General features: G+C 42.5%; 1 protein-coding gene across 4 annotated transcripts; it reads right to left on the bottom strand.

Annotated features, from left to right (window-relative positions):
* Positions 1–10,581: 10,581 nt before the first annotated feature.
* SNX18 (sorting nexin 18) lies at positions 10,582–106,336 on the bottom strand. Of its 4 annotated transcripts, none has more exons than XR_007726500.1 (3): positions 104,533–106,336; positions 23,897–24,000; positions 10,582–12,642 (listed from the first exon to the last, which is right to left on the bottom strand). XR_007726500.1 is itself a non-coding variant. In XM_050794095.1 (2 exons), the coding sequence occupies exons 1-2, from the start codon at positions 106,151–106,153 to the stop codon at positions 23,996–23,998; spliced, it is 1,626 nt and encodes a 541-aa protein (XP_050650052.1). In that variant the 5' UTR covers positions 106,154–106,336; the 3' UTR covers positions 22,978–23,995. The 4 variants fall into 4 exon arrangements, 2 of the variants coding, with proteins under 2 accessions (XP_050650052.1, XP_050650051.1); XR_007726499.1 differs by lacking the exons at positions 10,582–12,642; positions 23,897–24,000 and adding exons at positions 78,288–78,909; positions 79,913–81,691 and having other exon boundaries at positions 104,533–106,153; XM_050794095.1 differs by lacking the exon at positions 10,582–12,642 and having other exon boundaries at positions 22,978–24,000.
* Positions 106,337–144,179: the final 37,843 nt, after the last annotated feature.

Here is a 144,179-nt window from a genome sequence, read left to right on the forward strand (position 1 = left end):
ACCACACCGCAAACAGGGAACCCTGCAATGTCCTGCATGCAGCCTTCACTCAGCCTGCGTGTGTGCTGGGCTGGGGGTGTGGGAGAATGTGATTTGACTGTGTTCAGGCTGCCATGGTGCACAGACAAGCTGGGACTCTGTTTGCAAGGCCCAGTTTCCATTCCTGCTGGTGCCAACAGCTCAATGTGGGCAGTCAAAACTCCAGATTCCTTCAGGGAGAGCCAGTTATCTGCCAAACTTCCTTTGTTTTCCAGGACTCTGTCTTGGCATCTCTGCCAAGGACATGTTTTGGCTGGATCCACTCCCCTGGCGTCTGCACATCTCTGGGAAGCTATGCTAAGAGAGAAACATGGCCCAAGTGGTAGCAGGGGAGCCAGGGTTCTTGTCTGGTTAAACACAGGACCCCACATGGGAAATGGGCTTCAGAGATCAGCTCCTTATGGACCAGGGACCAGCATCTTCCCAAGACTGCCATGCACCCCTCAACCTTTTCGGAGATCAGACTGCTGATGGGAGCAAGGACATGCCAGGCTTCTTGAAATCTCTGACGAACTCCTCTCTGTTCCCCAGGAGAGGAGGTGCAGGGGGTAGGAGTAAAGTTCTTCTTGTCCCTGTTAAAGAGGTAATGCTTTTTTTTAGTGTAATCTGCTCTGGGCCAGTTTGAGGTTTTACAGTGGGGTTGAAACAGACGTCAGCATTCATTGATAAGGAATGGTTATAGTGAATGTGGCCATTCTCCAATCACTTGTACGACATAATCATGTATGATTGTTTCGATCTCACATCCACTCAAGAAAGCCTTGCACATAATTGTAGGTGCCATTCGAATTCCCATCCTTTAAGATTCCTCCTCTTGACTTCTAGGGGAATCTGTCAGCTAGTACTGATTGTAATGTGGTACACTGAGATGTTTCATATGTGACAATATCTTCCCAGTCTCCTCCAGAGAGGCAAAAGAGTATCTTTTTCAACTTTACATTTGCCATGGCACCCAGAATAGAGGCCTACATACAGTAGATGCTCAATAAAAGTTATGTGAATAACAGCTTGGTATAGAGGAGAATAAACTCATCATGTGGACTATGATATCCAGCATTTATTTATTGGCAGAAAGAGAGGTTAAAAAAAAAGCATTACCAAATTGTTTTATTTGAAGCCTTTATAATGATATAAGCTAAACATCTGCTGAAATAATAGCCTGGTTTAAAAGTATGAATTTTTACTCTATGATAATTGATTATCCTTGCAACCATCCTGGATTTATTTTCCTACAAAAGAGCAGGATGTTGAGCATAGTTCTATGAAACATTCCTTTAGAGAGGATTTCTCAGCACTAAATAAAAGAGTGCCTTCTAAACATTGCAAAAGAGGTCCGGCTGTTAGTTGGCTGGGGACAAGCACTGAGCTGTCTCCAAATGGAGATGGCAGGATGATATAAACGTGGCTATATGATGTCATTGAAATGGCCTTATTTGCATCAGAAGCTAAATTCAAATACCCTCAGGGAGATGGGTTGTTATGGTTGGCTTTGAATTTCTACAGTTTTCTAAAATTCATTTTTGCCTCTGTAGGTGACCCAAATTCAGTGAAGAGAGGCTTGAAAACCTGGGCTCCTCTGGGTGCCTGGAAAGAGAGATCAACAGTGACTACACAGTGGCAGATCTGTAGCCTGAGCTCTGCTTACTGCACCAGATGTTGGCTGGTATGTCTTCCCAGGAGGTTTTTTTTTTTTTTTTTTTTTTTTTTTTTTGACTGAGTCTTGTTCTGTTGCCCAGCCTGGAGTGCAGTGCAATCTTGGCTCACTGCAACCTCTGCCTCCTGGATTCAAGTGATCCTCCTGCCTCAGCCTCCAGAGTAACTGGGATTACAGGCACATGCCACCATGCCCAGCTAATTTTTGTAGTTTTATTAGAGATAGGGTTTCACCATGTTGGCCAGGCTGGTCTTGAACTCCTGACCTCAAGTGATCTGCCCACCTTGGCCTCCCAGAGTGCTGGGATTACAGGCGTGAGCCACGACACCTGGCCTCCATGAGGTCTTAAAGGCCATGAGGTCTTTAGTTCAAGGGCAAAAGAGTCAGAGGTTATGCTTCACTCTCAGTAGAATCAATGGATCCAGACCAGAAGCAGCACTTTCACCAAGATGGTGGCTCAGCTCTCAAAATGAGAAGATGCTCCAAGAGCAGTGAGGGTGCAGATACTCCAAGGGGTCTCCCTGCCTGTTTGCCTCCCCTCCTCACTTCCCTGCACGTGCACATGCACACACACACACAGGTACGCAAATCTACTCCATTTCTCTCCCAAACTCAAAGCCATCCTGTGTAAGTAGTCCAGAACTTCCAACTTTGGAGAGAGAGCTGATCCAGACTCTTCCATCAATTTTCCCCACCATGTTCACAGAACAGGGACTGGGGGCACTGAGTACAACAGAGCTGGGGCACATTTGTCAATTGTTCACTTGCAGAGGTGGGACCTGATGCAGTTATCAGAAACTGGCAGGTGTTGTATAGACAATGGGTAAATTGAGAGGAACCTGACACTAAACTCTCTCGGTTCAAAATCCCATCACCGCCACTCATCTGACTCTGCTTCCTTGTGCTTCAGTTTCTTCCTCTGTAAAATATGAATGTAAATACCAACCTCATGGAAGTCTCAAAGATTAAATAAAATAATCTTTTAAATATGATAAGAGCTCAATAAATATCAGCTAATATTATTTCCCAATTTTTCTTAAGGGAAAGTCTAATTTTCCTTCCATAATGCAAGGGTGGATTGATCTCTCAGCTGGGCATGATCTCACCTGTTTATGCTCCTAGTTTCTAATCCTCTCAGTAATGGTCACATTTAAACTACTCTTTTAGTTCTAATCTATAAGAAGGATGAGATGTCCACAAACTCTTCCAGAAATAGCCAAGACTTCTGTAACTCAGATAACTTTGTACAAAGCACTGTGAAAGTTGCTGTGGAAAATACACAGTAAGTACTTAATCAATGTTTTAATTGAATTATTCCTTGGCTTCAGTAGGAAGGAGACTCACCAATGTAAATGCAACACCCTAGGCACAATGGTAATCATATTCATGCGTAGTAGACTTGACCTGCCTTGAAGCTTCAAACACGGGTCAGAAATCCAGCTGTCCATCAGAGGTATTCAGTTGTATGCTTGTTATCTATTCAGATTCATTTTAAAAACTTCTACAGTGAGGCATACTCTGCACATACAACATAAGAATCTGAGTGCACAGAAAAGTGGAAATTGAAATGTGTATTTGCCTTTCAAAGTTGGGGCTAATGATGAAAAGTTTTACATTTTGCCTGGCAGCACTTGAACTCACTAACATATATAAATGGTGGCTCCTCTTCACATTCAAGAAGCAACTGCAGGACTGAGAACATGGACCTTAGTCCACTAATAGCTGTGATCATACCCATGTGAACATGGACCTTAGTCCACTAATAGCTGTGGACTGGGACACTGAGGTGCAAGATATCGGGAGACTTTCCCGAGAGCCAGAATGCAAGTTTCCAGGAAAGACCTTTCAAGTGAGACAGTGTTTTCTATAATAAGCAATAAAGAATGAAACAGCATTCTGGCAAATCACAGGCATTTAATAAGCAGCCACTCAGCCCCAGGGGCCATGTTGGACATCGTAGTTTGAAGATCTCCCAACCTTGAAGAAGGACTTTCTGGTGTAGGGGACACAGGTGTGCTGGAGAAGTCTGTTCGGGTTCCGGCAGGGAGTCACCAATTCTGGAAAGGTGAAAACAAAGGGTTTTCTCGAGGGGGAGACAGATGAGTGGACTTGTATGGTCGAGGAGCTAGATGCTCATCAGAAGGATGGGCAGAAAGGAGGCTAAGGCCAAAGCTGCAGCACAGGTTAAAGTACAGAGCCATGAGGCAACCTGGTTGATCCAGAACATTGCAAGGTGTTTCCCAGGCCAGACTCCAGGAGATAGGGGCTCAAGAGAGATGAGACAGGAAGATTGGGTGGAGGCCAAGTCATAGGCACTGTCCCCGCCAGGAAATGGATGATCAGATTTGTGTTTTCACCTTCCTGGGGGCAGCTGCCTGGAGAGGGGATTGGAGGTGGGGACACACCCCACTGTAATAGGCCAGATGACAGATGGTGACCAATGGACTGAGGTGGTGAGGTTCTGAGGGTGAAGAGGTGGGGGTGATGAAGAAGGCACTAAAGAGGCAGAGACAGAATCTAGTCACTCTTCCAGCTTGGAGGGAGGGAAAGCAGAGACCAGAGTGACAACCAGGTCTCCAACTTGAATACTGGGGAGAATGGGGAGAGTGGCGGTGCCACTCACTGAGAAGGGAAACCCAGGAGGGAGGAGAATGGTGCAGTGGGCTTGGAACAGCCTCTCCGCTTCATTTCTTGGATCTGGGTCACTGCAGATGACCTCTCAGACCTCACCTTTTGATTCAAAGTGGTTCCCTTTCACTCACCTTCCTGGTTAAGCGGCTTAGCTAATTATTAACTGCAGGAGGTGAAGCACAACATCCCAGCTCTACTTCCAAATGATTACCCTGCAGTAAAACCTAAAGACATCCTGGGCCTCAAGTGGAAGACACAGGCCCCTGCTCTCAGTGCAGTGCCCAAGTAATTTGTCTTTGGGTGTGTGTCAGGGCCTAACAAGTACCTGCCATCTTTTCCTGGTTGGGCAGTAGGACTTAATAGGGTCTCACTGCAATGATAATTATACTGCCCATGAACTAAGATGTAGATGTGGGTAATGGAAATCTGCAATAAGGCTCCAGGAGCTCAAGAACACCTGCATGCATGTTGAAAAGTCTTTGCCAAATAGCCAATGGGTGTTTAGTTATGGGTTCTCATCCTTACAGGGCCTCCTCTGGCCTCCACTGAAAGCAGGGCACCCTTATGGAGGGATATAGTCCTATAGGGAGCGTGGCTTGGCCAGTGGTCAGGATCTTTGGTGAACACAGCCCCATGTCAAGCACACAGCTTGGAAAGGGGAGCATGGGCTGGAATCTGTACTCCCACCACTGGTCCCCCCACATGCTCCCTCCTGCTTGACACAGCTTCAGCCACCGTGTGAGGCAGCCCTGGATCTTGAATAACAAACCTTAAGCCTCCCAAGCCCACAGACCCCAGGAGGGCCCAGACTTATGAAGCCGTTTTTGAAGATTGGAGAATCTTTATAACAAAGAACAGTGTAAAGAGTATTGAATACTCACTATGCACTAGGCATTCCAGGTGATTATGCAAATGTGCATTAAATAAGTGAATAAACAAATAACATGTCTGGATATGGCCATCCAATACTGGATGGGCCTCAAAACATATTCCCAGGAAAAGGTAAGAGGAAGCATCAGAGAAGCTAAACACCACCAGATCATGCAAAAATTAAATTTCCTATTATTAGGAAGAGTAGGATTATATTTTTCATTCCCAGTTTTTCCATTCAGATCTTAATGTCAGATTAAAATATTAATTGCTCCGCTTTTCAGCTACAACAAAAGTCCCTCATTGTTAAAATCAGGACGTAGATGTTAATTTACATTTGTGAGCATGGTGTAGAACTAGATCCCATCAAGGGGGTCCTAAATCATTTATTTTTCTTACTGAGCACACCAGATCATCCTGAAATGGACATTGCTCTATGAGAACAGAACAGAGAGCATGAAGGAATATATGTCAGAGGAATCCATCAGTGAACAGCTATTGAAAAACATTAAGAACCCATTCTCTGTTGTGCCATCTTCCAAGCCGTAAGGCCCACCACGTGAAGCAGAAGGACAACAGATTATCCTCCAAGCAACATGTTCTACATGCGTGTTCAAGCCTGGACCTCCTTATGTTACTAGTTAATCATAAACAAGTGAACACAACCTCCCACTGTAGTTTGCTATGTTACCCACAGATAGTTTAGAGCAGCAGTTGTGAACCTTAGCACTCCTGACATTTTGGACCGGATAATTATTTGTTGTCAGGGCTGTCCTGCACATTTTAGGATGTGTAGAGGGATGCCTGGCCTCTACCCATTAAATGATGGTAGCACACTTCCCACTCCGATGTGATAACCAAAGATGTCTCCAGACATTGCAAAATTATCCCTGGTTGAGGAACACTGATTTATGGTAACATTACCTTTCAAACCAAAGTTCATCCAGACACAGCAGCCAGCTAAGCATCAGAAGCAAAGCAGAGAGCTGCTCTACATGGTATTACAATGAGACAAGGACTTAGGACAAGTGAACTGAAATTCTCTTTGCTGCATGCAGTGGCTCATGCCTGTAATCCTAGCACTCTGGGAGCCAAGGCGGGAGGACCACTTGAGCCCAGGAGTTTGAGACCAGCCTAGGCAACATATAAAACCCTGTCTTTCAGGAAAAAAAAAAAAAAGAAGAAAAAAAGAAATTATCTCACATTTAGGGTACTGAGTGAATAAATAGTTTACTACAGTCCTGAGAAGTCATTTGTCTATCATCATTCCAATCACACCGAAGTTCTTGCTGATTCTTTTTTACCAGACAGAAATTTTTAAAAGGTAATGACATATCTTTATTATACTGTATCTGTATATCAGATGTCTTTCAGTAGTAAGTGAAATAAATCCAACTTAAGGTAGCTTAAGTTAGCTTAAGCCAAAAAGAGAAGTCTTTTTTATTGGATCATGGAACAGAAAAATCTAGGGATAGGCCTGGCTCTAGATGTATCTGCATCAAGTTGTTGAAACAACGGCACCAGCAATATTTCACTTTCATCTTTTGATCATATTTTCCTCTATTTTGCTCTTATTTTCAAGGTGCTTTTTCCAGATGGTGACAGAGTTGGCCACTGAGGGTCCATGCTTACATCATACAAACTCTAGTAAAAGAGATTTCTTTCCCAAGAGTTCCAGCCAAAGTTCCAGGGTGAAGTCTCATTGGCCGGGTTTGGATCACGTGCCTATCCATGAGCCAATGACTGCAGTCAGAGAAATGGAATATTCCAGATGATTTCCCCTAGACAGCCTCCAAGATGGCCTCCATTGGTTCCTGTCTCCTAGTCTTCATTGTGTACCCTTCTCTACTCAGTATGGGTTGGACTCATTTCTAATAAATAGAATACAGCAAAAGCAATGGGATGCCACCCTCTGAGATTAGGTTACAAAAAGAGCGTGACTTCTGCCTTGCCCACTGTGTCTCTCTTTCCCTCAGAGCCTTCACTCTGAATGAAGCCAGTTGCCATGTTGTGAACTAACCTTTGGAAAGATCCAAGTGTCACAAAACTGATAACTGTGTCCAAGATCCAGCAAGGACCTAAGGGCTGCCAACAGCCATACGAGCGAGCTTAGAAGCAGATCTCCCTGCTTCTAGCTGAGTCTTGAGATGGTTACAGCCTTCGCTGACAACTTGATTGCAGTCTTGTGACACACCTTGAAGCAAAGGTGTACAGTAATGCCTGGCCCGCAGAATTCTGACCCACAGAAGTTGTGAGATAGTGTTTGTTGTTTAATCCACTATGTTTTGGGGGTGATTTGTTATACACAATAGAAAACGAATACTACTATCCCCTTCTCCCTTCCCCTCATACACGCTATGGCCTAAGAATGGGGAAATCACAGCCCCAGGGGAATTCTGGCACTCAAAAACACATATTCATTATAACATCCCATGTAAGCTCTTTTAACTGAATATATAAGTTTCAAAATATAAAAGGAAATTGCTCACTCTTCTGACATCTTACCCATAGAGGGAAAAAAATGTAAACTTTCATCAGGAATAGATTTGTACCGACCTGGCTTCCAAGAAACTTTGCAAAACCACATCTTACGGGGTTTGGGGGATGCTGGCCCGGTGCTGACAGCTGTTTACCCTCCATTCACTCCCTGAGACAGAAACTGCTGGAGACTGAGTTTGAGTGGAACTTTTCTATTGCTTTAGACCTGTCTGCTCTGGATGCCTAGCTTCCATCCTTATATTAGCTTTGACATACTCTCTATTAAAAGGGATACTTTATTTCCCTTCCCGATTAAACAGGAAATTGAACAATCCAAGAAGCAGCTGAAATATCCATGAACTTTTTGCCATGGTATCATGAATGTGCAGTTCAATTTTGAAATATTGGCTTTGAGGTCTTGATTAAAATCTTTCTTCCAAAATATCCCTGAAGTACTAAAATACAGTACTTGTAAGCTCTGAATTGCTTCAGGTGCTCCAAGATATGTTATATGGAGGACTGCATTTTCCTGGTTTTGCTCACTTCTATTATCTTCATTTACTATACCTGGCTCATGGTAAATATATCAGGAAAAGTAAAATCCCTGTAAAATATCTGATCACTAGAAAGAGTGAAAGCGAAGTACTAAGGAGTCTGTGGCTTGCTAATGATAACCCCCTGGAGCCCAAACCCCTGCTAACTGCCCATGATGAAAAGTCATAAAGTGGTGAGAACTTGAATACCAGGAGAATTCAACATCATGACACTATTACCTAGGACCATTGAGAATATATTATTTTGTGCAGTTACTGCATAGTGTGGTATATAATTGATACTATATAGTATGCAATTGATTGATTAATTTATTTTTCCAGGCAGTTAGATCTTGTAAGATGCTGAATGGGACATTGATGGATTCAGTCTGTATGTGCTTTCAGATAAATAGCTGCTCAATGATCTACTGGATAGCTGTAATCCTTCCATAAACCTTGAGATTCTTACTAACTACATTTATTTATAATGAACTGAGCACACTTGAAAAGATATGGTTACTCATAACTGAGGTTAAATGAATTCTATTCTCCAACCTCAAAGTTGGAGAAATTTCCAAATTCTGAAGCCATGGGGAAGAGTGATGCATCTAATGAACCTGCTGAAGAGTGAAGGCAATGAGAGTCCCACCTGTTTAGTAAGAGGCTTATTGGTCTTTCTTTACATATTTCTCCCCTCAAAAATGTCTAAACCATCACAGTCTCACTAATGGCAATAGGACAGTATTTATCTAGCTCCAACCCATGCACCCCATGCATTTTGGGAAAGTCTAGCTCCCTCAAAATTCTCCCAAGTAGTTACATAAGCTCCTGGGTAGATTAACTGAGTGTGGGAATGGAGAGGACTTGACTGTGAATAGAGAACATTACTCCTCTGGTAAGTTCTTGTAGCTACAATGTAGTACCTGCTAGTTCCCTCTCTCCTGCTTGGAGACTGCTACCTCTCCATGCTGGATCTAGGCTGGTCTGATCCATCCATCCTGCCCTGTTTCAGAGTCATGCAGCCCTCTGGCCTGTGCTCAGGCAGACCCCTCACTGAAGTGCAGCAACGCTGGGCTACACTGCCCTCTGCCATTGAGCTCTTGAAGACACTAGTGAAAAGGCTCCTGGCTCTTTGAGTTTTACTAGTTCTTCTCCCTGGTGCTCTGGAACATGTTCTGGAGGATTCAGAAAAAGAGCAAAGCCTGAAAGCTCTAATTGAACTCCCTTCTCTCGCTGCCTCCTATTCTCAAACCAAGTTTATGCTAACGACTCTCTCTGCCCTCAGGGTGAGTCTTGCCACCCCTCTGGGCATCAGTCTTTGCCCTCAAACTTAGACACCCTCCAGTACTCACATAAGCAGATAATCACTATAGATACTAATCAAGTGAGACTGAGCCCACAATCTAAAACATAATGTCATGTGTTTGAAAGGGGATCCAAAATGATTTTTATTGTATTTATAAGCACTATTGATATGAATGAAAGAACACTCAAGAAATGATTTGCATTAACCATGGTGTGTAAGAAAACTAAAGGATTTGATATTTATTATTTTCTGCTTCAAACATGTCTAACTTTGAAGTATTTTAGCTTGCAATGACGAACTAGACTCTGAAATCAAACCACCACTTAGAGATTGTGTTAAAGTCACCATGTCACTTAATCTTAGAGTCTCAACTTCCTTGTTTGCAAAATGGGGATAACACCATCATTACGAATTGGCTTCTTGTTAACATTAGATAAATTAATAGATGTAAATAGAGCATAGTACCTGGCACAGAATAAGCACCTGGCCAAGCTTTTAGCTAACAGGTATGTGACTGTGTCAAGATTTCTTTATATTATATTTATATATTTATTTACTATATATACTTATATGTATTTATATTTATTATATATTATATTTGTATTCTAATACAGATGTTTAAAAGCATTTTCAGAGCCCTACAGTGGTCAAAGTATTTATGAAAGAGCTAGTTGCTTTTTTTTCTTTTCTTTTGTTTTTTGAGACAGGGGCTTGCTCTGTAGCCCAGGCTAGAGTGCAGTGGAGTAATCACGGCTCACTGCAGCCTCATCCTCCTGGGCTCAAACAATCTTCCCACCTCACTGTCCCGAGTAGCTGGGACTACAGGTGCATACCACCACACCCAGATTATTTTTGTATTTTTTGTAGAGATAGGATTTCACCTTGTTGCCCAGGTTGGTCTCGAACTCCTGGACTCAAGTGATCCTCCCACCTTGGCCTCCCAAAGTGCTGGGATTACACTTATGAGCCACCACGTCTGGCTCTGGTTGCTGTTTTTCACAACTGGCATCAAATCTTGGTTAAGGGTGGCATTTCTAACATTTTCCTCCTACTATGTAAATAGCACAATATTCTCACAAATAAATAGCATCATTTTGTATAAACAGATTCCTAGTTTTCTTTGCAGCCAAGGGCAGCTCCTCTCGAATTCTTTTGAGAATGCTCTGGCTCGTCCCAGAATCAGCCCATGCTGAGTTTACTATTCAGACCGGATTATTACCAGGCAGTTGGAGCGGTCAAATTCCCACAGCCAATTTTCTATAAAAATCTCAAGTAATTGAAATGGGAGGAAGGTATCCAGTAAAAGTCAGGGTGAATAATTTAGCACAGTGGCTGTCTACAGCCTCTGAGACAACGTATTCAGGGCGTTTTATTGGAGGGTTGACTAAGCTGCTTTTGTCTCCAGGGCATCCTGGAGACAACCCACCCATCTCATCAAGAACAAGGAGTGCGGCTAAATGAGCAGCCAGAGGGATCTATCTTTAACCCTTCTTTGATACCTGAGTAATCTGTGAATGCCCTTTCATTGCACTTTCTCGTTTTTCTGAATGTGAACAGTAACATCGTTGTGCTTGGTATCTTTCTAAAAGTCCCTGTTGAGGAACATCATGACTGGCTGCAGTGGTCACTAAACAGGGGTGTTGTGTCTCCTCCCTGGCTCTGTAGATTCCTTGAAGGGGTAGACCTATCTGCTAGGGGAAGGGATAAGCTGTTGCTATTTTAGAACACTAGCCTCAAATCTTAAGGATGACACTTCTAATTTTTCCTGCTACTAGAACAAAATTCTCACAAATAAGTGCCCTTTATCCCTGGTCAGGACTAGTCAGGACTTGGGGACACAAGTGGCAGAAATCCAACTCAGATTTTACTAAATAGACTTGTAAAAAGGGAGACTGTTGATTCATAATGCTGGTAAGAATGCAAAGTTACTCATAGGACTGAATGAAATGCTAGACTAGGATGAAGTTCTCCAGGTCAGCACCTGGAAATCAATAACCCAGGTCAGAGTGCCTGTGGCCAGAGGGTTAGAAGTGGACATCCAATACCAGAAAAGGGAGGTTTGGAGGAATAATGTGATGAACAGTCACACCAGAATGAGAGACTTTGGGAGTTCCATGGGCTATTCCAATTACATACTCATAGCAACCATAAAGGGCTTATTGGGGGTGTAAACCCTATCGCCAACTGTTATGGACTGAACTGTGTTCCCCTCCTAACCCCTAATGTGACTGGATTTGGAGACAGGACCTTAAAAGAGGTAATTCAGGTTAAATGAGGTAAAAGAGGTGCGGGGCCACAATCCAATATGACTGCTGTTAAGAGACACCAGCAATGCATGCGCACGGAGAAAAAACCATGTGAGGACACAGTGAGGTGGCCACCTGCCAGTCAAGGAGGGAAGACTCACAAGAAACCAAGCTGGCCAACACCTTCATCTTGGACTTCCAGCTTCCAGAGCTGTGAGAAATACATTTCTGTTAAGCCACCCAGTCTATGGTATTTTGTTATTGCTACTCTACCCAACTAATGTACCAGCCAAATTCTAGTTCTTTTCCTATCTGGCTCCTCCTCCACTGCAACACCTCTGTTCTTATGTCAGATATTTTCTGTGGTCCCCTACAGATCCGCTGACTGAAGGCAGGATGGGCTACATCAATGGGCTCCAATACTCTCTGCCTTCTGGCTGGGTTTGGCAAGTGGGAGGCCACCCAGGGAAACAGAAGGAAGTCGACAGTGACCTCAGTATATTCACTCACCTGACTCCTCTCTAACAGGTTACCTCAGGCTGACTGCATCCCCCAGTTGAAGATGGCATCTTCTCTTAAGGCAGCCTCCTTTATGTGACTCTCCTTCCAGGTTCTGGTAGCTGTTTCCTTCCCCAAAGCTCCAGGGATGACAGTAGCTCTGCTGATATTTGCCCTGGGATACTGCACCATCTCTTATGCCTCCTGTATGTCCACACCTCCCCAAGAAGTCACTCTGTAAATAAACCCTTGCAAAATCATGCCAGTTTGCCTGTGACATGGTGGCTAATTCCTGTAATCCCAGCACTTGGAGAGGCTGAGGCAGGAGGAATTGCTTGAAGCTGGAAGTTGGAGACCAGGCTGGGCAACATAGTGAGACATCTGTCTCTATTTAAAAAAAAAAAGAAAAAGAGAGAGGGGAAAAAAGAGAGATTTGTCAACAGAGACATGAACCAATGCTTTCCAGAACTTCACTCAGTGCTATAATTATCTTCTTTGTGGTGTGTCTCCTAATCTAGAACTTGTGTTTCTTGAGGGCTGAAACCATATTTTCTGTCTCTTTAGCACGCCTCTCTCCATCCCTCCCACAGTCTATTTCAATTCTCTGTTAAACACAGGACATCTTTAATAATGCCACGGACAGACCAGGAGAACCTGAAAACTGAAAATTTTGAGAAGTTTTACTTGGGAGGGGGAAGCACAGCATTTTTACCTTGCTTTTTAAAGAAATATTTTCTAAATATTACCTTGCTTTTTAAAGAAATATTTTCACTTGTTATTTTCCTGTGGAACCAAACAGGAGCTATAAGAACTACTAGTGGACAGGTTTATTTGCACTCAGTGTTCTGTTCTGTTCTGCTATGCTTGTATGAATTTTAAAGGCAAGGAATTGTTCAGGTCAGGAATTCATCCGTCAAAATGCTTCATGCTGGAGCCCATGGAAAGGAGAGGCCTTGCGGCTTCACTGGTGAATTAACTGAGAGTTGGAACACTGCTGGTGTGTTTTGCTGTACCACTGACTTTCTTTGAAGGGGCCTTTCACGAGGTTGTTTACTCTCATTCATTGCCTCAGTGTTTATATCTCAAAATCAAGAGACCTCCTTCATGTCGAAGGAACTAGGGGAAGAAAGCTAAGTCTGTGACTCAGAGATAAAAACCAGCTTGATGTGATTGCAGGGTCCCTGGAGAGACTTCCCTGTCCCCAAATGTCTCCCATTGGCTTGTCCCAGCGCAAGATAAGAAACCCCACAGTTACCTTGCATTTGAGTTTAGGCAGTGAGCACCTGGTTAAAACACAGTCATGCTATGAAGGCAGATCTGACACTGTGTTTGCTTTTATTCTAAGATGGACATTTCTTTTTTTTTTTTTTTCTTTTTTGAGATGGAGTCTTGCTCTGTCATCCAGGTTGGAGTGCAGTGGCATAATCTTAGCTTGAATCCGTCTCCTGGATTCAAGAGATTCTCGTGCCTCAGCCTCCCTAGTAGCTGGGATTACAGGTGCCTGCCACCACGCCTGACTAATTTTTTGTATTTTTAGTAGGCACAGAGTTTCGCCATATTGGCCAGTCTCGAACTCCTGACCTCAAGTGATCCATCTGCCTCAGCCAACCAAAGTGCTAGGATTACAGGTGTGAGCCACTGTGCCTGGCCAAGATGCACATTTCTCTCATTTTTTAATGCTTCTGAAATCGGGATGTGTTTTTACAATCAGAGTGAATACTTAATGTAATAATGCGATAGTCTATTTCCCCTAAAGAAGTAAGCTGTTATTAAATAGATAAGAACCACCTGGAAAATAGGGAAGCAGTATGGACACACTCCAGTGAGTGGGTGTTGAAAACTGACCCGAGCCAGATAGGTCATGTGTGAATGATTGCAACCTAGGAGTTGTTAAGTCAGAACTGTTAACTATTCTTCTCCACAAACGTTACGCAATCATGAACAAAGCAAGCCACTGGCCAAATTCTGCTGCACACACAGACACTTGTTAACTAAATATTTGTTAAGCCAGCAAAAAAGTAGTTCATATAATCTTCCTTGCAAAGTTCTCTAAGACAATTTCTGGAATTCCAGAGGCAGAATAATGCTGCCAGTTTAGCCAGCATTGAGCAACCAGAATCTTCCATAGTTTATGGCTAGGCGCAAGACCAGGTAAAGGCATCACTCTGAGAGTGCTGGGTATTTTATTCATGCAAGAGTGGAGAGTCTCCAAGCTCTTTTAACTAGTCTGCTTATCTTTATATTCACCAAAGAGATCCTATTTCTAACTTTCATCATGTTAATCAACATGCCACCAATTTCATCTGTAAAAAACTATTCTGGCATTAACTGTGCTAATTGGCAAAGCACCTGTTATTGAAGATATGAATAATAGATGTGCTTTACCTGAGGATCATGCATATTTTTTTTCCTCAAGAGCTACCCTATTAACTGAAGGATTGTACACTCTTCATTAGAGTCTAGAAACATTTGGTTAAAGCCCAAACTAGGTGGCATACCCAAGATAGGCACTGTATTTTCAGAAGTTTTTTAAAATCTTAAGACTGCATCAGACTGAAACACACGTTGTGATACAATGCAATCACGTCGCTAAGACAAATGTGCCATGGGGTTTGAGAGCACGAAAGCAGTGACGAATTCTGTCTGTCAAACTGGGAAGTGAGGGGGCAAGGGTAGAACACCCTTACAGAGGAGATGACCCAAGCTGGATTTTTAAAAGTGAGTAGGAATGCATGAGGCAGACTTGGGGTACACCCAGCGAACGGAAGCAGTAGGGACACAAGCCCAGAGACTGGAAGCTAGTCTAGGGTGGGTAGACTACAGGCATGTGAGAGGTGAGACAGGCTAGAATTGTAGCTGGGAACTAAACAGAACCTTCTAGACTGTGCTCAAGAATTTTCTCTTTACCTGGTAGGCATCCGGAAGTCGAGAGACAAAAATAATTTAGTTACTCCAATTTTGGCTTGGAACATGAATGATCGTATTGTTAGATCAAAATGGATCCCATAAGGGTCAGGATTCTCCCAAACCTTTCTAACTAAGCTCCAGAGCCCTGAACATCCCCTCCGTCTATACTGTTTTTTCCATAAAAACCAAAGCAGAAAGAGTATGGCCCCTAGAGTCATGTACTGGTTGGGTGAGTTGGACAAGTTTCTTAATCTCTCTGATCCTCAATGTCCTCATCTGTAAAATGCGAATAATTATAACTTTTTCTTAGGGTGTTGTTAAGAAGTTTAAGTTAGTGTGTAAGACAGTTTAAGTTAAGACACGGTACCTGGAGTAGAATACTCAACTAGTTTTATTTCTAGCGTCTATGTCTTTTAAATTTTTTTTAAAGATTTAATTGCCCAGGCTTAAATCTTGGCTTGATGTGATCTCGGCTCACTGCAACTTCCACCTCCTGAGCTCAAGCGATCCTCCCACCTCAGCCTCCAGAGTGAGTAGCTGGGACTATAGGTGCACACCCCCATGACTGGCTAATTTTTATTTTTTTATTTTTTGTAGAGATGCGCTTTTGCCATATTGCCCAGGCTGATCTTGAACCCTTGAGCTCAAGCAGTTCGCCTGTCTCGGCCTCCCAAAGTGATGGGATTACACTCATGCGCCACTGCGCCTGGCCCTTAAATCTTTCTTATTGTTTCTCCTTGTTTATGAATTCTTAGAACATGTATATTATACAAGTAGTACTTGATCTCACTATAATTAGACGTTACTAATCACTGATCTTGTTCCATAAATCTTACTCTAAACTGTTTAAAATCTAGAAGTTTAGCTCTGAGGCTTCTGATCCTAATAAAATCCCACAAACCACTCTTATCTGCCTACTTGGTCTTATCAGGGAGAGGCTCTTTTTGTTTCCAGCAGGGCCTAGTTTTCAATTTCTAGTCCTGGAACCAACAACAGAATTGCAGATTCCAGCTCCAAAGTTTTTTCTCCTCCCTAAGTCTTTGAGAACCATGATGGCCAATGGGCTGGCAGAGCTGCTTGCCATTATCTTTATCAAAGCAGTTTAACTTCAATGCCCTTAGCAACTTCTGTTCAGGAGAAATATTTCTTTTGCTAATGAAGACCATGCTCAAAATTATCCCAAACATATTCTCATCTCATGCAGCCCTTCACCTCAGAACACTAAACTTGGGTTCTTAAAAGAGGGTGCCGTGGCTCACGCCTGTAATCCCGGTGCTTTGAAAGGACGAGGCAGTCAGATCACCTGAGGTCGGGAGTTCAAGACCAGCCTGACCAACATGGAGAAACCCCATCTCTACTAAAAATACAAAATTAGGGTGTGGTGGCACATGCCTGTAATCCCAGCTACTTGGGAGGCTGATGCAGGAGAATCACTTGAACCCAGGAGGCGGAGGTTGCAGTGAGCCGAGATTACACCATTGCACTCCAGCCTGGGCAACAAGAGCAAAACTCCATCTCAAAAAAATAAACAACAAAAAAGAGGGTCTTACCCTTTTACTGATTGATTAAAACCAAAAGGTTCACACTTTCATGTGGGACAGCAAACTATAGCCACCAGTATTTTGAACCAAATTTAAATTCCTGCTTGGGTTTGAATGTGTCCTCCAAAGTTCTTGTGTTGGAAACATCCCCAATGCAATAGCACTGAGAGGTAGGACCTTTAAGAGATGAGTAGATCATGAGGGTGAAGAGGCAGAGACCTCCCGGCTGGATTAAGGCCTGTATTGCAAGAGTGGCTTCCTAATAAAAGCATAAGTTCAGCCCCTTCCCTCTTTCTTTCATGTGCGTGATCTCTTGACCTTCTGCCTTCCTTCATGGGATGATACATCAAGAACCCCTTGTCAGATGCCAGCCCTTCAACCTTGAACATCCCAATCTCTAGAACTGTAAGAAATAAATCTCTGTTCTTATAAATTACCTAGTCTCAGGTATTCTGTTATAGAAGCATAACACGAACTAAGATAATCCCTATAGGCAGAGTTTTTGCTGCTACCCGAGTTGCTGTTAGCCCAGTATCTCCCAATTATGGCATACCCAACATCTCACATTGGTACCCACCTGCCCTTGAAGGCATCTGAGCACCACCCCCATCCCAGGCTCTGGCTGTTACAACCCATTGTCACAATACAAGCAGCTTATCCCATTAGTCAGTCACTTGGCAAGGCCAGGAATGTTTAACACACAAGATGACAGTTTTGCTGTGGGGGATGGAATGGAAAGGAGGAAGGGAAAAGGTCTCCTATTAGATGCCCTAGGTCTGGATTAGCTGCCCTAGGGTGGGAATCTAGTGTCTGGGGTGAGGGTGGGTCGAGGGATGCTGGTTGGGAGAGTGTCTGTGACTGAGAAACATGACAGATTGCCTCCTGTCACTGTCCCCTGAGTCAGTGTTTGCCTCTGGTGAAGACTGTAATAGAGACCAGCTAGGAACAGGGCTCGGGTGACAGTGGAAAAGGAAGAGGGACCTATGGCTGCAGCTTTGGAAAACAGATCAGCTGCCCATGTCTTATAGCCTTGAAATTAAGTGGACAATGTTTTGTTTTTTCTAGTATTTATGACAAATGTAAGCCCCAGTGCATATGCCGATAAAATCCAAGTTTAAAAATCCCACTCCCAGCCAGGCACGGTGACTCACGCCTGTAATCCCAGCACTTTGGGAGGCTGAGACAGGCGGATCATGAAGTCAGGAGTTCGAGACCAGCCTGGCCAACACAGTGAAACACCGTCTCTACTAAAAATATAAAAATACAAAAAAAAAAAAAAAAAATTGGCTGGGTGTTTTGGCATGCACCTGTAGTCTCAGCTACTCTGGAGGCTGAGGCAAGAGAATCGCTTGAACCTGGGAGGCCCAGTGAGCCAAGACCATGACATTGTACTCCCGCCTGTGTGACAGAGTGAGACTCCATCTCAAAAAAAAAAAAAAATCCCACCCTCTAAGAGGAAAATTGGAAATAATCTACTCTTTGATTGCTCATCTGCCAAAGCAGTAACCAGAATGGTCCTTATTAGGAATAGCTCATTACTAACAGTAATATTAACTATTATAACAACAAGTTATCACTTGATCCCAGGAGTTCAAGATCAGTCTGGGCAATATAGTGAGACATCATCTCTACATTAAAGAATTTAAAAATTAGCCAGGCATGGTGGAGCACACCTGTAGTCCTAGCTACTTGGGAATCTGAGGCAGAAGGATCACTTGAGTCCAGGAGTTTGAGGTTATAGTGAGCTGTGATTGTGCTACTGCACTTCAGCCTGGAGTACAGAGCAGGACCCTGTCTCTAATTTAAAAAAAAAAAAAAAAAGAAGAAGAAGAAGAAGAAGGAGAAAATTCCAGAATTCACGATGTGTTGCTCCAGGCACCCTGCCTCACCCCAACACTGTAAACATCCCCCCTCAAACCGGTCAAGTTGCTTCCCCATCACTTCCAGCCCCCAGTCCCACTTCTCCTTTCTTTTACCAGATAAAGGCTTATATGAGTGGGGTTTATGCTTTCAGGAATAAGCTAAAGTAGGTACAGACTGAAACCTCTTGGAAATACCTGGGGTTAACATTCCAGGCAAGTGAAAGAAAAACTAGGAATCAGTAGACATGATTTTCTAGCTGGCATCCTCTTCTTCCTCCCCCGTAAGTTGTTCCTGGAGAGGAAAATAATTTCTAGAATGTCACTCCAGACACCATTAGTCAGCAGGAGAATGGAATCTGGAAGGGGACCTAGAGGACAACAGACAGCAGGCTACCCTGGGGCTCACAGGGTAAAGTAGGGAACAAAGGCCCAAGGGGTTTTTTTTTACTGTAGAGTCAAAGTCATGTTCAGGAGACAGGACATGGTGATTCTCTCTCTGGGTGGGGAAAGGACCATCTTGGGCACGTTTCCTACTGGGGCGGGTGAGGCCAGCAGGCTTAGGGCTACCTTGAAGATGTTCAAGGGACAGCAGAATGATCTTAAAAACCAGAAGGAAGTGATATGTTTAAAATATATCTCTCAGGGAAGTGCATCTATCTTATCAAGGGACTAGCAGCAGCCTGAGACTGACAGACTCTTCAGCAGGTCAAGCTCAAAACCTGGAAAGTAAGCAAAGATTATGGGGCAAACGCCTGTAAGGAGATTTTTTAAAAAGCAGGGGTTGAATGAATGAACTGAATTTACATACGATGATCCCTAAATATTCAATCTGTTCTGTTCTGGATTAGGGTAGAGGGTGACCATACAAATCAACTAAAACATTTGTAAATGTAGCCAATAGATGATTCTGTATTTTCCTAAAGAATCAGACAATGTTAGGGAAATTTGGATGTCTGATTAAGGGTAACTTCTCAAGTACTAATATCAGACTGCTAAGTGACTGTGCTCTTAAAGAGCTTCTGTCTGTATGTTCCCCTCAGTCAGGGCTGCAACAAGGGTTAACCCCCTCCCTGTTACACACCCCTAATTACTTCAAGACCGCAACAGGACGCGAAAGTATCTCAGGGACCACATTCTTCTGCTGGCAGAGGAAGAGCTGACTAATAAACATTTGTAGTTATTTCACACACTCCAACAAATAACACACCAAAGCAATAACATTATGCAAATAATCCCTTTGGTTATTTGCCTGATCAGGTTATTTGCCTGGTTATTTGCAAAAGAAAATATGGCCAAGAGAGGAAGCATCTGAATCTCCAATCTTAGCTGAGTGGAAAGCTCTGCTTGTAAATCGCACTCCCTCTGCCCTGCAGAGTGGCCAGCCCAGGATGCTGTGTAGGGGTGGATTCAAGTCTCACCATAGCCACAGAAATCATTTGCTTAAGCTTCTGCTAACTGCTCCCAACCTCCATTCCTTTGTGTGTAAAGTCGGAGCAATGTAGCAACATGTTCAGTGGTGTGAGGTTTTGTAAACCACAGAGTGCTACACACACATTAGACTGAAGCTCTTGACAGATGTGACACAAGGATGGTGTCACATCATTGAGATACCTACCTAAGTCTTACTGTATTACTGTGTGTGTTGGTCTGTTCTTGCACTGCAATAAAGAAATACCCGAGACTGGGTAATTTATAAAGAAAAGAGGTTTCTTTGGCTCACAGTTCCTATGCAGGAATCATGGTGCTGGCATCTGCTCAGCTTCTGGGAAGCCTCATGAAGCTTACAGTCATGGAGGAAGGCAAAGGGAAAGCCGGCATGTCACTTGGTGAAAGTAGGAGTAAAGGAAGAGAGAGAGAGGGAAGAGGGGAGGTGCCACACACTTTTAAATGACCAGATCTCACGAGAATTCACTCACTATTGCAAGGACAGCACCAAGCAGATGGTGGTAAACCATTCATGTGAAATCCACTCCCATGATCCAATCACCTCCCACCAGGCTCCACCTCCAACATGGGGGATTACATTTCAATATGAGATTTGGGCAGGGACAAACGTCCAAACTATATCACCATGGTATGGCAATTTATTGACTCGTGTTTGTCTTCCCTATACTTCTTTCTTCTCAATTTCAAGGAGGTAGCCAAATCCTCGGCATTTTTTTGATTTCAGCCCTTTTGCAGGGTAGGGCAAACAGAGGGATTTGAGGCTCTTTCAGTCTTTTATGAAAGCTAAGCTTTAGGGGGGAGACGTGGGAGATCACTTGAGGCCAGGAGTGGAAGCCAGCCTGAGCAACATAGCAAGACTCTGATTCTAAAAATAAAATATTATAAATAAGTAAATAAATAGAAAATGAATACCGTCATAGAGATTGTGGCTGATGTCCCCAAGGAGAGATAAGATGTGTTTTTGGGGACAACAAGAAAGGCAGAGAGATTTTCTTCAGGTGCTAGAAAGCCAAAATAGAAGGATAAATCATAACCAAGAATGTGGCAGTACCCCCTAGACTGTTCTGCCTACCTCAGTAGTTACTATCAATGTGTGGTTTTTAAGTTCTAAATTAATTAAAATTAAATATAATTAAAAATTCATCTCCTCGGTGGCACTAGCTATATTTTAAGTGCTCTATAGCCTCATATGTCTAGTGGCTACCATACTGGACAGAGTAGTTATGGAACATTTCCATCATTGCAGAAATTTCTACTGGACTGTGAGAAGGTGTCAAGACCTCAGAGGCTGTGAGGAAACATGGGAGATTAGATGCTCCCAACCTCATCACAGAGTCCTGTGCTCTAAGAATGGAGAATTAGCAGCTGAGCTACCCAGCATGAGATACACAGGTTGGGACAATGGACTGGTGCTTCAGTCGAAAACAGTGTGGATCCACAACTGTAAACCACAGTGACAGTCTTCCCTGTGCCAGAGTGTTTAATAAGACCTAATGACCTTTACACACTTTGGAGGGCAGGGAGAGACACCAAGGGCTAAGTGTGAATTTCCCACCAGCCTAGGATTTAAGAGGATTTAAAGAGAATAAAGTGAATAAAGAGAACCAAATGATTTAAAAAGAATAAAGTGATGCACACTTGAATACAGGGAACTAAGATTAATGTCTGCTGCAGTCATACACGAGTATGCATACACATATACACCCCCACACAGACACACCAGTCATCCTTCCTTCTTTAACTGTTTTTTTCAACACTGATTTCACAACACTATTTAAACAGCTCAGACTATCTCCATATCCCAATAAGCACTTGTCAGTACACAAACAGGTCACAATCCTTTATTTAAAAAGCATGGCGGCTGGGTGTGGTGGCTTATGCCTGTAATTCCAACACTTTGGGAGGCCAGGGTAGGAGGATCACTTGAGCCCAGGAGTTCAAGATGAGCTTGGGCAAGACAGTGAGACCCCATCTCTATTTTTAAATAAGAAAACTTTAAAAATAATACAATACAATAAAAAAATAAAAAGCACAGCTCATATTAGAAAATGGACAAAAGATATGAAGAGGCATTTCACCAAAGAGGCTATACAGATGGTAAATAAGCACATGAAAAGATGTTCAGTACCATTAGCCATTAGGGAAAGGCAAATTAAAGCCACAATATCACCACACACCTATCAGAAAGACTAAAGAAAAAGATAGCGACAACACCAAATGCTGATGAGGATGCAGAGAAACTGGATCCCTCAAACATTGCTGATAGGAACACAAAATGGTACAACTACTCTGGAAAATAGTTTGGCAGTTTCTTTAAAAAGCAAATGTGTAAGTACCATATGATCTAGCAATTGAACTCCTGGGCATTTATCCCAGGGAAAGGAAAACTTATGTTCACATAAAACCCTGTACATGAAGTTTATGGCAGCTTTATTTCTTTTTGTTTGTTTGTTTTGAGACAGAGTCTCGCTTGGTCACCCAGACTGGAGTGCAGTGGCGTGATCTTGGCTCACTGCAAACTCTGCCTCCCAGGTTCAAGCAATTCTCCTGCCTCAGCCTCCTGAGTAACTGTACCTACAGGGATCCACCACCACAACCAGGTAATTTTTGTATTTTTTTGTGGAGATGGGGCTTTGCTATGTTATCCAGGCTGGTTGTGAACTCCTGACCTCAAGTGATCCACTTGCCTCGGCCTCCCAGGGTGCTGGGATTACAGGCATGAGTCACAGTGCCTGGCCCATAGCAGCTTTATTTGTAATAGCTAAAGAGTGTAAAGGCCAGAAATGCCCTTCAACAGGTGAATGGTTAAACAAATTGTGATGCATACCTACCATGGAATACTATACAGGCAACAACTTGGATGAATATCCAAGAATTATGCTATTGTAGCCATTCTGTAGAAATAGGATAAATTCCCACCTAAAATACAGTTCAAATGATGACACTAGACAGACATCGAGAGAGTGTGAAAAGGTTTATTACGCACATAATGAAGTTTTCTGGAGACAGCTGGGAAAGTTTCCCAAACAGGTCCAAAAACAGAGTAAGAGAGCAGGGAAAGAAAACTGACTTGAAATTTTCTTAGGCTTTGGGGAGTGGGGCTGGGGTGAGGGTTCCTGTACGCAGGCGGGAGCCCACTTGGTTGGAATCTCAGAGCCAACGGAAGAACCCAGGCTTTCTTATCAGGTTGCCCAGATGTGGGGCAAAATGGGAAAAGAGAAGAGTGCGGTATAAAAGCTACTAGCAAACATCAGAAAATGGAGTCAGACTCATTATTATTACATAGGAACCACAAAAAGGCCTTTCTCAAAAGAATGCATACTGTATGCATCTATTTATGAAACATTTTTGAAATGACAAAATTTCAAAACTGGAGGACATATTTGTTAATGGTTGCCAGGGTATAGCGATGGGGTGGGTGAGGAAGGTAGGAGTGGTTGTAAATGGGCAAAATAAGGGATCCTTGTGATGTTGGAACTGTCAGTATCTTGACTGGTGGTGGATACACAAACTTATACAGGTCATAACATTTTATGGAACTGTGCAATTTTCACACATACACACACATGTGAGTACAAATAAAGCTGGGAAAATCTGAAAAAGATTGATGGATTGTAGTAATGTCAATCTCCTGGTTGTGATAATATACTAATGTTTTATAAAATGTTACATTGGGAGAAACTGGGTGAAGAATACACGAGATCTAGCCGTCTGATTTCTTAAAATTGCATGTGAACCTAGAATTCTCTCCATTAAAATTTCAAACTGAAAAATGCTTAGATCAGAGAGGGAGAGTTCATTTGGATTACAGGACACTCTGGGCTGGGACGAAGGGCAAGAATGAGTGAATGCCTCTAAACTGAGCCAACTGACCCAGTGAACTACCTGGTCTCTCGAAGTCCTCTTCAACAATGTAATGGCCAACCAGAGGTCAGATGTCTTCACTATCATAAAGACCAAAAGCTGGGTAAATGTTTAGAGGAACTAACCTGGAAATACAAAGAAAGGCAAGAAAAAATTCAGAGGCAGCCTAATGACTTGAAAACTGATTTTTTTATGATAGATGAATCAATAGCAAAAGAAGATTCACATAAGAATTATCCGATAACCATTTATATAGGGATGTCATTTACAATTCAGTCATTCACAAACTTTTTCAATGAAATATTCCTTAACAATAGATGAGAGTAGATGTATGAATGGATAGAGGTCTGGTGTGTAGCCACAGGCAGCCATCCAAAACTTGAAACACCTGGAAAATCTATACAAATAGTACATTACACTGCATAATACATCTTTATTTATTGTAATATAAAAGTACGGTTTTCAATATCGAATTTTATACTATGTATATTTTACCACAATTCAAAGAAAAGGAAGACATGACTGTTAAAAAGTGGTGACATATTTTTTAAGTGTCAAAATTAGGCTGGGCGCGGCAGCTCACACCCATAATCCAAACACTTTGGGAGGCAGAAGCAGGAGAATTGCTGGAGCCCAGGAGTTCAAGATTAGCCTGGTCAACAAAGTGATAGATACCCTGTCTCTACAAAAACGAAATTTTTAGATTTAGCCAGGTGTGTTGGCACATGCCTGTAGTCCTAGCTCCTTGAGAGACTGAGGCAGGAGGATCCCTTGAGCCCAGGAGTTCAAGGCTTCAGTGAGCCGCAATGGTGCCACTGCACTCCAGCCTGGGTGACGGTGCAAGACCCTGCCTCAAAAATCAATAAATAAGTTTCAAAATTGATCATAAAAAATCTCAATAATTTTTATGTTGATTATGTTAAAATAATACTATTCTGGATATTTTGGGTTAAAGAAAACATATAATTAAACTTTTAAAAAATATTGTTTTCAATTAAAAAATTTTAATTAAAATTACGTGAAAAAGTTCAGTAATCTGAGCAAAGTTTACCTCCAAGAAGATGATTACTTTATGGCCCATGTGGTTCCTTATTCATAACACTACTGCGATAAGCGTGGCTTTATATTTTCTAAGATCTTCAAATTAAATATTTCTTTAAAAAGAAGTCTAAGCCCCTAACTCTGAGTCTCTGCTGGTACTACTCTGGAACAATTTTGCTAGCTTTTCTCCCCATGAATGTCTATGACTTAAGTTCCAGGTAAAATGTTACCTCTATGAATCCATCTAAAATTACCCAAGACAGAATATATTTCCTCTTTCTCATGTTACTCAACTGCTTAAAATCCTCCAGAAAGTTCCTGTTAAGGTAGAATAAAGTCCAGTAGAAGTCAGCCCTCATGCTGACTGGAAAAGTCTCCTGCTTACATCTTAGACCTTACATTTTGACCACTCGCCATCCCTCCCACTTCCTCCACCAGAGGAAGACCAGAGGGTCTCCTTTCTGTTCCTCCAATATCCAGCCTATGTCTACCTTCAGGTATTTGATCTTACAGTTCCATATTCTGGGACTGCTTTTCCTTCTGATTGTGCATTACTTCCTTCTTATTCTTGACATTCAGATCTCAGTGTGGATGACACTCCTCAGAGAGGCCATCCCTAGCCACCCAATCTAAAATCAATATCCAGTCATCCTCTTACCTTACCAGCATGCCATTTTTGGTTGGTTTGTCTGTTTGTTGTGGCAGAATATACATAACAAATGTTACCCTTTTAACCATTTTTTAAAGTATAAAATTCTGTGACATGAAGCATATTTACAATGTTGCACAACCATCACCAGTATCCATTTCCAGGACTTTTTCATCTTCCCAAACTAAAATTCTGTAACACCGTATTACCTGCTTCCCCCAGCCCCTGGTAACCTCTATGATACCTTCTGTCTCTATGAATTTGACTATTCAAAGTACCTCATATCAGTGGAATGACACAATATCTGTCCTTTTGTTTATGGCTTGTTTCACTTAGCATAATATTATCACAGTTTATTTATGTTGTAACATGTACCAAAATGTCATTCTTTCTTAAGACAATAGTATTTCATTGCATGCACATATCACATTTCATTTATCTATTCGTGTGCCAGTAGACACTTGGGTTGTTCCCACCTTTTGGTTATGATGAATAATGTTCATATGAATGTCAGTGCCCAAAATATCTGTTTAAATCCCTACTTTCAATTCTTTGAGTGTTATACCTAATAGTAGATCATATGGTAATTCTATGTTTAACTTTTTGAGAAGACATCACACTGTCAGCTGGATCATATGGTAATTCTATGTTTAACTTTTTGAAAAGCCATCATACTGTCAGCTGGCATTTTTATAATGTGTTTGTCTGCTCTACTAGGATGAAACCTTCATGAGAGCAGGGACCACATCTGTCTTCTCCATTCCTGAATCTCCAGTACCTTGAACAATATTTGGCATATAATGGACACTCAGAAAGTTTTTGTTAGATGAATGAATGAGGTAGATCTTCAGTAATTGTTAGTGTTCTTTCTCCTTTCCACTTTGCTCTTCTTAAATAGATTGCAAACTCCCTTGAGGGCAAGGATAGCTATCATTAACCTGTGTAACCGCAGCATTTAGCACATTGAAGGTACTCAATACATCCTTGTCCAGTTGAAGAAAATCCCCATTCTTTGTTGTAGTTTTGGTGTTCTCAGCTGAATTCAGTAGGACTGACTTGATAATTATGTGTTAGTAAGAATGGAGGATGTTTTTTAGTAAGAATGGAGTGAGCAAAGAAAAATGCCCAATGTAGCCCCAGGACAGTTGCCTTCCAGGAAACTCTGACTTTCTTTTTTTCTTATTCTTTTTTCTTTGGCTTCTGGACTATAGCATTTTCCAGAGCCAAGATTGAAAGAAGCAAAAACAGCTGAAAAATCTCTTAAATTACATCATCTGCCTCTGGGAATTCAGGCATGTTGGCTGGGTTTGACTAAAACATAACCAGGATTTGAGTTTTGGGTTCAGATAAAATATAAGTTCAAATCTCTCAAGGCTTCTTAAAAGTTCAGATAACAGTCCTTAGATTAAAAATTCTTTAGGCCAGGCATTGTGGCTCATGCCTGTAATCCCAACACTTCGGGAGGCCAAGGTGGGAGAATTTCTTGAGCCCAGGCATTTGAGGCTCCAGTGTACTATGGTTGTGCCACTGCACTCCAGCCTGGGTGACAAAGTGATATCCTATCTCCGAAATATATAGATATATATATTTTTAAATAATTTCCAAACAACTTTGATAGTGCTCATTCTGATTATTCATGCCATATACAGGTAAATAATATATTTACAACCCTACGTTATATGAAATAAATTATACACACATACTATATGTTACATTTTATGTGTAATAATTGGCTGATGAATGCAGTTGAAATAAATTATACACACACACTATATGTTACATTTTATGTGTAATAATTGGTTGATGAATGCAGTTGGCAAAATCCAAGTTTAAAAAATGACCAAATAGTACTTGGAACCATTGCCATGAGGTTTCTCCCCGAGTTCAGTCACAGCAGGTAGCTAGTCAGGTATGAGCAGGACAGAAGAGGGCTCGATACACCAGAAGTGTTGGGTGACCATCAGGTAATGGTCAGGCAGTTGTTAACTGCTTCTCTAAAGTAATAATTGCTCACAGCTAGTGCCAGGGAAAGGCAGTCTCCTAACGGACAGAAAACACCTGAAACTGATCAGCAACTTCCCAATAAGACCTCAGGAGCTGGGAGAAGTAAGGCAAGATCCCAGAAGGAGGCCAACATATAAAACCCCAAGTCAAGAGGTCAAGCTGCATACTTGGTTTCTCAAGTCACCCACTTGGCCCTCTTCCAAGTTGTACTTTCCTTCTTTTCTTTCCTCTCCTTCCTGTTCTAAAGCTTTTCAATAAACTTTCATTCCTGCTCTGACACTTGCCTCAGTGTCTTCTTCTGCCTTATGACTCTCAGTCGAATTCTTTTGGGGAAGTCCAAGCTGAAGTTGCTTCACATCCATATGGATTCACCTCAGGTAACTTGGATCTCTGCTACCGGTAACAGTCCTGTCAGTTCCTACTACTTAGAAACACTCTTTATTTCAGCCAGCAATGTTTGAGGCAAAGGTCAGTGAGAAGACCTTCCTAGAATCTCAACATTTGCAGGCTCCAAAACCCTGCTAGACTATGGCCATTTTCCTAGTGACCCCTACCTATCCTCCTGGCCATTGCCTGCCCTCTCTACTGGAGCCAGCTGCCTCTACCCAGCTGCTGTCTCCATATTATGTGGCCTGTGTGATTCCCAGATAGGCAGCCTCAGGTCTTCAGCCGTTGCTTACAGAGCTTCAATCACCCCTCCAATTCCACATCTCTCTGAACTTAAAAATCTCTTAACACTTTATCACTGCCAGGGCTCTGCCTTGAGGGATGGCCATTCCCGTAGCCATGGCCATTCCATGATTCTTGAAGAAGCTTTGCTCACTTAGCATGTACCGCCTGACTCTTGGGTGTAAGGAGGGTGTGTGAGATTACTGTCAAAGGAAACACTGGTTTCAGGAAGTTGGCAAGTAGTGCAACAGAGAATAGGGAATTGTGAAAAACTCCAGACGTGTCTTAAAACCACACCAAAGTCTGCTCCAAATTCCTAATTTCTAGTGTGCCCTTTTTTTCTTTAAAAAATTGTTTGCAATTTTTTTCCTGATCGTGTGTTGTTACCTCATGGACTGAAGCAGACAGGTGAGAAATGAGGAAGAAGGAGCATCAACCCTAGTGCATTTGACGGAACAGTGAGGAGAAACTGAGCAGAGTAAGAGAGAAGGGTCAAGAGAAGCAGAAGGCAGAGTTGGAAACCAAGTGGGGACTATGGGAACAATAACCTCGGGTGGAACTTCATCTGCCATCCCTCCTCCCCCCACTTTCCTGTACTGCTACTGGTCACTGTCCTAGAGCAAAAACCGCCTACTATGAACAGGAGGGAAGACGTAGTTGGCTCATCCACACATGCTAGGCTGCTCCCTGCCTCAGGCCTCACGTAGTGTCTGGTGTAATCGTGGGGACAGAAATTCTTCCCAGGATGTACCAAAGCAAGCAGTAAAACAAAGACTCTCCTCATGCTCTCTCACTGTTAGAGTCTAGCAAACATTCAGGCTCAGAGTAGAGATACAAAGGGCCTCAGAGTGCCTGGTACATCCTGGGTAGCCAATTCATATGAGTCCCATGAATGCATAGATAAATGGTTAGATAAAAGAGATGGATAGATAGAATCAGTGGCATGCTAGTGAAGGATTAACAACTGGATCTACAAAAAAGGCCATGATTTGTGATGTTTGCCAACTTGATTTTCAGGATATTTATACTACCACCATGGCCAATTTCAAGCCATTATTGGATACAGAGTTGGGAAGAGGTGTTCCAGCACATCACTACATGGATTGATGGATGGATGGATGGATGGACAGATGGACAGACAGAGGGAGGAAGGGAGGAAGGGAGGGATGGACGGAGGGATGGAGGGAGGAAAGGATAAATGGACGGATGATTGATGGACAACAAAGTCCCCATAGTTCATCTTTTTTAATCATTTTTAGTTCTGGGGTACATGTACAGGATGTGCAGGTTTGTTACGTAGATAAACATGTGCCATGGTGGTTTACTGCACGTATCAACCCATCACCTAGGTATTAAGCCCAACATCCACTAGCCATCCTTCCTAATACTCTCCCTCCCTCCACCCCACCCCCCGAACAGGCCCCAGTGTGTGTTGTTCCCTTCTCTGTGTCCATGCGATCCCATCGTTCAGCTCCCACTTACAAGTAAGAACATGTGGTCTTTGGTTTTCTGTTCCTGTGTTAGTTTGCTAAGGATAATGGCTTCCGGTTTCATCCATGTCCCTACAAAGGACATTATCTCATTCATTTTATGGCTGCACAGTATTCCATGGTGTATATATACCACATTTTCTTTATCCAGTTTATCACTGATGGGCATTTGGGTTGATTCCATCTCCTTGCTATTGTGAATAGTGCTGCAATGAACATACGTGTGCATGTATCTTTGTAATAGAAAGATTTATATTCCCTTTGGTATATACCCAGCAATGGGATTGCTGGGTCAAATGATATTTCTGGTTCTAGCTCTTTGAGGAATTGCCATACCATCTTCCACAATGGTTGAAATAATTTACATTCCCACCAACAAGTGTCCCTATTTCTCCGCAACCTTGGCAGCATCTGTTGTTTCTTGACTTTTTAATAGTGGCCATTCTGACTGGCATGAGATGGTATCTCATTGTGGTTTTGATTTGCATTTCTCTAATGATCAGTGATGTTGAGCTTTTTTTCATGTGTTTGTTGGCTGCATGAATTCCTCTTTTGAAAAGTGTCTGTTCATGTCCTTTGCCCATCTTTTAATGAGGTTGTTTGTTTTTTCTTGTAAATTTGAGTTCCTTGTAGACACTGGATATTAGACCTTTGTTGGATGGATAAACTGTGAAGATTTTCTCCCACTCTGTTGGTTGCCTGTTCACTCTGAGTTTCTTTTACTGTGCAGAAGTTCTTTAGTTTAATTAGATACCATTTGTCAATTTTTGCTTTTGTTGCAATTGCTTTTGGTGATTTTATCATGAAATCTTTGCCCATGCCTATGTCCTGAATGGAGTTTTTATAGTTTTGGGTTTTACATTTAAGTCTTTAATCCATCTTGAGTTAATTTTTGTATAAGGTGTGAGGAAGTGGTCCAGTTTCAATTTTCTGCAAATGGATAGCCAGTTATCCCACCACCATTTATTGAATAGGAAATCCTTTCCCCATTGCTTGTTTTTGTCAAGTTTGTTGAAGATCGGATGGTTGCAGATGTGTGATCTTATTTCTGAGTTCTCTATTCTATTTCATCGGTCTATGTGTGTTTTTGCACCAGTACCATGCTGTTTGGGCTATTGCAGACTTATAGTGTAGTTTGAATGAAGTCTGGTAGGGTGATGCCTCCAGCTTTGTTCTTTTTGTTTAGGATTGACTTGGCTATATGGGCTCCTTTTTGGTTCTGTATAAATTTTAAAATAGTTTTTTTATAATTCTGTGAAGAATGTCAGTGGTAGTTTAATGGGAATAGCATTGAATCTAAAAATTATTTTGGGTAGTATGGCCATTTTCATGATATGGATTCTTCCTATCCATGAGCATGGAATATTTTATCATTAGTTTGTGTCCTCTCTGGCTTCCTTGAGCAGTGGTTTGTAGTTCTCCTTGAAGAGGTCCTTCACTTCCCTTGTTAACTGTATTCCTAGGTATTTTACTCTCTTTGTAGCAACTGTGAATTGAAAAGGAGGGACTCCTCTCTAACTCATTCTATGAGGCCAGCATTGTCCTGACACCAAAACCTGACAGAGATACAATTCTCTTTGTAGCAATTGTGAATGGGAGTTCACTCACAATTTGGCTCTCCGCTTGCCTGTTGTTGGTGTATAAGAATACTTATGACTTCTGTATATTGATTTTTTGTTCTGAGACTTTGCTGAAGTTGCTTATCAGCTTAAGAAGTTTTGGGGCTGAGACAATGGGGTTTTCCAAATATAGTATCGTGTCATCTGCAAAGACATTTTCACTTCCTCCCTTCATATTTGAATGCCCTTTATTTCTTTCTTTTGCCTGATTGCCCTGGCCAGAACTTCCAATACTAAGTTGAATAGGAGTGGTGAGAGAGGTCATGCTTGTCTCGTGCCAGTTTTCAAGGGGACTGTTTCCAGCTGTGGGTTTGTCATAAATGGCTCCTATTAGTTTGAGGTATGTTCCTTCAATGAGAGTTGATTGAGAGTTTTTTTTAACAAAAAGGGACGTTGAATTTTATCAAAGGCCTTTATGTGTCTATTGAGATAATCATGTGGTTTTTGTCTTTAGATCTGTTTATGTGATGGATTACATGTATTGATTTGCTTATGGTGAACCAGCCTTGCATCCCAGGAATAAAGCTAACTTGATCGTGGTGGATAAGCTCCTTGATGTGCTGCTGGATTCGGTTTGCCAGTATTTTAATTGAGAATTTTTTACATCGATGTTCATCAGGGATATTGGCCTGAAGTTTTCTTTTCTTGTTGTATCTCTGACGGGTTTTGGTATCAGGCCTGGCCTCACAGAATGAGTTAGGGAGGAGTCCCTCCTTTTTGATTGTTTGGAATAATTTCAGAAGAAATGGTATCAGCTCCTCTTTGCATTTCTGGTAGAACTCAGCTGTAAATCCATCTGGTCCTGGGCTTTTTTTGGTTGGTGGGCTATTTATTACTGCCTCGATTTTGGAACTTGTTATTGGTCTCCAGGGATTCAACTTCTTCCCAATTCAGTCTTGGGAGGGTGTATGTGTCTAGGAATTTATCCATTTCTTCTAGGTTTCCTAGTTTATTTGCATAAGACTGTTTATTCTCAGATGGTTGTATTTCTGTGGGATCCATGCTGATACCTCTATTGTTTTTTATTGTGTCTATTTGATTCTTCTCTTTTTTCTTCTTTACTAGTCTAGCTAGTGGTCCATGTATCTTATGAATTTTTTCAAAAAACAAGCTCCTGAATTCATTTATTTTTTTTTGAAGGGTTTTCTTGTGTCTCTATATCCTTCAGTTCTGCTCTGATCTTGGATTTTTCTTGTCTTCTGCTAGCTTTGGGGTTTGTCTGCTCTTTGTTCTCTAGTTTATTTTTGTTGTGGTGCTAGGGTGTACATTTAAGATCTTTCTAGTTTTTTGATGTGAGCATTTAGTGCTATAAATTTCTCTCTTAACACTGCTTTAGCTGCATCCCAGAGATTCTGGTACATTTTCTTTGTTTTCATTGGTTTCAAAGAACTTAATTTCCACCTTAATTTCATGTTTTACCCAGGAGTCATTCAGGAGCAGGCTGTTAAAGTTTCATGTGGTTGTGTGATTTTGAGTGAGGTTTTTACTTTTGAGTTCTAATTTGATTGTACTGTGGTCTGAGAGACTGCTGTGATTCCAGTTCTTTTGCATTTGCTGAGGAGTGATTTACTTCTAATTATGTGATCAATTTTAGAGTAAGTGCCATGTGGTACCAAGAAGCATGTATATTCTGTTCTTCCGGGGTGGAAAGATCTGTAGATATCTATCAGGTCAACTTGGTCCAGAGCTGAGTTCAAGTCCTGAATATCTTTGTTAATTTTCTGTCTTGATGTTCTATCTAATATTGACAGTGGAGTGTTAAAGTCTCCCACTATTATTGTATGGGAGTCTAAGGTTCTTTGTAGGTCTCTAAGAACTTGTTTTACGAATCTGTGTGCTCCTGTATTGGGTGCATATATATTTAGGATAGTTAGCTCCCCTTTACCAATATGTAATGTCCTTCTTTGTCTTTTTTGATCTTTGTTGATTTAAAGTCTATTTTGTCAAAAACTAGGATTGCAACCCCTGCTTTTTTCTGTTTCCCATTTGCTTGGTAAATTTTCTTTCATCCTTTTGAGTCATTGTGTGCCCTTGCATGTGAGATAGGTCTCTTGAATACAACACACCACTGTATTTTGACTCTTTATCTAGCTTCCACTTTGTGTCAGTACATGCTTTTTTGATCTACTCATCTGCACCTTGGTCGAGAGACCTCTCTGGTCACCAGTCCCAGATACTCACCCATACCCAAGTACACACTGCCCAGGGAACCAATGTAGGAAAGGGAGGGGAAAGGGGCACATCCATTCTTACTACAGGTTCCCTCATTCTGATGGCTGCAATGCTGAAAAATTTATAGAAAGGATAGAGTAGGTGCTATCTGTATCATGGACAGATAAGAAAATTGAGATATAAGCAGAATGTGACTTGCTAAGGGTACAGAACAGCCAGTTGGTGGCTGTGGAACGTCATAGAATCTAGGCATCTAACCCCTAAAGTGGAACATTCTGCTACAGATGCCCTCTGCTGCTATGGTACCAGAGCTAACAATGAGTATGAACTTCACTTCTTCATTTATTAATCATTTAGTTGATGTATTGGAGAAGAGCCCTTTCCTTCTTGTCCCAAAGTGGGCATGCAGCAACGACATTAGCAAAGCAGGCGAGCTCTGAACAAATGCCCAATGTAGATGAAGGCCTTTTTAAAAGCCTCAGCTTAAAAGCCTCAGCCTCTCCTAGACGCCTTTTCTTCTATCAGGATTCTCTCATTATTCCCAAAGAGTCTCTTTTGGTAGAGATGGTAGGGAGAGCTATAGTGCTGGCCCTCAGATGAGAGGACACCACCATAACCTCATTTGTGTTATATTATACAATTCCTTTTCCAAATAGGACTACATCATAAGAAAAGCCTTATACTTTACACATAATTTTATCCTATTTTTCACAGGCATTTGCATTTTAAAAGGGGAAGACCAAGACTCTGGAATGGTTCTCTCCAGTAGCAATGCTGTTGGAGAGAGTCATTACCTGGAAATGACAAGGGACTCTGGAGATCAGAGGTATTTCCAGCGGGTGGTTGACACCCACTCTGACCACAAGGGCAGCCTAGTAGCCAAGAAGAGATTTGGGAGGGAGGAAAGGGCCAGAGGGATCCCAAGGCTTTCCTTATAAATGAAACACAGGGGAGAGACAGGCACAGAGAAAAGGAGGAAGAAATGTGACTATGGAGACAGAGATTGGAATGATGTAGTCACATGCCTGGGAAACCACCAGAAGTTGGAAGAAACAAGGAATGGAATCTCTCCTAAAGCCTCTGGAGGGAGTTCAGTCCTACCAATATCTTTCTTTTAGACTTTTGGCCTCCAAAATTATGAGAGAATAAATCTGTTTTAAGCCACCTAGTTTGTGACAGTTTGTTACAGCAGTCCTAAGACACCAATACAACGTGTGTCCAGTTGGAATGGTTATTATTAAAAAGTCAAAAAAACAACAGATGCTGGTGAGGCTGCAGAGAGAAGGGAAAGTTATACACTGTCAGTGGGAATATAAATTAGTTTAGCCACTGTGGAAAGTAGTTTGGAGATTTCTAAAAGAACGTAAAGCAGGCCAGGCACGGTGGCTCACACCTATAATCCCAGCACTTTGGGAGGCCAAGGCGGGTGGATCACGAGGTCAGGAGTTGGAGATCAGCCTGGCCAATATGGTGAAACCCCGTCTCTACTAAAAATACAAAAAATTAGCTGGGCATGGTGGCACATGCCTGTAGTCCCAGCTGTTCAGCAGACTGAGGCAGGAGAATCTCTTGAACCTAGGTGGCAGAGGTTGCAGTGAGCCAAGACTGTGCCAATGCACTCTAGCCTGAGTGACAGAGCGAGACTCCATCTCAAAAAAAATAAAAATTAATTAATTAAATTAAAGCAGTGATACCATTCAACCTAGCAATCCCATTACTGGGTATATACCCAAAATAAAACAAATTGTTTAATAAAAAAAAGACACATATTTTTGTATGTTCATTGTAGCATTATGCATAATAGCAAAGACATGGAATCAACCTAGGTGCCCATCAACAGTGGATTAAATAAAGAAAATGTAGTATATATATACACCACAGAATACTACACAAACATAAAGAATGAAATAATGTCCTTTGCAGCAACATAGATGCATCTGGAGGCCATTATCCTAAGTGAATTAATGCAAGAACAGAAAACCAAATACTGTATGTGCTCATTTATAAGAGGGAGCTAAACAATGGATATTCATGGACATAAAGATGGCAACAATAGACACTAGGGATTACTAGAAGGGGAGGGAAGGAGAAGGGTAAGAGTTAAAAACTATAGAGTATTGTGCTCACTACCTGGGTGATAGGATCAATCATACCCCAAAACTCAGCATCATGTAATACGCCTGAATCTAAAATAAAAGTTGAAATGTATTTTTAAAATACAATTTGTGTGAATTTTCTCCCCAGAGAGCCCATTAAAGACTCAGTCTCAAGGTTTTAACTGGGGTCTACTTACATAGGCACCTTTGCCTAACATGTACTAAAATTCCAGAACTTCCAGAAGGAAAGCAGATGTTTAGCATAAAGCACATTATTTGCATAAACAGTCTAGACACAGCAAACCATCCTCATAAGTTAGGGAACAGCGAGAAGACTCCAAAAATCCAAGTTCCCAGACACCAGCCAAGAGCCAACCTTGTAAGCAGGACTTCCTAAGAATAGCAGCCTCAGATTGGCTGTGTTAACTCTTTTCTGCCCCTAAGGGTACAGTCTCATGAGTTTTGACAAATGCATATGGTCGCGCAATCAGCACCACAAGGCACATTTTCCAAAAGTTTCCTTATGTCCCTCTACAGTTAGATGCTTGCCCTGGCTCCATGCAAAGACTGAACTGCTTTCTAACACTAAAGTTTTGCTTTTTCTAAAATTTCATATAAATGAAATAATAAAGCGTGTAATATTTTGCATTTGGCATCTTTCACTTAGTATTGCGCTTTTGAGATTACCATATTGTTGCATGTTATCAGTAGTTTATTCCTTGGTGATGCTGACTAGTGTTCCTTTGTATGAACATGAAACAATTTGCTTATTTATTTTTATGGCTCTTTTATGGCAATGTATCTGTTTTATGGCTCATGCCTCTGTTGCCTCTCTAGGAAATCTTTGCCTACCAAAGATCACAAGGATTTCATATCTTTTCTTTAAATTTTATAGTTTTAACTCTTCATTAGGTCTATGATCCATTTCAAGTTGAGTTTTGCATTATAGATGAAGACTGAAATTCATTTTTTTCCTATGTAGATATCCAATTGTTTCTACCCCATATGTTGAGAGGACTATACCTTCCCTATGGAATTACCTTAGCACCTCTGTCAAAATCAATTAACAATATATGAATGGGCCCAGGTTAAGAATAATTTTTTCAGTGGTCTATATGTCTTTCCTTTCACCAACTCCACACTCTGTGGATTACTGTAGCTTTAAGTTTTGAAATCGGGTGATATAAGTGTTTCAAGTTTGTTCAGCCTTCTCATACTTGTTTTGGCTCTTCTAGGTTCTTTGCATTTTCACATACATTTTAGAACATGATCATCAATTTCTACAAAAAACACTGCTGAGATTTTGGTAGGTAATGAGTTGGATCTATAGATTGTTTTGTGGAGAATTAATGTCTTAATATTCAATCTTCAATCTTCCTATCTATGAACATGGTATATCTGCCAATTTGCTAAGGCCCAGACTCTATTCTTAACTTGTTGTAGTTGCTCCCCACTCCAATCTCCAGGATTGGTCAAGAAAGATTTTTTATTTTTATTTTTACTTCTGAGTCCCATTAGGTTCTGAAGGAAAGATTTCTAATACAGTGAATTACAGAAAAATATATTAATGATTTAATGTAAATTAAAATGTATGTGATTAAAATACCTTCCAGAGAAAATTGCAACTTTCACTTACTACCTATATTCCTGAAGGTAGATCCCTTAGAATTTTTTTCATAGAGCAGCTGACTATCAGGAATATATTGTGGGGCCAGGCATGGTGGCTTATGCCTGTAATCTCAGTACTTAGGGAGGCTGAGACAGGTGGATCACTTGAGGTCAGGGGTTTGAGACCAGCCTGGCCAACATGATGAAACCCCATCTCTACTAAAAATACAAAAATTAGTCTGTTGTGGTGGCACACACCTATAATCCCAGCTACTTGGGAGGCTGAGGCATAAGAATCTTTTGAACCTGGGAGGTGGAGGTTGCAGTGAGCTGAGATTGCTCCGCTGCACTCCAGCCTGGATTACAAAGTGAGACTCCATCTCAAAAACAAAAAAAGAATTGTGATTTTTTTTTAGAGTAAGGACTCAGTATGAGGCAGAAATGAGAACAAACCCAAGTCATTATCTTCTTACGTTGAAAATCCACTGCTCTCCTATGTTGGCAAGCATAGAACATTCATCCAAAGGCAAAGCTCAGTCTCCCTGTGTTATTAATGCATTGCCCTGTTAGAGTCAAGCCAATTGTGGGAGACAGTGTCAGTGTCCTTGGATTGAATTGTTGACTGACCACAAGTTAACTTAGTCATGTCTTATTTATTAAGCTTCATGATCATCATCTCAGTAATTTTACCAGTGAAAGTGTCCGTGGGTCCAGAGCTAATCAATGCCAGGCAACCATTAAGAATTAGATCTGTCTTGCACATTCAGGGAAGCCATGTGTCCACAAACGGAGAGCAGTTTGTTGTCCATGGGCTTTGATTTCACAAGTGCTAGGAGTTAGTCACTTCTAGATGAATTCCTGGCACCTCTGTAACACCCATCTGAGAAGAGTGTGGTGAGGTGGAGGCAGCTCAGATGAGATGAGGAAAAGAAGGGAAGGTTGATTCTGGAGTTGTGGAGGCCAAAATTGGCAGATCCCACATGAAGTGTCCCAGGTCACCATAGTAAAGGGGCAGATGAAGGAAAGCAATAGCTCCCCTCTGGCACATTTCCCAAGTGAAGCCTTTTCAACAATTTTGAAAGTAATACGTTGCCATCACGTTTGTTAAAGACCATAAGAGTCACTAGCCTGACTTTTGCTTTCACAGGGCACCTTGTGATTAACAAACAATTGAAATATGGACAGAGTAAAGCAAAGTATAGAAGGTAGTTATATCAGCCAGGATAGGCCAAGATATTTGTTAGAAACAAACAATCTCCAAAACTCATAGTGGCTTAAAACAACAAATATTTATTTCTTCCACATGCAAAGCTCATTGGGGGTCTGGGTGACTCTCCTCAGGTGACAGCTCAATGATCCAGGATTCTTCACTCTTGTGGCACCTCTGTCTAAAAACACACTTGTATGCACTACTCTGACAACTGTGACTGGGGGAAAGTGTGGAAATTCGCATACCAGCTCTTAATTCTTGTGCCAGTGCAAGTCACATGGTTACATCTAACTTTAAAAGGGCAGAAAAGATATTTCTCTGTGTACTAGGAGGTAAAGGAGAATATTAGTGACATCTACCACAGTAGTCAAAGGCGGACATCATTTTTGAGTGCTCACAGTGCCACTGACAAATGGTGCAAGCTTTCCTGCCCACCTTCCCTTGCATGGCTCTGTGCTCAGCACTTGGCAGCCAAAGGTCCAGGACAGGCTGAGCACGGTGGCTCATACCTGTAATCCCAGCACTTTGGGAGGCCAAGGCAGGAGGATTGTTTGAGCCAAGGGGTTTGAGACCAGCTTGGGCAATATAGCAAGACCCCATTGCTACAAAAATATAAAAATACAATTTAAAAATTAGCCAGGAGAGGTAAAGCAGGCCTGTAGTCCCAGCTACTCTGGGGGTTGAGGTGGGAAAATTGCTTGAACCCAGGAGGTTGAGGGTGTAATGAACTATGGAAGCTGACAGCGCTTCTGAGACAGGGAGAGAGATGAGGACATCAGGGGAAGGAAGAAAAAAGATGTGAGGGGGGACAGGGAGGCTGAGTTGTACTTCACTTACTTTACTCTATTTCTTTAGCTTTCATTAAGCCATGCCAGTGAGGGGAGAACTCATGTCAAATGAACATTTACTGATCATGCACCAAGTGACGAACATCAGACGGGAGATAACTGTGCCATGCTTCCTGCCTTCAAGGAGCTCAGGATCTAGGGAGGAAGGGAGACCAGTAAGCAAGCAATGACTTACACGCTAGCCATGTGGACAGGATGCCAAAGCAGGGGATTGTCTAAGAAAAAAGGGCTTGGGTTTGAAACATGTCATCATACGTTTTTTTCAAAAGTGTATTTTCCTTCCTGTTTAATGTCTGCTTATTTGGATATTTACATAGGTTTGCATTTTTGGAATAAAGACCAAAGATTGGGGCTGAGGGTTGGGGAGAGCTAGTCAGGTATAAGCAGGGGGTCACTGACCAGGGTGAAAACCACATCACCTGCACTAGCCCTACTCCTGTCAGTAGCTGTCAGATCAAAGGCAATGATCACATGGATCTGGCTTAGGGAGAGAGGTCTGATCTGTTGCAGTCTCTGCTCAAAAGAAACCAATAATCTGACTTAGGCTTTAACAAAGAATGGCACTAAAACAAAAGGGGCTTAGGGAAGTGATTCAGAGTAGGATTCTCAACTATTTCAGTTACTAGAAATGCCCTCCCTCTAGAACCACATAAATCCAACACCCTCTGCTGGGCTTAACTCCTCACAGAAGCTGACACATCTGAGAGCATTGGAAATACCCCTTTTGGCCTTACTAGCCAGCATCAGAGGGAACGGATTGCTATCTCATTTGAATGTCTAACTACTCAAACATGTTGGAAGAAGTCAACTGGAAGAGACCAGGTCTACTTTACCGCAAGAGGAAAGTGGCCACAGTTGGCCTTAAGACTTGGACAGGGCTGGGTGCAGTGGCTCACACCTATAATACCAGCACTGTGCGACGTCCAGGCAGGTGGAGGGCTTCAGGCTAGGAGTTTGAGACTAGTCTGAGCAACATGGTAAATACACATCTCTACAAAGATTTTTAAAAATCAGCTGGTCATGGTGGTGTGTGCCTGTAGTCCCAGCTACTCAGGAGGCTGAGGTGGGAGAATTGCTTGAGCTCAGGAAGTCAAGGCTGCAGTGAGCCATGATCTTGCCAAGACGTGGAGAGAAAACTTCTCTGTAGGAGTTAGAAGGGAATCAGTATCACAGGGCTCTGGTTTCCTCTAGTTTTGTAGAATCCATTGACTGGGGCGTTTCCCCCTCTGGCCAGTAGAAGTAATATTAGAGCAACATCTTCACTTTCAAAGGTCAACTTTGGGAAGGAAATGACTTCTCTTCCAAGCTCACGGCCTGTTGGGCACCCCCATAGAGCCTGGCTTTAGGTACTTGCCGAAGGTTAAATGATTTTCATACCTGACTAATTCTTTGTACTTCAAATTATTTCTTCATTTTGAAATATACCTCTTACGTGGTTTAGAGGACTCGACCTATCATGCAACCAAAAGCTTTGCTTTGTACCCCACTTCTTTAATTGCTCCCTGAAGGGGAATGGAATTTTTTCCCTTAAGAAGGCATATGTGTGGTGAGGGAGAAATGCTGGCCCTCGCGCCTCAGGGTTTGCCACACAAGCAACTACAGCCCCTTCAACAAGGCACAGCTTGGGCAGAGACACAGGGGTCTCTGGAAGGGAAAGGCCACAGGCATCGCTGCCCTGAGAGCAGCAGCTAGTGAAATGGAACAAATTACCAGGCAGAAGGAAGGAAATGAGAGGAAAATGGATGCAACTTAGAGGATTGGCCTAGGGGAACAGAAGGCAACCGCAGGGCAGGTGGTTGGGGGTGTCTATGTATATGTGCAAATTTCAAGTTAAACTGCCTGATCATATTTTCATTTTTGTCTTAATAGTTTAAACCTTATATTAGATAAGATTAGTGTGCTCTTAAAGCTCTGAAATCATAGTGGTTTGAAGACAGTAGGTTTATTTTCCTCTTATATAAACAGTCCAGAGCTAGTATAGTTGCTTCACAGACATAGTTCCCAAACTATGCACCCAGGTACCATGATACCATGGTAAATTTTTCTTATTCAAAGATAATTCAGTGATACCTTGACATTTGTCAGACTACTAGCTTGAGGTAATTTGGAGTTCAAACTTTAGATCTTGTTACATTCTCTTTGATGATATCATACCTTTGCAAAGCTGGGTTTTCAGTGGTTCGTCTGATAAAATACAAGTAAATGGTAGTACTATTACCCAATGTGATCCCAAGGTTTGAGAGTTGTGCAGTGCTCAACAGGTGCACGCATCCCACTAGTAAGTGACTGTGGTTATTTAAGAATAGGAATAAGCGCCGGGTGCTGTGGCTCATGCCTGTAATTCCAGCACTTTGCGGGGGCGAGGTGGGCGGATCACAAGGTCAGGAGATCGAGACCATCCTGGCTAACACAGTGCAACCCCGTCTCTACTAAAAATACAAAAAAATTGGCCGGGCGTGGTGGCGGGCACCTGTAGTCCCAGCTACTCGGGAGGCTGAGGCAGGAGAATGGCGTGAACCCAGGAGGCAGAGCTTGTAGTGAGCCAAAATCGCGCCACTGCACTCCGGCCTGGGTGAAAGTGCGAGACTCCGTCTCAAAAAAAAAAAAAAAAGTAAGAGAAAAAAAAAGAATAAAAATGAGAGTATTTTTTCTTTCAATGTATTTGAACTAATTTTTTTTAATGACTTCTAAGTTGTTAGGACATAGTAAATTGCTTGGATACAACTGCCTAAAAACAGAATTTTTAGGCATACTTTTGGCCTAGGGTCAATGTGAAAAAATTATGGTGACACTATGCTATGAAACGAGCGTGTCTGGGAACTTCTGCCATTGGGTACTGGTGTCAGAAACCCAGATTTCCTTGACTTGGCTGCTCGGCTTCCCTAGAAGATTGGGTTCTTCTGCAACTTGTCCTCCTATGAAAGGAGAAAGGGCAAAGGGGGTATACACTTTCCTCTCATGGACACAACCTGGCAGATGGCCTCATCACATTTGTTCACAACCCATTGGCCAGAATGTCATCTTATGCCCACATCTAACTGCAAGGAAAGCACAGACAGTCACACTGTACCCTCGATGGCCACGTGCCTTAAAAAATATTGGGGATTTTGTTACTGTGCACAAAAGTGAAAGAATGGAAATAGGTGGACCACTTGTAGTCTCTACCACAGACCATTGGCATTGGAAGCAATGGTGCTGTACTCCTCCACTCTTAATGAATGGTGGTGTTTTCAACATCATAATATTAATTGCCAGGTGAACTAAAGAAGAGCAGCAGGCTCTGAGGGCATTGCAGGGTTCAGTAGAAGGGGTTGGAACACTGGCAGCACCAACAATGAGTTCATGCCGTGTGCAGGTGCAAGTAATTGGGCACCACGGACAGAAAGGACATTAAGGGGTTTTTTGGTTTTGTTTTGTTTTTTGCTTTTGGAAGTTATTGACAGTTTTTAGTCTATAGGGGTAAAAATATTAATTCACCTTGGGAGCACAGTCCTTAATTCTGGTAAGAGCAATTCTCTTTTCCAGCAGAAGACAGCAACAGATTATGTCTTTGCCTTGGCCAGGACTATTATTTATATACTGTTGATGTATATAGTATTCAATAGTATATAAATAACCACTTGTTTATAGACCAACCACTTGTTTACATACCAACCTGTTTATAACCACTTGTTTACATACCAACTTTTACATAAGGACAATTTCCTTCTTTTTTTGAGATTCAAAATTATTAAAAGATATTGGATGGACTAGGGTACTCAAAATAAGACTTGAATTGATTCTCAGATTTAAATAATTCACCATGAGATTAGAGGTTCACTGTTGAGCTGGCTGTTCCCCAAAAGTTGAATATCCAAGGGGAATATCTATTCAGACCTGTGAGGCTTTAAGTCTGCCATCAGGAGTTGGGAATAATAGACTTCCTTCCTAAAAGAGGGGCTGCTCAGAAAAAAAAAAAAAAAAAAGGAAACAAATTCCCATTAACCTTAGAGAGTGCTCACCTCTTTCCCCAGCAAGGGTTCCTTCCTCTGCTGTATTTGTGAGACATATCTATACTTATATACAAATGCCTGTTCATGAGTCAGGCCATGCTCCTCTGTATCATGGGCTCCTTCCATCCTTGGCTTGCCCTGACTTTGCTGCTGGCTTCATAGCAGGGTGACATGGAGCAAGCTATGATCCTACTATGGTCTGAATGTCTTCTCTAAAACTCATGTTGAAATTCAATTGCTATTGTGATGGTATTCAGAGGTGGGACTTTTAAGAAGTGATTAGGCCATAAGGGCTCTGCGCTCATGAATGGATTAATGCTGTTATTAATGGGTTAGTTATCACAGAAGTGAGGTTTTCATAAAACTATGAGTTTAGCTTGATTTAATCCGTGTCTTGCACACTCATATTCCTTCTGCCCCTCTGCCATGGGGTGATCCTTGTCAGATGCCAGTGCCATGTTCTTGGACTTTCCAGCCTCTAGAAACTATGAACCAAATCAACATTTTTTTTTACCAATTACCTACTGTGTGGTATTCTGTTATAGCAGCAGAAAATGGACAAATATAGCCCCCATGGCCAGCTCTTCTCTGTCCCTCATTTCCCCACAGCATCATCACGCCAGGCTGCAGATGTAAATAGTCGCTAGTGAAGGACTTGGGGTGACTAGAGGATATAACACACAGGACAAAAACTTAAAACCTGGCACTAAATTGGGCCATTTCCAGAGTCCAAGGGAAAGGGAAACAAAATTTACATAATTCACACCCAATCCCTAATTCTGCTTCCTGTCTTGAGGGTCATTCTTCTCCATTTTTCCCTTAGGAAGGTTTGCCTTTAGGAAAAACCCATCTTCTATCCATAGGGGTTAGACTTCCCTTGGCCTGTGGAAACATACTGCTGTGTGTTACTCTGTCCTGTAGATAGTGTTGCTGGGGAAGGAGTATTTAAGCCACCTCTGTTGGAAGGCTCTTCATCAGCCAGGGCTCTTTGTTTATGTTTCTGCTACAATCACCACCTTACTGTACAATTTGATCTCACTCTGACTCTATCCTACCAATCCACATAAACCGGGCCCAGCAAATCACTCACACTGGTCATCTAACTCGGGGAAGACCCATGTCTCTTCATTCAGGATCACAGAAGTCAGTGTGACAGAAGACCAGCAGGCCGGAACCAGGCCTCTGTGACTCTCAACCCACCCCACCCCCCTAATTCAAAAGGCTGCTTTATAAGTACAACCATGGATTCTTGCTGCTGCATGATTCTGTGTTGCCAATTCCTCCTCAGTCTTCCTAAGCAGAAAGCAGGGAGTTTGTCGGGATATGTACATTGTGATATTACTTTTTTTTTTTTCTTTTCAAGACAGAGTCTCACTCTGTCACCCAGGCTGGAGTGCAGGGGCGCGGTAACAACTCACTGCAGCCTCGAACTCCCAAGCTCAAGCAATCTTCCCACCTCAGCCTCCTGAGTAGTGCGGACTACAGGTGCATGCCACTAGGCCAGGGTGACTTAAAAATTTATTGTAGAGATGGGATCTCACCATGTTGCCCCGGCTGGTCTCAAACTCCTAGACTCAAATGATCCTCCTGCCTTAGCCTCCCAAAGTGCTGGGATTACAGGCATGAGCCACCATGCCTGGCCTGTGATCCTACCTTTTGACCTTCTGTTTACGTTTTAACCACAGAGTGAGTGGCAAAGACTTTGGCCACGTAGTTAAAAGACGTGTGTTGGCCAACCAGCACGGCCCGTCTGTTCAGGAGATTCAGTCTAGGATAACACTGAGGCATTCCCAGAAGATAGCCCAGAAGAGGTGTTGGTACTCCAGGTCTGGTCTTTTTCCAAGACCAGCCATCTGTGTGGGGCAAAGCTGTGCCTCCTCATTCTTCTGGTGGTCAAGGATTGCAACACACACACAAACCCCAATCTTAAGGAAAAGAAACATTGTGCCTAAATGCCATGCAATCTATAATTATTCCCCTAGCTGCATTTAAGCAAGATAGAGACAAATTGTTGTTGTTGTTGTTGTTCATATTTTTTTGTGTGTGTTCAGAGCCATCCTCCATAGGCCTTCAGTGCATAGAAAGCTGGCCTGTCATTATTAATCTTTTCAAACAACAAAGCCACACTCCACCTGCACAAAGACCTGATTGAAACGTTTTTACCTTAGGCCGGATCACACTTATAGCTGAAGTGTCCTCCCCATTATTCTCCACAAGCACATTGGGGGTAATATATGAATTTATTATTGCTCTTGACCCAAAGTAAACCCAAGCAGCCACGGGAAGTTCTATTAAAAAGCTACACACTGGTGCCTGGGCACGGTGGCTCACACCTGTAACTCTAGCACTTTGGGAGGCTGAGGCAGGCAGATTGCCTGAGCTCAGGAGTTTGAGACCGGCCTGCAACATGGTGAAACCCATCTCTACTAAAATATAAAAAATTAAACAGGTGTGGTGGCACATGCCTGTAGTTCCAGCTACTTGTGAGGCTAAGGCAGAATAATTGCTTGAGCCCAGGAAGCGGAGGTTACAATGAGCCGAGATTGTGCCACTGCGCTCCAGCCTGGGCAACAGAGCAAGACTCCGTCTCAAAAAACAAAGCTATACACTGGCAACCCAGAAACAGCCTCCCTGCTGACCTGAAGAGCCACGGCAGCATGGACGGTGGCAAGGGCTCTGCTGTGGCTCGCCAAGCTGCCGTAGGTTTAGCAGCACCATCAGCCTCTGGCAGCAATGTGATTACAGCAGAAGGCATCTGGGGAGCCTGGAACACCCAGCAGGGTGAGAAGATCTAGGACTGACCCTTGAGACTGAATAAGTGCTTCTGGGTATCCAGGCTGGACCCCGGAAGGGAGTCCACAAGGAAGAAACAGGATTATGAAATTTCCTAATCTAGGAATATTATATTACTTACATACCCAGCTGGGGAAGTGGGGCATATGGTTCTACATAACTTATTTTATTTCTCAAAAACATGCTAAGTGGTAGGCACTATTCTGATCTCCATTTTATACATAAGGAAGCTAAGCATTGGTAAAATAACTTGTCCAGTGCCACACAACTAATATGTGGGAAAAGTAAAATCTGGGCCCAGGTTTGCTGACCCCAAGGCCTTTGTTCCTAACCAGAATGTCCGCTGCCACTCGTAGCTGTCAATAACAAGTGACTGACTTTATCATGACACAGCTTCTCCACATAGCAAGGCCTGGGTCATGCTGAGCCTGAGCTCTTCCTGTAGTGAAGGGAAGACCCAGAGCCAGATCTGAAATGAGCCCAACTTCCATGCTCAATGTTTTCATTCAGTCAAATACAATGTTTTCAGAAGGAAGCTCGCTTTTAGGAAGTAAGAAGTCTAGCAAGGCCAGGCACAGTGGCTCACACCTGTAATCCCAGCACTTTAGGAGGCTGAGGTGGGAGGGCTGCTTGATCCAAGGAGTTCAAGGCCAGCCTGGGAAACATAGTAAGACCCAATCTTAAACAAACAAACATATAAAGTCTAGCAGGATCCATGCTTTCTAAGATACCTTACCATCTGGTTGGGGAAACAGGAACAGCACATACAATGATGAATAATACAAGGCCATTTCCAACGAAGTACTAAATTGTATAGTACTGTCACTTTTACAGTAGCCCAGAGATGAGGTGATTATGGGCTATACTGACTCAGGGAAGGTTTCATAAAGAAGAAGCAACCTAAACCAAACACCCAAGAATGGGTGGGATTTGATTTAACACACTTACTAACCCTCTCCCCAAAACCAGCTATCATGGTTGGTTGGTTTCTTTTAAAGTCAATGATGCTAAGTTATGTGTTTAACTTTTCTTTTTTCAATTCTGAACAGATTCCAATTTATTTTTCTTTTTGAGACAAGGTCTCACTCTGTTGCCCAGGCTGGAGTACAGTGGCTTGATCATAGCTCACTGCAGCCTTGAAGTCTTGAGCTCAAGTGATCCTTCAGTCTCAGCCTCCCAAATAGCTGAGATTACAAGTGCACACACCACCATGCCTGGATTTTTTTTTTTTTTTTTAGAACAGAGGTCTCGGTGTGCTGTGTTGCTCAGGCTCGTCTTGAACTCCTAGGCTCAAGCAATCCTCACAGCTTAGCCTGCCAAAGTGCTGGGGTTACAGGCATGAGCCACCACACCCAGCCTAAACAGATTCTACATTTAGGAAAGAAAAAGATATAAACACAACATTTAAAAACATGTTACAACTGAAAGTTTCTAACATTGCATCATGAGTTTTCTAGTCAATGCTCATGGGATGTCTTAGGATTTCCTAAGAGTATTCTGGCCCAGAGACAAATAATTTCAGTTTAGGATACAGGCATCTGCTACCATCTGAGATATTTCAAGAAATATAATAGAGGAAAAAAGATCAAGATGCCTGGTGGCAGAGGCCTATACTAGCCAACCATAATCTGTTTTTCTCTCTTAATTTCTAACAAAATGACCAGAATCCTTCAAAGGAAAACAGAGTTTTAGCCATGAAGTCAGTTTTTCTCCGAAGTTCTCCACTTCTTGTTTCTAGGGAGGCTCTGTTCCCAGGCCTTGCCAGGGTATAGAGGCAAATTCTCACGGACAATCTGAACACAGTGGCTTTCTTGGCACTCATATCCCAGATGAAACTCTGCAAAGGGCTGAAGTGAATCCCCCAAGCTCAGTCTGGTGAGCAAATCCCAGCTGGGGAGGGGTGCAGTTGTCTCTGATTCTGGGTTTGTCCCCTAAAACAGAGGGCTTAGTAATTTCAGATCTAAACTGGCATTGACAATCGATTGTTTTGCTTACTACATTGCAACAATTTACTGAACGGAGATTAGGTTCAATAAAACCAGCACCACCCACGTGGAGGACTTTGATAAAGAGGATGATTTGAGGGAGGCTCCATCTGGACAAGAAACCCCAGAACTAATCAGCTTCCAGCAAGCCTTGTTAGTCTTTGCTACATTCGCTATAAAGGGAAGTGTTTCTTTGTTGATTGTTGATTGATGGTAAACATGAAGCTCCAGTGCCCAGAACAAGGGAAGAAGGGAGAGGAAACGTGGGAACAGGCAGGGGTAGACCCACAGAGAGAGCTGAGACCAGGGACAAGTCTGATGGGAACGCCAAACGTCTATCCTCATCCCTCCCAAGTGAAACCTAGATGTGATCATTTTCTTTTTTGCTGGAGGAGTCACATTTTCAAAACCATCCTTTCTCCTTGTGTAGTTCTGGAATCTAAAACCCCAGAGCAATAGCAATCCCATCTAAATTCCTAAAATTCACATTGTTTTCCTAGACAATTGCTTCCTAACTTGTCGCCTCTAGTTTCTTGCTCTCTCTCATCTTTCTCATACGGTCGAACCACATGAATCTTCCCAAATATAACTTGGCATGCAACTATATTTATTCGGGATCTATTCATGTTACTCCTTGACACAGAGAGGACATGGAAGAGGATCAAACTAGACTGCAGTCACAGAATTCAAAGGTGCAGTACAAACTGGCCAAGCGGACCTCTCCAATCTCATCTCCCGCGGGTGGGCTCTTTAACTGGCCCTCTGCTTCCTTGGGACCAGGGGTCAACCTTTGCCCCTTCTCTCTGCTCTTCTAACGCCAATGCTTCCTCAGCATCCTTTTCGAGTCCTACCTCCTCCATGAGGCCCACCTGTATTGCCCTTCTCTGAGGAACCCCTGACCCCAGCTTCATGCCACTTCCGACAGTCAGTACTCATGAGCAAAGTTTCCCCAAAGCAAAGGTCAAAATTTCTAAGCTGTCTACTACTATGACATGTAACATTAATTTTTTAATTTACCCAAGAAACCTGCTGTTTTCATCCTGGCAGGAGTGCCTCTGTTTATGAGTTCCTTGCCTTCAGAGATTGTACTTTATTCTTCTCAGAGATTGTCTTGGACAGATGGGTACTGACTATATAGGCTTGATCAATATTTTCAGGAGAAAATGAACAAGAGGATCCATTTTTCTCTTTCTGCACTAGTCATTTGCAGACAAATCTAGTTTTACACTCTTGCAAGGAGTCCTGGAGATTATACAAAACTTGGCTTGAAATCTTAGCACACTCCAGAAAATAAATTCCCAGTCTAGCTAAATAGAAGATACACGTCTCACCTAGCTACTGAATGAATAAAGTAAATTAGGGCTACAACTTCTTGGCTGTTAGGAACCTTAAAATAATAAAAGTGAACCATAAAATGTTAAAAGAAAGCACAAAAAATGAGAGAGCAAGAGAAAGAAAACCTCGTTCTTAGTTAATAAATTTCATGCTTTTTAAAAAGTACCCTAAGAATATACTTTTCAAGACATTCTGCTAAATGTGGCAATCATATAAATGCATAAATAAAATACCATTGTAAACCTAAGCTTAGTGAGAGGAAATGACAGAGACTAGTATTTGTTCAGGCCAGCTGTAGTAAACGCTTTTTATTTTATTGACAAATTTGAAAGTCCCTATCAGGTAAGTGCTTAACTGGGAGCTCTCTCTCTCTCTCTCTCTCTCTCTCTCTCTCTCTCTCTCTCTCTCTCTCTCTCTCTCTCTCTCACACACACACACACACACACACACACACACACATACACACACACACAGACACACACACACACACATACACACACACACAGACACACACACACACACACTCTCTCTCTCTTTCTCTCTCTCTCTCTAATGCACTTCAGCCAGTGTAACATAAACCAGACTGTATGGACATATTAAATGTGTCAGTACTTTAAAAAAAATTACAGATAGGCAACTATTGGGTACAACTGGCAAATGCAAAAACATACATTGCATATATTGTACCCAAGAAAAATATATATTTTTGGTTCAACTTCTATATTTAGAAACTATTGTTTCTTTTTCAAGAGAAAAAGTTTCTTGAGAACTTGAGAAGGAGGAAAATGCACTTTGCAATATTCCTAAGGCCAGCCCCGCCCTCCTGTGGACCTTGCTATGCCCACCCTCTTGGGAATCCAGTAAGATTTGTTCCCATCCTTGATGAGCTTCTCTTTCCAATCTATGATAATTCTAGTCACAGAATGCTGTTGACTTTACTCCTAAAAGCCTCACATGTGTACTTTTCTCTGTATCCCTGTGTACTAGACTCTCACATCCCCTTATATTTGGGTGCCTACAAAAACCTCAAACTGTTCTAGCTTCTCTCCAATTCCAAGTGAACCAGTGACTCTATAAATAGATGGATGAAGGAGGGAATAAATGAAATGTGCATTTATTAAATCAACATGTTGGCTCATGATTCTATATTTACATCCTTTGCCATTTAACCAAAAATGTTAATATAATTATTGGCTAAAATATATCTGGCACTGTTAGGGGTTGCAGAAAATATATATGATGTGGTTCTCATTATTACTTTTTTTTTTTTTTTTTTTAACAGGGTCTGGCTGTCTCACCCAGGCTAGAGGGCAGTGGTGCAATCTTGGCTCACTGCAGCCTTGACCTCCTAGACTCAAGCAATCCTCCTGCCTCAGCCTCCTTAGTAGCTACGACTATAGGTGTGCTACTATGCCCAGCTAACTTTTTGTATTTTTTGTAGAGACAGGGTTTCACCATGTTGCCCAGGCTGGTCTAGAAACTCCTGGGCTCAAGTGATCCTGCCAGCTTGGCCTCCCAAAGTGTTGGGATTGCAGGCATATGCTACCACACCCAGCCTATGGGATGGTTCTTGACATCAGGGTGTTTTCAGCCTAGTTAGGAAAGATTAACAAACTTGGACTGATTAGCCGATAGTTAAGTGCTTAAACTACCCAATAAGTGAAACAGACATTAGATAAGTGTAGGTGTTAAGTATGACGGAACAAAATACATAGGAGGCTATTTCAAAAGGATGAAGTGGCTCCTTGTTGTTCCACATTCCTGCCTCTCCCCGCCACCTAGGACTGAGCCTAGTGTGTATCTTAATTAAGAAAAGTGGTTGTAAGAGATAGAAATCCCTTAAGCTCACAGAAGTGAAGAGGAATTTATTCTAAGGATCTGGGGACATCTCGCAAGACCAGAGCAGGAGGTACAGCTGGCCTCGTGCAGACAACAGGAAAGCATGTGAAACCAGCTCACCTGTTGTCTCTCTGTCACCATCTCTCCCTGGAGCAGTGGGACCTCTCACTGCTGCTGTACAACTAATTGATTCTGGGCTGTCAGGAGAGCAGCTCAGCTCCCCACAAAGGCAGCTTCTGCTCCTCTGTCTTCATGACCTTTAATTATCTGATGGTGGCTGCCTATTCCCAAGTATGCAGCTGGACTCATCATGGGCTGACCCGAGGCTTCCTTGCAGGCGGGGACACTAAGGCCACAGGGCCTCTGCTGAAGGGCTGTGAGGGGCAGGTGTGTTGGGGACAGAGAGAAAACGATTGGCATCTCCAGTAGAGAAGATGGTAAAAGTACATTCAGATTCTATCTCCTGTCTCTGGTTACACAAAGGGAGAATACCTTTGTTTAGCAAAAGGTTTAATTCTTCTCTGTTCTCCAGAGGTAATTCCCCTGGAATTTGGGAAGTAGAAATGTCTGTGATGGATCACATTGTAAGTGGCACGTTCATTTCCAAAGTAAATTAAGTCATCAGACCTGATTAATGGGCCAAGGCTGAAGACTTGTGTTCGTGAAGCTCACCTGACATCCAGAGGTAGTGCGTTGATTTGCCTGGAATCTTCCACAGCTCTAGGACAAGCCTCCCACCTTGAAGAGTTATAATTGCAGATGAGAAGGAGGTGGGGCCTGGCCAGTCTGGGAGCAAACTGGGCATTTTTGTGTCATAATGAGCAACCTAACTTGCAGATCTGCAGAATTCTTCTTGCTTTGGGTCAGGCTTGGATCTGACTTAGTTTACTTCTTCACACTGTGGACCCTCCCAATTCTTGGGCGTTCCCACAACCACCATGTGGTGTTATAGCCACTTCCTCCATTTCTGTGCACACAACCCAGAACTAGGTGGAAGGAAACGACTGTGTGGAACTCTGCTGGCTTTCCTTGTGTCCTTTCCAGAGCTTCAGCCACTCTCTGTTTGCACATGCCTGGGGAAGGCCAAACCTCAGCGTGTGTTGGATCCCACCCCTTCCCTACATCTGCTTTAGCCTCTAGCATCCCTCTTCCTGAGTTACGTTGTTCATCTTGATGTGGCTGAAAGAGCACAGAGACTGACAAACTAATCCTAGCTCTGCCATAAACCAGCTATGTGACTGTGGACAAGTTGCATAAACTCTCTCTGGGCTTCAGTTTTCTCCTTAATCAAAGTAAGCCCTTACCAAAAGCAAAAGCTCTAGACCTAGGATTCTGCTCAGTCTCCCCTGAGCTGGCTTTAATTTGTACTTTCCAGAATTCATCCCTTCTGATATTTTCTCCTAACAGCTGCTGAAGCAGTTGAGGTGGGAGGAGGGGCAGGGGGTGGGAGGAAGGGTGGGGGTGGGGGGTGAGCTGGAGGTGATATTTTGATATGCATTCATGAAACATCTATGTTCCTCATCCTCATACTCTTATGACATGTTCCTGTGACACGGGTTTTCTCATCTCCCATTTCATTGATAGTAAATGCTTTGGGAGAGGATAAATGACTTGCCAAGGTGTCATGGCTAGAAACTGATGGAATCAAAGTTTTGAAAGTTTGAACTTCAGCTCAAAATCCAGTCCTCACTTAGAACAACCCACAGCTACTCATGACGAGGCATGGTGTCTCACGCTTGTAATACCAACTCTTTGGATGCCAAAGTGGGTGGATCACCTGAGGTCAGGAGTTCGAGACCAGCTTGGCCAACATGCTGAAACCCCATCTCTACTAAAAATACAAAAATTAGCTGGGCGTGGTGGGCGCCTATAATCCCAGCTACTCAGGAGGCTGAGGCAGGAGAATGACTTGAACCTGGGAGGTAGAGGCTGCAGTGAGCCGAGATGGCTGAGACCATACATAATCATGAGCCCAGGGAAAAGCCCTACCCTTCCAGGCACAGAACCCAGCCCAGGGAGTGGCAGAAAGAATTCTCCATCCAGGTGAGAAATACCTTTCCATTCACACCAAGAGAAAAGGGGAAATTCTTGCAAGGGCGTTTCCCAAGGACACCACTTCCCAAGTATTTGGAAAATGTGAAAATCTCAACTCAATCCAATCCATCAGTCCTCAGTGAGCCCCTATTTGTGGAGTACGGTTTTCTTGGGATCTCGGTATTGAAACTGGAATGAAGACTTCAGAGAACAATTCTTACTGCACTTCAGTCTCTAGACAGTTGTGTCCAGAGCAGGTAAAGATCCCTTGAAGATAGCAAAAACACTGCCAAGCATCTTAGAATTAGAACAGGCTTTATTCTTCCTACAAGCACTGCTTTAGAAGATTCATGGACTCTAGAAGAAAAAAACCTAACAAGCCTGGAAGGCTTTCAGCCTCATAACTTACAGAACAGACAGCCTCGCCGCTGCTCCTTTCCCCTCCTAAGAGACTGGGAGGGGCGCCCTGGCTCCTTTCCCCGTGTGCCCATGTCTGCCCTTCTGCGTAGAGGAAGTCACAAATGGGGCCAAGGAAAGAAAACAGAAAATTGAACTTGAGAAAAAAAAACACAGGAGGCCTCCTCCAACCCAGAAATCATAAAGGGACAGCAGAAAGGGACTGAGGGGTGCAAGGCCTATAAGGCATAGGGTATGTGTCCATGGTCCTCTGCCAGCATTACATTTCTGACTCATTTCTTAACACTTGGCAAGAGGCTTGAGTGTTTAATACTTCTTTTGTGGCTGGAGAACTGAAAGCATTACATCTGTAAAGTACAATGGATTTTAACCTTTTTGTGCTATAATCTCTTCCATTTAAAAATACTTAAAGCCTTACTGAATCGCTCTTTTAAAGTTTTTAACTGTTCTATGTCACCTAACCAACCAGGTTTCCCGAAGAGCCAAGACTCTCTTTAAATCCTTAATATTAGAAATCCTTTAAGTTAATGCTCGTAGGAGCTGTAGGGGATCAGTCTTTGTGTGTTCTGATACTCTTTTGCTGGTGGTGACAAGTTACTTGATCTTTGCTGAAGCTAACTCCGTAACTGTGCTAGGCTCTCTGGAGGAAACAAAGGAAGTCTATGAGACAGATTATGAGCCATATGCTTAATTGCATAGAATATAAGCTCATGCTAATTATTGGGTTACATGTCTTAGGCCTATTTAAAATTGATTAAATACATGATGTTAAGCATTCAATGGATACTGTGCACTTATGGAATGATGGTGCAGACCTAGGCACATATGGAAAACCGTGTTTGCCTCCTCGGGCTGCCTTAACAAAGTATTTGCCACAAACTTAAGGCAGCTGAAAACAACACATACACATACTGGTATAGTTTTGGAGGCTAAAAGTCTAAAATTAGGTAGTCAACAGGGCCACGCTACCTCTGAAGGCTCTAGGGGAGGGTCCTCCTTGGCTCTGCCCACCTTCTGGTGTTGCCAGGAATCCTTAGTGTCTCTTGCCTTGTAGATGTGTGACTCTAATGTTCATCTTCCTCATCACATGGCGCTCTTCCAGCGCGTCTGTGTCCACATTTCCCTCTTCTTATAAGGACACCAGTCATTAGATTAGGGCCCACTCTATTCCAGTACACCCTCATCTTAACTTGCTTTCATCGGCAAAGGCCCTGTTTTTAAGTAAAGCCACATTTACAGGTACTGAGGGTTAGGACTTGGATATATTTCTGTGGGGGGACACAACTCAACCCAATATACTGTCATATATATATATATATATATATAAAGATTGTCAGTTTTAAAACACAGCTGAAAGTTCTTTGGCACTCTTCTCTTAGAGAGTGGGGTCTTGCCCCCTCCCCACGAATCTGGGTGGGCTTGCTACCACTTTGACCAATGTAGTATGAGAGAAGTGACATTATATGTCTTCCAAGCCTAGGGCTACCCAACTTCTACCTTATTCACTAGGTAGAACACTCACTCTTAGAGCCTTGAGCCACCATATAAGAAGTCCAACTGTCCTGAGGCCACCACGTTGTAAGTCCAAGCCACGTGGAGATATTACATGCAGGCACTCTAGTCAACAATCCCAATGAGCTCAGAATTCCAATACTCAACCCAGGTGCCAGCCATGAAAGTGAAGAAATAAGTCTTTGGAAGTTTCCAGATCCTAGATGCTCCAGTCATCCCTGGCCATTTGAGTTTTCCCAGATGACATCACAGGAAAGCCACTGTGCCCTGTCAAACTTCTCAACCAGGAAAAAACTAAAGCAATTTTTATTTGGAAAAAATATGTGGCTGGGCACAGTGGCTCACGCCTGTAATCCCAGCACTTTGGGAGGCTAAGGTGGGCAGATCACCTGAGGTCAGGAGTTGGAGACCAGCCAACATGGCGAAACCCCTTCTCTACTAAAAATGTAAAAATTAGCTGGATGTGGTGATGTGCACGTGTAATCCCAGCTACTTAGGAAGCTGAGGCAGGAGAATGGTTTGAACCCAGGAGGTAGACATTGCAGTGAGCTGAGATCGTGCCACTGCACTTCAGCCTAGGAGACAGAGCAAGACCCTGTCTCGAAAAAAAAAAAAAAAAAGTACCACTGAAATATAGTGGTTGTGCTTCCAGTTGCAAGAACTAAAGCACCCCTAAAAGTAGTTGAGTCTACTTTGTCCTGCAACCATAATCAACACACAAATGATTCTGCAATTAAAGCTCATTTTAGCTAAATAAGTCCACTAGGGCTCTGAGGGCTGAGTCTAGTATCTTTAGAGTTGGGTCACATGGAAGCAGCAGTGACTGAAAAGGAGGTTCGGGCACTTTCTCTGGCACTGTCTTTGGGTGGCCAGGCCAGAGCTCGAAGTAGGGGAGGACAGTGGTTGTGCAGCAGTCTGGGGAGGGGAGATGGTGGAAAGAGCAACGAGTTAAGTAGGGGTGTCCACTGAGGGCCTGGAATGTGGGGACCAGGGTGCTGTTGCATCCTTGCCTGGCAGGGATCAGAATGTCTATGCATCCCTACAGCTTGGCAAAGGAGTGTGCATCCGAACCATAGATTTGGGCCTGTGGACTGCCAATGTTGTTTCTACCACTGCTAGCGAAGTTCCTACCATAAAGTGTGTCACTAGAGCACATCCTTACATCCTTTTCCTTCAGAGACATAGTATTCAAAGGTTAGCAACACATTCTGCCAAGAGCACAGACACAAATCTTGGCATGACAAATGAGGTCTTTGCCCTCTTGAATGGTCACACTTTAGAAACTAAGGGAAAGTGGGGAGAAGCAAGAGGCCACAACTGAAAAGAACAGACCTTGTGACTTACACACACACACAAAAAGTGTTTGAATAGAGCCAAGGGTGAGTTAAGCATGATATGCATGGTTTCTAAGGAAACTTTAAAAGCAAATAGTGCATCAGTGAGGAAGACACTCATTAAATTGAATAGAAGTTCCCAAACCCAGAAATCAATGCTTTCCCATCCAGCAGCAGTTTCTCACTCCTACAGAACATTCCAAATCAGGAGGCCCAGGCACAATCAGCACCAGTGGACTCTGGACGTGGGGGGAGTCCCCAGAGACCAAGCAAGCAGCATGTGCCAGGACGCTCTGAGCAATGCTGGGCCGAGGTAAGGTGCCTTCCAAGTATCCTCCAGGGTGCCATCACTGTACTTACATCCCATGGCCACTTCTGCTAAACTTGTCATCTTGTCTTGTAACCAACCTGCTCATCAGCAGACACTTGCGTGCTTCAAGTTAATGACTTAAGTGGTTCTGGATTGTACAAGGGGAGTAAGGCATACAGTGAAAATCATGCATTTCCTTCTAGCTCCCTCCTCTTGTTCTTCTTGCCGCATCGCCCTGATGTTTTTGTAAGGACAAAATGAAACATCTTGGATTCCCAGGCCCCAAACCTTCCAACTTTAGAATTTCTACAATATCCATGGGTTATTTCAGGTCTCCTTCTTCCTTTTGTTCCCCACAATCCCCACCTTGGGTGCAGCAGGTCCCCTTCTGATTGGCCTTTCCTGTGGATACAGCTTGCATAGGATTCTTTATGCTCCACCCCTCATCAACCTTTCCTGGGCCAGAAAGAAGCCCACTGTCACTCATTTGCCTTTGTCCACACACACAATTCCTGAGGACCATGACATACTGGGGACTTAATCCTCCCATCTCCACACACGCACGCGCACACACACACACACACACACACACCCCCACACACACAGAGAGACACATCTATGCCTCTGCTCCAAATGACTATATTTAACCTTAATGACAAAGTTATCTTTGCTCCCAAGCTAGCAAAATTTGATTGTAATAACACAGATTTGATAAGCCAAGGAGAGTGGGGGTGGGGAAGGATACATTCTCAAATCCTAGAAAAGGAGAGTACTAAGAGAAGCAAAATTCAGCAAAATCCACTTAAGTGCTGACAGGGAAGGCGAGACCCAGCCAATGAACTTCAGTGATTTCTGGCCATGAGGCCCAATGGTGAGACTTTCTCTGAAGTCGGGATGGGGAGTCATAATGAACTTAGACTATTTCCAGTCCTGTTGGCAAGTCCAGTTGTGCTGGAGAAGCACAGCTTTCCACCAACACCAGTTCTTTCCTTCCTTCACAGTGATGGAAGTGTTTTCAGGCATCCCTACAGTTAGGTGAGGCCATATGCCTAGGTTCCCAATGGAAGGTGAGAGGCAATTTCCCACTTCCGGCCTCACCCTTAAAACAATGCACATATACATGAACCTGGGACAGTGGAAGGAACCTTGGATTCCCAAGTGACTGTGTGGAGCAGAGGAGTCCCTGAAGCTACGTGAAGAAGAATTAAACTTCCATAAGTCACTATATCATGAGGTCCCTTTGTTAGGGGAAGAAATCTAAGCTTCTGTGACAAGGGCTCTAATGTCTATTGCATCCAGCCAGCTGCATATATTTTGTCCACACCAGCTGAGGCAGAAGCAGTGGAGAGATGCCCTGTACTGGCTGGCATTTAATCATTATGAGTTCGTCATCTCATTTACTCCACACAACATCTTAGGAGATAACATCCTACCTTTCTTGTTGAGAAAACTGAGATTCAGAGAGGTTCAACAACTTGTCCATTCTATACCATAGTAACTGACAGTCAGGATTTGAACTCAGGCTGTTCATATTGGATACCAAAGTCTGTGCTCTTCACCTCATCTTTCTGAAGATCAGCCTGGTGAAAGAGAATTCGAGGGCAGAGCAAACCATTTCAGTCTATGTGGCTATTATTTATTTGTTCTGATTGTAGCCATTGGACCACCTGAGTTTGGTTCATAAGACCGCATCCAGGTGTCCGACTCACCAGGCTGAAGGTCAGGACATGGACACAGCTGACTGACTCGGGTAGGGAAGGACTCTGGTGAGCACCCTCAAAAGACAGTCTGCCAGGCTTTTCTCAGGCAACAGGCACCCTTGTGCATCTCCAGGTATGGCCCAGAGAAATGCAGTGGGTTATTTTCCCTAAATGGGAACATGTTCATTGGTTAATTTTTGTAATAAATGTGCAGCTCATTTGATGAGCAAAATCTCAAACAGACTTGAATTGTATAAGGTCGAAAGTACAAATTTACCCCTCACCCCATCCATCCTCAACTTTTCAACCTTCTCATTCCACTGCTGACAAATTCAAGTCCCTACTGATAATAGTTTGAAATATGACCTTCTAGGCCCCTTTTAAACAGGTATATAAAGTTTTATTTACACAAAATGATATACTTTTTAAAAGAAGGTTGCAGAACAATATCATGAATACATATATTTATAAACATGAAAATATTTACTGTACTTTTTTTTGAGACAGGCTCTCACCTGTCACCCAGCCTGGAGTGCAGTGGTACAATCATGGCTCACGGCAGCCTCAATGACCTGGGCTTAAGTGGTCCTCCCACCTCAACCTCCCCAGTAACTGGGACTATAGGTGCATGCCACTGCACCCAGTATTTTTTTTTTTCTTTTGTAGAGACAGGATCTCACTATGTTGACCACGCTGATCTCAAACTCCTGGCCTTAAGCAATTCTCCTGTCTCAGCCTCCCAAAGTGCTGGGATTACAGACGTGATTCTTTCTGCAGGATGGACTCCTAGAAGCAGAATTACTGTGAGTGGGAGGCAGAATAATGGTTCCCCAGATGGGCTCCCATGTCCTAATCCCAGGAACCTGTGAACAAATATTTTATGTTATATGGCAAGGGGAAGTTATATTGCATGAAATAGAAGTTGCTTATCTGGTGCCTTTGAAATGAGATTATCCTGGATTATCCAGGTAGACCCACGTGTCCTTACAGGTGAAAAAAAGGGCACAGGAATCAGTGTCCAAGTAATGCTGTGTGAGAAGGACTCAGCCATCGCTGGCTATGAAAATGGAAGACAGCCATGGGCTAAGGTACATGAGCAGCCTCAAGAAGATGCAAAAGGGAAGAAAAAAATTTTACCCTAGACGACCTTCCCACATGAATTCGGACCAACAACACCTTTTTTTTTTTTTTTGAGATGGAGTCTCTGTTGCCTAGGCTGGAGTGCAGTGGCACAATCTCGGCTCACTGCAACCTCTGCCTCCCAGGTTCAAGCAATTCTGCCTCAGCCTCCCGAATAGCTGGGACTACAGGAAGCACACCACCACACCCGGCTAACTTTTTGTATTTTTAGTAGAGATGGGGTTTCACCATATTGGCCAGGGTGGTCTTAAACTCCTGACCTCAGGTGATCCACCCACCTTGGCCTCCCAAAGTGCTGGGATTACAGGCGTGAGCCACTGCGCCCAGCCTGACAACATCTTGATTTTTAGCCCAGTGAGACCTATTTTGGACTTCTGGACTCCAAAACTACAAAATAATACATTTATGCTGTTTTAAGCCACCAAGTCTGTACTAATCTGTTACAGCAGTAATTGAAAACTGATAAACTTAGTCAAAGAAGTACTCCTTTATGCAAGTAAAAATATGCAAAGAATCTAAGTGTTCAATTATAAGGAAATAGAAAATAAATGAGGCTGTATTTATTTGGAGAAATATTATGGAATCAATAAACACTTTATTTTATTATTTTATTTTGTTATGTATTTATTTATTTATTTTTGAGGTGGAGTTTCATTTTGCTTTGCCCAGGCTGGAGTGCAATGGTGCAGTCTCGGCTCACTGCAACCTCCACCTCCCAGGTTCAAGCTATTCTCCTGCCTCAGTCTCCCAAGTAGCTGGGATTACAGGCGCCCACCATCACACCTGGCTAATTTTTTTGAATTTTTAGTAGAGATGGGGTTTCACCATGTTGGCCAGGCTACCTGACCTCAAGTGATCCTCCTTCCTCAGCCTCCTAAAGTGCTAGGATTACAGGCATGAGTCACTGTGCTCAGCCTTGATTTTAAAATTTGCAAAATGTTTACAAGGAAATGTTAAGTGGAAAAAGAAATGTATAAACATTTATCTGACTCCAATTATAAAAATTATATACATATATAATTATACACAACATTATATATGAGTAATGTATATGTTATATTAGTTATGGTTCTGCTGTAGAAAAGAGCTCCCCTCAAGCTATTTCAAATAGAAGAAGAAATATAAAGAATCAGATCCCTTCAAAATTATGGAGAAAACTGTAGGAGTGTGTTCTCCAGGGGCCTCTTTAGAGGTCAAATCAGACTGCCAGGGTCACAACTACCTGTACCTGGATCAGAAAGGTGAAGCATCAGGTGGGGCCACTAGACTGAAAACATACAGTCATGTGTCATTTCACAACAGGAACACGTTCTGAGAAATGCCTCATTAGGCAATTTCATCATTGTGTGACCATCGCAGCACGCACTTACACAAACTACAACAGTATAGTCTACTGCACACCTCGGCTATATGGTGCAGCCTAGTGCTGCTAGGCTACAAATCTGTGAAGCAGTCACTGTCCTGAATACTGCAGGCAACTGTAACACAATGGTATTTGTATATATAAACATAGAAAAGGTAGTGTAAAAAGACAGTATAAAAGATAAAAAATGGTACGCCTGTGTAGGGCACTTACCATGAACAGAGCTTGCAGGACTGGAGGCTGGTCTGGATGAGTCAGTGAGTGAATGGTAAGTGAATATAAAGACCTAGAACATTACTATACACCATGGTAGACTTTATAAACACTGGATGCTTAGGCTACACTAAACTTATTTTAAATTTTTTTTCTTTCCTCAGTAATAAACTAAACTTAGTTTACTGTAACTTTTTTATTTTATTTAAACTTTTTAACTTTTTGAATCTTGTAATAACACTAAGCTTAAAACACAGATTGTATAACTGTCCAAAAATATTTTCCTTTTTAATATTCTATTTGCTTTTTTCTGTGTTTAAAATTTTTATGTATTTACTTTTTAAATTGTTTTATTAAAAACTAAGACACAAACACACATTAGCCTAGGTCTACACAGGTTCAGGATCATCAATATCCCTGTCTTCCACCTCCACATCTTGCCCTACTGGAAGGTTCTCAGGGACAATGACATGCATGGAGCTGTCATCTCCTGTGATAACAACGCCTTCTTCTGGATACCTCCTGAAGGACCTGCATGAAGCTGTTTTACAGTTAACTTTTCTTTTCATAAGTAGGAGTATACTCTAAAATAACCATAAAAAGTATAGTACAGTAAATACATAAACCTGTAAACATAGTCATTTATTAAGATGATCAAGTACTAGGTACTGTACATAGTTGTGTTATGCTTTCATACGACAGGCAGTGCAGTAGGTTTGTTTACACCAGCATCACCATAAACACAGGAGAAATGCATTATGTTACATTACCATGGCTATGATGTCACTAAGCTATAGAAATTTGGCCGAGACGGGCGGATCACAAGGTCAGGAGATCGAGACCATCCTGGCTAACCCGATGAAACCCCGTCTCTACTAAAAAAATACAAAAAACTAGCCGGGCGAGGTGGAGGGCGCCTGTAGTCCCAGCTATTCGGGAGGCTGAGGCAGGAGAATGGCATAAACCCGGGAGGCAGAGCTTGCAGCGAGCTGAGATCCAGCCACTGCACCCCAGCCTGGGCGACAGAGCGAGACTCTGTCTCAAAAAAAAAAAAAAAGAAGAAAGAAAGAAAGAAAGAAATTTGGGGGCTCCATTACAGTCTTATGGACCATGAACCTACATGGGGTCTGTCGTTGGCCAAAACATTGTTATTTGGTGCATAACTGTGCATTAAAAAGGTGATGGAGATGAGATGGTCCCTTTTCTCTTATATTTAAATATAAGGAATTTTTAAATCTAACCACCACATTTTTCTGTCTTCGTATTTTTAATATTTTTGGAAGAAACCCAGAATCCATCATCATTAAGAAAGGGTTCTGAAGACTTCAATCCAGCACAACCTTCCCCTACCATAGCCCTCTGGCAAGTCACCTCCCTCTTGGTGTCCAAATACCTTCATCAGTAACAGGGAGTGATTTTGTGCCCGCCCCCAAAGAGCTGTCTGAGGATTGAAAGAACTAATGGAGGCCATGTACTTAGCAGGGAATCCCATTAAGTAAAATGACTCAATAAGTGGTAGTGAGTGTTCTTAGAATACTTCACTATACATATCAAGTATTACTTATCATATATTAATTTTATCATCAGAAAAAAAACCTCATTATAGAAAAATCCAAGCTGGATGTTAATCTTCCTCAGAAAGTAAAATAATCATAGTCTGATGAAAAAATATCAAACTTTTAATACCTGTTGCCTTGCATCAGGTTCTGCCCATTGTATACCTGCTTCCTGTTGATAAGAGGAATAATAAAGACATACAAGCTCTATTTAAAAGTAGAGAGTCAAAAGGCCCTGCGTATGTTCATTCTCAAGGCCATTATTTCTACACAACAAACATCACCCTCAGTCTGTTGCATACATAATGTATATTTCAGCATCTATCAATGAATGAACAAAATGGCACCCCAAATGTTTTGGGAGATGAAGAGGAGCATTTATGATAATAAAAGGGGGCAGGCCAGGCGTGGTGGTTCATGCCTGCAATCCCAGCACTTTGGGAGGCCAAGGAGAGAGGATCACTTGAGGCCAGGAGTTTTAGACCAGCCTGGCTAACATGGAGAAACCCTGTCTCTACAAAAACAAAACAAAACAAAACAAAACAAAACAAAACAAAATTAGCTGGGCGTGCCGGTGTGTGCCTCTAATCCCAGCTACTTGGGAGGTTGAGGTGAAAGGACCTCTTGAACTCGGGAGGTTGAGGCTGCAGTAAGCCATGATTGCACCATTGCACCCCAGACTAGGTTACAGAGTGAGACCCTGTCGAAATAAAAATTTAAAAAAATAAAAGGAGGCCAGGCACAGTGCCTCATGCCTGTAATCCCAGCACTTTGGGAGGCCAAGGCGGGTGGATCACCTGAGATTGGGAGTTTGAGACCAGCCTGACCAACATGGAGAAACCCCGTCTCTATTAAAAATACAAAATTAGCCGGGCTTGGTGGTGCATGCCTGAAATCCCAGCTACTTGGGAGACTGAGGCAGGAGAATCGCTTAAACCCAGGAGGCAGAGGTGGTGAGCCGAGATCACACCATTGCCCTCCAGCCTGGGCAATCAGAGCAAAACTCCATCTCAAACAAACAAACAAATAAATAAACAAACAAATGGACACAGAATAGACATTTGACTATGATTTGACCGTAGAGCTATGTAAATACAGACATTTATAACTGACCAAATGTAACATCCTAGATGTCACCCCTTTGGTGGTGGCTACTCAATTTCCAGCCTGGTTCCCTCAAAAAGAACATGGATTTGGGTGCCACTCTCTCTCCTTGTGGGGCTGGAAGCCTGAAGGATCTGCTTGATGGTTCCAAGCACTTTCGCAGACATGATTGTCACTCAGTGCCATGGCCTCCCCTTGGCCGTGCTGGATTCTGTTGCCAAAATAGGAATATAAGTCCAGTGCTCTTTTCAGGGTCCCACATTGCATGGGACATCTTTCAAAGTGCCACACAAAGTGATTTAGTTCATAATGATAGCCATTATTTTATTTTATTTTTAACTTTAATTTAGCTTTCATTTTAAGTTCAGGGATACATGTGCAGGTTTGTTACATAGGTAAACTTGTGTCATGGGGGTTTGTTGTACAGACTATTTCATCACTCAGGTATTAAGCCTAGTACCCATTAGTTATTTTCCCTGATCCTCTCCCTCCTCCCACCCTCCAACCTTCAATAGGCTCCAGTGTGTGTTGTTCCCCTCTATGTGTCTGTATGTTCTCACCATTTAGCTCCCACTTGTAAGTGGGAATATGTGGTCTTTGGTGTTCTGTTCCTACATTAATTTGCTAAGGATAATGGCCTCCAGCTCCAACCATGTTCCTGTAAAGGATATGATGCCATTTTTTATGGCTGCATAGTATTCCATGGTGTGTCTATACAACATTTTCTTTATCCAGTCCACCATTGATGGGCATTGAAGTTGATTCCATGTCTTTGCTATTGTGAATAGTGCTGCAGTGAACATATGCATGCATGTGTCTTTATGATAGAATGATTTATATTCCTTTGGGTATGTACCCCATAATGGGATTGCTGGGTCAAATGGTATTTCTGTTTTTAGGTCTTTGAGGAATCACCACACTGTCTTTCACAATGGCTGAACTAATTTACATTCCCACTGACAGTGTAAATTAGTTTTCATTGTGGTTGTGATTTGCATTTCTCTAGTGATCAGTGATAATGAGCTTTTTTTCATATGCTTGTTGGCTGCATGTATGCCTTCTTTGGAAAAGTGTCTGTTCATGTCCTTTGCCCATTTTTTCATGGGGTTATTTTTCTTCTTGTAAATTTGTTTAAGTTCCTTATAGATGCTGGATATAAGACCTTTGTCAGATATATAGTTTGCAAATATTTTCTCCCTTTCTGTAGACTGTCTGTTCACTCTGTTGTTTCTTTTGCTGTATAGAAGCTCTTTAGCTTAATTAGATCCCATTTGTCAATTTTTGCTTTTCTTGCATTTGGTGTCGGTCATGAAATCTTTCCTCATTCCTATGTCCAGAATGGTATTGCCTAGGTTGTCTTCCAGGGTTTTTAGAGTTTTGGGTTTTACATTTAAGTCTTTAGTCCATCTTGAGTTGATTATACAGTGTAAGGAAAGGGTCCAGTTTCAATCTTCTGCATATGGCTAGCCAGTTATCCCAGCACCATTTATTGAATAGGGAGTCTTTTCCCCATTGCTTGTTTTTGTCAGCTTTGTTGATAATCAGATGGTTGTAGGTGTACAGCCTTATGTCTGGGTTCTCTATTCTATTCCATTGGTCTACATATTTGGTTTTGTAGCAGTACTATGCTGTTTTGCTTACTGTAGCCCTGTAGTGTTAAAGTTGGGTAGCATGATGCCTCCAGCTTTGTTCTTTTTGGTTAGAATTGCCTTGGCTCTTTGGGCTTGTTTTTGGTTCCATATGAATTTTAAAATAGTTTTATCTAGTTCTGTGAAGAATGTCGTTGATAGTTTAATAGGAATAGCATTGAATCTACAAATTGCTTTGGGCACTATGGCTATTTTAATGATGTTGATTCCTCCTATCCATGAGAATGGAATGTTTTTCCATTTGTTTGCATCATCTCTGATTTCTTTTCACGGTGTTTTACAGTTCTCCTTGTAGAGCTCTTTCACCTCCCTGGTTAGCTGTATTCCTAGGTATTTTTTTTTTTTTTGTAGCAATTACGAATATACAGTCACTCTTTTAAGTTAGGTTTTAAAACCTCCATAATAGTATGATTTTGGTTTTACTTATTTCAAATCTTCAGCAAGTTTATGAGTTGGAAATACATTCATTAGGTCATGGGTACCAGATAAACCATGACTCTCACTGAATTTCGGCATGGCATATGTTATAATTTGTTCCTTTTTTACATCAAACAACCTGTAGTCCCCAAAGAAGGAAAAATCACCCAAGTACATGAACTTTAGGGAGCCTCAGTATAAAACCAAATAGGAAGTGATTTTACTTTTATTCCCAAATTCCATACACACAAGTAAAGGAAGTAAGACTATTAATTTAGTCAGCATTAGAGATAAGGACCAAGCAGGAAATGACTTTTTATATGATATCATCAAGAGTCCATGTCAGAGGAGGAACAGGTGGAGCATTTCCTTTGTCCAATCCCTTACAGATCTTTCCCAGCCCTCTGAATAGTAATGTATAGTCAGGGGCTAATTTAGTAAGTTACCTCAACATGGGTTTTACTGCTCTGCGTGACTGTGATTTAGATATTACTCTAATCTTGAAAGAAAGAATGAGAAAAGAATGATGGAATGGAGAGAGGGAGGGAAGGAGGAAAAAATAAAAGTCCTAATTATTTAGTAAGATAAACTTTATCTGGAGAAGCCAGTAAATGTTTCCAGGAATTTTATATTCTAGCTAAGTAATTGTGCCCTTGTGTCATTTCTAATATGGGTATTTCTACTTTAGAAAATATTTAGGGTGATGTTTACAGTGAAAATCCCATGGATCTTACTTATGTACTGGGACACAGAAAAAAGATAAATTGGGCTCAAATCCCAGTTTGTGTGACTCTGGGCAAGTTACAGAGTCTTTTTTACCTGCAAAATAGGTCAATTATACCTACCTCATAGAGTTGTTGGGAGGACTAAACAATACCCGGGGCACAGCACTGTGGTTCACACCTGTAATCCCAGCACTTTGGGAGGCCGAGGCAGGAGGACTGCCTGAGCCCAGGGAGTTCAAGACCAGCCTGGGCAACATGGTGAGGTTCTGTCTCTATTTTAAAAAACAAATAAAAATAATTTTTCAAAAAAGACAATACATGGGAGTGTCCAACACTGTTGGCACTCAATAAATGTTTGCAGTAACTTTCTCCCATGACTGCTTAGAAGATAACTATTTTTCCAAACTTTTTATAAATTATATACAACATAAAACTTACCATCTCAACCATTTTTAAGTGCACAAGTCAGCAATATTAAGTACATTCATGTTGTACAACTGAATTTTTGTCATCTTGCAAAACTGAAACTCTGAAAATCTGTACCATTTTAACAACTCCCATTCTCCCTTCCCTCCAGCCTGGGGCAATCACCATTATATTTTCTGTCTCTATGAATTTGACTACTGTAGGCACCTCATATAAGTGGAATCAAACAACATTTGTCTTTTTGTGGTTGGCTTATTTCAGATCATCGATTTTTTAGATTCCTCTTTCAGGCTTGAGAAATTGTTGCATTCAAACAAAAGTTTTGGCAACTGCGTGCTATGTTGCCATATTGTATGATTATCCAACTATTTCGCTAAAAACGTGAAGTTCTCCAAAATAAAAGTGACCCATTGTAACAAGTTAGATCACATAAGTTGCAATGGATGGATTTTACACAAATCCAGTCAATTCTCCAATTCCCTGTCACGCGTTCTGCACTTGTGTCATATTCGCTTTCCTGCTTCGTAAATTCCCGGAGGTTAGGTGGTGCCTGATACGCATTGGGTGTATGATAAATACCAATGAACTGATTATTAGGTTAATACATCAGTGTATTAGAATACTATTTTATGAATTGCTGGCAATAAAATGTTCATCATAAGGCATTTCCCTTGCCATTGATTCTGTGCTATATCTTTGCTAATCAACTATGATGGTCCTCAAAGAAACACCAAATTATTTAAATATTAACCTAAGCAAAACACAGTTTGAAAGATAAAGCAGATGAAAAATGCTGCTTGTGTCCTTTGAAAGGCAAACACGTCCAAGCTTTTGGATCATGGATGATTCAGTGTCCTATCAGCTTCTTAATGTAAATGGACATGCCAGATTTAAAACATTAAAATATTCAAGACAGGTCACAGTGAGGAAAGTAAGGCCTGCCACACTGTGCTCATGGAAATCTAGACTTTACGAGGGCAGCTGAAGGTTTTTGTGCATACCCCCCAATCCTGCAAGTTCATTTCTAGTTATCCTACAAAGATAATTATGCAAGTGTTCAAAGACAGGACTGCAGTAAGCTGGATAATATGCCCCCACCCTCCCCAGCCCCACCCAAAGATGTCCACATTCTAATGCCCAGAACCTGAGAATATGTGAATAGGCTACATTCATGGCAGGAGAAAATGAAGGTTGCCATATGGAATTAAGGTTGCTAATCAGCTGACCTTAATATAAGAGTCTCTTAGATTATACCAGGTGGAGCCAATGTAATCCCAAGAGTGCTTTAAATGTGGACAAGAATGTTTTGTGTCAGAGTGATTCAATGTGGGAAAGATTCCATGAGACTTTGCTGACTTTAAAGATGGAGGGGAGCCATGAGCCAAGGAATGAAGGCGACTAGAAAAGGGAGGGAAATAGATTCTCCCTAGAGTCTCCAGAGAGGAATGCAGCCCAGTTGATGCCTTGATTTTTAGCTCAAAAGTCTCTTGTGAATTTCTGACCTCCAGAACTGCAAGGTAATAAATCTGTGTTGTTTTAAGCCACTGAGTTTGTGGTGATTTGTTATACAAACAATAGGGAACTAACATAATGACTAAGGATGTTCATTGCGGCATCGTCCATAATAAAAAATTAGAAGCAACCTAAACAGCCACTGATAAGAGGCTGATAAGATATTGTGTTAGTACTATGGATGTTGAAGATTTTAGGCTTTCACCAAAGAAAGAGCTGCTGGTGGTACCCTCTCTTTCTGCTTTTGGTGAGGGCTGACCAAGCAGTTTAGACTAGAAAGGAGGGAGACTATAGCAAGGAAACCCCAGTTAATAAATCGTCCTGCTTATAAATGTGTAGCAAATGTAACACAACACTGAGGCTTTAATACTTTTTAATACTTTTAAAATACTTTTTAATACTTTTACCCAATCTTAATTTTGAGACAAAGTCTCACTCTGTCACTCAGGTTGGAGTGCGGTGGTACACTCTTGACTTACTGCAAACCTCCGCCTTCTGGGTTCAAGTGATTCTCCTGCCTCAGTCTCCTGGGTAGCTGGGACTACGGGCATGTGCCACATGCCCGGCTAATTTTTGTATTGTTTGGTAGAAATGCGGTTTCACTATGTTGGCCAAGCTGGTCTTGAACTCCTGGCCTCAAGTGATATGCCCACCTTGGCTTCCCAAAGTGCTGGGATTACAGGCATGAACCACCACGCTTGACCTCAATTTCATTCTTACAGTAAATCTTTAGATATCCCAGGCATTAGCCAGGTGCCATGATGTGCATCTATAATCCCAGCGATTTGGGAGGCTGAGGCTTGAGGATCACCTGAGGACAAGAGTTTGAGACCAGCCTGGGCAACATAATGAGATCCCCATCTCAAAAATAAGTAAATAAATACATAAATAAAAAGATATGCCAGGTACTATGCTGAACACTGGAAAATGGAGAGAAAAGCAGCCAACTGACTAGTGAAGGAGGAATAAGGAAGGCAGGAGAATTATACCAAGTGCAACAAATGTCAAGGTAGAGGAAAGCATCGGGTACCCCAGGTACAACAGAGGACACCTAACCAAGACAGGGTGGGAAGATGGGACAGGGACAGCTGGCAGTAGCAGGTAATGCCTGAACCCCATCCCAAAGGAAGACTGGGATTCAGCCAAAGACTTGGAAGGCTGAACCAGCAGAGGAAACAGTTTACAAAGGGCTGGCTGGCATGATGTCCAGTGTGGGTGTGTGGCTGTATGGCTGGGGTGGCATGAGAAAGCCAGCAAACTCTGCACAAAGGACTTTTACACAATTATCTTTCTGAAGTTCTCTGAACCTCAGTTTTCCTACCTTGGCAATAAACGAATCATAAAATCTTCCTTTTGGAGGAGGGCTTAAGGAATCTGCCCAGAGTCTCAGGACTAGAAAAAGGAAGACCCCGATATGATCTGGAAATCCCCGCTCTCTATCATTTTCCCCAGGCCACGGCTGCTCCTCAGAAAGTCTCCTTGCCCTTCCCACGCAGGCTGGGGCAACTTCGGTGTTTTTTAAAGACATGATGCATTAAAGAATGGAAAACATTTTGTGTTATATTTTAATCACTTAAAATTAACACATCATTGCTTTTAATACATACACACAAAATACAATGAAATATTGTGCTATTCAAAATGGATTATGGACTAAAACTGTATTAATTCATAGTTCATTACAGGCCATGTGTTCTGGTAATGGAACAGAGAATTTAATTCATATAATGAACGTTTTCATGTTTCAGCCCCTTTACTGACTCCCTGTGACTCTCCAAGGCCTCATTTAGAGATGAACCTTTGAGTGCCTTGGTGAATGAGAAGCCTGAACAGCCTGCGGACCTAGACCCTGTTTATGTCTACTTGCAGCAAGAAAGCAAAATTGTACATCAGAATCATCTGGGGAGCTTTTAAAACATATTGAAGCCCAAGCCCCCCTTCACATTCTGATTCAACGGGTCTAAAGTGGGGTCCAGGCATGATAATATTTTTAAAAGCTCCCCAGTTGATGCTAAGGTAAAGCCAGGGTCCAAAAATACCACTACCAAAAGTAGGAGAGATGGAGGAAAGAATTCTTTAAAGTTTTATCAGCTCATTTGCAGATATTTGTTTAGAAGACAAACAATGGTAACAATAGATGAACAAATGGAAGCAGAAGAAAGGTTCAATACAAGCCTCGCCAAGGGCAATCTGGTGGTAAAGGAGCAGCAGAGCCCTGGTGAGCAGGCAGAGCATGGAAGCTCCACGGAGGCCCAGCCATGCAGAACAGCGAATCCAGTGTTTGCACATTAGGGCATGGGAAGGAATCCAAAAGAATTGTGAACAGTGTGCTAAAGTTTGCTGATTCAGTTTGCAAATGTCATGTGGCAGCACCCTGACTGGGCAGTTATAAGGTCCCCAGAGTGCATGGAGAGGCAACCACTGGGCCTCAACCCCCACGTTGGAGATGCTAGAGCTAATCAGAGGCAGCCCCTATGGGAACCAGGCAGATGTAATTGCACCAAGAGAGACAAGGTTCTCAGGCCATAACCAGCATGGCTGATAATCTACTGCTGACACACAGATGTGTGCACCCAGAAACTTAGAAGGCAGTTTTCTGTCTCTGACCTCAGTCTATTATACCTGGGGACAGCAGTGGGTTTTATTTATAGGTTCCCAAGAACCTATAAATAAAATTATTCTGAGAGCTAACTCATAGATTGTAAGAGTCACTCTAAGGAGAATGTTCCTTGCAACACACCAAGATGATTGTTAATTAAACTAGAAATTACTGATCAAAAGCAGGTGGCTGTTTGCTGTGGACGCACAGAATACAGAGGAGGGACCGGTTGCTGTGCTTGCTTAGATTGGAGACATGGTGGCCATCAGCTCCCTGACCTGTTCCTGTGCTTGCCAAGCTCTATACTGGAGACATGGTGGCCACCAGGTCCTCAGCCTCCACTGCCACTGGCTTGGTGTGGGCCACCATGTCTGGTTTATCACAAAGCCTCCGATCTGGTCTCTCTGCTTCTGCCTTTGCCCAAAGTGTCCTTGTCACATGAGGCAGATCATGTTCTTTCCTGCTCAACATCCCTGGGTACCTCACATCTCATTCAGAGAAAAAGCCAAAGTCCTCAGAGCAGCCTGTAGGACCCTCTACGACCTGGACCCTTCCCCACTCACCTCTGGGTGCATCTCCTCCTCCCCAGCCTGCATCCCCCATCCCCTCCCACCCTTCTCCCACTCCAGCCATACTATCCCTGGCTGTGCTCCTGCCTCAGGGCCTTTGCACCGACTGTGGAAGCTCTGGAATGTTCCTCCCATGGTCTTCCACATACTTCACTCTCAGTCCTTCAGGTCTTTAGGTTCAGAGGCCTTTCTTGACCACCTCACTTAAAATAACAAATTCTCCTCACGCTCCCTCCCTCCTCCTCGCTTAGTTTTTCCCCATAGCACTTACCACCTTCTCCGTATCATCTAGTTCACTAATCTATTTCATTATTATTGCCTCACCTACCACCTAGAATGTAAATTTTTGTTGATTTTGACCGAAGCATAACAAGCATTCAATAAGTATCTATAGAATGAAGGAATCTATCAGTCCCGGCGTCCAGGATGTCTCCACTGTGCCAATGGCTTCATCAAGCTTTTCAAGCAAAATGACTCCAATGTGTGCGGGCACCTTTAGATGACGATGATTTGGTTTCCCACAGGGTCTGTCCAGAGGACAGAATATGCTGGTCCGAAGTCTGGTCTCATTGAAAGTTTTGTATGAAACAGTCAAAGAACCAGCATGATGATTTATGACTTTTTCATCTTATTAAGGGCTTCAGAATGCAAAAGCTCTGATGGTGGTGAATTCCTTGGTCTTAGCCTTTTTAGACCCCTTGGGCCACCCCCTCGGAGGCCAGATTTCCTCACGAGGAATCGGCCTGAGCCTCTCTTTTAAACTCTGCTAGATGTGTTTAGGGAGAACAAACGGCAGCAACTTGGCAGACGCAGATCTGACAGTCAAAATGCCAGCCGCTCATGAATGTCTCAGAAGGGTGTGATGCGTGGTAATGGGTCACGTCACCGAGGCACAGATTTGAATTCCACAGGCTGGTGGACAGACACAGCACCCACAGCGGAACAAAGCCAGCACTGTGGCTGCTCTCTCCTCCTGGAGCCAAGTCCTCCATTCTCCTGAAACTAGCACAGAGGTCTGTCTTTGTGAAAAGCTGCCCTTCCTAAGAAGGCTGACTGCTGGTGCTGGTGATGCCAACACTGAGGGCCAGCATATCACTATTTTATTTCTTTCATAAAGGGCAATTTAGGATTGTGCACACATAGAGGATCACAAAGGTCTCTGTTCCTAAAACCACAGTTCTGCTGTACTTACTGCTCTGGGCCTGGTGTGCTCCAGGGACCCCAGAGAAAGTGTAAGATGGGATAGGCCTTGTCTTCCAGGAGACCACCACATCGCCACTTAATCAGGGCTTGTATGTTTGCTTGGCAGTCTCAAGTAAATTGGAAAAGAATTAAGATTGCAAGCTGTGGAGTCAGGTGACTGCATTCAAATCCCAGCTCTGCCGCTTTACGTGACCATTACGGAATATCTGTAAGCCTGTTTCCTCTTTGTAAAATGGTTTTGTAGGAGAGTTCCATAGATCCAAGAATGAATGTAATGGCAGTATCATTCCTAGAGCAAAATAAACACTCGATGTGGTAAGAAAAAGAAACTGATACTAGCCCAAGATGTTACGTAATTAGTTGCAAAATGCCATCACAAAAGTGATCGGAGGGCGGAGAAGAGACAAGACACTGGGATTAGAGAGTATCGTGGAAGGCTTCACAGGGAAGGGAGGAGAAGGATTTTTGGTTCAGAAGACAAAAGAATACCTGGTACCATATAAAACAACAGACTATAGTCCAGTGACATCTGTCTTTACTGCCTACATTACACATTCTCTTAACAGTCCATTTTCTAATGCTGTTGAATTTTCGCAAAGTAACACAATGAAGATTGACTTGATCGTTGAGTCCACTGTCCAAACAAGACAGTTCTTCCTGTGTCTTGTACAATTCACTGCCGGGTCTTGAGGGAGTTGGCACAGAGCTGCAGCTCCACCCACCTTTTGACATTTTGTTTTTCTAGTCCCCTTGTCAAATTTAACATTTATTTCGTTATTTTAAAAATAGGAAATACAGTCAATCGTTCAAATTCAAAAGAGATAATAGGGAACACAGTAAGTTTCCCTCCTGTCCCCGTTCCCATTCCTGAAAGCAAACAATGTTGCCTTGCTACTAATTTTCTGCATTTACTTTCATAAATAATCTACACATAGGCCAGGCACAGTGACTTATGCCTGTAATCCCAGCACTTTGGGAGGCCGAGGCAGGTGGATCACCTGAGGTCAGGAGTTTGAGATCAGCCTGGCCAACATGGTGAAACACCGTCTCTACTAAAAATACAAAAATTAGCCAGGTGTGGTGGCAGACATCTGTAATCCCAGGTACTTGGGAGGCTGAGGGCATGAGAATCACTTGAACCCGGGAGGCGGAGGTTGCAGTGAGCTGAGATTGTGCCACTGTACTCCAGCCTGGGCGATAGAGCAAGACTCCATCTCAAAATAATAATAATCATCATCATCATCTACCGCATATATAAGCAAACACATTCACTTTGTTTTACTCAAAGGGTAGCATATAAATATTTCTCTGCCTCTTTTTTTTTGTTTAATTTTTCCTAGGAAAATTCTATATTGGTATATGAAGAGCTTCCTCATTTTTTTTTTTTTTTTTAATGATAGATACCTACAGTTTTTAATCCTTCAGAAAGTTGAGAAATTTGTTATGAGATGACCTGTCAGCATAAGTACCTAAAAGATCCAATTTTCTTTCCATTGATTCTGGGATAGGAGCCACGAAAAAAGCAACATTTGTGAAGAAAGCTCCTTTACTCTGGAATTACAGGTTTCACTTTCCCCATAAGTCCTTCGTTTCATGCAGGAAACACAGACTTACGGACTTGACACTCTCGGGAGGTTACAGCCACATGCGAATATGTAGTTAGCATCTAGGTAACTCAGTTGGCTTACAAGAGTTCACAAACAGCAGCCAAGTAATTTTTTAAAAAGTGACTAAAAATACAGATTCTGAACAAACACCAACAGAAGCATCATCAGCTTTAAGCTGAACCTTAATTTGGTAAATCCTAAACTGCACTCCAATATTTTAAAGATTTTTCATGCAAAAGGAACTATTTTGAACTAAGACTCTGCATTCTTTTAAAACTGCTGGGTTGAACAAAAGTGGAACAAACAAGTTGCCTAATCAAACTTGGTCTACGCTAATATTTTGATTCAAGGCATGGCTGCTGCAAAAGCCACTCAGAGGCACTAAATTCAACTTCCCAGAGTGACACATTGACCATCATCTTACAACGTCTGTATCTAACACGAGGCCAGGGCTGGGATAGTGAACATAGAGTAGGCTGCCTCTCTCTGTCCTAGGTCTCAAGTACATATTTTTAGGATGTAAAAAGAATTCAATAAAATCACTATTAATTTGGTGAATAAAGACAAATTCTGAACTGTCTTTTTCAGATATTCCTAGTTAGAGCTACAGGACAAATTCTTAAACATATTAGCACCTAGCTTTTGGAGACCAAGGGGGAGCCTTGCTGCAAAGGGCTATCTCTGGAGAGCTGAGCCCCTCCCCACCCTAACAGGAGGTGTTGGTGGGTCTGAGAAGCAGTGGAGAAGTAGGCTTCCAGGCAGAGTAAGAAGGATGCTGTGCCAGGGCTCTGCAAGACAGGAAGCTGGAATGGGGTTTGGTCCTGTGACCCAGGTGGGCAAAGTGGGCAGAAGGTAAAGTTACCAGGGCTAATGCAGGAACCTCTGCCTACCTGGGACCCAAGGGTGAACTCCTTAATTTTCCATAGCACAGCTGACACAGTGTTCTTATTATTTAAATCCTGCAGCTCTCCCTTTCTCACATAACCACAGAGGGTCTTTACTCTCTCCATACTGTCAATGCCTTGGGCTCAGGGCTTTCCACCTGCCATTCATTTCTCATAATATGTCCACAAAGGGGATTGTATAGTTGGCCCTCAGTATCTGTGGGTTCCACATCTGTGGATACAACCAATGGACCATTGAAAATATTCCAAAAAAATCCCTCAAACAATAGGGAGTAACAATACAAAAAAATACAATAAAAATACAACGGTGTAACAACTACTGACATAGCCTTGACACTGTATTAGGTATGACAAGGAATAAAGAGATGATTTGAAGTATACAGGAGAATGTGCATAGGTTATATGCAAATATTATGCCATTCTATGACTTGAACATCTACAGATTTTGGTATCTGCAGGGAGTGGGGTGGGATTGGGGTATCCTGGAACCAATGCCCTGCAGATACTGAGGGATGACTGTATACCCCATTATAGATAAGAAAACTGACTCAGGTTAAGTCACTAGCACATGGTCACATGATGTTCAGGAACAGAACTTTTACTAAGTACCTACTTCTAAAATTGTTATCATCTCCCATGTTTGTCGCAGAGGGAGTATTGCAAAATGGTTAAGGCTTCACATGGTGGTTAATCTAATACCCTCCAGAATTCAATACAATCTAAGTCAGTCAATCACACAATTGAGGAAACTGAAGGTCAGAGCTGGGTTAGTGAGTTGCCTGAGGTCAGAGAGTGGAGCAACTAGGATCTGACCCAGGTCTCTGGCTCCAAATTGCTGCCTTTCTCACTGATATGCTGGGTCAGCTTGCAGAGAATCTCAACAACTCAGCAATTCCATCCTGAGAGCCATTTCCTGGAGTGACAGCAAATTTAAACCACTGCAAAAATAAGGTCTAATGCATCTGGCCACTTCAAACTTACAGATCAATTCCAGGGTAGGCTGATGGGACACACAGCAACAAAATACCACACACCGTGTTTTTAAGCTCCCTTGAAGGTGGCTTCAAATGGACAATTGGTCTTGCCTTTGGCATGCTTCTGGTACAAGTCACCCAATGAAGCTGAAATGGCCTTTAAGACAGGCAGGCAGTTTGAGAAGCTCTGACACAGGGATGATAGGATTGAGACATTCTGGGATCAGGGCCAAGTAGGGAAGACTTGTGATCCCTGGAAAGGCTATAGCCATGAGCCAATCCCAGATTAACTTCCCCCACCTCAGAGGCCTGGCTTCCACTGCTGGGTTTTTCTAGTTTCCTGCCCATGGAGCCCTAGCACAGCAGCATCCCTCTCTACACTGCCTAGAAGTCTACCCTGCCACTCTTCAAACTCTCCAGAGCTCATTTCTCAGCAAATTCTCTGTTGCTGTCACCTGAGTCCCACCTGTGACCAAGTGGTACTCATGAGTAACCCTGACTCTGACCAACTGGAGTTAAACTTTCGACCTGTGGTTCTGCCAAGGCCATTCTTACGGCAACTGGAATGTGCTTCTATTGTCATTGCATGGAGGTGGAAGCTGGAGAGAAGGGGAAACAGTCAGTTTTGGACCCTTTCTCTCACTCTTCGTAACAATACTGGAAGGTAACATCTGGCGCGCTTCCCAGTCTATGTAAGATTGCAGTCAGCCCTTCTGCTGACAGACCCGGCACAGCAGCACAGACTCTCAGCTTTTCCAGCAGAAATGGGTGCAAACAGCAGATTCTGGGAAGTTCCCTTTGTACTTCTGTGCCCAGTGCCCAAAGAATGATGGAATCCCTATCATTCCAGCAGTGGAGACTTGGGAAGATATTAGGGATTTCTGAAAAGCAGAGAAACTGCATTCAGTGTAATCTAGTTTAAAAAGAATAGGCTTCAGCCAGATCCCAATTTGAATCTCAGCTCTGTCATTTAGTTTGTGTGATCTTGGTCAAAAGAAACTAGACCTCACTGATCTCTTTAACTCGTCTATAAACTAGAGATATTATCTTCCTCATAGCTTCATTGTGAGGATGACCAGACAAAGGTCATCTTAAGAGGTGTCAGCCATGTCCTTTCTTCTCTTGCATACTTTTAAGTGTACCTCTCCTTCTCACACCCTCCCCAAACCAAAGGTGATTTGTCCAGATGTCCATCACTGGTCCAAGTGTATCTGTGAACTAAAAGATGGCTAGGCCATTTTAGACATTACAAGATGATAAGAAAGGCAGGCCAGGAGAAAAAATATGTATGTGTAAAACAAATCTGTAAAGATAAGCAGATACAAGACTACAAAGCCCCACAAAGAGGGCAAGCTTTGTCAAATGGGACTTTGGCCCCTTGCAAGATTTGCCAGGTCCCATAGCCATAATATTTTGGCTTATGTGTGTTGGAGTTTGCCTATTTATGGCAACCAACAGACAGTATGTGAAGTACTCAAGCACCTGCTTCTGTCTCAGGTGTTGGACTCATGGGAGCTACTATTTCAAAACCTCTCACTCACAACTTACTGCTATGTGCTTAATTCCTGATGTCACTAATGTAAGCAGATACTCCATGGCACTATCTGAATAACTACGGTTTTAAATTAATCAAATTAGCTACAGTGTTTGATGAATAATTTCTATGGTAACCACAGATGAAGCTCGAGACAGAGAACATGCTCTTCTACTTTTTTGTGTAATTCTTCACATTAAATAAATGCCTCCTTGACAAGTGGAGAAAAAATAATTATAATATTCCATTGAAGCTCAGAAATAAAGCAACCTGTTTATTTTTTAAAAAGATAAACATGGCTGATCTGCACTAATCATAACATTTTGAAGGAAATAAAACAATATTCAACATTTCTAGACTACAAATAAATAAAACCCTGTTTTACTTATTCTGTTAACCAAAGATGAAATTGGACATGAGAAAACTGAATGCTTATGGATTTAAAGGTACCAGACATGGCATTTGATTTTTAGAAAATGAAGACATAAATGGAAAATGGCTATGGCAATGAACTTAAGAATGACATTTAAAAGTTTATACACAAACTTTACATACTTGACAGACTCAAATATTTTTCAAGTCCTTAGTTATAAGAACAGCAGCAAAATTTAAGACAATTAAATATCGGCATGTAAGAATCTGCTGTATTATTGTGAATAAATGCAAAACAACTGTATCAGTGAAGCCTGGGAAAATCTCAATTGGGAAAAGCCAATTCATGCACTGGCTTTACGTTTCGCTTTCAAATGCGTTCCCTCATTCTGGGCACAAACTGGGTAGGTACCTTCATATACAACAGCTTGGATGGGGAACGAGGTCACACCGCATGGCTGTAGAACCAGTCTCGCTGCATTACAGTTACAGCACATCAACAACTCTGCCTAATTAAAACAGCAAAACCAGGCTCAAGTGCACACCCTGTGTTACAAACACATCACATATCAGGATTACAAATCATAGAAATAAAGACAAATAATGGCATGAAGGGCATGATAGTTTATTTTAAAAAATTGTACCACACTGATCATGATGACCAGCATACACATGATAATGGCTTTTCTCTTGGGTTTAACACTGCAGTAGTTTTGCATACTGCAATGTTTCAATAGGACCAAGAACGTTAGAGAATAAAAATCTTAGATGAAAATGAACACTAATAATTCTAGTGTCCTCCCCCATAGAATTAATGTAAACCCCTTATGAATCAGTGGCATTATAATGTTATGTGGTTATGAAGAATGAAAGTTCTCTTAGAAGTAGGCAGCATGAATTTATACTTATATAAGTATAACTTATACTTCCTTATACTTTCATCTTTAGTTTTTATAATTTAAGCTATGTCCACCCTGGCTAAAGTACAATCATACAATATACCTCAGATAATTTCCATGCTACCATTGCACAAGTTTAGTGATTTTACTATTAAAAAAAAAAATCAAACCACCATCAAAATAAAGAGGCAAATAAAAGTAATTTTTAAATCATTTGAAAAGCATGGTGCTTATCTGTCCAATACAGACTCAAACTTAAATGCTATAGTTGTAATTTCCAGACTTCTGCAAAATTAACATTTATATATACATATGGGTTTTGTTTATAGAACTGTATTTTGCAATCAACAAGCTTTAGAGAACAATATATTTGGTTACAGTTCCACATATCTGTAGTAAAGACAAAGCCACATAATGTTCATGATGTTAAATCTGGCTCTAAGTAACCTAAGGTACAAAATTTTGACCAAATATCAAAATGATAATCTGATCTTAAAAATTCAACCCATATGAAACTACTTTTTAGAGAGTAAATGTGCTGTTCAGTAATTATTTCAATAACCTTTACTGAGTATCTGCAAACTGATCCTTTTCTTTAATCTTTGTGACTCACCAATATTTCAAAGTGACCTCTTCACTTCTGTGTTACCATTTCAGTACCCAGGGATTTCTGAGGCAGCATAAGTTTGACTTCATAAAAACAGTAGATACTGTAACAGTGACAGTTTTTAAATCTGTAAACTCAATAATCACATTAGTTAGCTCAGCAACTATAAAAACATTGAGATTGGGGCACTGTAAGCCAGAATCTCTTTGTGCTTTTTAAATTAAGCTGCTTTTGAATCTTTTTGGTATTTATCAGCCATCTGTATTTCCCTTATAATAATAAAAGAATATATTTAAAATAAATTTTAAGGTTAAATGTCCTGCGGGGGCTCATCAAGACCTTTTTTTTTTTTTTTTTTTTTTTTTTTTTAAACATAGTATAAATCAATTATCTTTTTCCTTCAGTATTTGGAATAGCAAAAATTATTTCTGGTCCCTCCTTAGATCAATCAACACCACTTTTCATAACATATAACACTGAAATTTACAGACATCCCTGAAAAGTTTTTAAGTAAACGAGTGAATCACAGTGGAGTCTCAATCAGTTAACAGTGTAGATCCATTTTTTTTTTTAAACTGAATATTAAAAGAAATCTTCAAGCTAAAAACAAAAACAAAACCCTCCTAAGAACTAAAGCCAAGTGTGTGTTGTCAATGATTCGATACTTTTATCCCCTGACTGATTTAGACTCCTCCGCCTCATGTTGTAAGACATATTTGCTGAAATCTTCACGCCAAGCTTTTGGGACACCTGGGTGAAGAGGCTATGCTACTGTTGCATCTAAGGGAATAGTGGCACCATTTCTTCCCTAATAGACTTCATATCCAAAGATGAGCAATAAATCTCACTCCCCTGCATTTACCAGCATGTTATCAGGAGATAATACTTGCTGTGCAAATTGATGACAGCTGATCCTCCCACCCCACCCCATCCCCTACTGCCAATATGAGGTTATCATCAGTTTGTCATTATATGCACTGGCCTTTCACTCTTTCAATCAGAAAAGCTGTGGCTTACTTTAAAAAGGTGGGGAAGGGACGGGGAGAAATGAAAAACCAAGAGTCTAAAGGCACAAGGTCGCATAGCTGCTCTAGTTGGAGTTTGTAAACAGAGAATAGGTTGAATTTAGGTAATCCCAATCTATGAGAGTAAAAAGGCATCCACAGCAGGCTTTTATCCAGCCAGCTTCTTTGAGACCCTTCATGGGTTTTGAGGTCTACAAAGTATGCACTAAAATACCCATACTTCAAAAAGCAATAAGGCAAATAGTATAATCATTATTCCAAAAGTTACAATGGTAGTGTAGGCATACATAGTATAATTTAGTTACAATGTGTGGTACTGTTTCTATTATATAACCATATTAACTGTTTATTTCCTACATAATTATAAATTCAGCTGGGTTTCAGTTGAACACAAAACCGTCCTTGTACCACCACTGATAGTTGGCAATAGCTCTTTGACAGCAGTTTTTATTCTGCTGTAGAAATTATCCTTGAACTGAAAAAGTCCACAATCCAATGTCCAGTCATTAAACACTATCATATTTGTGAAGAGCTTCTTCCAACTTCTGGGTAACTTTTTGGAAAAATATTATTTGTTGTTGTAAGAAATGCTGCATCTGTGATTTAAAGTCTCTTACTCGAATCTGATGGAAGTGGTGAATTTCAGCCAAAGTGGCAAAAGAAATAGTGTTACAGCGATCCTGAATGCCGTCAGCCTTCTGCACCTCCATCTTCCCTTCCTCCACGTGTCGCCTACTCTCCTTGACTTTGGTAAGAGCTCCTGTAGTTAAAAATAACAATTAATTAAAATCCTATATATCCACAAATCCCAATGACATAACTACATATTAAACAGAATCTTGGGCATTGCAAATAGTTGCCCAAACTACTTTCAATACCTTTGAAATTTAAAGTAAGGACCATAATTACTCATTTTAAAAAAAGAAGGAATCCAGTAAACTTTCTGAAAACACTCCCTTTGTTAAAATTTCTCTTCAAAAACTAGTGTTTGCCATACTGACCAAGAATCTGTAGTATCTCATCTCCTCCAGGTAGAGATGCTATACATAATTGATAATAAACTGAAAGGAAATGTCCTTTAAAAGACGCAACAAGAAAATGCAGTTTTCACACGCTTAAAAGGTGTGACATCATTATTTCCACATATATTAAGAGAATTACACTGTTTATAAAAACATCCCGTAAAGGATCCAAACCCACTTCCTCAGAAAGTCTCACTAAATAATTAAGACTCTAGAACCAGTCTCTGAAACAAGTTAGTACCAACACAGGCTATGTTTTGGAATCATGTCACAGTCGTAGAGGGTGCTTGGCAATGCTGCCAGTCTACAATTGGAGGTCACCCTCATCAGGGTTGGCCAAGCCCATATCTTGTCATCCAGAGTAAACACCTAGCTGAAGTGCTCAACACACAGAAAGTGCCTGGTGAAGGGGTGAATTGCGAACACAGGTCTGATTTTGACTTCACGTTGCATCGGGAGACCCACACCTGGAGTACAAGGGCTTTAATAAGAATTTGCCCCTTTTTTGGGACTATCAGGATTGTTGAGTGTTAACTCTGCCCCGATGATGACCTAGGAATGATGCCAGCGGTTCCATAATCTCATGCCTAGAAGTATCAACAGAGGGTGTTGCAGGGGTGGGGGTGAAAGATTGGCCACTCCGGCAGGTGCCATATGAAGGCAGGCCTTCCCCTGGAAGCACAGTCATACAAAGACACAAAAGATTGAGGATGTTTAGGGGTAGGAAATAGGCTATTCCTAAGTTCTTGGGAATGAGTAATGATAAAGCTGAAATCACTTGAACAAAGCCAGCTTAAGAATTCAGATTTCCCTACTGTGCCTAGCACTCATTCCACCAAACCATACTGAAAGACAAGACAGAACACAGAGAGAAGCAGCTAGAGTGCCTGGCTTGGCAGTCTGAGAACACAGTACTACTGAGGAGGGAACCAGGAACCTTGAGTAGAAGGAGGTACAGAAACTGAGAGACTTTGTTTCGGAAATGTTGTTTTACCCAATGGTGAAATATACGAGGGAAGATGCCCTATTTCTAAATTTCTTCAAATCTCCTACAGAATAATATAAAATACAATATTAAACAAAACCCTTAAGGTAAAGCAGTATGCTTTTTTGGCATAGTTCAAAGACCTGAGAAATGAAAAAGCACCAACAGCAAATTTCATCCATATAAATGTATGTGCAGGTGTGCACATATGTACACATTTATTTTCATTGATTTATTCTAAATGAGCCCTTTAAGTGAAAAGCAGCAAAGCCCTGAAACAAGAACACATGGGTACTGCAGCTGCAAGGAGCACACATGCCCACACCACTTCCACCTAAGCCATGGCAGAGAAGTGCGCTCTGCTAGACAGAGGAAGACCCCACCCCAGTTCTACTAAGAAGCCATCACTCTGAAAGTAAGGCCTTTTAAACATTTCTACTATGGCTGACAGTATCAGCAAAGCACTAAAATTTGCCTGAAGAGGCAAATTTGAAGAATTTGAAGAGAAAGACATCTCCCCAACATAAAAAATTAGTAATAATTTATTGTAAAACATTTATCTTTGTTATATTTGTACAGGTTTCACATTTCATATACAGAAATTGAAGTTGAAAAGACAGGAGGGCCGGGCGCAGTGGCTCATGTCTGCAATCATAACACTTTGGGAGGCTGAGGTGGGTGGATCACCTGCGGTCAGGAAATCGAGATTAGCCTGGCCAACATGGTAAAACTCCATCTCTACTGAAAATACAAAAATTAGCTGGGCGTGGTGGCAGGCACCTGTAATCCCAGCTACTCGGGAGGCTGAGGCAGGAGGATCACTTGAAGCAGGAAGGCAGAGGGTGCAGTGAGCTGATATCACAACGCTGCACTCCACCCTGGGCAACAAGAGCGAAACTCTGTCTCAAAGAGAAAGAAGAAAAGAAAAGAAAAGACGAGGAAAGTATAACAGGTAAAACTACAGGAAAAAAAATTCAAAAAGACTGAGAATGTGTAGTGAAAAAATACATGTTTTATAATGATAAAGGGAATAGGAAATTAAAAGAGAAAAATCTCAAATGATTTGACTATGTTTTCCATCTGATTTCAATCCAAGGTACCCGAGGAAGCCACAGTCCTATGTTCAAATGCTAAGGACCAGAATGCAGGATCCTGCCCTGCTCAGAGCCTGACCTACGTAACAGCTATTGCCTGTATTGGTAATATTCTGCAAGTATTACTTGCTCTAACTACTAGAGCCTGGCTTTTCACCATAGAGAATAGAGTCCAGTATAGAGAAGCTCTGAAACCTGGCCTTGAATTGGGTGAATGTCAACTAAGTTGCAGCTTGTCAAACTCCAAATTAGTTCACCATATTTTGAGAAACTGCATTGCGTTATATAGAATTACAGATGTGCACCCGTAACAACCAATTTAAAAATCAACAAGTCTAAGGCTTGCCACGGTGGCTTGTGCCTAAAATCCCGGCAATTTGGGAGGCTGAGGCAGGGGGATGGGCAAAGCCAGGAGTTTGAGACCAGCCTGGGCAACATGGTGAAACCCCATTCCTATGAAAAATACAAAAATTTAGCCTATAGATGGCAGTGCACATCTATAGTCTCAGCTACTCCAGAGGCTGAGGTGGGAGGATCATCTGATTCCGGGAGGTTGAGGCTGCAATGAGCTGTGATCACAGTACTGCACCTCCAGCCTGCTGGGTGACAGAGTAAAACCCAATCTCAAAAAAACAAAAAAAAACAAAAAAAAACAAAAAAAAACAAAGTCTAAAGTTTTTACAACTTATATCAGCATACATTTTCCAAAGTCTCGGATACAACAATGAGTATTAATATCTCTTTGAGGCCCCAGGATCTTGCCAGCATGTAATAACTTCAAGCTTCCTAAGCATACATACTAGGGAAGCCAAGAAGAATTTGGGACTCATTTTTAGTCAGGCATGGTGGCAGGCGCCTGTAATCCCAGGTACCCGGGAGGCTCAGGCAGGAGAATTGCTTGAACCCAGGAGGCAGAGGTTGCAGTGAGCCAAGATGGCACCATTGCACTCCAGCCTGGGCAACAAGTGTGAAACTCCATCTTAAAAAAACCAAGAAAACAACAAAACAAAACAAAACAAAACCAAAGACTCATTTTTTCCCCAAGTATGAATTTATTAAGTGAATAACACAAAATGTTGCTGTTTTTAAAAGTCCCCAAAAGGTTGGGCTCCCGGGTGATAATTTTAATGTGAACATTTATGCAAAGCCTGTCATGTATAGAGCACACTGATAGAACAGGGAGATTCAAACAGGAGCCACACCGCAAAGCACCGTCAGGGCAGGCAAACTACCCTGACACAAAGTGAGACAGGTCCACGAAGCACACAATTCTGCATGGGAGTTGAATACGGCTTTCTCCAAGATAACATGTGACCAATGTGACAACAGAAAATGCTCAGAGGGCCTGCTACATGCGCACTGCGCTATGGATGGTGGCAGGGTGGAGGGTAGAGAATAGAATATCTGAACAGTAAATGGTAGCTGCTATAAATAGCAATAACATATGCTAGACATTCTCCATCTAACTTTCACTACAACTTTACAACAGACATTACTCCTAGTTTTACTACAAGGAAATTGAGGAAGTTATGCAACATCTTTGAGCCTGACCGTCATCCACATAACCCAGCAGGAGGCTGAGATGGCATCTGACTGCATAACTGACTTCAAAGCAAGCACTACAACTATTTAGAAGAGAACGTGCTAGACAGGTGTGGTGACGCACACCTGTACTCCCAGCTGCTCAGGAGGCTGAGGCAGGAGAGTCCAGGAATTCCAGGCTGCAGTGACCTGTGATCATGCCACTGCACTTCAGCCTGAGTAATAAAGCAAGACCCTGTCTAAAAAATTAAAAAATAAAAACTATATAAAATGGTAAACTAAGGTATTAAATAGCATACTTTAAATGTACAAATTTGTAGAATAAGGAGAGCTACGTGTAATCAAGGAAGATTATGTCTCCATAAAATTGTAGCCACAGATGTAGAACAAGTTTTTAAAAACAAAAATAACTTCCTTTAACTGAGATGTAACTAAATTGATTTTCTCCCAGATACACCTTCAAAAGAAAGTTAAAAGAAGATTAGCAATAAAACAAGTTGACGGTAATATACTTAGAACAAATTAAAAATTGAGAGTTCCTGAATATATCCTGAATTGAAGATAAGAGCTGTTAATGTTCAGAATGACAACGCCAAGGACCTTCCAACATCTGAAGCCAAATAAAAAAAGTTAACTCTTATAAAATACTTTGCAAAGGTTTACAATATATACATCTTTTCCCAAGAAAATAATTTCTTTTTTTAAAAACTAATCTCACAACTTTCCAACTTCCAATTAGTTTTTTTCTGTACACCTTTTAACAAACAGTAAAGGTATCAGTGCTCTCCTCCCTATGAAAACGGTAAGCTAATTATGGAAGTCAATTGACTAGTTCTGACTAGAAGTAAACAGGAAAAAAAAAATGACATCTTTTAAACAGCTCAAGTGATCCACAGACAGACAGCATGAGTGTTTAACACTTGGGGACTAACACACAGAACCACTTTCTGGGGTTCCCAGGAAGCTTCCCTCTACCCACCTCTGCCTAACTCTGCCTAGCTCCTAACTCTGAGTTCAATCAAAAAGAAAGTGGAAACATATTTTTCCAATACAAACAGTATTACAAGCGTTGGCTAGATGTGAGTGAAATAGTATTATTATTAGAAGTAGAATTTGGTTTTGTTACAAATGGTTGGGTTCTTACAGTTGATCTAACTGCTCAAACTGGGAATTATGTGTACATATTTTTAGGTTTCACAATTATCTTCATATTCAAAATTTTAAATATCACAAGAAAGGCAGAGAGCAAAATTTTCAGTTCTAGCACGTTGGAGGCAGAAACTATTGGAGCAGAGTTAGATGATCATAGACTTGCTACTTCTAGGATAACTTTAGAAATTAAGTAATTTGTAGCTGCCTAAGAAACAACTGCAGAGGTACAATACAACCAGCTGCAGAGCTGTAACAAAGTATGACGGCGTTTTTTCAGCATTCTCTGCAGAGCTGTAACAAAGTAGGAGAGCATTTTTAAAGCATTCTCAGGGCTATACTGCATTGTTTTTTAACCAAACCAGAGGAGTGTAAATGAAAACTAAAAATGCTGCCCAGAATCTAAATAACACAAGGGCTACACATTTTTATCACGGAACCAACATGAAAACAGGCAATAGCATCAAAAGCTCTGCTTTTTAAGAGGCTAATTTAGGAGGAACATGCCCCCTTGCCAGCCCCCTCCCCTCATAAACATCATATTGCCACCACGCTGCTTTCAAAACAGAAGAGGGAAATGAAAGAATGGGGGAGCAATTATACAATGAAGTCTAAGGTCAAAAGCATCACTGTTAGAAGAAACAAAAGATCCCACAGTACTCATAGTTAGAACAGCTTTAAGATGAAAGAAAATAATAAACAGGTGTAATCAGAGGGAAAAACATTTTCCAACGACAATGTCACTGTAAACTGAAACTGCTTCTTGGGCTAAAGTAACAGACATTAGTTAGCTGCATCTGGAATAGCATGAACATATTACGATTTTATTATGAAAAGAAAGTTCAGGTGCACATTAAATAGAGATTAAATAAGAGGCTGACAATACAGACCAGTGTGAATATACTCTTTAAAAAACCTACCAATGAAGTAGTAACTTTTCCAATTCAGAAGAAAACACTATTTACACGTGAAGTAGTGCAGCCTTCCCAAGTTACAAAACTGAAAAGAAATTTTCTTCTCTCTCTCTCTCTCTATTTAATTTAAATTGTAGAGACAAGGTTTCACCATGTTGCCCAGGCCGGTCTCCAACACCTGAGCTCAAGCGATCCACCCGCCTCAGCCTCCCAAACTGCTGGGATTAAAAGCATAAGCCGCCGCCCCCAGCCTGAAAAATACATTCTTAAAATGAATCTGAAGTACAGGAAAAATAATTATTTAAAGTGAGGCAATAGATTTCAACGACATCCCAAGATAGTGATCCTGAATAGGCAATAGAAGCCCAGAGTGCCTCCCCCAGGCTGAGCCTCCAACACACTGCAGCTGTTTCTTCCTCAGGGGATCTCTGTGAAGGAGGCAGGAAGGATCCTAGAGTAAGCCCCTCCTAAAAAGGTTTACCTGTTGAAAGTGAAGTTTTGGTAGAGAGTTCAACTTAATTATTGCATTAGTTTGGTGGATTGCTCGAATTTTTCCACAGGATAGAAAGTGAACTCAGGAACTAAAAACCCTCAGTTCTAATTCCTAAAGGAGAGGAAGGAGCCGGAAGGCACCTTCTCACATTCCAGTCCTAGAGACGCCCTCTGGGGAAGGCTAGGCAGAGCTGCTTCCCAGGTGAGAACGGCAGAGCTGGCTCTCAGATTTTTTTTTTTTTTTTAAATGCTAAAAAGGTCTTAGAAGAGTTTCTATACAATTCTCTCCATTCTACAAAGAAGAGGGTGAGCCACTTGTTCAAAGTCCCACAGCTAATTCATGGCAAAGACCCCACCTCCACCTGCCTGCCAGCCTTGGCATGTCCCATTCTCCCTTCCAAGCAGGGCATCCTCATTCAGGAGACCTACTACCTTTTTTGTGGGCATAGATTGAGTGGATTAAGGCCTGAGATGGAGACTTGAACCTGCTACATTGTTGAAAAGGATCCTTTCCTTTCTACATTTTGAGAATTAAAAGGAAAATTAAACCAATATTTTTACTTTGGTTTAGGATTTGTTATTAACAAAATCTCCTAGATTCCCAAGCTGATTCTGTACCTGTAAAATTCCCAACAGGGCTCATTTTCATATCAGTGCAATTGCCAAAGCTCAGAGAAAGGTACTTTGCCCCACTTCTCCATCACCAGTCCTAGCTCCAGAGAAAGCAAATGTCCTAAATTCACTTCCATCCCCCCTCCTACCATTTTTCTTTGTATCTAACCACTGTAAGCCATCTCGCAGCTCTAAAGGATGCTCAGGCTGAAATGAGGAAAGCAAGAAATAACTATGTTTTTGTTTATAATACATATGTTCTCCATTTCAGAGGAATTATATTACTCATGTTTGCAATGAATATAAAACAATGAAAACAAAAGAATTTTTAATCATGTGACAAGGTTCATTAATATTACCTTAAAAGGCTCAAATTTTTAAAAATCATTTATAAATTATGAATTAGAAATCAGCACCATTTTCAAAAGCATCACACTATTTACATAGCATATCATTAAACTGTTTCCATCAGTAAAAACACTTAAGATTTCAATGCCAATTTTTTTCTAGAATGACAGTATGAGAGTAGTGAATCTCTTGAGTCATGTAGCCCATGTGCACATAGTACGAATGCACTGCAAGCTGAAACTCAACGAGCACACTAGCAGATGCACTTGCACTGCACTAAACTTTTCTGTTTCATGTTCCTCTGCTTCTCATTCGCAGGGAGAAACAACTTGCCTGGAAATTTCTGACCCATCAAAGTGAGACGGGGGAAAAAAAGAAAAAAAAAAAAGCAAACCCTCACACACTGTACTGCCGCAGGCATTTTAACCAGAATTTTCCTAGAAACTTCTGACCCATCAAAGTGAGACAGGGGGAGAAAAAAAAAAGAAAAAAAAAAAAGCCCTCATACACTGTACTGCCTCAGCCATTTTAACCAGGCAAGGCCTTGCCCTCCGTTCAAAGAAGCTGTCTGGCCTCCTTCCTGTTTTCCCTCTTTCTGCCTGCCCCCAAACTCAGGCCCCCACGAGGCTTGCCATGGCTCCAAGAGGTCCCCGCCCAACCCCATCCAGTTCTTGTACCTGAACTTTGCCTTCTTTTCCTCAATCCAATCTCTTATTCTCAGTATGTTTTGTCTCTTCTAAGACTAATTATACAAAAGGCCCAGTCACTAAGCAACAGGAATCCAAAGCTACATTTTCTCCCTTAAAAAAAAAACAAAAGAAAAAAGAAAGCACCTTATTTAATTTTGAAACCATGAATGTGCCAAAAACATTAACTTGATTTCTGTCTTCCAGGGGCCCTTCCCCAAAACACAGAAGCCCTGGTGTACGGGAAAGAACAGGAGACAGGCTGAAGGGCAACAGGGACAGCTGCTTAGAAGTCGCTCAAGACTGGACTCGGCCTGTTTTTCTTCATTCCCTGGCACATGTAACATGCTGAAAGAAAATGCTAATTTGGTCAACGTGGCCTATTGGGTTCTTATCCTCTCATTGCTGGGATCCACACCCTGGCCTTCCCTGCTAACTCCCCATTAACTTCTTCCCCTCCCCTTTCCTTCCTCCCTGTTGGTCTCCACCTACTTGTTGATTACCCTTCCCCCTCTCTGCTCTAATATTTATTTTTACTTTTTCATATTGTTTTGAGCAAAACGTCTCAAAAAGCAAAGGCCAGCATCCACTTAAAATAGAGAAGCAGGACGGCCATCCAGCCACTCGACCATCACAGAGGAGTGCCTGCGCTGTGCACACCTGTGCTCTGCACTTTGCGTGTCTCATTTTCTTCTCTTTAACCCTGAAATAAAAGTAATCATTGCCACCATTTTCAGAGGCAGAAAGTGAAACTCCGGGAAACTAAATAATTTTACTCAGTGTCCAGCTGCATGTGAACCTGGGTCTGCCCAACTCAGGCAATTCCCTTGTACGTGGCCGAAGGGGGAATGCCCTACCCATGGCAATCGCATAAGCCCCACAGACCGGCCTCAAACACAGCACACTACACTAGTACCCCACGCCTCCTAGGAGCCTATGCCACTAACATAGGGATGAGCAACCCACAAACAACCTCCAGACCCTAAATACTATTCCTGCATGGATTCATACTAAGTGGGCTCCAGGATTTGGACCACATTAATAAACCCTGGAGGGTACAAAATTAATACTGAACTCGTCAGGGAAAGCAATTTTCTGAATGGACTAATAAAGGTCCCTAAAGTTAGTAACTATCAAAATTCAAAGATAATTTAAAATGCACTTTTAAATTCATAAATATAATAAATGACAAAGAGAACTTTTGAACCATTTTGAAAAGGAGGGAAGAGGAAAAAGACAAGCATAGTCAATTGCAAAAAGAAAAAAACCCGGTTGCTTGATGGAAAAAAAAAAAATCACTTAAAGAATTCAGGCCTCTAAGCTTGATTTCATCCTGAAGATATCATCAGTCTGTTTCAGGTAAAAGTGTTGCTATACTCTAATTAAGTAGTTCTTATAGTTTCATTCAGCAATCACCTAATGTCTAAAGGCAGAATGACATTCAGTTTGAATACCAATATTCACTTGAGTATAAATACCTTAAAACATGATTACTTTTACTTACTATGCATATGTATTCATACAGTTCACCTCATTCCAAAAATGAAGAGAGAAATCACATGATTGTACCTCTTGTGGTTTATTTGGCAAAACTGTTTCTTGCTGGTAATTTTATATATATAAAGGTTCTTGTGTTCCAGTCTATAATGAATGTTAAATACGTGATAAAATTACTAGGGTGATAGTTTCAGGAGAATTCTGAAAACACAGTGTCTTTATTTGAGAAGTGTTTTTGGGTATGATGGCTAAAATGTTGCCTATAGCCAAGCAAATATAGATGAAGACTTTAAAATCTTGAGAATGAGAAAGAAAACCATGTATTGTTTCTTTTCTTAAAGAACTGATACCCATAGAATCTTAATAAAATAAGGTAGACATACTATCCTTGATAATGCTGACCATACAATGAAACTTTTAAAAAACTGACTTTGTAAAGTAAAACTCATATAATGGTTCAAATTCAGAGAACATAAATTGGGGCCTGAAGTCTGCAGTGCCCAGTTCTTTAATTACCTGAGGCATGTGCACAGATACTGGTACTGGTCTCTACCAAAAAAAAAGCAACAGTAGATATGTTTGTAAGCTGCCAACACTTTTGACACATGACAACAAGCATATCTGTACCAAAGAAAAGAGTGAACTCGGGAAAGTACCTTTAATGAAAGGTAAAACCTTATTCTCTTTTTATCTAAATAGAAGCTGCTAAAATAAATCTAAACGGAAGTCCCACTAGATGGGGCCAGGAAGAGAGTAAAGTGGCCCTGCTCTTTAGAAGAGAAGCCAAGGCAAGGCGAGCCACACGCGCGGAGCCAGGGCACTTATGGGACCCTATCTGAGAGCACTGTGGTTCATGCTGGAGTTAGCAGAATATTTGCAAAGAATGCATTTCTTGTTTTCAGGTAATTTTCCAGTTTTTATCTGAAATTGTAAACGCCATTGTCCCAACTGCCACGTATGCCATGGTGGTACTGACTGGTGAACAGCACAAGCACTCTTCGTTATCCTGAGTACCACTTCACATCCCTTCACGATCACGAGGCTGTGGAGATAATTCCTGACTCAGCTGTTTTAAAGGTAAGGACACTCCTCACTCCTGTGGTTTTCCTGCTGCCTTGCACTGGCAGGGCCCAGGTGTCCGGTGGCTGAGAGTCTTTACTCTGACCACATTTGGACATCCTTGCATGAAATCATAAATAACCAACTAAACACAAAACAAAGCATCTAAAAATGTATCAAGTTTTAAAATATACGTGAAATACGAATCATAAAACGTGAAAATTTGCAGATTATCCACACTAACATCTATTAGTATTTAGTTAAAAATGTCTTGCTGCAGACAATAGGTGGTTCTGGTGAAAATCACAAATGTCAACATAACTAAACACAATAAAAGGCCTGGAAAATAGGATTTTCTAAGACTCCCTTCAGCCCCATTCCTTGTCTTTCCTTTTAGTCCTGCTCCTCTTCTCAGTCTGCCTACCTCTTCTATCACTGGCTTCACTACTTTCTACCACCCAAACTTAAAACCTCTAAGGTAACACTAGATTCCTCAGGAGAGCCAGCGCCTCACCAGGTCCTGCCATGATACCTAGCAGGTGTCTCGAGTTCACCTGTTCCTTTCCAAAACCAACTCTTCCCCTGGAGTACTCTAAAAGCCTCCTCATCTCTGCCCGACCAAACAGGAGTAACTTCCAAAAGCCCTGCCTCAGGGAGCCAGGGTGCACCAGCAAAGGATGCCTCCGGAAACTCTCAGTTTAAATTTCTGTGGTTTGGCTGGGCGCGGTGACTCACACCTGTAATTCCAGGACTTTGGGAGGCTGAGGCAGGTAGATCACCTGAGGTCAGGAGTTCGAGACCAGCATGGCCAACATGGTGAAACCTTGTCTCTACTAAAAATACAAAAAATTAGCCGGGCGTGGTGGCCGGCACCTGTAATCGCAGCCACTCAGGAGGCTGAGGCAGGTGAATCGCTTGAACCCAGGAGGTGGAGGTTATGGTGAGCCGAGATTGCGCCACTGTACTCCAGCCTGGGTAATAAGAGCAAAAGTGTCTGTCTCAAAAAAAAAAAAAAAAAAAAAAAAAAAAATCTGTGGTTCAGCTCCTGTCTGCAAAATGGGTATAAGAAGAGCATTTACCTCAAAAGCTCCCATGAAGCTTAAATAGATATAATAAATATAAAACACAAAGCACCATGCTTGGCACACAGGAAGTCTTCAAAACATGATAGCTATTTTGATTATGATTAAATGTCACTCTTCAGTTTGAAACCTTTAGTGGCTGCTGACTGCCTGTAGAATAAGTCAATTTTCTAACAAGCATGTTACGTATTGTAGCATAAGAAGTACCAGGCTCAACTTAAGGCAAATAATGTGCTCGAATCCTAGCTCTCCTCATTAGCTCCGTGAGCCTAGAAATACTTAACTTCCCTGAGCCTCAGTTTTCACAGCCACCAAATGAGATGACACCACTTTGGGGGAGTTAAAAACTGCGCTGAGTTAAATAGTGTACCCCTAAAATCTACATGGAACCTTTGACTGTGACCTTTTTTGGAAATAGGGTCTCTGAATATGTAATTAGTTAAGGTAAGGTCATTCTGGATTAGGGTGGGCCCTGAATCTAGGACAACGGGTGTCCTTAAGAGAAGACAGGGACAGAGACACAGGGAGAATGCCACGTGAGGATGGAGGCACAGACTGAGGTGATCCAGCTGCAGAGCAAGGAAAACCAAGGGGTGCTGGCAACCACCAGAAGCTGGAGAGGCAAGGGAGGGGTCTCCCCTAGAGCCTCGAAAGGGAGCATGGCACTGCCACAATGTCCTTTCAGACTTCTCGTCTCTAGAACTCTAAGAGAATCCATTTCTGTTGTTGTAAATCACCCAGTTTGTAGGAATTTGTTACAGCAGCCACAGGAAACTAATACAATAGCTGATAATTAATGCTGAAAAATATTTTTCAGCATTATCAGCTACTGTATTAATAACATAGTTACTCCATGTTACACACAAGGAAACAGAGGTTAAGAAGTGTGTGGCCCAAGGTTACACAGTGAAGCTGGCAGGAATTCAAACCCATCTGGTTTTATTTCATGCTAATAACCACACTGCTGTCATACCCATTCCTGCATGGAATTAAGACAAGGTATCGCTTCTGAATTTTCTAGTGGGGGGGAAAAAAAAGGACATATATAAAATGTTTGGAATACTGCTTATCACATAGTAAGTGCTCAATAAAGAGTAGCCACTCCCACTGCCCTAACCTGCTTGTCCTCCAAGTCAAGGGTCAGCAAACATTTTCTTTAAGGGCCAGACAGTAAGCATTTTAGGTTTTGCAGGTCAAGAGGGAAAATTGAGGTTATTATGTGGGGACTTATAGAACCATTAAACACAGAATCATTTAAAAATACAAAAACCATTTTTAGCTCAAGCACTGTAACAAACAGGTGCCTGGGTGAATCTGGCCCGTGGGCTGTAGTCTGCAGACCCCGCTCCAGGCCATCTCCAGGCATCTCTACTGGTGACCCAGAGCCTGTAATCTGCAGGCCATTTTGTACTTCTCCCTGTCCCTTACCCCACGCTGCAGGCAAGCAGCCCCTTCTATGTCCTGCTCCCACCCCCATGGACACTCCCCCCGTTAGGATGTTATCACCTCTGGTCTGAATTACTGTGAGAGCTCTCCATTTCACTTAACCCCCAACCACGTTCTACACCTGCTGCCACGACCTGTCCATCTTAAGTGCAGGTCTGACCATGTCAGCATCCCATATGATCTTCCATGTTTCCTCTATCACCTCCAACAGCAGCTGTAAACCCAGCAGTACATCAAAAGCATGTGAGGAGCTTTTCAAAGAACACCAATGTCTAGGCAGCACAGACATTCTGATTCAGATCCAGGGTGGGGCCCCATTTTCTGCTGTATCCCCTCAGCAGCTGGTTCTGAGAGGCAGTCAAGATTGATCCCATATGGTTCGGCCCAGAATGCCCTTCCCCCACTCTGCCGGCTTGGCAAACTTCCACTTGTTTTCAAGACTCTTCTTAGACTGAGACTGGCAGAAGCCACCCCTGAACCTTCCCATCCACTCTCCATAATTACTCCTCCTTCTGTACTATTTCACATCATGGTGCATGTCCACGACTGTGTGTCACACAGTACAGTGACAGCTCCTCACTTCAGTTCCCTTCACTGACCTGAGCACTGGGTACTTTGCTTATCAATTACTGTATGCTTATCAAACCCATGCTAAAGCATTTCAAGATCAGGAGTGCGCTCTCCCCCTATGCTCCTCCAAAAGTCACACTGTGACCATGTTTCAAAGGGAGAATCCAAATGCTGCCCACTCAAGCCTCTGACATAAACTGACAATTCCTCTCTATCCCCTGGACTCCCATGCACCGTCTTATTCGCAGCACTAAGTTAAATCTACCTTCTATCTCAGTCCTCTGTGCACACATTCTACTTCCCTCATGGAACTGAGAGAGCCTTCCATGAGGGCAAGTACCTCCACACATGAGCTCAGTGCTCCATGTGCATCCAAGTCAAGCAACAAGGTGAATGTATTCTCTGGATCTTGTGCTCTGAATTAAGCAAATGAGACCCCGGTAAAAATATTATAACTAAAACTTACTAATGAGGAAAATGTATGTGTGTATATGTGTGTGTGTGCATGCGTAAGTTTAAACACCAATAATCAATATAAAGTGAAATCATGAGGTATACAATATTAATTCTCTGGCACTTTAAGCATTTTCAAACTTCCTCTCCCCTCCCCAGTGAATTACGGAAAGTCATTTCATAAACACATAACTCTAAGACTTTTAAATCACTCACATTGTTAATGACTTCATCCATAAAATACATCCAGATTCTATCTTTATTTCCTGTACACTTTTAGACTGTTATCCATCATCATATAAATGGAAAAACAAAAACATCTTATAAATCTATTTCAAGATCAACCAAGTAGCTACTGAGTGCTTACTTCATTAATTCAACAAGCATTCATTAAGTACTTGCTATGCATGTATAAAACAGTATTTAACAGCTACACAACACAGGAACATAAAAAACCCACACACTAATAACTGAGCACCGCATAAGACAATTATTCACAAAAGGACTACAATCCAAGGGGGATACTCCAAGGAAGGAGACTAGACCTGAAGCTTGAAAGTGCTTGTGTTGGGGTGGGGAGACATGCAACAGAATGCATGAGCCTGATCTACCTCAAAGGAGAAAACTCAAGTCCTGATTGCTGCTCCCCACTGCTGTTCTGACAATTCTTATTGTAGGCCAGGCCAAAATTGCGGAGTCACCCTTGATGACTCCTCTTTCTCTCGCATGTCACATCCTTCACAATCCCATCCCTCAGGAAAACCTGTTGATTCTACCTCCAAAATATATCCGGAGGGGGATCCCCTCCCCTACCACCTCTGTTGTCTCCACTTTGGTTCAGGCCACCAGCATTTCTTACCCGGATTACTTGAGAATTTCCTACTAGCTCCCTGCTTCCATCCACCTTTGACTGCCCCACGCCATTCTATTCTCATTGCTCTGGACTAAGTCTGTTAATATGTCCAGTTGGATGTCATACCTTGGCTCAAAACCCTCTAATTGCATCCATCTGACTTGGGCTTTCATCCCAAGTCCTAACAGTGACCTGTAAAGCCTTGCAAATCTCACTTTCCATGACCTCATCTCCTAGGATCCTCTTAACTCCAACCACCTGGCCTTGCTGTTCCTCAACCTGCTTGGCACATGCCCACTCCAGGGCCTCACTTTAGCTAAACCCTCTGCCTGACAAGCTCTCCCCTGAGATACCTACTTGGATGACTCCCCCGACTCCAGAGTGATTCAGGTCTCTGCTTAAATCTCACCTTCTCAATGAGACCTACTTTGAGCACTCTTTCTAGTACTTCATCCCGCCTCCCATGCCCTCTTTCCCTGCTCTACTTTTTTCTCCTAGCACATACCAAACTCCAACATACATTAAAACTTACTTCCTGTGTTTGTTTTTCATTGAGTGTCTCCACCCTGCTAGACTGCAAGCTCCACAAGGGTGGGGATCTTTGTTTTGGCCACTGATGCAACACTAGCATCTTGAATAGTGCCTAGACAATGAAGGGTACACACCTATTTGTTGAATAAAATCTAGTTTATCTTTTAGAGCGTTCTATGAATAAATCTAATGATTTTAGCTCGCCTTCCTTCACTGTCCCCTTACCTGCTAAATAACAATTTATTTAGCAGAAGAGGAAAGTCAAATTACAGTGAGAGATAAGTCATAAGAAAAGGTACAGAAATGACATATGAACTAAAACTCGTTCAAATTAAAGTTTAATCAAGCTATAAGATCAATATCAGAGGCTGGGCTCAGTGGCTCATGCCTGTAATCCCAGCACTTTGGAAGGCCAAGGTGGGTGGGTAGATTGCTTGAGGCAGGAGTTTAAGACCAGCCTGGCCAACACGGTGAAACCCCATCTCTACTAAAAAAATATAAAAGTTAGCCAAGGTTGGTGGCACATGCCTGTAATCCCAGCTACTCAGGAGGCTGAGGCAGGAGAATCTTTTGAACTCGGGAGGCGGAGGTTGCAGTGAGCCGAGATCGCATCACTGCACTCCAGCCTGGGCAACAGAGCAAGCCTCCATCTTAAAAAAACTATCATAATTTATCTCTTTGGTGGTCCTATTAATTTGGGTCAGAGAGAGGTCGCTCCAGCTGTCTACCACACTGCAGCTTCAGAATACCTGGGAACCCTCACCAGGCGGCAGCAGGCCAGGTATTAATCACTTTTACATTCCAAGTTCCTAGTGAGGTAAGCCTGCAATGCATGTTTGCTGATCTGAACTAAACGTACATAAATGTTCTTTCACACCAATTGGTAAGGGCTTTTCATGCTCCCAGATAACAGTCACATAAACAGACAGAACACTATTAAAACCAGCCTGAAACAATGTCTAAAAGTTTCCTGGATACTTAAGACTAATCTTATTTTCTTAAAAAGTCAACTAACAAAATGGTACCTAGGAAATGATGAACCTCACTTTTACAGATGAGGAAACTGAAGCTCAGAAAGTTAAGTGATTTGCACCAGAATACAAGTGATTTGGGTTGGGGGGAGCCAGCAGGAGACAGTTAACATACACTCTTCAATGTGAACAACAACAAACCAGTTACTCCAAATAACATCGACATTTATCCCAGTTACCATTACTTCCGGTGTGCAATACAGGGCAAACTGATTAAAGTAGATATTTAATTGCTAGACTGAAGACTCCTTGAGCTTTTGTACTTTTGCCTGCAATTCGGGTGGCAATAGTTTGCCAGGAGGGATGATAAGATTACTGAAATTGTCCTTCAAAGGAGAGTGCTCCTAATTTTTTTTTTTTTTTCCTTTTTAAGATACAAGGTCTCACTGTGTTGCTCTGGCTGGATTTGAACTCCTGGGCTCAAGTGACCCTCCTTCCTCAGCCTCTCAAGTAGCTGGGATTACAGGCATGTGCCACCATGCCTAGCTGCCATTGCCTTTTAAATTCACCTATTTTTCAAAAATAAACATTTAGTGACTAGCTACTATGAACCATAACATTTAATTATTATGCTGACGTTGTGAGGAAGTTCCCCCACTTGGCCAAAGATAACTGAGCATTACGCAGGTTAAAATAACTTGTCCAAAACTCCTCCACGCTCACACACTGGCTCTCCAGAGCCCATGCTGGTCCCGACAGGCCGGCTCCCATGGCGATGAGGCTCTGTACCCACAGCTTTTTGGCTTGGCTGTGCCCTTCACTGGCACAGCTCTCTCAGCAGACCCAGCCTAGTCTCATCCCCTTGGTGCAACTTCTGGGGCAGACTGGCCCATCCACCAGGCTCTCAGAAACCTGGCACAAGGAACTGCCGAGGCTGACTGACCTGTCTTTATAGCTAGTCAAAGAACTCACTAAAGACCAGAGGCCTACCCAGCCCTCCTGCAGACACCAGCGGAGCGGCCAGATTCTAGTTGGTGTTGTATAAATGTGGGATATGATACACGTCTGCCTTCCGGATATAATCTCGTCAAACAGAGCTCAGCATTACTCTGCCACTTTATAATCCTTTAGTTAATGATATGGAGCTTCAAAATTACATGGCAAATTAAATCTAACTTGATATTTAAACTTTGATTTAAAAATACATGAGGCAATACAATAATAGTTTTTTATTCAGCCCGAAGAGAAGGAACATGTTAAATAGTTTAAGGGAAGGGTTTGTAAGTGAATCACAGAACTTCTCACTTGTTTGGGTTCTGGCGTCATGCTTGGAAGTCCTAAGATGGCCAGACAGGACAACATTTCTGAACAAGGAAACCCCCTAGGCTCCCTGAGTTACTGGGAGGAGGGTGGGAGTGCAGGTCCTCTGCCTCCCTTCAGTCCCTCTGTGATCGGTGTGACTCTGAAGGCTATGTGGCTCAAAAAAGAAGTCTGAGAAACCCCTGACAGGGTGGTGTGAGCAGTGCCCACACCCAGTTTCATGCCCAAGACTGTCCTTGGGCAGTCACATTTATATTTTAACCAAGGAACTGAGTCATGTATTTCAAAAGCACTAAAGGTTACCTTATTTTCCCTAAGAAAACACAAACTGGGGCAAAGGGTAAGCCCCAGACCTGTTCTCTTTTTAGAGACATGAAGTCTTTTTAGAGAACATCTGGGGGTAAATGCAGCAGAGAGGAGAAATGGGTTCAACTAAAGATGGAGTGAAAACAAAAAGAATGAACAGCCTCAATTTCTAGCCCAGAGGTTTCAAAAATAAGGATGAATTTGCAATTTGCCCTGACTTCTTAGAGCTTTTTTCTGTATTCCTGGCACCACCTTTTCAGGGCTATTTTTAGCTACAGGAGAATGGGGAGCAGACAGGGAAGGTCTCAGTGTGGCCCAGCCTTACCTTGTGTGCCCTGCTGGGACTCCAGCTATCTTTAATTAATGTCTGAAGGACATGAGGCCAACTCTACTAGTAGTAAAAGGAAGCACAATGGTGAAATTCTACCCAGCAAGACTGATAGGCCCACTACTGGTATACCATTCCTGAGGTCCTGGGGCTATTTTTTATTGAAAAAAGGCTCCATCTGGGACACTTAAGAGAGCAATGAAGTAGATTTTGTATATTTAAGAGTACAGAAAACAGGACTTCCTATTTACTTATCTAGTAAAGTAAATACTAGATTTACTTTACACAGCCCAAACCGACAAATCAATTTAACATTATTATACACCTTTTCTCTAGAATAAAGACATTTCACTTAAAGGAACTCCCTCTAGCCATCTTTATTTAGTCCAAATTCCTAAACAAGGATGAAACCAGTATTTCTCATCATCTTTTACAGTCTTTCCTTTTTGCAATAACCCCAAGAGGTAAACCTAAAGCTTTTAAACCTCAACTTGCTGCCCCTAGATTTAGCTTTATTAAATATTAGAGATCAATCACATCTTTGGAAACAAAACTGAATATGCCAAGAAAGTAATAATAAAATATATTCCTCAGTACTACCCCAAACTCACCAACATCAACACCATAAAGATATACTGCAGACAGGCATGATAAAGAGGGAGAAAATAAAATGCTATCACTTAAGAAAAAAAAATCAAGACCACAAGGGTTACATTTCGGTGACAAACATGGGCACACTGCCTAGTCGGGGATCGATGAGCTGCCTATGAACAAAGAACTTAAAGGACTCCTGTTAGGTCAAAGCAAAACACAAATAAAATTTTAGTAGATTCTGAATTCCCATCTAATGTACTGCAGACTACAGCAAACTACCATCTTTCTTCGCTCAACTCCATTAACCTAAATAGTTCTGTTTATCTAAGACTCCATTCATTGATGGAAAAAAATCGAAATTCCAGAATTCTCTTTTGGCTGAGGGAACTGTATCGCTTTCTTCACTTTTGCAGAAAGTGAGTACACTAAAACCATTATTAAAGAATGGGTTCAGTATTTAGTACAGTCAGGAAAATGTCAGCCCACCACATTTAAGAGTATTCGAGTTTTCCACCCTCATTTTGTAGCTGGGTTCTCACCAGGATGGCCTCAGACATCCGTCCCGAAACCAGTGTGTTTTCTGAATGGGACACAAAGGCACACTGCAAGAGATGCTCACACTACTGAAATGTCACTCAGGCAGAGTGCCTGGGAAGTTCAGCAAAGAAGAGTCTAGCAGGACTTGCTTCCCCTTCCCAGTTTTTATTAATTAAGCCTACATGGGAAGGAGGAGGTGCCATGAGATGACCAGGCAAAAATCAAGCTATCAGGAAGGTACATTAAAAGATAATAATTTGCTGGAGAAGCTTACGATGGGGTTGATAGTTAAACTGCAGCCAGCAGTTTAACACAGCATTGCCCAATAGAACTTTCAGCACTGATGGAAAAGTTCTATCATCTCTGTTGACCAATATTCAGTTCCTTAGTCACATTAGCCATATTTCAAGTGTGTAACAGTTGGAGTGGGGGAGGTGATGGAATTGAGGTGCTCTTTACAATCACAAGTCCTGAATACACTCAAAAAGCTTTTATCCTGGCTTATGATATTTGTCTCATCTATACTCCTAAAAATGGCCTACACTAGCATCCTTGATAAACACTGGCTATAAGCAAATGCTTTTAGCCTTATGTGCTGCACACTGTCACTTTAAATGGTAGTACTTTCTAAAGATGTGTCATCTAGGGACACAGGCTCACTGTACATTACACACCAAGATTACAGCAGAAACAAACTATACTGAATATCAACTGCTGTTCTTTTCAAAGTTCCTAGAGATTATGTTTAGTGCTCTTGAATCTGTTTAAGCCACATAAAATGATACTGGTTTTAATGAAGGAAGTTTTTCAAATCCCAAGTGACAGGAGACAAATCCAGTTCTATAATTAAAAAAAGATAAACTAGGCTGGGCACGGTGGTTCACGCTTGTAATCCCAGCACTTTGGGAGGCTGAGCTGGGAGGATTGCTTGAGCCCAAGAGTTAGAGACAAGCCTGGGCAACATAGCAAGACACTTGTCTCTACAAAATAAATAAATAAGTAAGTAAATAAACTACATATTTTTTGTTTTTTTTGTTTTGGACACAGGGTCTTGCTCTGTTACCCAAGCTGGAGGACAATGGTTCAATTATGGCTCACTGCAACCTCAAATAAACTCCTATCCTCAAGCAATCCTCCAGTCTCAGCCTCCCTAGTAGCTAGGACTATAGGTATGAGCCACCATGCCACGCTAACTTCCTTATTTTTTGTAGACATGGGAATATCCCTATGTTGCCCAGGCTGGTCTCAAACTCCTGGCGTTAAAGCAATCCTCCTGCCTCGACCTCCCAAAATGCTGGGATTACAGGCATGATCCTGGCCATAACCAGATGGTTTAATAGATCAAGTAGACCATTGCTATAAACTCAAAATAGATATTAGAACACACACCATACTTTTTCTAATACATAATTTCAAAAGCAGGCCACTTGACAAAGGCTTGAGTGCATGGTGTGATTGACAGTGAATGAACTGATGCCAACCTAAAGTAGACAGACACCGGCGGCCCAGCACACATGTCCAAGTGTCTGTACTTGGTTCCATCCTTTCAACTATTTACTGGTAATTTGCACAAACTCACAGAAATGTGTAAAAGGGCAGCCAGCATAGGTCCAGAATGATGTAACACAATGGAATTTAAACGCTAAGTCCCTCCATTAAGGCTCACAAAGGGAGTTCCACCAACATCAGTCAAAAAAGTCAAAGATTCATAATAATTTACATTTTTTAAAAAAGGCATAGGGAATGTAAATACAGGTTTAATATAGGCCAACAGCAATGTGATTGCACAAAAAGCGAATTCAATATTAGACTGCATTTACAAATTGCAAATTGCCAAGAAAGTTACCGCTCTCTACTAAAATTAGTACTGATGTCCAGGGTACTCCCTTTCAGCAGCAGCAACAAGACTGAAAGCGTTTGATCATTCTCCCAGCAAGCCCCTTTCCCCATTAAGAGTCAGAAGACCAGTCACACATTTGGAAGGGGAAGGAGAGAAGCAGAGAGGAAGGAAGCGAGACTGCTGTCTCCAAATGTCTGAAGGCGGTCCCAGGGAACAGAAAGACAATCAAGGGAGGCAAACTTCAGTTCAATGCAAGAAAAGACATGCCAGAGATTAGGATTGCTCATAAACGGACTGGCCCACAAGAAAGGGAGTGAGCATTTCATCAGTAAAGGCCAGACCTGCTCAGGAAACAGGGACAGTAGGCTTCCCTGCTGCCTAGCCGCCCCTACACTGGACTTTCACAGGCAAGACTGCCTCACTAACTCCCACACCTCCCCATTCTCTCAATCAAGGCATTATATCAGAATGCACATTAGTGAGAAATGTTAAGACAAGGACTACTGCTATATATATATTTTTTTAATTTGCAAATTCCAGTGCTTTAGCAAAGGTCAGAGACACTAACAACTATTAATAACTCATGAACTCTGACAGTTGGACAGCTAACTTACAGGGATACCAGTAACGCCGCTCTCAGATCCAATCCTCAGATTATATTCACTCTACGTCGTTTCCCTATACAATTTTCCTAAACAACGTTCTCAATTTCAGTACATTAATGATTCCAAACTCAAAATGAGTACGCTTTTCCTAAAATTAGGGTTTTTACTTCACTTCACAAAGTAAATTAGGGTTTTTACTTTACTTCGCGAAGGTTGCAGGCAAGAATTCTTTGCAGGAAGTTCTTAAGCTCAGAGAATTGATCTTAATTCCTCTACCGAAGCAGAGATTGAGAGGTGTGAAAGGGTGAAAGCAGATTTCTCTTTATTTACAGACATCCGTTCTTCTCCACTATTTCCTCACTTTTTGAAACCGATCACTAAGTGACAGTGCAGTGTTCAAAGAGATGCCCAACATGGTTTGGGTCCCCTTCTAATTCTACCCTCGTCTGAAGATTACAGATCTGAGCAGCTCATTACTCAACTATTCAAACTCTAAAACTATAGCACTCTTATCAAAGGTACTCTTTGAACCTTCGAGAAAGAGTACTCACTCCCTACTGGGAGATACTCGAGGAGGAAGCTGCCTGTCGAGCAATCCACCTTACACTCGGGAAAAGAGCCAGGCGTCCACGTCTCTGCTCGCTTCCCCACCGGTAGAATATGAGTCTACCAGTACTACTACCCACAGTAGTACTGCTGTCGAAGTCACCCCTTTCAGCCTGCACAATACACTCCATATCACCTGATCTAAGGGCCAGGCTTTACCTTTCTGAACGTGGATGATGTCCGGGAAGTTGGCCAGATGCCCCTGATACAGTGCTAATAGGTCCATGACGGGATCCAGGTCCTGCCTGGGCTGCTCCGCGAAGAGCTCGCCAATGGCGTCATAGGCATCTCCGGTGAAGGCGATGGCCTGGTTCAGGCCCACCGAGAAGGCCTGCTGGTCCAGCTCAAAGGCCTGGCTGAGGCCGCGGAAGGACTGGCCCACCTTCTGATACTCCTTTTTGAAGCCAGTCACCTGCTTGCGCGCGAACTCGTTGGCGGTGTGGTTGAGCTGCAGCGCGCTGTCGTCCATCTTCTTGGTGAAGCACTTGAAGCCGTCGATCTTGCTCTCCACTTCCTGCAGGTCAAGGGCAGCGGCGGGGGGTGTGCTGAGGGTCAGGAAGAAGTTGGCACCCACCATCTCGTCCTTCTCGGCCTTCCTCTTGCCCTGCTTCCAGGCTTTCTCGTCGGTGCTGCTGGGGCACGTCAGGAAGTGCTGGAAGACGTCGCACTGCGCCAGCACCGGGTGGCTGGCCATGTGGTTCATCCACCAAATCAGGCCCTTCCTTCGCTTAGAGATGAAGTCCTCCTCGAAGCGGCCGGTGGCCTGCTTCTCGGGCAGGTGGGGCACGGAGATGACCGGGAACTTCTCCGCCAGGCGAGCGTACAGCCAGTCGAAGTGCTTGTAGCGCCGATGCACCGGCACCTGCGTGTGCGTGGGCACCAGCTTGTAGGAGATGTAGCTCTTCATGCCCTTGAACTTGGTCTGCTTGGTGGGGTCGTCGATGGTGCACTGGAACGGGTAGGGGTTCTCCTGCCACTCGGGGCCGTAGGGCCCCAGCACCACGCACAGCTTGTCCCCGTCCTTCACGAAGCCTGACGCCTCCCCCAGCACGAAGGCCTCCCCGCCGGACTTGACGAAGGTGGAGAAGCGGTTGAGGTTGCGGCTCACTGTGGCCGAGCTCTTGGCCCCCGACGGGTGGTGCTGCGGAGGCGCCGAGCCGCTGCGGGAGCCCAGGGACAGGTCGGAGCGCGTGGACAGGCGGTAGCGGCCGGCTGCGCCCACACCCGCCGAGGACGAGCCGTCGAGGTCCGGGTATGCTCCGCTGCCCAGAGCGCCCGGCTCGTCAGCCACCGTGGAGCTGTCGTCCCACTCGTCGTCCCAGTCATCATCGCTGCCCTGGCTGGCCTGGTAGCCGCCGTAGAGCTGCTGAGGCGACGGCTGCAGGGCGCCCCCACCGTACGGGAAGCCCGCGCCTGGCGGCTGGAAGGTGCTCGGAGGCGGCGCCTGCTGTGGCTGCAGCAGCGGCTGGAAGGTGTCTGGCGGCGGCTTGAAGGAGGCGGGCGGCGCGGCGGGCAGGGGCTCGAAGCCCCCGGGGGGCACATTGGCGTAGCGTGCCGGGGCGCTCGGGCCGCCGTCTCCCGCCAGGCTGGGCTCTGGGGCGCGGATCACCTGCACGTAGGAGGCTGGGAAGAGGCCGCGGTCGCCGCGGCTGTTGACCCCTTCGAGCCAGCCCTCGATGTCCTGCTCGCTGCACAGGCTCAGCACCTCGTGCTCCCGCAGCGAGATCTCGCCCGGGTTCTCAGACCTGAAGTCGTACAGCGCCCGGGCGCGCAACGCCATGGTCCCGGCGCCCTGACTAGCGGTCCCGACTCCCGGCGTCCCGAGCCGAGGCCCACCTAAGGAGCCCGCGGTGCAGCTCGACCCTGGCGCGCGGACTGGAGCCCCCAAAGCGGCGAACCCACGCTGCCTGGACCCGCCGGTCGCGCCCTCCGCTCGCGGTGCCTCCACTTCGCAGTGCCGACTGCCTCGCTGCGCCGCCGCAGCCGCCACCGGTCGGGGGCGGGGCCGGCGGCCTCCCACGTCTCCAGCTGCGCTAATCCACGGCCGAGAGCCCATTGCCAGGCGAGAGCAAGCGATGGCCGAGCCGCCGAGCCCACCGCCCGCCTCGGCTTTGCGGCGGCCACTGCCCCCTCGTGGCCGGTGCTGCGAAGCCGGGCGCCATAGTGAGTGCAGCTGAAGGAGGTTTCTATTCCGAAATGAATTATCTGAGATTTTTTTAGTCTTTTAAGTTAAACATTCTCTAGAAAGTAAGTTAGTATTTGCATGCATGATAAACGTTTCCACTCTGAGCGCTCAGTGAATGCTCCTAGAATGGCTTAACCCACGCATGTAATATTTTGCAATGCGAATAAGTGATTGCACTAAGAAAACAGGACGCCTCTGCGGAGGGGCTGTTCGCCTATGGAGCGGGCTCCCTTCCCTCTTCTGCTCAAGGAGAGGAGATTGACAAGAACAAAGTAAGAGCCAGGGAAGGTGCTGTGATTGACAAAATTAGAAGCAAAGAGGGAGAGTTTCCAGTACAATAAATGTGCACACATTTATTACATGCATGTGTTGTCTCTCCTCCCAAAGATATATGTAGTGCAGTGAATGAGAGCTCAAACTTCGGAGCCAGGCTTCTAAATTTCAATCTGTGTTCTGACACTAACTAGCTGTATGACCTGGAGCAAGTCACTTATATCGTTCCTACCTCCAGGGGTTGTGGTGGGGATTTCATCATAAAGTAATCCCTGTTTTACAGATGAGGAAAGTGAAACAATATCTGGCAGGGTAAGCAGATTTGAAGGGTTTGCTGCTGCTTTTGCTGTTGTTATTGTTATTTGGGGGAAGCAAAATCCCTGGCCTCTTTCACAAAGGGAATAGGGGTACTAAACTCACAATTGCAGGGTACATGCACGAGGAAGCGTCCCAATGCTCACATTGCCACTCCTAGTGTGAGGTCAGTGACCATCCATCCGTTGTCTCCATGTCTCACTATATTTATATTATTTTTAAGATAAATAGAACAAAAATGACTTCCTGAAATAATCAGTTCCAATCTATCGTTGCCTTGTTTCCTATCTTCTTTTCCTTCAGTGTATAATTTGCCCAAAGCTTTTTCTTCTCATAATCCCCTCTTATTAATTCTAGCCTAATTATTCCTTTGAAGACACTTCTAATTGGGGTTCCGCATTCATGTGTCATTAATTTCAGCCTGTCCTCTGACCCTTTTCAAGGAAATCTGGGAAACGGGCCAGAAGAGTGTACAATTATTCTAAGGGCTGCGGTATTGTAAGCATCTTGCACAAAACCACCAACCCACTACACCAGAATCACTCCCACAGTGTTTATCCTAATGCAAAACCTTAATTCAATTCAGTAAGCATATTCTAAATTACATTTTTAGCTGAAAATTCTGGGTTTTGACTGTTCTCACAGTAAGCAACAGGGGTCATTGAATTTCAATGCCAACATTTCATGTGGTCAGAAACATGAAGTCCACATTAACTAAACCTCTAGAATACAACTCATTTTACTTCTGAAAAGCTAACCTAGAATATGTAAGATAAATAGTTTCACCACTTCTATTGGTTTAGTAGTTACTTTTTAGAATAAAGTACAGTAACTTTGGGCTTATTTCAGGTGTGAAAATTCCAGGAGTTTAAGGTGATGGTTTTTTACAGACTGGTTGAGCTACTGTGTAGAAACGGTGGTTGAGGAATTATTGGGTGTCCGAGGTTGTTTGTAGCACTGAGGCATGGGCATCTGCAGGTGCTTAGTTTGTAGGGGTCCAGTGGGAGGCCTCTGTGCTTGCCACACATTGGGCTTCCAGAAGGATGAGGACAGGCTGTCATGATGTTTGGGCCTATGGCCACTAGTGGCAGGAAAACCCCTACCTCTAGAGGGTCTTAGATATGTAGAAAATTGTGCTGAAGTATTAACAACCTATAACCGTTCACTCAGGGAAATAGATACAATAACACATTTTGTAAAGATTTCTCTAGAAAATGGAGCATATTATTCACAGTTTAGTTTACAAAATCATTATAACCACCCATAATGCTTCTGTAAAGTTTTTAGGGGACACTAAATGACCTCAAACAATTGCATTTTCTTACTTCCTCCCTTGGCCTGAGAGGCCTTAGATGGCCTGGCCCTTGGCTATCTTTCCAGCGCTTTTTTCACTGAAAGAAGCCACAGTGGTTGCTTTGCTATTTCTGAGACAGGCCAAGCACGTTTCTCACTGAAGATTTTGCCTTTGCTGTTCTCTCTCCCTAGAGCCCTCTTCCCCGGGAGATCCACCATACCACATCATCGCTTCACTTGGTCAGAACCATGGGGGCTTTCCATTCCTCCTTTCTTCTCCTGCCTTGGAGATCCCAGAAGACAGAGGGAGCCTAGGTCCCTGAGTCACCGACCCCAATCACACTTTGTGAGAGAAAAATCCTTTGTCCGACTAAGCCACTGAAATTGCAGGGTTTGCTGAGGCAGCTGGTGTTAATTATCCTAATCTCCCTCCCTCCCTCCCATCCCCTGTCCATCCCACAGTCTCACTGTTCTTTGTAGCACCTATGACCTAAGATAAACACGTCAATACATTACTGCCTCCCCTATTACAATGCGAACCTTTTCAGGGCAATGAGTTTTTCTGAGCACTGAGGATATAGCAATGAACAAAACAGACGTGGTAGGCAACCAGTTAATATTTGTTACATGAATGAAAGAATGTCCACTTATGTCCTCCCTAGATGAAGTCAGCTCTCTCCAGTAGCTCTTACTGTGTCTGGGTCAGCTTGCCTGGTCCCCTCTGCCACCCAGCTGTAATTAAATGTTTCTAAGGCAGCTACATAACACTTCTCTTTAAATCAACAATGTTAAAGGTAACGCAACCACCCAGAACACCACTGCAAATTTTCAGATTGCTAAAAATTTCACCATTGCGGAGTGGGTCATTATTATTAACACTAGATTTATATTTTTACTTGAAAACACTCATGTAATGCATCAAGCATTACACAAATATGTACACATGATTTTAGATGCACTTACACCTTTCTTGTGTTATTTCCTGCTGTATTTTCACACCAACTCATCCATGCATGGAGCAGATATTGCCATACCCACTATCACAGATCAGGACAGCCAACTGCAGAGAGGATCCTCTGCTGAGGTCAGGTGGCTGGGGAGGGAACCAGCAGCTGCTCAGCTGTCCTGAGAACTTCCGTTCACTGGGTCACAGGTCTGCACTCTGCTGGCGCCTCAAAACTACTACTATTATTAAACAGCATGCAGGCCCAGCGCAGTGGCTCATACCTACCTATATATGTTTTACATATAACATATAAATTTATATATTATTTATAAACATATATACATATTTATATATAATATATAAAATTATATAATATATAAAAATTATATATAATATATAAATTATATATATTACATATATTACATATTATAGAAATATATATTATATAATTATATGTAATATAAATTTATATTATATAAGTTTATATATTATACATAAAAATTTATATATAAATTTATATATAAATAAAATTATGTATACATTTTATACATATGTGTATATATACACACATATGCACACATGTATATATGTAATATTGTTTTATACAGTTATATATTTTATATATTATAAATAAAATAAAATGAAGAGCATCAGCCACTTATTAGAAGGTTTGTAGCTGCGGTTTAATAGAAAGCCTGGCTCACGCCTGCAATCCCAGCACTTTGGGAGGCCAAGGCGGGTGAATCACTTGAGGTCACGAGTTCAAGAACAGCCTGGCCAACATGGCAAAATCCTGCCTCCACTAAAAATACAAGTGTGCACACCTGTAGTCCCAAGGCATGAGGATTACTTGAACCCAGGAGGTGGAGGTTACAGTGAGCCAAGATCATGCCACTGCACTCCAGCCTGGGCAACAGAACAAGACTCTGTCTCAAAAAATAAACAAACAAATAAATTTTAAAAAATTAAAAATTAAAAAATTAAAAATAAAAAAATTAGCCAGGCATAGTGGTGAACACCTATAATCCCAGCTACTTGAGAGGTTGAGGCATGAGGATTGCTTGAACCTGGGAGTCAGAGGTTGCAGTGAGCTGAGATCATGCCACTGCACTCCAGCCTTAAAAACAAAGAAAGAAAGAAAGAAAGAAAGCCTGAATTAACAAACAGTGCTGTGTCTGAAAGGAAGGCTATTTACTGTATCTGTTTACTGGGTTTCATCTGGAGTTTAAACTCCATGAAGGCAGGAGGTTTGGTTTGCTTTGTTCACTACTGCATACTAAATTAAATAATTGTCAAATGAATGAATGAAACATTTCCGAACCTTTATTTCTTAGCAAATGTGGGAATACAAATAATCTACTTCATTGGGTCATATCAGGACTTAATGAAGTAATAAGTTTGTATGGTATTTTACAGTGCTCAAGATGAAAAGTAATTTTAATATAATTAAAAATATAGTCCGATTATTAAAACCAGATTCCCAACTTATGCAATTGATTCTTGCAGTGAATACTTAGCATGGATAAATTTTCGTATTTGGATTTTATGATGTTAGCTGCTTCTACAGTGGTATTTACAGCTGAGAATGTACAAGTACCTAGAAAATTATTCACCTCTATTGAACAAATCTTCCGTTGTTTATAATTACTGGACCTCCTTCATACATAGCTCATTTCTGCTTGAAAATCAAATCAAAGACCTGATTCAGTATTTATTACCTGACACTTCCCTTAATAAATTTTCCTCTTTTCTCTCATGTGTATTTCACTAAATTAACTCAGCTTTTGATTGATGAGTGTGTTCTTATAGGTATGTTTCCCCATTTGCTCTGTAACTGTCCCATTTTGTTTTGTTTTGTTTTTTTGAGACAGGGTCTTACTTTGTAGCCCAAGTCGGGAGCTACAGTGCAGTGGCATGAACACAGCTCACTGCAGCCTCGACCTCCCAGGCTTAAGCAGTCCTCCTACCTCAGCCTCCCCAGTAGCTGGGACTATAGGCACACGCCACCATGCCCAGCTAATTTTTGTATTTTTTGTAGAGACAGGGTTTCGACCTGTTGCCCAGGCTGGTCTCTAACTCCTGGTCTCAAGCAATCCACCTGTCTTGGCCTTCCAAAGTGTTAGGATTACAGGCATGAGCCACTGCATCGGGCTAACATTTTTATAGTTTACAAATCAACATTCCTCAACGTTTTGTACCAGAAACCACAAATTGTCAAACCAAGACCAGAATCTAGCCTAATGTTTAATGTGACCAATATTTAAAATGTAGGAGATTTCTCATTCTAAAATATTGATTCTGACATCTTTTAATCAGTTAATTGCAGGAAAAATTACAATTAACTGATTAAAATAATGATAAAAAATTTTTAAAAAACCGTCAAAAAAGAATCCAGGCCAGGGTCGGGTGCGGTGGCTCATGCCTGTAATATCAGCACTTTGGGAGGCTGATGAGGGCGGATCACGAAGTCAGGAGATTGAGACCATCCTGGCTAACATGGTGAAACCCCGTGTGTACTAAAAATACAAAAATTAGCCGGGCATGGTGGCGGGCTCCTGTAGTCCCAGCTACTCGGGAGGCCGAGGCAGGAGAATGGTGTGAACCCAGGAGGCGGAGCTTGCAGTGAGCCGAGATTGCACCACTGCACTCCAGCCTGGGCGACAGAGCCAGACTCCGTCTCAAAAAAAAAAAGAATCCAGGCCAGGCACAGTGGCTCATGCCTGTAATCCCAGCACTTTGGGAGGCTGAGGTGCAGATCACTTAAGGTCAGGAGTTCAAGACCAGCCTGGCCAACACAGTAAAACCCTGTCTCCACTAAAAATACAAAAATTAGCCAAGTATGGTGGCACACACCTGTAACCCCAGTTACACCTGGGAGGTCAAGGCTGCAGTAAGCCATGTTTGTGCCACTGTACTTTCCTGGACAACAGAGCAACACCCTGACTCAAAACAAAACAAAACAAAACAAAACAAACAGAAGCCATTAATTCAAATGCCCTCATTGGATATAACGACCAAACTCTGATTTTTTATCTTGCCCAAATTCCTACCTAAGAGGTCTGGGGAGTCATGCCCTACAAATCATAAATTCTAATCAGATGGGTTTTATTTAACTCTTTATATCATGACATACTTTTCAAACAGACTCTGGCATCATAACATTTTGAGACAAGGAAGAAAATCAAAATATTTTACCCCAAAACATATTTCTTTGCCATATTTTGAAATGGTCCTACAAAGCTGTTCTTTGTGGGGGAAAGTTTGAATCTGTAAAGACTCTCTTAACATAGCTAGATCTTTTTCATTCCAGACCCTCCCAATCCTGAAGAGACTAAGATCTGAATAGGAAACATTTGTTATCTGTCATCTCTTAGGGCAGCCGCTATAACATTTCGAAAGAACTTTGGTCTCCACAGTCTTTATCTTAACCTGAACATTCCCTTTCTATCAATCCCAGGTCTTTAGCCAAACTCAATCAATTGTCAATCAGAAAATGTTTAAATTCACCTATAGCCTGGAAGCCTCGGCTTTGAGTTGTCCCGCCTTTCTGGAACAAACCAATGTATTTCTTAAACGTGTGTGATTGATGTCTCGTGCCTCTCTAAAATGTACAAAAACCAAGCTGCGCCCCAACCACTTTGGACACATGTTTTCAGGCCCTCCTGAGGGCTTTGTCATGGGCCATGGTCACTCATATTTGGCGCAAAATAAATCTCTTCAAATGTGTTACAGAATTCGACTCTTTTCATCAACAGGTAACTAACATGTGAGCCTGGTGGAGGAGTAGGGAGTGGTAGAGAGGTAGGGGCCTTTGGTGAACTAAGGAGTACTTGCCCATCTAAAGGGGACACTTGGACTGAACCCCTGCCCCCATGGTTTTATGCAGGAATATGGACCTTGTGTTGTCATATAGCTTGATTTTCCTAAGAAGCCAGAAATTCTGATTTGCGTATTAAAAAGTAGTAATTTAAAAAATATTATGTGCACCAGCCAACATGTATCTAATGGCGAGATTTGCCCTCCTGACCTCCAGCATGCCACAGCTGTTTTTGAAAGACCAAGTTATTTTTTACCTGTCTTAATCATGATTGTAGAAAAAAGTACCTGATATCTCGGAGGTGATGCTGTATAGCATGCACTATAACTCTCTTGGAGATTACCTTTTCTTTATTATTGAGACAGAGTCTCACTCTGTCACCCAAGCTGGAGTACACTGGTGCCATCTCAGCTTACTGCAACCTCTGCCTCCCGGGTTCAAACAATTCTCATGCCTCAGCCTCCCAAGCAGCTGGGACTACAGGTACATGCCACCATGCTCAGCTAATTTTTGTATTTTTAGTAGAGATGAGGTTTCACCATGTTGGCCAGGCTGGTCTTGAGCTCCTAACCTAAAGTGACCTGCCCACCTCAGCCTCCCAAAGTGCTGGGATTATAGGAGTGAGCCACCGCGCCCCGCCTCTCTTGGATGTTTCAAAATATATTTTAGGAGTTCAGGCCATAGGTGTGGCAAACACTTGGATAGATTTTCCCCAGAGCAGCTTTGGACAAACCCCTCCTTTAGAGAAAATCTCTGCTCTCTAACATGAATTCAAATGTTCCTTTTCATAACAGGAAAAGATGGGTTCCTTGTGCTTGAACATTTTCCCCATCTCATTATATGTAAATTAGCCAAACTAAGAGAACATTTTTATAAAAATTAGAGGAGCGGTAGAGAAATGGATCAGATGATCTTTCAATGGCATAGATAGCACTGATGTCAACAAATTTCACATAAAGATCTACATATTGCGGTGGCTCAAGCCTGTAATCCCAGCACTTTGGGAGGCCAAGATGGGCGGATCATGAGGTCAGGAGATTGGGTCCATCCTGGCTAACACGGTGAAAACCCATCTCTACTAAAAAAAAATACAAAAAAACTAGCCGGGCGAGGTGGCGGGCGCCTGTAGTCCCAGCTACTCGGGAGGCTGAGGCAGGAGAATGGCGTGAACTCGGGAGGCAGAGCTTGCAGTGAGCTGAGATCTGGCCACTGCACTCCAGCCTGGGCGACAAAGCGAGACTCCCTCTCAAAACAAACAAACAAGATCTACATATGCACCAGGCATCATTGTCACAATTTTCCAAACCAACTCAAAAATATACCTAGAGAAGGCCAGGTACAGTAGCTCATGCTTGTAATCCCAGCACTTTGGAAGGCTGAGGCAGGTGGATCACCTGAGGTTAGGAGTTCGAGACCAGCCTGGGCACCATGGTGAAACCCCGTCTCTACAAAAAATACAAAAATTAGCTGGGTATGGTGGTAGGCACCTATAATCTCAGCTACTAGGGAGGCTGAGGCAGGAGAATCACTTGAACCTGGGAGGCAGAAGTTGCAGTGAGCAAAGATTACACCTGGGCCATAGAGCAAGAATCTGTCTCAAAAATAATAATAATAAAGTACACACATACAGACACACAAACACACACACATACCTAGAGAACAATTATGCAGGGTATCACTCTCACCCCCAGAGATGCTGCTTTCATATCAAATAAATAAAAAAGATTAAAATTCAGTACTATCATATAGAATATGAGGGACATTAAAAAAATTTAATTAAAATTCAGGAAATAAAACATTTTAAGTGAACATGGGCAGTTTCCTTTTTTTTTTTTTTTTTTTTTTGAGACGGAGTCTCGCTCTGTCGCCCAGGCTGGAGTGCAGTGGCGCAATCTCGGCTCACTACAAGCTCCGCCTCCCGGGTTCACGCCATTCTCTGGCCTCAGCCTCCCGAGTAGCTGGGACTACAGGCGCCCGCCACTGCGCCCGGCTAATTTTTTCTATTTTTAGTAGAGACGGGGTTTCACCATGGTCTCGATCTCCTGACCTTGTGATCCGCCCGCCTCGGCCTTCCAAAGTGCTGGGATTACAGGCGTGAGCCACTGCGCCCGGCCGGCAGTTTCCTTTTTAAAGAAATCTTTTTAAAGAAATTTTATTGGCTGGGTACGGTGGCTCATGCCTGTAATCCTAGCACTTTGGGAGGCCGAGGCAGGTGGGTCACCTGAGGTCAGGAGTTTGAGATCAGCCTGGCCAATGTGGTGAAAACCCATCTCTACTAAAAATACAAAAATTAGCTGGGCATGGTGGTGCGTGCCTGTAGTTCCAGCTATTAGGGAGGCTGAAGCAGGAGAATCACTTGAACCCAGGAGGCAGAAGTTGGAGCTTTTTCCAAAAACAAACTCCCTTCTTGCCTGGGGACCAGACTGCCTTTGTAGTACTAACAAACTAGCCACAAGAGTTGCAACTTCCCCAATTACTCTTGCAGAGAACATCACTATTGTTGAGCTGAAGATTGGCCTTTTGAGATGTATTTTCAGGTTTTTGCGTTTCTGATGACTGTTCAGACCCACCAACCTGTCCTGTGGCTCCACCCACAAACAGACTCAGGGCACATTTTCCAAACCCCTATGATTGCACTCACCAAACCAATCAGCAGCACCCATTCCCTAGCCCCTACCCAACGAATTATCCTTAAAAAAACCCTAGCCTCTGAATTTTCAGAGACAGATTTGAATAACAAAACTCCAGTATCAGCTGGCTCTGCATGAATTAAACTCTCTATTGTAATTCCCCTGTCTTGATAAATTGACTCTATCTGGGCAGTGGGCAAAATGAACTTGTTGGGCAGTTACACTTTCACCCCTACAGAGGTGATACCTCAAAATATGACTTTGCAAAATATCTCAAGTACTGATCTTAGGCCTTACAATAGTGATGTTATCTCCAGGAACAACTTGAAGAGGATCAGAATCTTGCAACCTCCAGCTGCATGACTCCTAAACCATAATTTCATATCTTTTGGCTAATTTGTTAGTCCTACAAAGGCAGTCTAGTTCCCAGTCAAGAAGGCGGTCTGTTTTGGGAAAGGGCTGTTATTGTCTTTGTTTTAAACTATAAACTAAGTTCCTCCCAAAGTTAGTTCGGCCTACACCCAGGAATAAACAAGGACAGCTTGGAAGTTAGAAGCAAGATGGAGTTAGTTAGGTCAGATCTCTTTTACTGTCTCAGTTATGATTTTGCGATGGTAGTTTCAGTACGACAAGATGACCAGGAAAAGCACCATAAACAAAGATAGGTTTTGCTATGCAGATTTAAGTCAATGCCTTCTCCATTGATTAAGAGTCTAGCGATCTAGTGTCCTTCTCTTCCTGGTATAGCCAGGGAGACACTGTCACAAATGGAGATTTCTTTGATTGATGTAAATTTATCTCACACAGGATAACTTTTCAGAGCCTCTCCTGTGTCTACAATTTCTCAAAATAACAGCTCAAAATAATCCTTATGCTAGAGTCATATTTTAGTCTGGCATATTCTGGTCTCCTAAAGTCATATTTGGGGTTGACTTGTCCTGGACCCCATTAATAGAGTGTTCTCATTTTTTATAGCAACATAATATCCAATTATGTGGACATATTGAGGGAACACAGGGAATTTCACCCCAAAATATGGCTCACTGCAGCCCGAACTCCAGGGCCCAAGCAGTTCTCCTGTTAGAGCAGGCAGATACCTAGACATGAGCAGGAGGGGGAGCCTGGAGAAAGGGAGGTCTGGAAAATCTCACACCTCAGAGACCACTGGAAACCTGCATGCTAGATATGAGCAGAAAGGAGGGAAAATACCTATGTACGAAGAAATACCTCAGAACAACTCTTAAGATGCCCAGTGATCACTAACTCTGCAGTTAATCTGTCAGAATGGAACTAGCCACATGCTGATAAGGAGGGAAAGAGGGCAAAGCAGGTGGCCGGGTGCAGTGGCTCACGCCTGTAATCCCAGAACTTTGGGAGGCTGAGGTGGATGGATCACCTGAGTTCAGGAGTTCAAGACCAGCCTGGCCAACATGGTGAAACCCCGTCTCTACTAAAAATACAAAAATTAGTTAGGTGTGGTGGTGGGTATCTGTAATCCCAGCTACTTGGGAGGTTGAGGTGGGACAATGGCTTGAGCCTGGGGGGCAGAGGTTGCAGTGAGCCAAGATTGCACCACTGCACTCCAGCCTGGACAATTGAGTAAGACTCTGTCTCAAAAAAAAAAAAAAAAAAAAAAAAAAAAAAAGAGGGCAAAGGGGAAATTTCTAAGACTCTGAGAGATACACAGGGGCAATACGTACACATATAACTGCTATATGACCTTCCTGGAGTGGCAGTAATAAGCAACGCTGCCATTAGGTAGGATTGTACCCAACACCAGTCCTTGCATGTGCCTTAACTACCAGTAAAGGAGAATCCCACAAACCTAGAGCAGGAACCAAGCAGGAGAAAAGCAGGGACTTAATGCAGAAGGGGGAAGCTAGATAAAGATAAAGGTAGAGACTTGAGACAGAGGCAGGAACTTAAAGAAACAGTCCCAACATAATAAAAATCTCAATGCAGAACCCTAGGGGCTGCTGGCTCATTCTCTTTCCAGCAACCCACTCTGACCTGTCTTTCAGAGCATACTATCTCTTTAAACAGACTGCTGCTACTACCACTCCCAGCAGGGTCAGCCCACTCCTCTCTTGGAGCATATTCTTACTTCCTTAATATGTCTTTACTTACTTTACAAATTAGTCTCTTGGCCAAATTTCTTCTCCTAAGAAGACTAAGAACAGAGGACTCCACATATCTTGGTCACACTCCCACCTCAGCCTCCCAACTGGCTTGGACTACACGCATGCACCACCATGCCTGGCTAATTAAAAAAAAAAAATTGTGGCTGGGTATGGTGGCTCACGCCTGTAATCCCAGCACTTTGGAAGGCCGAGGCAGGTGGATCACTTGAGGTCAGGAGTTCGAGACCAGCCTGGTCAACATGGTGAAACATCATCCCTACTACTAAAAATACAAAAATTAGCTGGGCATGGTGACACACACCTGTAATCCCAGGTACTTGGGAGGCTGAAGCAGAGGAATCGCTTGAACCCAGGAGGTGGAGGTTGCAGTAAGTTGAGATCTCACCACTGTACTCCAGCCTGGGCAACACAGAAAGACTCCGTCTCAAAAAAAAAAAAAAAGAAAAAGAAAAAGAAAAAGAATTGTGTGTAGAGATGGGGGTCATGCCATGTTGCCAGGCTGGTCTCCAGTTGATCTTCCTGCCTCAGCATTCCACAGTGCTGGAATTACAGGCATGAGCCACCACGTCCCATGCTGATCTAAATTTTTAAAGGAGTTGTAATTAGTCAAAGACGGGATTGGTATTCCAGGTAGGAAGAACATCAAAGACACAAAAAAATGTTAAACGCCATGGTGGATATTAGGAAATACAAGAAATAATTAATATATTAATACTACAGTGTAAAACAACAGCAGGTGAGATGTAGAAGGAATTAAGGCAAAAACATGTGTAAGGAAATGGGACTGTATGAGGATGAAAGGTGTTTGCAATGAGAGAAATGACAAACTCAGGCAGTAGAAAGACATCATAGAATGGTGGCCAGCATGGTGCCAGAAGCTCCCTCAGGGAACTACTGAATTGATACATGATAAAGATAGACAATGGCAGTCAGGAGGTCAAGAGAAGGGTAGAAGAACAATGCTGAGAAGGTAAAACTGGTAAGACTTGATGCAAAGGTATGAAGAGGAGGAGGTCGGGATGGATGGATGGTGACTGTAACAAGGTAGAGAATTCAGGTGGAGGAACAAGTTCTGGGGAAAGGAGGAGAAGCTTGACTTTCAACAAGATTATTTTGAGGTACATACCCTTCACTACTACACTCCTATAAGGGAAAAAATAAAAGGCACTATGTTATTCCAACTTTACTACTTGAGTTGACTCATGGGAGTATTGGTTTCTTATTTGGCAAATGGCAGAGCTTGAATGTGAATCCAACTTTTTAAATGCCAGAACCAGCCATCATTCCACTATGTGTGCTCCTATCAAAATAAGCAGTGCTCATAAAATAACATAAGTGAAAACAAGCACAGCTGGCTAAAATGAGGTGGCAAGGGTCAAGAGAGAATAATGGAGGAAGTATGCTAGAGATAGGTGGACTGGGATCCCATATGTAGCAGAATCATGGGGCTTGGATCCAGCTAACCCAAATTTAGAGAATACAAATGGAAAATGATAATTTTTAAAGATTATGCACATTTTAAGTCACGCCCTACTCCGTCTGTTGAGAAATGCAATCTACTGTGAACCCTGAACAGCCCTATACATTCTAGCTGGGTATGCCAATGTGGAAAGTAAAAGTAACACCTTTTCCTCACCTGTTGCAAGGATCATGACTGATACCCCTATAACAAAAGACAGATTCACAAGAGAAAAGAATAACAAATTTATTTAACTATGTTTTATGTAGCACAGGAGACTTCAGAAATGAAGACCCAAAGACCCATGAAAAATTTTATGTTTATGCCTAGGTTATATGAAGAGGGGACAGTTGTGTAGAAATGTGATTGAACAAAAAGGCATATGACCTAATGGTAATAAACTACAGGGAACTCAGCAATGCCTGTTTGTTCAGATTCTCATTGGACTGTGTAGCACTTCTTTCCTCTGATATATGGCAGGGCCCCTCTTGAATGAGGGCCTAGTAACCTACTTCTAGGCAAGATCAGTCAAAGAATTCCTTTATGGCCAACTCACACACAGGCAGGTAGTGGGAGGTCAGAGTCACCTTCTTGCTTCTGTAGCTTTAATTGCTAATGTGCTACATTTTGGGATATTGTGTTCTGAGCCTCAACACTGAGAAACAAAGCCCTGGCCAGTCTTTTTCTAGGCTATTTCTAAGGGTTATGCTTACAAAGAGAACCCTTGAGAAATGAGGCCATATCTTTCTCTAGGACAAGGGGAAGTTGTTTATTGCTTGCTATAAAGCAGTGGGTTCCTCAAGTTCAATGTCTTTTCCTGTAATGCAACTCATTGCATGTACAGGCATCCATCTGAGCCACTCTGTGTTACCCCCATGGGACTTGGCAGAGGGAGGCAAGAAGAACCAACACAAACATGCTGGTGGTCATGCTTTCCGTGCCACGAGTATTAAAGTCCTTTCTCTCTGATCCATGAGTCAGATGTCTTCTGCCAACACTCATGAAACAATAACAGATTGATGTATTTGTCTAAAAATATGATAAAATCAAGTCCCAGATCATGACCTTCCCTGCTCTGTCAATTTTGAGTCACGGTGTTCAGTTTTCCCCTTAGCAGCTCCTTGGAGCCCCCATAGCAGCCAAGAGATAAGTAGGGACAGAATAACAATGTCAAGGAGCCCATTGGTCTAGGCCCCTTTGTGCTTGAGCAGGCCCCTTTTAGCCTCCTCCCTCCATTCTCATTGTCTTCATGATATGAGAGGATGACTCCAGCAAGCAGCTTGTAGCAGTCTCATTAGTAATTTTGGTTCTCTTAAGCAGAGTGAGTGAGGTCAGGTCATTGAGGGTTTTCCTAAAAGCTCAGCATCTAACTTAGACTCAACCATTTTTGTACCTCTTTCTCTCCTTCTGGGTTACTGATGGTGCTCCCCACCCTGATCTTTCACTATGCCACCTGTGGCAATCAATAGTCCAAAATCACCATTACTTGATAGGGACAAAGAAAGCAGAGGTCTAAGATAGGAAATGCAAAACCAACTTTTTTTTTTAATGTGTAGCAATCTGTTCATTGCTTTTTCATTGTTTTTATAACACCTTCCTCATGGTAAATAGTATTTTGCTCTGGCCTGAGACCCAGAAGTCCTTCCTCAGGAGAAAGAGTAAATCTGAAATAAACCAGCTCATGCAAGGCTTGGCTTACTACCATCTGGTGGTTCTGAAAGCCTCAAGCCTGGAACTTGAATTAAGTTGTTCCCAGATATCTAGCACAAGCCTAGATCAAACAAGTCTTATTTAGAGGATGGTTATATAATTCTAGGCTTCAAAATATTTCTAACACAACACAACGCCAGCACGCAGTGATGGTCAGATATATGAGGAATTTAGACTACAAATAAGAACAGAAACAACAGACAACAAAAATAGATCCACAGGGAATCCACATATTGGAATTGTTAGAGAAGGCTGTAAAGCAACAGTGTTCTCCATTCCCCTGTAGAAACTTTTAAGCTTGGTTGATGTAATCTTGAATACAGCATAAACTCTTACATAACTAACCACTTGTCCTCTCCTTTCCTGGTTTTCCCACTTTCTGAGGTCTCCCCCATTTTACACTTTCAAGAATCTTTTCTCTTTTTCCACAGACATTTTCTCTTCTGGTTTGCAAGTTGCCCAGATTTCCTAATAGTGGTTAAACACATCAACTCTGGAGACAGCCTGCCAGGACTTGAATCCAGGCTCCATAATTTACCCAAGGCAAATTAACCTTTAAGCCTCAATTTCTACATCTATAATATCTACCTTCCTCATAGAGTTGTTATCAGGGTTAAATTAAGATAGGCAAAGTGCTTATAACAGTGATTGGCATTAGATAGTGCTCAATAACTATTAGCTATTAAAACTTCAAACCACCAAGCTTTAGTGATAACATTATGTAGTCAGGGCACATAACCAGCTGCATCTCTCTGCCTGGAACTTCTGTTCTAGGTTTTATTTTCCTCTTGGGCTCCTTTCATGTCAATCTCTCCCCTTACCACTTGTCTAGAGATCTATTGACCCTCTAAGGCTATGGCATGAGCTTGGACAAAAATCCACCCACCTCACCAATCTTCTTAACACCAGAGCAATATGTAGGGATTTTCAAAAATGTTTTTAAATTTACAAAAATACTGAGAAAAAACAAGAGAGAAAGTATGCTGTCTTACTCCATTTTCTGTTGCTATAACTAAATGCCACAGATTGGAAAATTTCTAGAGAATAGAAGTTTATTTAGCTCATGGTTCTGGAGGCTGCAAAGTCCAAGAGCATGGCCAATCATGAGAGCAGAGCCCTCAGTAATCTATGAATCCATTTAAGTGAGCATAGGGATTAAATTTTTGACATATAAATTTCAGGGGGACACATCCAAACCATAGCATATAAAACATAAACCCACTGGCTCACGAGGCACAGGTCTCTATTCCTACTACAACTCCTTAGCCTCCCACTCTTTTTTAATTTTAATTTTAATTTTTTGAAATGAGGTCTCACTCTGTCACCCAGGTTGGAGTGCAGTGGTGCAGTCTAGGCTCACTGCAACCTCTGCCTCTCAGGCTCAAGAGATCCTCCCACCTCAGCCTCCCAAGTAGCTGGGATCACAGGTGTGCACAACCATGCCTGGTTAATTTTTTGCATTTTTGCTAGAGACATGGTTTTACCATGTTGCCCAGGCTGTTCTTAAACTCCTAAACCCAAGTAATCCTCCTGCCTCAGCCTCCCAAAGTGCTGGGATTACAGGTGTGAGTCACCACACCCAGCCTTAGCCTCCCACTCTCACAGTCTGTGTCCCATTCTGCTCCCTGTCTCAGTACAAAGAACCTCTCTCACAGTTTCCAAAGGCTGGAGCTGGGACACATGGGCTCCTCTCCTTGCCTCTTCACCTCTAACTCTCAGTTGTCCTCCCTTCCATGTACAAGATACTAGATGGCATACTACCTGAGACTACCATTAGACACCTTGATTCTTCAGGAGTCATTCCAATTAATCTAATTGGTTTCCAGTAGGAAAAATCAGTTAACAGGACTGTGGTGACTGTCCAGAGGAATAATCCCACCCTTTAGGTGAGTCTTTGCTCCTCTGTGCCAAGAAGAGATCACTCCCAACAAATAAGTCAAATGTTGTTACAGCACTGTTCAGATCCAGGATATGTTTGCCCTTGGGTGCCCCCTGGCCAGTCCCCTGCTCTCCTCTGTATCATGGAGCCTATGGGAGTCTGCCTGGGCTGCCATAACAAAATACCGTAGACTGGGTGGCTAACAACAGAAATCTACTTACAATTCTGGAGGCTATAAATCCCATGTCAAGATGTTGGCAGGGCTGATTTCCTGAGGCCTCTCTCCTTAGCTTGCAGATGGCTGCCTTTTCACTGTGTCCTCATTTGGTCTTTCTTCTGTGCATGTGTGTCCCTGTTGTCTATGTGTACAGATTTCTTTCTTTTTTTAAGAAAGATAGAGTCTTGCTCTGTCACCCAGGCTAGAGTATAATGGGATGATCTTGGCTCACTGCAACCTCCACCTCCCGGGTTCAAGCAATTCTCCTGTCTCAGCCTCCCAGGTAGGTGGGACTGATGCATGCCCCAATACGCCCACCTAATTTTTGTATTTTTAGTAGAGACGGGGTTTCACCATGTTGCACAGGCTGGTCTCGAACTCCTAACCTCAGGTAATCCACCCGCCTCAGCCTCCCAAAGTGCTAGGATTACAGGCATCAGCCACCAAGTCCAGCCCAGATTTCTTCTTCTGATAAGGACACCAGTTATATCAAATTAGGACCCATCCTAACAGCCTCAATTTAACTTAATCACCTCTTTAAAGGCCAAATTTCTTAGTCTGTTCACACTGCTATAAAAACATACCATAGACTGGTTAACCATCAGCAATAGAAATTTATTTCTCACAATTCTGGAGGCTGAGAAGTCCATGATCAAGTCACTGGCAGATTTGGTCTGGTGAGAGCCCAATTCCTGGTTCATAGATGGTGCCCTCTTGCTGTGTCCTCACATGGTGGAAGGGGCAAGGCAGCTTTCTGGGGCTCCTTTCATAAAGGCACTAATCCTGTTCAAGTATGGCACCTTTGCAGTCTAATCACCCCCTAAAGGCTTCACTCCACCTCCCAATGCCATCCTACTGGGGATTAGGTTCACTATATGAATTCTAGGAGGGGGACACAAACATTCAGACCCTGGAACCTTATCTCCAAGTACAGTCACATTCTGAGCTACTGGAGATTAGGGCTTCAACATGTGAATTTTTGGGGACAAAACTCAGCTCATGCAGGGCCTGACCCCTGTTGGCTGTATTTCCCAGGCTCCCCTGCCAGCTAATGTTCAGCTGGGCTTGGCCACTGGTAGGTTCTGCAGGGACATTGTAGACTGGGAGGAAGGGAAAAGTGAGAGTATCTCCCCAGCCCTATTCGGACTCTAGCAGCAGCGTCTCTTCATTGTCCAGTCTTCCCTGGACATTGAGCCCACCATTACCAGCTTCTGCTGGGCAAAACTTGCCTCTGAGTTTTGCTAACACTGTTTCTTCCCTCTAGCACGCTAGAATTGAGTAAAAGTGGCTTCCTGTTGCTGCTAATCTCTGGGTTGCCTCACTGTCCTCTTTTTGGCTTTTCATCTGTTTCTGTCACCTATATAATGAGTTATGTATATTACATCCTCCTATTTCTAGTAATCATTATGGTTTCTGATTCTTGGTGGGAGCCTGACACAAATATCTTCTCTGAAACATAATCATGATATTTATATAGGAAGATTATATACATATGGTAACATGGGCTGGGACAGTCTATAAAGTCCTATCTTAAAAGATCTTTGAAAAATGCTACTCTTTTCTGGATTTCTTTGCATTGCCAAGCCTCTCACAAGTGCATCTATTCTGCCTGCCTTTATTGTTGTCTATTGCTGTGCAATGTTTTACTTTAAACTTAGCAGCTTAAAATATACACACATCTATTATCTCACACTTTCTCATAGTGGGTCAGGAGTCCAGGCATGGATTTCTTGCATCGTAAAACAAAGGTCTCCATTTCCTCACTGGTTGTTTTGTTGTTTTGAGAGATAAAATCGCACTCTGTTGCCCAAGCTGGAGTACATTGGTGTGACCTTCACTCACTGCAGCCTCAACCTCCTGGGCTCAAGAGTTCCTTCTGCCTCAGCCTCCCAGGTAGCTTGGACCACACCCACAGGCTACTCCATCTTGCTAATTTTTGTACTTTTTGTAGAGACAGGTCTCACTATGTTGCCCAGGCTGGCTCCTGGTCTTGAGTGATCCTCCCGCCTCAGCCTCCCAAAGTGCTGGGCTTATAGGCATGAGCCACTGTGCCCCGTGCTTGCTGGCTGTTGTTTGGGGCTGCCATCAGCTCCTGGAAGCCACCCACAGTTCCTTGTCACATGACCCTCTTACAACATGGCAGTTCGTATCTTCAGAGCCAGCAAAAAAGTCTCTCTAGTTAGCTTAGACAGTCTTGTATAATGAAATGTGATCAAGGGAAAGATATCCTGTTTGGAAAAAACTCTCAAGTCAAACTCCTCTACTCATATCAACACAATAAACACAGAAGACTTCTATGACCCCAAAATATGTGGGGATTTCTCTCCACCAGCAAGTAAACAATAGATCCTGCAGTGGACACCAGCTGAGTGTCCTCCAGTTCAGTTCTGACATTGTCTACCTGGAGATTTTGTCAGATCCCACAGGTTGAGGGCTCAATCCCACCAATCACCAGTCCAAGCGTCTGGAACTTCTGGCTGACCAGATTTAAGTTGGGGTTCCCACAACCCCCTCTTTGGTTTCAATTAATTTTCATTTTATTTTATTTCATTTCATTTCATTTGTTTGAGATGAAGTCTCACACTGTCTCCCAGGCTGGAGTGCGGTGGCCAGATCTCAGCTCACTGCAACCTCCGCCTCCCAGGTTCAAGCGATTCTCCTGCCTCAGCCTCCCAAGTAACTGGGATTGCAAGGGTGTACCACCACACCCAGCAAGTTTTTATATTTTTATTAGAGAGGGGTTGCACAATGTTGGCCAGGTTGGTCCCTAATGCCTAACTTCAGGTGATCTACCCACCTTGGCCTCCCAAAGTGTTGGGATTACAGGCGTGAGCCACTGCGTCCAGCAGGATTCAACTGATTTTTCTAGAGTGGCTCACGGAACTCAGGGAAACACCTACTTGCATTTACTCATTTATTATAAAGGGTATTACAAAGAATATAGATGAAGAAGTGTGTAGGGCAAGGGAAAGGGAAAGGGGTACAAAGCTTGCAGGCCCTCTCCAGGTATACCACCCTCCAGGAACCTCCTCGTGGTCATCTATTCAGAAGCTCTCTGAACCCTGTCCTCTTGTGTGTGGTGGAGTTGTTGTGCGGGAGCAGTTGTGGGGTTGTTTTTTGAGACAGGGTCTCACCCTGTCACCCAGGCTAGAGTGCAGTGGTGCAATTGTAGCTCACTGCAACCTCAACCTCCCGGGCTTAGGCAATCCTCCCACCTCAGCCTCCCAGGTCGTTAGGACTTACAGGAACCCACCATCACACCTGGCTATTTTTGGTAATTTTTGTAGGACCAGGTTCCACCTGTTGCCCAGGCTAGTCTTGAACTCCTGGGCTTAAGGGATTCACCTGCCTTGGCCTCCCAAAATGCTGGCATTACAGGCATGAGCCACCCTGCCCGGTCCTCTTATGTTTTAAAGGAGACTTCATTACATAGGCATGATTGACAATGGTACAGAAATGTGATTGGACAAAAAGGGTATGATTTCATACAAATAGGCTGAGTGGGGAAACCCAGTAAGACCCACCTGCTCAGATTCTTGTTGGCCTCTCTGTGCAACATTCCTTCCTTCAGAGTATGGGGCAGGATTCTTTCTGGAATGAGGGTCTTTTGACTTGCCTTGGACAGGTAAAAGGAGGAAAGAAGTTCAGAGAGAGAGAGATTGTTTCCTGAGGCCTGTTCCTGAGGCCTAAAATGCTCCAACCTTATAACAAAAGGGCTATAACAAGAGGGCTATGGGAGTTATGAGCCAGGAACTATGACTTTCATGCTTTACATATATATACACACACACACATATATATATACACACACACACACACACACACATATATATACATATATAAAATCATATCACGCATCTCATCAACTTCGCCATATTCTTGTGGTTAGAAGCAAATCACAGATTCTACCAGCACTCAGGGGAAGGGACTACACGAGGGCAGGACTCCCTGGGGGTCACCTTGCTGTGCGTCTACCACCCTGCCTGTGGGGTGAGCAGAAGGCCAGCAGATGCACAAAGTAACAAGACTGTGGGCAGAGCTAACCTTTTCCAAGGTAATTTGGGGGTGGCAGAGTAGCTCTAAGGAGCCAGAAGAGGCAAGGAGGAGAGGCTAATGCTTCCTGGAAGGAGTGGGACAATCCAAACTGGGGTCAGGCGGGAGCTGACAGAGACACGGGTCAGGGCCTCTCTTGAAGGTCACAGCTGGACAGGGGTGGTCACCAGGAACTGAACTGCCTGTGACATGGGCAAATCCAGCTGACAGCAGAGGGAATATCAAAGATCAGGAGAGTAGGAGGGGTGCGAAGAGCCCATGGGAGAGGGATAAGGTGTGGTGCCAAGGAGCAAAGCCTAATGCATAAAAAGGAATTCAATTTTGTAACTTGAGGACTCAGGTTCTCACCCCCATGCCCATCCCAGCCAACTTGAAAGAGGCCCTATGTCCCGGGAGGGTGGGAAACACTGAGGAGGCTCACGTAAACCAGACATGCCTTTTTTGACCCTGTGCAATAGCATCATAAGGGCAGAGCCAAGTTTCATTTCCTCTCTTCAACATTCTTAGGCTCATTGTTAAATTTCCTGGCTTCATCCCAGTTCTCATCTTCTACCACCTCTTTGAAGTAGCTGACTGGGAATTTCTTAAATTATGCAGAGAGTAACCTCCACAGCACCGTGCTGCCCATATGCCCTCCTCTGTCGGTGTTTCTCTTCTGCTTCTTTAGTGACTTTTTTTCCCAGGGAGTTTTACATTTTGTGGTTTCAGCTCTCAAATATAGGTGAAACCTCAAATTCATACCTCCGGCCTTGCTTGTCTTCTAGGCAGGTGCTTGGAAAAAAAGGACAAGAGAACACGTTTCCACTTTCAGCTACGTGCTTTCCCAGCAGCAACTCAGAGGATGCATAGAGGGTCCAATTCTGTTTTTGTTGTACCCTCTTCTCATATGTACATAATGTCCAGTCTACCAAACTGGAACCCTTGAAATCTTTGGAATTCATGCAAGGAACAGTATGGAATTGTTCTCCATCAGGAACACGGAAAGACGAATCTTCTTTTTCTTTCTCCACAGTCAAGTTCCTGTGCTTGGCTTTCCAACTCCTCCATTGATGAGCCCCTGCTACCTCCCAGCTTCATGTGGCAGCCTCCAAAGTCCAAGCCATCACTCTGGTTTCTTCACTGGTTTCCTTCACAAGAGAGACCACCCAACCTCTTCCCTTGGACTGAGAAATCATAAAGCTGAATGATGCAAGAGAATGGGATGCAGGGTCAAACTACCTGGGTTCGAACCCCAGTTCTGTCTCTTACTGGCAGTGTGACATTAGGCTGATAACTACTCTCTATGCTTCAGTGACGTCAGCTGCAAAGTGGGAGATGATGTCTATGCCAAACAGTTGTAAGGAGTAAGTGACTCAATATGTGCAAAGTGCTTAGAACATTCCTGGCAATTGGGTCACATAATACTAAAAAATCAGGCAGCGAGTACCTATGTCACCTATTTCTCCGCTGTAGCCTGGCTAGGTCACCATGTGTCAAACAGGAATATAACTAATTTTAATCAATATTTTATATATTTCAATTATATAGAAGTACAAACTTCAAAAAAATTACTTGCTTGCAGAAGGGCTCTTGTTTTTCCTCCTTCTCCCCATCCAAATTCTATCTCATTCTTCAAGAACCAGCTTAAGTCCCACTTCCATGAAATTGATTCCTGTTGCTTCAGTCTACACCAAATTCTCATTTCTGGAAATGTTTTTATAGTAGGTTCACACCATAGAAGTTGGCACTGAATGGCTCTTGTGTTCTGTGGGGTCTCTAAGTGTCTCCTCAGTAAATAGTTCACCACTTCTGAGTTCTGAAAAAAATGAACCATAACAAGTAGTTGACACCCAGAACCCAGGTTATTACCTTTATTATTGATGGAGGCAGATTGAAGGATATACTATACTATAGAGTAAGGGCCAAACATACTTCCTAACTGCATTAAAAAATATGTGTCCTTTTCCGTGTGGGATTGCATCCAATGCCACTTCACTCCAAGAAAGTTGCCCCACATCTTGCAGGAGAACAAGAATAGGGGCATAAGAAGCCAGGGGTATGTTTAAAAAAAAAAAGAAAAAAAAAAAGGTCCCCCTGCTGCAAACCAACAAGTAGAATAAAGACCTACTCCTCTAGCAAAATTTTTCCATGAACTCTTGAGGACAGGGCCTAGATTTTAAGCTTCTGATGCTTTCTCCATAGTCCCTAGCATGGTGTAGGTGTGTAACAGCTGCTCAATAATAATTCCAGGCTCTGTTCTAATCACTGTCTATATGTTAGCTTAATCCACCATGAGAACCACCTATGAGGTAGCTGGTATTAACACTGATGTTTTATAGATGAAGAAACTGAGGCATTAAGCTCACATAGTCAACAAATGGTAAAGCTGGGATCAGAGTTCACGCTCTTAACCACCATCCTGTACTGCACTGACTGAATTTCAGGGATAGTAATGTTGGTAGAAATGGAGATTGTAGGAGTTCAGAAGCTGGATGGGAACTAGCCCTGCTAATGTCCAGTGAAGGCAAGCTCTATAAGTAATAACTAGTGCTTAGAGAATGTCATCAGAGAAGATCCGACAGCACATTTTCTTTTTACTACAATATCAGAAGTTCTGTAAAATGATCCATTATAAACAACTCTGTATACTTGGAAAGAAGTTTTTAATTCCACTTAAGGTACTACTGAAGTAAATTTTAATGTAACATCTGGTCATTTGTGCAAAAATGAATCAAAATGGCTGATATTTGTCAAAAATCAAATATGATATTTTTCTGGCTCTGATTTTTTTTTTTGAGACAATGTCTTGCTCTGTCACCCAGGTTAGAGTGCAGGGGTGTGATCATGGCTAACTGCAGCCTCAACCTCCCAGGCTCAAGCAATCCTCCTACCTCAGCCCCCGAAGTAGCTGAGACCACAGGTACATGCCACCATGCCTGGCTAGGCTAATTTTTGCATTTCTAGTAGAAACAGGGTTTCACATGTTGCCCAGGCTGGTCTCAAACTCCTGGGCTCAAGTGATTTGCCTGCCTTGGCCTCCCAAAATGCTGGGATTACAGGCATGAGCTACTTTGCCTGGCCCTGATCTTTTGTTGCTCATATGACTAAACTGCAGTTTTGGCATAATAGAAGGCAAGGACATTTTCCTTTATTTCATTGTTTTACAGCATGTCATGAAGGCTAAATTCTTATCCAAGTATTAATTCCATTTGATCTCATAGCTTTACATTGCACTTCTGTGACCAATTTCAGGCTGCATCCTAAGTAGGAGAGAAAATATATCAATCGCCTTTAGGCATTTTGTCTGTTTACCACTAGAGGTCACTACCTAGTCTTTTATCTGAAAAGCCACAAGCTTCCGTTTTGCTTCATTTACGTTTATCACGGAGAGGCAAGAAAATCTGTTACAGCATGTCTCAGACTTACTGTGAAATTATCTAAAGTAGAAATAAGTTTCAAATCAAGCTGGTTAATCAGCTTTATTTGATGTCGACTACCACTGATTTAGGGCCTACTGTGGGCAGGTTCTGTGCTAGGTGCCTTATATGTTACCTCTGAATTCTGCAACATTATCCTCATTTTACAGATGAGGAAATTGAAGCTTGGCAAAGTCATATGATTTCATCAACATGACACAATTGCACAGCAAGGACTTACTTCAGGTTATGAACCCAGCTCAGGACTGGTAAATAAAAAAGGGAAACTTAGGCTGGGCACGGTGGTTCATGCCTGTAATCCCAGCACTTTGGGAGACTAAGGCGGGCAGATCACATGAACCCTGGCCAATATAGCGAAACTCCGTCTCTACTAAAAATACAAGAAAAAAAAAAATTAGCTGGGCGTGGTGGTGGGCGCCTGTAGTCCTAGCTACTTGGGAGGCTGAGGCAGAAGAATCGCTTGAAATCGGGAGGTGGAGGTTGCAGTGGGCCGAGATCGCAACACTGCACTCCAGCCTGGGTAACAGAGTGAGACTCTGCCTCAAAAAGAAAAAAAAAAAGGAAAAAGATAAAAAGAACTAGCCAGGCACAGTGGCGCACACTTGTAATCCCAGCTACTGTACAGGCTGAGGTGGGAGGATCGCCTGAACCTGGGAGGCAGAGGTTGCAGTGAGCCGAGATTGCACCACTGCATTCCAGCCTGGGCGAAAGAGTGAGACTGTCTTAAAAATAATAGTAAAATGAAAAGGGGAAATTTCCAATAATGCCTGACCTGAGAAGAGGTCCAAGAATGTTTATTCCACCTTGTAGGACATTTGACAATTCACCATAATGATGGGCAGGTTAAAGAGTTAAAGAGAAATACTATTAACAACTCTAAATGGAATTTACAGCTAAACAGATTCTAGCAAAACAGCCATCTAGCTGTGTTAGAAACTTTGTTTTAATTCGATTAAATCTAATTTGTCCCCACATTTTTTATTTAAATGTAATTAGTGGGATAATTTAAGGGATCTGATATAATAAGACATTTTATTTAATAAAGGAGGTGTGTTTCTGCCTTAGACCTTCATCTTTCTTAGATGACAAAGGTGTAAGTGTGCATGCCTAGAAAAGGAACCATGTTTACATATGTCTATGGGTCTTGATAGTACATTTTCTGGTGTAAAATTATGTTGTAAAGACTTCCTATTTTTTATTTTTTCTATTTTTTTTTTTTTTGTTAGAGATATGAGGTCTCACTATGTTGCCCAAGCTAGTCTCAAACTCCTGTGCTCAAGCAATCCTCCCACCTTGGCCTCCCAAAGTGTTGAGATTACAGGTGTGAGCCACTGCTCCTGGCCCTGTAACAACTTCCTGTCTTTCCACAAACATGGCTGCATTTGGCGGTGCAGTGCCACACTAAATAATGACTCCATTAGAATGGATTAGATATATACCTCGTGCCATCAATGTTAATAAACGTCGGTTCTAACATTGTGCTGAATCTGAACCTGTTCACTGAGATCACAATGAGCTTAGAATTATTCATTATAATGCCCTTGTATTTCCTGGTCTAGTGCTGTTTGATAAGCTACTGATACTACTTTCATATGAGGAGACGAATAAAATTTCAGTCCTGACTTCATCAATTATATGTTTTTAAAAAAAAAATTAATGCTGCATGAAAATTAAATTAATGAATTTAATTAATTTAAATAATTTAAAATTAATTAATTTAATTTAATTTAAAATTAATTAATCTAATTTAATTTATAATTAATTAATTTAATTTATAATTAATTTAATTAATAAAAAATTAATGCTGCATGAAATTAAAAAATTAATGCTGCATGAAACACATCCTACCCTAAAATAAAACTACTTAAACTTTGATCTTCAAGGAGATGAATAAAGAGCACTGAGGGTTGTTTTGTATATAGGACCAAGAATTATATTTGTTCTGTAACTTTAGCCTACCAATCTATTATTATTATTATTATTATTATTTTTAAAGAGATGGGGTCTCACCATATTGCCCAGGCTGGTCTTGACTCCTGAGCTCAAGCGATCCTCCCACCTCAGCCGCCAAAGTGCTGGGATTACAGGCATGAGCCACCACTCCCAGTCCCATGTATTAAGTTTGTGGGGAAAAAAAATAATCTGGGGGTAAAAACGTACCTGGAGACTTTACATATTCCACACACTCATTTTATTTTATTTTATTTACATATATTTTATAATTTCAATTTTTTTTTTATACTTTAAGCTCTAGGGTACATGTGCACAATGTGCAGGTTTGTTACATATGTATACATGTGCCATGTTGGTGTTAACTCATTATTTACATTAGTTATATCTCCTAATGCTATCAATCCCCCGTCCCCACACCCCACAATAGGACCCGGTGTGTGATGTTCCCCACCCTGTGTCCAAGTGTTCTTATTGTTCAATTCCCATCTATGAGTGGGAACATGCGGTGTTTGGTTTTCTGTCCTAGAGATAGTTTGCTCAGAATGATGGTTTCCAGCTTCATCCATGTCCCTACAAAGGACATGAACTCATCCTTTTCTATGGCTGCATAGTATTCCATGGTGTATATGTGCCACATTTTCTTAATCCAGTCTATCATTGATGGACAATTGGGTTGGTTCCAAGTCTTTGCTATTGTGAATAGTGCTGCAATAAACATATATGTGCATGTGTCTTTATAGCAGCATGATTTATAATCCTTTGGGTATATACCCAGTAATGGAATGGCTGGGTCAAAGGGTATTTCTAGTTCTAGATCCTTGAGGAATCGCCACACTGTCTTCCACAATGGTTGAACTAGTTTATAGTCCCACCAACAGTGTAAAAGTGTTCCTATTTCTCTACATCCTCTCCAGCACCTGTGTTTCCTGACTTTTTAATGATCACCATTCTACCTGGTGTGAGATGGTATCTCATTGTGGTTTTAATTTGCATTTCTCTGATGGCCAGTGATGATGAGCCGAATTCTACCAGAGGTACAAAGAGGAGCTGGTACTATTCCTTTTGAAACTATTCCAATCAATAGAAAAAGAGGGAATCCTCCCTAACTCATTTTATGAGGCCAGCATCATCCTGATACCAAAGCCTTGCAGAGACACAACAAAAACAGAGAATTTTAGACCAATAACCCTGATGAACATCAATGCAAAAATCCTCAATAAAATACTGGCAAACCAAATCGAGCAGCACATCAAAAAGCTTATCTACGATGATCAAGTTGGCTTCATCCCTGGGACTCAAGGCTGGTTCAACATATGCAAATCAATAAATGTATTCCAGCATATAAACAGAACCAAAGACAAAAACCACATGATTATCTCAATAGATTATCTCTATAGATGCAAAATTCAACAGCCCTTCATGCTAAAAACTCTCAATAAACTATTGATGGGGCGTATCTCAAAATAATGAGAGCTATTCATGACAAACCCACAGCCAATATCATACTGAATGGGCAAGAACTGGAACATTCCCTTTGAAAGCTGGCACAAGACAGGGATGCCCTCTCTCACCACTCCTATTCAACAAAGTGTTGGAAGTTCTGGCCAGGGCAATCAGGCAGGAGAAAGAAATAAAGGGTATTCAATTAGGAGAAGAAGAAGTCAACTTGTCCCTGTTTGCAGATGACATGATTGTATATTTAGAAAAACCCATCATCTCAGCCCCAAATCTCCTTAAGCTGATAAGCAACTTCAGCAAAGTCTCAGGATACAAAATCAATGTGCAAAAATCACAAGCATTCCTATACACCAATACCAGACAAACAGAGAGCCAAATAATGAGTGAACTCCCATTCACAATTGCTTCAAAGAGAATAAAATACCTAGGAATCCAATTTACAAGGGATGTGAAGGACCTCTTCAAGGAGAACTACAAACCACTGTTCAATGAAATAAAAGAGGACACAAACAAATGGAAGAACATTCCATGCTCATGGATAGGAAGAATCAATATCATGAAAATGGCCATACTGCCCAAGGTAATTTATAGATCCAATGCCATCCCCATCAAGCTACCAATGACTTTCTTCACAGAATTGGAAAAAACTACTTTAAATTTCATATGGAACCAAAAAATAGCCCACATTGCCAAGATAATCCTAAGCAAAAAGAACAAAGCTGGAGGCATCACACTACCTGACTTCAAACTATACTACAAGGCTACAGTAACCAAAACAGCATGGTACTGGTACCAAAACAGAGATCTAGACCAATGGAACAGAACAGAGGCCAATGAAACAGAACAGAGGCCTCAGAAATAACACCACACATCTACAACCATCTGATCTTTGACAAACCTGACAGAAACAACAGGGGTTTAATAAATGGTACTGCTGGGAAAACTGGCTAGCTATAAGTAGAAAGTTGAAACTGGATCCCTTCCTTACACCTTATTCAAAAATTAATTCAAGTGGATTAAAGACTTAAATGTTAGACCTAAAACCATAAAAACTCTAGAAGAAAACCGAGGCAATACCAGTCAGGACATAGGCATGGGCAAAGACTTCATGACTAAAACACCAAAAGCAATGGCAACAAAAGCCAAAATTGACAAATGGGATCTCATTAAACTAAAGAGCTTCTGCACAGCAAAAGAAACGACATCAGAATGAACAGGCAACCTACAGAATGGGAGAAAATTTTTACAATCTTTCCATCTGACAAAGGGCTAATATCCAGAATCTACAAATAACTTAAATTTACAAGAAAAAATCAAACAACCCCATCAAAAAGTTGGCGAAGGATATGAACAGACACTTCTCAAAAGAAGCCATTTATGCAGCCAACACACTCATTTTCGTTGAATTAGTCATCAAGCTTCTGATCTAGAAATATCTTTGGGATCGGGTGTTTTAACACCTCCTTCTCCTCTGTGATCTTGGAGCAGCTGTTGTTCCCCCCAAACAGTCCATTAATGTAGATTTATTTTTTAAATTACTACTTGTCCTGATGACAAACGAGCTGGTTAATTCTATGAACTGAAAAGCCTGTTCAAGAACAACAGCATGTAAGATCTCCAAATCTGTCTGTAGGAGAACAGCCTGCCATGCAGAGGAGTTCTATCACAAGATCAACAGGAGACATAAAAGCCTGTGTGCACATGAGGCAGATCCACTTACGATTTTGTTTACTGGCTTTGCAAGGTCTCAGGCCTCTCTCCCAGGCCCTTGGATTTATTCTTCCTATTCAAGGCAATGACAGCCGGGTTTGACAGAAATAAAATTCAAGTCATAGCAGATCAAGTAACTCAAAGATTTCATTCTGGTAAAATTAGAATACTAAGTAGTTCAGTTATTACTGGAAAACTCTATATCGATGTTTAAAGCCTCACATTTAATTCTCATAAGCATGTAGGGAGAGTAAAACTTGACTTCTGCATTTTTAGGGTTTTTCAGTTGGGCCTAGGAATTAAATTGACAGAAGACAGATCTATAGGAGAAAAGCACACAAATGTAATATACATGTTACATGGCTAAGGAAATGAAGATTCAAAGATGCAGAATTGAATGCTTATACTGAATTAGACAAAGAGTCACAAATTATTAAAATGTGACAAGGTAAAGGAACTTGGGCTAGGGTGGTTAATTGGGTAGAGAAATGACTAGGAAAACAAGGATTCGTTTAACAAGTTTCATTAGCACAGATCTCCTGTCCTTGACGATAATAATACCTTCTTTCTGGTATAAGGAGGGCATCTTTCACATGGGAATTTCATCTCTTGCTTTCAAAAAAACAAAAGGAAGGGCCGAGTGATCCTCTTGTCCTGCTGTTTTTTCAGTCCCTAAACTCAAAATAGCCAATATACCAAAGCAGCATATTTTGGGATAGCATGTTCTTAATTCCTTCAAGTAGAATAAGTGAATTTTTAATTACATTTTTAATCTTGAGATGATTGTAGATTCACATGCAGTGGTAAGAAATAATACAGAGATAGCTTGTGTCCTTTAGCTGGTTATTCCCAATGGTGACATCTTGCAGAACTGTAGTGCACTATCACAGCTGGCATGTCAGCACTGACACAGCCAATTACAGTGTCCTAGGGAACTTTATAATTTCCTAGGAAATTAATACTCCACCAAATCAGACCAGTGGTCTGTTTAGATAGGATCTGTCAGTGGCACCAGGAATACTTACAGAAAAAGAGTACTAGTTTCTCTGATATCATCCTTAAAGTTTAGTAGTGTACCCAAACATTCACATTTTACATTGCTATTAAGAGGGTGATCAGTCATGAACATTTCTTTTTTTTTTTTTTTGAGATGGAGTCTCACTCTGTTGCCCAGGCTGGAGTGTAGCTGCACGATCTCAGCTCACTGTAATCTCTGCCTCCTTGTTTCAAGCAATTATCTGCCTCAACCTCCCAAATACCTGGGGATTACAGGCACCCACCACCATGCCTGGCTAATTTTTGTGTTTTTAGTAGAGATGGGGTTTCACCATCTTGGCCAGACTGGTCTTGAACTCCCAACCTCGGATGATCCACCCACCTCGGCCTCCCAAAGTGCTGGTATTATAGGCGTGAGCCATCGCGCCCGACCAAACATTTCTAACTCTTGTCTGCTGACCCCCTTTCATTATTGCCCTTGCAGGTGAGCTTTCTGCCCTCCTTCACCCTGCCGTGTGCCCTGCAAGGCTGACTTATGGGCAGTACCAGCCTGTGTTCCTCTCTGAAGGCCATGGCTTCATCCGACAGTCAGATTTCTCCATGAAGATGGCCCTCTCCAAGTGCCGGCCCACACTCCATGCGCTCACACCCTCAGGCCTAGGGTTGGGAAGAGTCCTGTGGTCCCTGTTGGGGCCCCTCACCCCGACCTCAATTCTGTAAGGAATTCCTTTGTTAAACTTATTTTCACCACTCCCCTTGTGTGTGCTGTCTGGTTTCACCTTAGACCCCAACCAATACATTCAGCGAACACTCACTGACCACGACTGTCTTCCTAATGCCCTCCTCTTCCTCGACTTGATGGACACTGCTCTCCCTACGTCTCCTCCTACAGATGTAGGAGGGAGTCAAGGATAAAGACCAGGGAAACACCACCATTTAAAAGGAGACCAGTGGTCAAGAGGAAAATAGAAGATGAAGCAGGGCTCCCAGGCTCCTCAAACTCCAGTTTCTCCCTTGGCAGGTGACATTTTGGGCTAGAGTGATTAATTGGGTAGAGAAACTTCTTTCAGGAGACCCACAGGAGCCTCCTACTAACCACTTGATGAACTGCCCAGATCCCCCCTCTTTAGCAATAAAGGACTTGGTCACCTGGCTGCTGTGAATGTTGCCCAAAAACAGCCTTCAGCTGACCGCCTTCTTGTGTGGGCCGCCTTGACTGAAGAAAACGGCCTCGTCCAGAGTCACGCTTCCTTCCAGCACAGCCTGCATCCAATGACTAATCAATGAGTCTGATGTAAAGTTCTGGTCCCCTTGGCCCAACTCAGGACAATTACTGGTTATCTATTGTTGCATAACAAATGACCCCAAAACTAGCAACTTAAAACAACATCTATTAACTCTCCATGTGTGGGGGTCGGGAATCCAGGAGTATCTTAGCTTCAGGTTTCATCTCAGGGTTTCTTATGCTGTTGCAGTCAAGCTGTCACATCTGAACGGGCTGGGGGTCTACTTTGCTGTTGGTAGAAGGCTTCAGTTTCTCATTACCTTGGCCTCTCTATAAAGTTGCCCACACCATGGCAGTAACTGCTGGGTCAAAATCCTGTTTTCTATGGAAAGCAGACTTCCTTAATAATTTCAGCCCCATATCATGTCTTGGTCACTTTTAGTCATTATAATAGTTACTACCAGCTGTTAAAAAAAAAAAAAAAAAAAGGCAGTGTGCAGTGGCTCCTGCACTTTGGGAAGCTGAGGCAGGTGGATCACCTGAGGTCAGGAGTTCAAGACCAGCCTGGCCAACATGGTGAAACTCCATCTCTACTAAAAATGCAAAAAATATTAGCTGGGCCTGGTGGTGGGTAGTCCTAGCTACTTTGGAGGCTGAGACAGGAGAATTGCTTGAACCTGGGAGGCAGAGGTTGCAATGAGCTGAGATCATGCCGCTGCACTCCAGCCTGGGTAACAGAGCAAGACTAAGACTCTGTCTCAAAAAAAAAAAAAAAAAAAAAAAAAAAGATTCCCTATCCTTAAGATCCAATGATTTTATTTTAAAGCTTTAGTTTCATATCCAATGTATGATTTTATTGTAAAGCTTTAGTTTCATATCTAATGCATGGCTCTCTCCTCCTCTCCTATCCCCTGCAGAATAGAGATGTGACCTGGGTCACACACAACTTGTAAGTCTACCATACCTCCTGCTGGTAATGACCAGGGAGGAAAAAAATGGAAGGGAGAGGTGCCCCGTGAGACCCAGCTTATTGCCCTTGTGTCAGTGTGGACAGATAAAGGAAGACAACATCATCAGACAAGGGATTTGCTCCCAACTAGTAACTCTAGATGCTAGGGGATCCTTATAAGAGATTCATTCTCAACTTCAAGCCCAGCCCTTGAGCTGGTGGCCTTATGTCCCATTCCTCTGATGTGTGCCCCTCTTTGCCCAATATTGCAGCATAGCCAGACAAGACCAAGACTCCAAATATGGTCTACTTACCACAACCAACTCCTGGGTCTTCAGGCTTTTGTGGAATCGACCTTTCAAGCCTCCAGGACACCATGACTTCAAGTGAAGACAGCTTTGACCCCTGCCCTGCCTGGCAGTCCCCCATTATGCCATCTCTTCCCAACGAATTTTTCCTCTACTGTGGTGGCACAGGGGCTGGACAGTGACCCTAGCATCCTTCCACTGTTCAGACAGGTACCACATATCAGATACTTACAAACCTGTGAGTAGTTCTCTTGACAGCTCTTACCCTTGGCTTTGAGGATGGGAGGCAACCCACCCCCTACCCTTGTTCTGGGGAATAAATCATCCTAAATGAGCACTGTACTTCTGCAGAAGGCAACAGCCTTCTGCCTTTCAGCCTCACTTTATATTAGTATGAGAGATGTTGGTGCTGGTTCTGCTTCCTGGTTTCTCTTAGCAAGCCTTGTCAGGGTGTGGCCGACCCTCTCCAACAGCTGTGGTTCTAGGAATTTAGAATGTGGGGGATTTAACTTATTTGATCCTCAGCTGTGAGCTTAGAATGGCCTTAGTCACCAATACTTAGCAGCTGTTACCATGTTTAAAATTAGTCACCTTTCCCCCAACTACACTCTGATCCTGTATTGCCTATCTGGGTGAATGGTACTAACATCCTCCCTGTTGCATTAGTCTGTTTTGCACTGCTATAAAGAAATACCTGAGACTGGCTAATTTATAAAGAAAAGAGGTCTAATTGACTCATGGTTCCACATGATGTACAGGAAGCATGATACTGGCATTTGTTTCTGGGGAGGTCTCAGGAAACTTAACAATCATGGTGGAAAGGGAAGGGGAAGGGGAAGGGGAAGCAGGCACATCTTACATGATCAGAGCAGGAGGGAGAGCGAGGAGGGAGATCAGATCTCATGAAAATTCACTCACTATACAGTACCAAGGGTGGATGGTGCTAAACCATTCATGAGGATTCTGCCCCCATGATCCAATCACTTCTCCCCAGGCCCTGCCTCCAACATTGGGGTTACACTTCGACATGAGATTTGGGCGAGGTCACAGATCCAAGCCATGTCAGTAATGAACTATTGCAGAATGAGAGATCTTCAGTAAGAGAACTATGATAGTCCCTGGCAAAATGGGAAGGTTGATCACCTTACTTCCCATTTTCAATGACTCCAATCAGAACTTGTGAATAATTCAATTCCTCCCCTTTCTTCATTGGCCCTACTCTGTTAGCTAGGCATGCTGTCCCCTTACCTCTAACAGCCTTTGCATCTATAACCCCCTTTCCATTCTGCAACTCTCTTAATTCACACTAGTGATTATCAGCCTTGGTTTCTCACTGGAATCATCTGGAAGGATTTAGAAACTACTGATGCCTGGATCCCATCACCAGAGATTCTGATTTAAATGGCCTGGGGTGGGTCCTGGACAAACACCAGGGGATTCTTAGGTGCCTTTTCCCACCTGACCTACTACAGAGCTGAATGATCTTCTCAGCTCCAGAGTTGCCCTCTGTAGTCCATCCTTCACACTGCAGCCAGAGCTTTCTAAAACACAAAGCTTATCACATCATGGCCCTGCTTAAACTTCTTCTATGGGTCCCCACTGAGCCAGGATAAAGCGCAAACTGTTCATCATGACAGAAGCTCGGGAGATGAAGCTGGTGAGGGAATCGGGGCCTGATCATGCAGGACCTTGACTCTTGGGCTAAACTGCTTACATTGCTTCATGGCTACCATGCCCCCTAACAACATCAGCTTTTGCTCATTTAAATACTACTCACTAAGTACCTACTATGTGCGAGATGGTAGAGATACCATGATGAATAAAGTGACCACAGTCACAGACCTTACCCTCCAGAGGTAGCAGGCTAGACCATTAAAGAGACCACAGCCACCCTCCCCTGGCTCAAAGAGAAGTAACCATTGTGGAAGACAGTGTGGCGATTCCTCAAGGATCTAGGACCAGAAATACCATTTGACCCAGCCATCCCCTCACTGGGTATATACCCAACGATTATAAATCATTCTACTATAAAGACACATGCACATGTATATATATTGCAGCACTATTTATAATAGCAAAGACTTGGAACCAACCCAAATGACCATCAGTGATAGACTGGATAAAGAAAATGTGGCACATATACATCATGGAATACTATGCAGCCATAAAAAGAATGAGTTCATGTCCCTTGCAGGGACATGGATGAAGCTGGAAACCATCATTCTCAGCAGACCACACCTTTCTTAGTACCTACATTGTGATCTGAATATGGTTATACAATAGCACCTGTAACCCTCATTACAGTTCTTTGATCATATGTATGTTCTATTCTAGAAATCTTAGCATAAATGCCTTGAGGTCAAGAATCGCACTGTTTCCATCTTTTTCATCTGCAATACCAAGCAGGGTGCTCAGGACACAGTGAATGCTCAGGGAAGTTTGCCAAATGAAAAAGGCAAGGAAGAATGGCTCAGTCTGACTTTCTACATAACTACTTGGAAATCATAAAGTCTATTTCCTTTAACCATCAATAATCTCACAGTCCCATGCTTTCCACTAGAATGGGTGTATTATGAAATAATTTCTCATGTATTCAGAATGGTCTTAGTAAATTTTTCAAATGATCATTGTGTGTCTCTGAAAGCAGGACATACTATCTCACAGTGAAGGGATAACTGATCCTTTCTTCATATGACTTTTAAAAATAGCTTAAGTCATCAGTTATCAGCTGTATGGCAGACACACCTGACAGCAGTAACTTAACTTGAGAATACACTGAGAATGGCCTTATGGTCTAAGAAGAATATGTGTTCAGAGTTCCAGGCTAAGGAAACTGGGAGCAGCCAACCTGAAGATTCACTCCTTATGTATGAAGGACATCTGAACCCCTGGCCCTTCCCTTGGAATGCAGACCATACAGGGGATGGAGACCCTTTGTTTTGGGTTACCTGGAGGTTGCTAAGTGGAAGTTGCTAGGTAGAGGGTGCTAAGTGAAAATGCTATATAAGCTGCATGCTTTTTACAAATGGTAGTAGTTTTCCTCTCCAGCCCAGCATAACTGGACCATCCCTGTATGTAAGTCCCCTATATAAGCACTATCTCTCATTCACTGTCTCTTGGTCTCTTTTTTTGGTCTCTAGGACATGGTGTTATCTCTATTGCAGCCAATAGGCGTCTGGCCCAACAACATCTTAGCAGGGATTACTTACATTATAGCATCACCTCTTACCAAGGAGATTGGCATGTCCAAAGACAATCTGAAGATGAAAGAGGAATGGCCCTTTTAATGGTAGAATGAAAGGGGTAGTGAAGCCTGTGTTTTAGGCCAAGGATTACAGCCCCTACTTCTCTAATAAGCTCTGGGCAGGAAGACAAGTGACAGACACAGACTGAGCCCCTGGTAGAGCTCCCACTCAGCTTCCAGGGGGGAATTCCCCAATGCTGTAACTCAAACTGGTGCAACTGCTCAGCTTTGACAATGCTTCTCATGAGAAGGAAGAACCATGTTATTACGTCCTTAATGTCTCCCCCTGTTTTGTCAGTTACTCTGGAGTAGACTACATTGTCAGCACGATGGTTTTTATCCAACCCAAACTCCTCAGTGCAGAAGGCATCCTATTTTCTCCTGGAGAGCAGCACACAGTGGTTCAGGCTGCACACAAACTTTACAGACGATGGCTCTAATGACAAACTCAGTCTCTCACACTCATCTTCAAATTCTGTTTTACTCACATACTTGGTTTCTCTGGTTCCTCAGGTCATTAGAATCTTGCTAATAACTGGTTATAACTGCTATTTATTTTATTTGCATTTGCATTCTTTTCCAACAATTATTCACCAAAAAGCAATAGCAACACAGCAGGATGCTACTGATTCCAGTTATTCGTCCTCTCTACGTTAGTGTCAATATATTATTTCCCCAAGTAACTTGTTAAATAGAGTGATCAACTATCCTGGTTGGCCTAGGACTGAGGGGTTTTAGCATAGGTGACCAGATGATTGGTCACCCTATAACAGATCCTACATCATACAGCCAAGAAATAACACAAGCACTGAAGACTCTAGACCAAAAAACTGGAAGGAAGTAAATGCTAGAGAGAAAATGAAGGAAAGAGAAGTAGGCTGACAGAAAGTAAGCATGGTGTGGGGAGGGAGGAATGAAAGCACACTTGTGGAAGAGGAAAATACAAGAAGAAAATTCAAAATAAAAGAAGACATAACGCTCGGCAAATGAAAACTTACAGGTATAGAGAACTAGTTACAAATATCTAGGAACAATCCTAGAGGGAATAAAAATATAAATAGGAGTATATATGCCATGGTGATGAGCAGTGAGTAAAAAAGGAATAAAGAAGGTCTGTTAAAATATATCCTTCTACACATGGTGATTTCTTTTCTTTCAGAATGTCCCTTCTGAAACAAACAGTACATCTTTTTCTTCGTGTTATGTATAAAATATAGCATTGCATAATGTTTGGAGAAAAGAATGGAATAAATCAGGTAAAAATGATTATTACTTGTATAAATGTAGTTTTCCCTTGTCTCTCAAAGACAGTGATACTATCATCTGTTGGAAAATTACCGGGTCAGCCTATATTTAGTCTGATTCCTTCGGGATATCTGTAATTTTGTTAAGTCCTATAGTTAACAAATGTTAACTAAGTGTCTAAATGATATATGGAATTTTGTTGAATTCAGCAATTGTCCTATTTCTAGTGTTTGGTTTTGTAGCCTCACATGTTTTTCTATTTACCACTAAGGAGGGATAGAATTTGATTTTCTTTGCCCAATAAAAGATCATCTGAGTGGCCTTTTCAGTTTTTAAAGCTTTAGGGTAAGTAGGCATTTGTGGAAGAAAAAAATACAAAAAGAA

Source organism: Macaca thibetana, chromosome 6 (genome assembly GCF_024542745.1).
Source record: "Macaca thibetana thibetana isolate TM-01 chromosome 6, ASM2454274v1, whole genome shotgun sequence".
NCBI lineage: Eukaryota > Metazoa > Chordata > Mammalia > Primates > Cercopithecidae > Macaca > Macaca thibetana.

What these genes read in the sequence shown, in the direction of transcription:
- SNX18 (XM_050794094.1), bottom strand. Translation starts at nt 106,153, where the DNA reads ATGGCGTTGCGCGCCCGGGCGCTGTACGACTTCAGGTCTGAGAACCCG. An exon ending in CATCATCCACGTTCAGAAAG is followed by an intron (nt 81,692 to 104,532) that starts GTAAAGCCTGGC and finishes TTTTAACTACAG; the next exon opens with GAGCTCTTACCAAAGTCAAG.